General features: G+C 42.1%; 4 protein-coding genes and 4 long non-coding RNA genes across 15 annotated transcripts in view; 5 read left to right on the top strand and 3 right to left on the bottom strand.

The window, feature by feature from the left end:
- Positions 1-53773: 53773 nt before the first annotated feature.
- LOC124272892 lies at positions 53774-57983 on the bottom strand. The gene is made up of 2 exons (XR_006897470.1): positions 57936-57983; positions 53774-54571 (listed from the first exon to the last, which is right to left on the bottom strand). It is a non-coding gene; the product is annotated as an uncharacterized LOC124272892 (long non-coding RNA).
- A 16948-nt stretch (positions 57984-74931) lies between these two features.
- LOC124272887 (UDP-glucuronosyltransferase 1-2-like) lies at positions 74932-86276 on the top strand. Of its 2 annotated transcripts, none has more exons than XM_046708108.1 (2): positions 74932-75076; positions 84282-86276. In XM_046708108.1, exon 2 carries the CDS (start codon positions 84309-84311, stop codon positions 85848-85850), a length of 1542 nt encoding a protein of 513 aa, XP_046564064.1. In that variant the 5' UTR covers positions 74932-75076; positions 84282-84308; the 3' UTR covers positions 85851-86276. The 2 variants fall into 2 exon arrangements, with proteins under 2 accessions (XP_046564064.1, XP_046564065.1); XM_046708109.1 differs by lacking the exon at positions 74932-75076 and adding an exon at positions 79458-79542.
- LOC124272891 lies at positions 77216-80377 on the bottom strand. 2 transcript variants are annotated; one of them, XR_006897468.1, is made up of 3 exons: positions 80133-80377; positions 78051-78193; positions 77216-77385 (listed from the first exon to the last, which is right to left on the bottom strand). It is a non-coding gene; the product is annotated as an uncharacterized LOC124272891 (long non-coding RNA). The 2 variants fall into 2 exon arrangements; XR_006897469.1 differs by lacking the exon at positions 80133-80377 and adding an exon at positions 79540-79674.
- LOC124272888 (UDP-glucuronosyltransferase 1A1-like) lies at positions 84306-120170 on the top strand. Of its 5 annotated transcripts, XM_046708112.1 has the most exons (4): positions 84306-84423; positions 98717-98762; positions 106512-106560; positions 116880-120170. In XM_046708112.1, exon 4 carries the CDS (start codon positions 116896-116898, stop codon positions 118432-118434), a length of 1539 nt encoding a protein of 512 aa, XP_046564068.1. In that variant the 5' UTR covers positions 84306-84423; positions 98717-98762; positions 106512-106560; positions 116880-116895; the 3' UTR covers positions 118435-120170. The 5 variants fall into 5 exon arrangements, 4 of the variants coding, with proteins under 4 accessions (XP_046564068.1, XP_046564066.1, XP_046564069.1 ...); XR_006897467.1 differs by lacking the exons at positions 84306-84423; positions 116880-120170 and adding an exon at positions 111593-112431 and having other exon boundaries at positions 98514-98762; XM_046708113.1 differs by lacking the exons at positions 84306-84423; positions 98717-98762 and adding an exon at positions 110603-110605 and having other exon boundaries at positions 106550-106560; positions 116883-120170.
- LOC124272889 lies at positions 98503-101534 on the top strand. 2 transcript variants are annotated; one of them, XM_046708115.1, is made up of 2 exons: positions 98503-98586; positions 100670-101534. In XM_046708115.1, the coding sequence occupies exon 2, from the start codon at positions 100686-100688 to the stop codon at positions 101427-101429; it is 744 nt and encodes a 247-aa protein (XP_046564071.1). In that variant the 5' UTR covers positions 98503-98586; positions 100670-100685; the 3' UTR covers positions 101430-101534. The 2 variants fall into 2 exon arrangements, with proteins under 2 accessions (XP_046564071.1, XP_046564070.1); XM_046708114.1 differs by lacking the exon at positions 98503-98586 and adding an exon at positions 98779-98931.
- Positions 103154-118995, bottom strand: LOC124272893. Its single transcript, XR_006897471.1, has 3 exons — positions 118895-118995; positions 118549-118550; positions 103154-103190 (listed from the first exon to the last, which is right to left on the bottom strand). It is a non-coding gene; the product is annotated as an uncharacterized LOC124272893 (long non-coding RNA).
- Positions 120171-140090: 19920 nt separating the features above from the next.
- LOC124272885 lies at positions 140091-141947 on the top strand. Its single transcript, XR_006897465.1, has 2 exons — positions 140091-140238; positions 141718-141947. It is a non-coding gene; the product is annotated as an uncharacterized LOC124272885 (long non-coding RNA).
- Positions 141948-141973: 26 nt separating this feature from the next.
- The window catches only part of LOC124272884, a 5560-nt gene continuing 3354 nt past the window's right edge, over positions 141974-144179 (top strand). The window contains exon 1 of the mRNA XM_046708107.1: positions 141974-144179. This exon is cut by the window's right edge and continues 2194 nt beyond it. Within this exon, the coding sequence (XP_046564063.1) occupies positions 141981-144179 (2199 nt within the window). The 5' untranslated portion in view covers positions 141974-141980.

Below are 144179 nucleotides of genomic sequence, written 5' to 3'. Positions count from 1 at the left end.
TGCAAATGTGATGCGTAGTGAGAATTACTGTTAAAAGTTATATCTATATGTGTGCCCCTGTAAAATTTGTACCGAATATTCCGTGTTTGGTCCTCTCATATGCTCGGGATAACTCGATGCTTTTTATGTTCGAAACAGTATTCAACATATGCCACCTACATGTGTCGGATTAGATCACTTGCACAATGTCTCTGGTTTTGCATCGGTTTAATGTTTTGACATTAGGTAAAATTAGTTACAGTTAGAGGGAGTTTAGTTTTATGCCGCACTCAACAATATTCCAGCTATATGGCGGCGGTCTGCAAATAATCGAGTCTGGACCAGACAATCCAGTGATCAACAGCATGAGCATCAATCTGCGCGATTGGGAACCGATGACATGTGTCAATCAAGTCAGCGGGCCTGACCACTCGATCCCGTTAGTCGCCTCTTACGACAAGCATGGGTTACTGAAGATCAATATTCTTACCCGCACCTTCACGGGTAGTTACAGTAAGAGCTATTTTCCAATTCCCATAATATTAAAACCTTCTTCGCATCATTCTTATAATTATGCTAATTGAGAATTTAAGTTAAAGTGATTGGAAATCGAAATAAATATTAATCAAAATACTTAACATACCTGTGTCACTGTTTAAAAGGTTGAGAGGTAGATGCAAAAATATTAACAAGTTGAAGAAATATATATAGACATTTTGAAATAATTGAGAACGAATATTTAAACCATTGAAGTGACGCTTTTTTATAGGACTCGTGTATTTTATTTTCATATCATAAAAATGATAAGGTAATCTAAATCAAGGTCAATACAGCAGTAAACACATTTAGCAAATAAACAGCTGGGTAAAGTGTCATGCAATAAACTAATTCCAGTGTTTATCATCGTCATAAAGGCCACATTGCAGGCAAGGCTCACGTACATTTGTGATTGGGTGAAATTGGCATGGAACAGCTGACGCTTGATATTGACAACTCTGTTGACGTGTAGCCGGTACCGGCTAGACGGAATTGGCAGATTTTAACACGGAAACCAGGATACACACATTGTAAACTTTTATTTTAGATATCGTAACGTGACTGCCGGATCTATTATAACATCAACAGATTGTGAATAAAACGATTTCTCAACCATATGTAACACTACTTTGTTGACTCCCGCTTGCGACATATTTGTTGAACAGGATATTCTGATGATATTAGTCGTGCTAATTATTATATGGGTACGTCCGGCTTCAAACCGCTATGGATCCAAGATATTTTTACAAATTATTGAGAGGGAATTATGTGGATAAATGTCGAAAAATATCAGCAACGAGAATTAATATTTTGTGCCAGCTGGCTTGTATATTTCTGCACACGGTGCACTGTACCGTTGATGACGACTCGCTCTCTCAGAAAGGTCCGTATATGCAAGTATGACATTTTGTCATTAAAGACAAAAAAGAGTGACTCACGTGTGAAAAGAATCACCGAGAAGTATTGTTTAACAGATATATGTCCCTTATATGATTCAGATTATAGGTGCAAAGGGGCGGTGGGGAAGCCAAGTGGTTAAAGTGTTAGCTCGTCACGCTGGTTTCGATTCCCCACATGGGCACAATGTGTGAATCTCATTTCTGGTGTCACCCGCCGTGATATTACTGGAATATTGTTTAAAACTCACTCACTCACTCGACACGCCTGCTACATGACCTTGGCCTGGACTAGGCCCTGTATCGCATGGATAGTACATTTGGCTAGTACACTAACAGCAGTTTTGAGGATTCTAACCAACCTAGTTTGAAGCCAACTAACCTCGTATAAGTCTGCCATACATCCCTGAAGCAAACATATTCAAGAAAGCCCACGCAAGTCTAGAAAATGTGGCAAGTCTAGATTTCCACAGCTTCAGGGTCTCTGAAAATGAAGAAAGTCTCAGGGCTCCTTTTCATTATATATTCATTATATATTTTTTTTCTGTAAAATATGTTCATTTCAGAGACTAGTTGTTAGTCTAGCCTCGCATAAACGGGTTTTGTAATAAGGTGCATAATGCAACTCCTAAACTGTGTGATCCCCAAACCAATGTAGCTATTCCAACACACTGACAGCAATGCCAATAATGTTTCACATTCATATTGGGTTTAAAAACACGTGTATTCGATTATTTCTGCAATTTAAACACATGAAAATGGAATTGATTCAAAATGAAAATGAGAGACATAATTATCGGTACAGTCTTTTGCTAATGCTCCACTAATACCTGTTCCACTTTTACCATAAATACCAGTGTCTCTACCATGGCCAATATTACTTCTACCATAGTTACCACTGCCTCTAACATGGCCATTATTACCTCTACCATAGTTACCACTGCCTCTAACATGGCCATTATTACCTCTACCATAGTTACCACTGTCTCTAACATGACCATAATTACTTCTACCATAGTTACCACTGCCTCTACCATGGCCATTATTACCTCTACCATAGTTACTACTGTCTCTAACATGGCCATTATTACCTCTACCACAGTTACCACTGCCTCTACCATGGCCAATATTACTTCTACCATAGTTACCACTGCCTCTAACATGGCCAGTTAGTACCTCTACCATAGTTACCACTGCCTCTAACATGGCCATTATTACCTCTACCATAGTTACCACTGCCTCTAACATGGCCATTATTACTTCTACTATAGTTACCACTGCCTCTAACATGCCCAATGCTACTTCTACAATAGTTATAACAGCAGCAAGCATGGCCATTATTACTTCTACCATAGTCACCACTGCCTCTAACATGGCCATTATTACTTCTACCATAGTTACCACTGTCTCTAACACGGCCATTATTACTTCTACTATAGTTACCACTGCCTCTAACATGGCCAATATTACTTCTACTATAGTTACCACTGTCTCTAACATGGCCATTATTACTTCTACCATAGTTACCACTGCCTCTAACATGGCCAATATTACTTCTACCATAGTTACCACTGCCTCTAACATGGCCATTATTACTTCTACTATAGTTACCACTGCCTCTAACATGGCCATTATTGCTTCTACCATAGTTACCACTGCCTCTAACATGGCCAATATTACTTCTACCATAGTTACCACTGCCTCTAACATGGCCAATTAGTACTTCTACCATAGTTACCACTGCCTCTAACATGGCCAATATTACTTCTACCATAGTTACCACTGCCTCTAACATGGCCAATTTTACTTCTACCATAGTTACCACTGCCTCTAACATGGCCAATTAGTACTTCTACCATAGTTACCACTGCCTCTAACATGGCCAATTTTACTTCTACCATACCATAGTTACCACTGCCTCTAACATGGCCAATTAGTACTTCTACCATAGTTACCACTGCCTCTAACATGGCCAATTATACTTCTACCATAGTTACCACTGCCTCTAACATGGCCATTATTACTTCTACCATAGTTACCACTGCCTCTAACATGGCCATTATTACTTCTACCATAGTTACCACTGCCTCTAACATGGCCAATATTACTTCTACTTTACTGCCCCTATAGTTATTTCACTGCCTCTAACATGGCCAATTATTACTTCTACCATAGTTACCACTGCCTCTAACATGGCCAATTAGTACTTCTACCATAGTTACCACTGCCTCTAACATGGCCAATATTACTTCTACCATAGTTACCACTGCCTCTAACATGGCCAATTAGTACTTCTACCATAGTTACCACTGCCTCTAACATGGCCAATTTTACTTCTACCATAGTTACCACTGCCTCTAACATGGCCAATATTACTTCTACCATAGTTACCACTGCCTCTACCCACTAACATGGCCAATAGTTACCACTGCCTCTAACATGGCCAATTTACTTCTACCATAGTTACCACTGCCTCTAACATGGCCAATACATAGTACTTCTACCATAGTTACCACTGCCTCTAACATGGCCAATATTACTTCTACCATAGTTACCACTGCCTCTAACATGGCCAATTAGTACTTCTACCATAGTTACCACTGCCTCTAACATGGCCAATTAGTACTTCTATCATAGTTACCACTGCCTCTAACATGGCCAATTAGTACTTCTACCAAGTTAGTTACTTCTGCCTCTACCATGGCAAATTATATTCTATCATAGTTACCACAAATACTACTGCATCTGGCTTGACAAATGGTATTTCTACCACAGTCACGACTGCTTCCGTCTTGACCAACAGTATACATACCACAGTTACTACTGCATCTGGCTAGACCAACAGTATATATACCACAGCTACTTCTGCATCTGGCTTGACCAATGGTACTTCTACCACAGTCACGACTGCTTCTGGCTTGACCAAGAGTATATATACCACAAATACTACTGCATCTGGCTTTACCAACAGTATATGTACCACAGTTACTTCTGCTTCTGGCTGGACCAACGGTATAGATACCACAGTTACTTCTGCATCTGGCTTGACCAGCAGTACATGTGCCACAGTAATTTCTGCTTCTGGCTTGACTAACAGTATCTATATCACAGTTACTTGTGGTTCTGGCTTGACCAATAGTATATATACAACAGTTACTACTGCATATTTTGACCAACAGTATATATACCACAGTTACTTGTGGTTCTGGCTTTACCAACAGTATATATACCACATTTACTACTGCATCTGGCTTGACCAACAGTATCTATACCACAGTTACTTGTGATTCTGGCTTGACCAACAGTATCTATATCACAGTTACTTGTGGTTCTGACTTGACCAATAGTATATATACAACAGTCTACTGCGTATTTTGACCAACATTATGTATACCACAGTTACTTGTGATTCTGGCTTGACCAACAGTATCTATATCACAGTTACTTGTGGTTCTGGCTTGACCAATAGTATATATACAACAGTTACTACTGCATATTTTGACCAACATTATATATACCATTGTTACATCGGCTTCTGGCTTGACCAACAGTTTATATACCACATTTACTACTGCATCTGGCTGGACCAACAGTATATATACCACAGTTACTACTGCATTTGGCTTGACAAATATTTCTTCTACCTCAGTCACTGCTGCTTCTGGCTTGAGCAACAGTATATGTACCTCAGTTACTCCTTCATCTGGCTTGACCAATGGTATATATTCCACAGTTACTTCGGCTTCTGGCTTGACCAACAGTATATATACCACAGTTACTCCTGCATCTGGCTTGACCAACAGTATATATACCACAGTAACTTCTGCATCTGGCTTGACCAATGGTATATATACCACAGTTACTACTGCCTCTGATTGACCAACAGTATATATACCACAGTAACTTCTGCATCTGGCTTGACCAATGGTATATATACCACAGTTACTCCTGCATCTGGCTTGACCAATGGTATATATACCACAGTTACTCCTGCTTCTGGCTTTACCAACAGTATATATACCACAGTTACTCCTGCATCTGGCTTGACCAATGGTATATATACCACAGTTACTCCTGCTTCTGGCTTTACCAACAGTATATATACCACAGTTATTCCTGCATCTGGCTTGACCAATGGTATATATACCAGTTACTCCTGCTTCTGGCTTTACCAACAGTATATATACCACAGTTACTCCTGCATCTGGCTTGACCAATGGTATATATACCAGTTACTCCTGCTTCTGGCTTGACCAACAGTATATATACCACAGTTACTCCTGCATCTGGCTTGACCAACAGTATATATACCACAGTAACTTCTGCATCTGGCTTGACCAATGGTATATATACCACAGTTACTACTGCCTCTGATCGACCAACAGTATATATACCACAGAAACTTCTGCATCTGGCTTGACCAATGGTATATATACCACAGTTACTCCTGCATCTGGCTTGACCAATGGTATATATACCACAGTTACTCCTGCTTCTGGCTTTACCAACAGTATATATACCACAGTTACTCCTGCATCTGGCTTGACCAATGGTATATATACCACAGTTACTCCTGCTTCTGGCTTTACCAACAGTATATATACCACAGTTACTCCTGCATCTGGCTTGACCAATGGTATATATACCAGTTACTCCTGCTTCTGGCTTTACCAACAGTACATGTACCACAGTTACTTCTGCTTCTGGCTGGACCAGTAGTACTTCTACCATTTACTGCTTGTTGAAACGAAACCCACAGTACTTCTACCACATTTACGGCTTGTTGTGGCAACCATTAGTATTTTTTACATAGTCTGACGACACTACTACATCTACGACTTTAATTACTACTAGTTGTAACACAACCAACCTTGCTTCTACCACAGTTACTACTGATACCACATTTACTGCATATTATAACATAGTACTTCGACATTTAATACAGTTACTGCTGGTTGTGGCAACCAATAGTACTTTTACCAAAGTGCTACTGCCTCTGGCTTCACCAGTATGTCTTTTACCACTGTTATTACTGACTCCAGCTTCGTCAACACTCCTTCTACGATACTTATTGCTGGTTGTAACATAACCAACAATACATTTACCATACTTACTGCTGGCACTAACATAACCAAGAATATTTCTACCATAATTACTGCTGGCAGTAACATAGCCAACACTCCTACCATACTGGCAGTAACATAACCAATACTCCTACCATACTTACTGCTGGCAGTAACATAACCAACACTCCTACCATATTGGTTGTATCGTTGCTGTTGGATTAGATGTTGAAGGCAGACTAATGATTACATGACAGCAGCAACAACGACATGATATACGTGATAAATATATATAACAAAATATATTAATCTACAAAACAATTTTTTGAGACTGCTTCCAGCAACAACAATCACCACTACACAACCGTCTCCACCTACTACTAACACGACGACTATTAAGCAAACAAAGCAATAATGATTCACACAAAATAATCAGAGAAATAGCTTCTTGGCTGTTCATAATAATAAACGCATTTTACCTAACCAAGAAATCCATGAAATATCATAGGTAATTCATTTAATAAAATTTATGGCCTCAATTTATCAAGGCATTAATGACAAGTTTCACTGTCGTTTCAACAACACAAAAAATAAACCCAATTCAATAAAAGACGCAAGCATGAATGTCAGGCCACTTTCAGCAATATATTTACCTCATAAGCTGTCGCTAGAATGACCTCTTTAATCACATTGAATTGTCTTAATAATGTCATTGAATCCGGATAGAAATAAAAACAGCCAGTTTTATTGTAGCAGAGACATTTGGCGGGCGATGAAGCTGAGCGCGTTCTCGCAAGAATGTAATAACAAGCTGAACTAAAATCACATATCGATCGGCTCCGCATCTCACGCTGCGGGATTGTGGACAAAGGGAAATAACTCTGTTTTGCCTTCATACGTTTATTTCAGTCCATATAGGTGGGTATGTTTGGATGTAACTCGTAATGAGCGATAAATGTGATTTAGGATTTTGCAATAAAGATTATCTTTATTTCTCAGACAGGGTGTGGTGGTTCGGGGGTATTTAAACGCCTGACTTGTGTATTCACGGTAATTCAGCAGTCGATGTTGATATGTCATATTTAGTATTCCATATTTGGTTTTAACTGTCGAAGGAAACTAGAACAGAAACTTGGGTGGAATGCTGATCGAGCAGGTGACAATGCAAATGCACCCTCTCCCCATATATTGATTATGACGCTTTCTGGGAATCAAACATGTGTTTTGCTTCTCATCCTCTTGCCCCGTAAAGATCCAGGTGCTTGTCTAGTCTGTCTCACTGTCCCTGAACCACATTATTTCCCCTACTGCCTAGCCCTCTCTGCAGTGCCAAAGCCCTAAATAAAACAAGTCTAGATTTCCTCAGGTTCTGAATCTCTGGTCTCCCTGGGACTCCTTTTCAATTAAAATGGCCTTGTTTGTTACTATCAAAATTATATATAAATTTATATTCAGACACTAAGCGTTAGTCTAGTGCTTGTGGTAAGAGGCGACTAACGGGATCGGGTGGTCAGGCTCGCTGACTTGGTTGACACATGTCATCGTATCCTTCATCACTGGATTGTCTGGTTCAGACTTGATGATTTACAGACCACCGCCATATAGCTGGAATACTGCTGAGTGCGGCGTTAAACAGCAACCAACCAGCCAACCACTCGCCTCCACCCCACTTCTCCTCCTCCTCCTCCTCCTCCTACTACTACTACTACTATTACTGCTACTGCTGCTGCTACTACTACTACCACAACCACTACTACTACTACTACTACTACTACTACTACTACTACTACTACTACTACTACTACTACTACTACTACTACCACAACCATCACTACTACTACTACCACTACCACTACTACTACCACTACCACTACCACTACCACCACCACTACTACTACTACTACTACTACCACAACCACTACTACTACTACTACTACTACTACCACCACCATCACTACTACTACTACTACTACCACTACCACTACCACTACCACTACCACTACCACTACCACTACCACTACCACCACCCCTACCACTACTACTACCACCACCACTACTACTACTACTACCACTACTACTCTTATTACCACTGCGGTATGCAGGGTTCATTAAGAAACCTGAAAATACTAAGGGTGTACTGAAATACTCATATTCCACCACGTTCTGTTGTAGGTACGTCCGGCTACAATTTGTATGCTGTCTCCGCTGTACCAAGACCACCTCTGACGTCACCGACCTAGCTCTAGCAGTATATGTATGTGTCCAATTACATCCCGGGTGATAGACAATTGTCTCACACGATTGAGGAAGGTTTGTTTGTCTTCTGTGATAGGCAGGTCTCGATTATCTACATATTACTTACTGCCACACACCACCTGCCCACAGCGCGTGGATACACTCACTGTATTAGACTAGCAGTAAATAAGATCTATATCAGGTAGTCACAGTGATGATAGTATAATATAAAAACACCGTTATGTTTCATCGGAATGGTAACAGCTGATTATACATACATCACTAAACCTATTGGTTGACTTTATGCAGGGGCGGATACAGCCCCCATAGAACGGGGTGGTGGGGTGCACAGTTCATTTTCATCCGTTTACACGAGAGTTTCAATGGTCATTTAATAAACTTTCAGGACAAAAGGGAGGGGGTTGGGGGATGGGCGCACCCCTGCTCCCCCTCTGGATCCGCTTGTGTAATTGTGTAATATGGTTAAAGTGTAGATGTAAAAGACACATATTTATAGCATAGTCTTTAAGATTTCAGTGACTAGCTCGTATTTTCATGCAATACTACGTGATTATCAAGCAAGTGGTAGTTTGTATACCTGACCCTCGCTGATTCACCTGCAATTTCGCACATAAATGTTTCTATTCGTACAGTCATATTTTTCCTGTTAAAATAATTTACTTTTCTGTGAATACAGCATTACTAAAATAATCGCTAATTTAATATCATGTTTCACTTATTGAATATCATTTTTCACTTATAAATAATATATTTTTCAGTCACTAAATATCATTCCAAGTTACGTACACATACGTGCTCATTTGATTCGAAATAGTAATATATAATAAAATATATAATGACGCCAATTATATGATATAAACAGGGATATGTTTCTTAACAGATATTATTCCTACCAGTCTTCTTTGCGGACAAGATCAATCTATATTTTTCAAAGCAATTGCTCATCTTCTGGCGCCCTCGATCTTCTGGCGTGTGGCCAGTAAATCATCGAATGCCCATATCTACACTTTAATGACGAATTTCAAAATTTAGGCTCAATCGCTGTGATTTTAAAATCTGATTTTTTGTTGACCTGGGTGAACTTTTCAAAGTAGAAAAAATCACAAAGCAGACTTGGCGACTATGTTCATCGTGCAAAAACTTTGACGTTCATATACCGTGGGTATTTTGAAAAGACCACAGAAGCGTTTAATTTAAAGATCAAATTGTCATGTTAATGAGATGATTACACAACTGGGTATCTAAAAAATAGACAAAATCTATACAAAAATCAATGTATGCAAAATGTCTCAAACGACTCTTTGAAGTTCTGACACTGGGTTAAGTGTAGGTTTAAAGAATCTTTGATAAAACTTGTCTTATCATTGCCATTTCATTTGACATACATGTACGTAATAATTATTTCCAATAGCAAATAGATCTTCAGTGTCATTTGTAATTTGTTAATAATCTGTTTTTGTTTTTATTCCCATAATCAATTTTCCCCTGAGCTGTCTCAATTTAATAGGTTTTTTAAAAAAAACACGAAAGAATTCTGCGCTATAGGATATAGAGAGAAATGTTGGAAGACTTTAGAAAACATTTATTTTCTGTTTTACATTTTCTGAAGTCATAGATCGGAGAAAATGTTTAAATGAATGTTTCAGATCTATTCTCGCTGGTGTTTTGTGGAATCACTCATAAAAGTAGAAGTGGGTTTATAACGAAAGTGAATATATCGCGAAGTCAAGTTAAATCCCGTTGTAATTGTGCGCGGCGTAAACAACTACATACCTTGAAATAAAGGAACTGTTTGTTTCGTGTAGAATGCAAGGCAACTATATATTAGGTAGAATGTCAACAAATTCCCTTACAGCCTTGTCACATCATTAATCCATCATTCGTCACACCCAAACATTTCCCAAGCAACAGATTCAAGTTTTGACTTACCCGGACGTCGCGTTGATGGTTACGCTCACAACAAAGCTGTTATCGTCGTTTATCACGAATATTTATTACAACAAAATCGCATAATTTTTTTATACCGCTGAAAATGATCAGAATCATTTCTTCATTTTTGATAATTCCATTTCAAATATTGGAAAATGATGCGGTTCATACTAAAATGCCATCGCGTGACTCCATGGTGTCTGTCCACTTGCTTGTAATTGTGTTACAGTTGATAGCAAATGTTCAAAGTTTGATCGTTAGCTTAAACATAGAATAGTAACGTCTGCAACTAGAAGTGAACCTCAGCGCTCAATTGTGTTTATAAAAAATCAATACAGTTTGTAATGTAGGGAAGAGAGAACGAAGACATAAATGGATGAATAAAGGGTTAAATGGGGTCGTGCGATTGTGAGAAGGTCAAATGAGAGAAGTGAAAAGGATAGTTAAAATTGTGATTAGGAATATTGAAGAACCCACTTGGGTTTACAGCAATTAGTTGATAGTTTCGACTTCGTTAGATTAAAGAGTAGAAATCGTGAAGGTTTAATCATGTTTGTGTGTCGGTAACAATGGCGATTTAAGACGAATGTCAGCATACACGCATAACGTGGAAATAGTAACAGTAATATATATCCAAGTGCATGTCGCTGTGTTCATCATCATCATCATCAGCAGCAGCAGCAGCAGCATCACCACCACCACCACCACCATCATCATCATCATCATCATCATCATCATCATCTTTATTTCCTCCTTTTGGACATCGCAGGTATATTACACATACAGTTCAAGAAAACGTAAGTAGGTAAAAATAGAAAGGGTTATTTCAACTTCGTACAAGACAATATATTGTGGTGAGAACTTGCATTCAGTTTAAATGTCACTTTTCATAGCAATGCAAGTAAGGCGGTTCTACACACTCATGGTGTGTACCTGCTGATAACACGTTCTCTTTGATATATCGCCATCACAGTCAGCACAAATACTGCACACAGATCGTGAAATCTCTTATTTTTGTTTCAGCATCAAATTGGATGACACATGGTCTTCCAAGTATATACCGGAGTAATGTCTCTTCATCTGTAGTGCTTAAACTCACTCCAAGATCTAAAGGAAACCGTAACTGATGGGAGGAACTGATCATAGCAGTCTCTCAAATGGTTGCATGATGTCTTCCTTGGGGTTGTTACGATGTCGTCTTTAGTGTTGCTACGATGTCGTCTTAGGGTTGTTACGACGTCGTGTTTAACACATGTCTGATTTGATCAGAGTATGAATTGTTGCATAGTTCACAAACTGTGTCTGTGTTGTGGTGAATGCTAACACACAGTTGAGCTAAATGACTATCCACTATTAGCATACTTTTACCATTTTATTTTCTCTTGACATCTTTCACTCTATAGTTGTCATATTTTACGAAGCGATATCACCCGTTTCTCCTTTTCAAAGTGCTTTCCTTCTTTTCGCTTTTACCCATTTAGTTATTGTTCTGGAATTATCCTTTCCCTTCATACTTTCCCGACTTAATTCCCCATCATTCTCACACCATCTGGTCGACTTGAAACATCCTTGTCTCTGACACCAAATCCCAGCGGGCACCCAGAGGACCACTGTGTCCATCTTGCTGTGTGGTCACAATATGTGACTTCCATGACAACGTGTCACGCACCGCGACACAACTTTCATCAGGCATGTTTACAGGGCATATGGTGACTTACAAAATGTATGCACAGCAACCAACAGATCTAATGGCAATCACAATATAATGGAAAACAAATATACATGTATAATACCTTTTTAGACAGCGTTTACGGAGGACTTGAAAAAAAACGTAAATATTTTCTCAGCAATGCTTAATGCCACACTCACTCACTCACTCGCTCACTCACATTCACATCAGATGTGATCAGACTATTCCATGATGTGAACATACCCGTTTAACATTATAGTTCCCATACAGCTGAATTTTAGGGGTCTAGGTCAAAAGCCCCACAAGACAAAAGCCCCTCAGGACAAAAGCCCCTCGACCAAAAGCCCCTCAGGACAGAAGCCCCTCGAAACATGACCAAAAGCCCCTCACTTTATGTATTAATGGGAAAATAAGATTAAAAAACAAGAAATGATTAACAACATGATACATTTTATTGCTTGATAACATAATGACCCTAAATACTATATAAATTAATATGTAATTAGCAAATATGTTTAGAGAATAAGAAATATATATCATCAAACAAATGAAAACAAATCAACAAGAATTATAAATGACATGACATAATAATTCTGGAGCTAAACTTGACATGATAAACCATATACCCATTTCCTCCTTGGGAAAGCCTTAGATTGGCTATGAGAAATGTTTATTTGTCAAGTATTATTATGAAATATTTGAAACAAGTGTTTTATTATGAAATACATGAATCGAGGGGCTTTTGACAGGGGTGCTCAAATTAGCGAGGGGCTATTGTCTAGAGGGGCTTTTGGTCGAGGGGCTTTTGTCCTGAGGGGCTTTTGGCCGTTCCCCGTGTACACCAGGTACGTTTCTGTAGACATAAATGTCCCCTAAACAAAGTCAAAATAAAGAAACGTACTCGGCACCCTAACCGACGGACGAGTCCAAAAAACCGAAACACCGAAACCGTAAGTAGTTGTTCTCGTTCAACTGATTGTGAGTGGTATTGTGCACCGTGAAATATTCGTTACTGTGTAAGGTTGTTTCTTATATAACGCAATCAAATGCATCTAATACAACAGATTGACAGTTCCGATCAAGAAACGACACAATGCGGAATCGACTCGACGTAGGGTACGTTTCTGTATTCTGAATTTGGCTAGGGTAGGTTTCTGTATACAGAACGTACCTGGGATACACATCTGTAGTACCCATGCCTACAACGACCCCTTCTGCACAATTTACATGTTGAGACTTGTGCTTTGTCTCGGTGTTCTTTATCGATATTGGGCAAGGTAAGCAGAAGGGTCGATAAGCTTCAGATGTCTCTACAAATCTGAAATCAGTAAGCAACAAATATATAGGTATTTTTTCGAACCAAATGCGTTAATCCTGTGCAATGTTTTATTCGTTTGTTTTCCTATTTTTTGTCTTGTGTGTTTTTCGGTTAATTCTGTTGCAGTTGCTGTTGAAGACAAGCGTGAATATTGCAGGTATAAGCAGCCATTTTTAATAAACTAAGGGTCAAACAATACTTGGGTGTTGTAGGTTTAGTGTAAGTCTGTTGGTTTAGTGTAAGTCTGTAGGTTTAGTGTAAGTCTGTAGGTTTAGTGTAAGTCTGTAGGTTTAGTGTAAGTCTGTAGGTTTAGTGTAAGTCTACCTAGATAGATGCATCAAGTACCTATAAATGCAACACTACACTTGGTATCAAAGTAACAACACATAGCCGAAACTTAAGAAATTCAGGATGACAACTAACAAAGGGCTGACCAGTTGACCTATACTAACATCTAGTCTCTGAAATGAACATATTTTACAGAAAAACAGTTCAAATAAAATAAAGAGACTTTCTTCATTTTCAGAAACTGTGGAAATCTAGACTTGCTACATATTCTAGACTTGCACGGGCTGTTTTGGATATGTTTGTTTCAGGGTCTGTATGACAGACTACAGTTAACCACACATCACACATTCATCACACATCACACATTCACCACGTAAATGTCAAGGAATATGTCTACAGTGTGTACCAGAACCGTGACATTCAAACTTTCCCGGCAGACAGACAGTAACACACCTTTAAGTATGAATGTATTCTAACACAATCTAATCGGGTCACACTTAGTCCGAACATCGCGTATTGGTAACGCCCATGTATTACTGTGTGGAAACCACCTGTATTTCTGTTGGGAACACCTATGTTGGGAGGGCATGTGAATTACCGTTGGGAACGTTGAATGATTACTATGTATTACTGTTGTGAACGTCCACGTATTACTGTGGGAAACACCAATGTAGTACTGTAGTTGTAAACGCCCGTGTATTACCTTTGGGAACATTCAAGTATTACTGCATGTGTATTACTGTTGTAAACGCCCATGTATTACTATGTGGAAGTCCCATGTATTACTGTGTGGAAGTCCCATGTATTACTGTGTAGAAGCCCCATGTGTTGCTGTTGGGAGGGATTATGTATTAAAGTTGGGAACGTTCAAGTATTACTGTGTATTACCGTAGGGACATCCATGTATAACTGTTGGGAGGGATCATGTATTATTACAGTAAGTTCCATGTAAACGTTGGGAGGGAAGTATTACTATGTATTACCATGTATTACCGTAAGGACATCCATGTATAACTGTTGGGAGGGATTATGTATTAAAGTTGGGAACGTTCAAGTATTACTATGTATTACCGTAGAGACATCCATGTATTACTGTTGGGAGGGATCATGTATTAAAGTTGGGAACGTTCAAGTATTACTGTGTATTACCGTAGAGACATCGATGTGTTACTGTTGGCGACGCCTATAAATTACTGTTGGAAAGATCCGTGTTTTACTGTCGCGAACCCCCTATGGAAAACCTGCATGTATTATAGCTAGGAAGCCTCATGTATTACTGTTGGGAAGGCCATCGTATTTCTGTTGTGAACATCCTTTTATTGTTGCGTGGAAGCCTAGTGTACTACCGCTAGGAAGGTCCATGTATTACTCAGGGAATGACTGTTTAACAATGTTTCGCTAATCTAGAAATTGTTTAATCCTCGGAATTAACATGGTGACAACTGCATTCGGCCGTATCGCACATAACCACTTGATTAAGCATGGTGACACACGGGAGCTCGAAGAACGCAGGTTGACTGACCAGAGAGAAACAACAGGGGCTGCCATACACAGACAATGTACCTCTCTGTGGGACCCTCGGGGTGTCAGGGCACATGTGTAGGCACTCAGGAGCGTCAGCCGCACCCTAGGAAGGTGCCAGTCCCATGGCCACTCAGCAGCGTCCCTGACTACACTCACAACATCGCCACTTGGCATGTCATGGCAGCGGTAGACGCTCCTTGGTTACGTAATGATGGGTGGACCACATTGTTTGCCTGTCCAACAACATGCTGTCGGCTATTCGAGTATACATGCCCGATTGTCACAGGGCTGAGTCAGAACACTCTGGGTCAATTATTGACGTGAATCGTATGAGAGAGCCGTACGGTTGCAGCCACGTGTCATCGTATTCAACGATATGTAGAAAAGTGATCACTGTACTTGTCCAGAATATATTTCTGTCATATTGGGCAAATTCATTTGGTCTATTCGAGACCATTTCACAAGAACATGGTATCTATCGGACTCCAAGTTGCCTTAAGTGGTAACGATGTGATGTGTTATGTGAAATGAACATAAATGATTTCTGAGCACCATAAGGGTTGGACAAAACCCTACCTAAACACCTACTCATAAGAACGCACATTTCACCCCCTTTAAAGTCTAACGGGTAGATCTTTTATAACATGTAATTGCACTGCCAACTGTTACAGGTATGTAGAGCCTTTTCGTGAATAATCCGTGTAACGAGCTCTAAAATAATGTATCTCACCCCCTGTGTACTCTCTTGCTGCACAATGTGTTACATGTCATCTTTGGAGATGTTATGATGACGTACGGTTGTTATACGTTATCGTCTTTAGAGTTGTTACGATGTCGTCGTTAGTGTTGCTACGATGTCCTATTTTGGGTTGTTCTGATGTCGTCTTCAATTGTTTTAACGTTGTCATCTTTAGAGTTGCTACGATGTCGTCGTTTACAGTTATAACGACTTGGTTTTCGGTTATCATAACGTCTTTGCAATAGCTAGGTTGTCGTACACTTTTGTAGCCTCGAAATGTGTCCCATGACGGACTGTTCCTCAGGGTCACCTTTGGATCCTGACATGACGCATACGAAGAGGAATCTTCATCAGCTACTTCTCCCCAAACTGAAAGTACTCTCTCGTTTGACGATAAAGCGTCCACGTCACAGGCATCACGTTCAAGCAATCACGAATTGCCGATGAGACTGGAAAAAGCCCATTGTCCATTTGGGCGTTTGGAGAACTTTCAATGTTGCCATTTACACCGGCAAAATAATGAATTATCAATCAAAATCTCGATGGCGTTCGTCCTGAAGCAAGACAACGAACTGACCTGCGACCGTCTCGGCCTTCAACCCATCAGCAATACACATTGAGTAATCAGCCCTCTTTAGTAAGACATAACCATCAACACAAGCTCATCTGAGCAAAGCAAAGAGATGTTTCTCATGCAATTGATACGAATCTTGTAGTTAATTGCACCTATTGTCCCGCAGCCTGTTTCATCTACTAGTTTAATACGTGGTTGCAAAATAGGGGTAATTTCTGTCCCCCTTCTTGGCCCTAGCAAAGCACATCGTTTCGCCGAAGAGGCGCCAAATAAAAAGGGACGGACATTATACAACTGTTTAAGGAAGCCCTTGTTGTTATAACAAACTGTATGACAGTTCTAAGAATGATTGATGGGTAGGGAATACATTTCAGAGGAGAGACAATTGCTGTTAGGCAGACGAAGCCACTGCAATCGAAACCCACGTGCGCTTTGGAGAAGAAATTAAAATATGGGCCAGAGCTAGGATAAACAAAAATCGAAGATGCTTTATGGGCGTTTAGGGCCATCAATCTCTTCGTGACAGCTCGGCAATCTTCGTGTTTACCCGCCGTTTGTTTGCAGTGGCGGAAATGAGGCGCTTGGATCAAAGATAAAATGGCCCGGACGATCGCCAAAGCCGCGGATGAATTTCAAGACGGGCGATAAATTTGATCAAGTAGATTGGAATCTTTTTTGAGGTCTTTTGTGTAAATATTGCCGCGAATTTCAAGGGAGAATAACATGGACTGTTAGCAAAGTTCTTTTCAACAGAACAAACTTCGCTGCTATTAGTGAAAATATCCTCCAAAATGGACGTCACGAATGTGAAGAAGGAATTCGATTTAGTTGCGGCTGTACGCAATGTCTGACACTTCGCGTACAGTCAGGCCAAATTGTCGGACCTGTTTTGGCGCTTTTCAAATCACAACTTGATTATTTTGTCAAACTAAATACTTCACGCCAAGACGTATACTGAGGTAGACGTTCCTCCAGCTTGGGCGGTCGTTGTTGAACTAGACGGCGCAAGAAATGAACTAGATTCTATGAGCTATGAGATGATCCCATTATTCAGATTTTGCACTAGAAAAAAACTTGCAGTTCTATCAAATTATCCTCCTTCTGGAGGGGGAGAGTATGGATCAGACTTGCAATATGTCTGCCTGCCCCACACATGTAACCCGAGTATCAGTAGACCGTGGGGTATGATGACATGGTATTGGTTTGACGTAGATGTGTGTGAAATCTGATGTGTGTAATACACGAGTATCAATATGGCGTAAATATGTGCAATACATGAGTATCAATATGGCGTAAATATGTGTGTAATACATGAGAATCAATACGGCGTAAATATGTGTAATACATGAGTATCAATGCGGCGTAAATATGTGCGCAATACATTAGTATTAATATGGCGTAAATATGTGCAATACATGAGTATCAATATGGCGTAAACACGTGCAATGCATGAGTATCAATATGGCGTAAATATGTGCGCAATATATGAGTATCAATACGGCGTAAATATGTGCAATACACGAATATCAATGTGGCGTAAATATGTGTGTAAGACATGAGTATCAATATGGCGTAAATATGTGTGCAATACATGAGTATAAATATGACGTAAATATGTGTAATATATGAGAATCACTATGGCGTAAATATGTGTAATACATGAGTATCAATACGGCGTAAATATGTGCGCAATACATGAGTATCAATATGGCGTAAATATGTGCAATACACGAATATCAATGTGGCGTAAATATGTGTGTAAGATATGAGTATCAAAATGGCGTAAATATGAATGCAATACATGAGTATAAATATGACGTAAATATGTGTAAAATATGAGAATCACTATGGCGTAAATATGTGTAATACATGAGTATCAATACGGCGTAGATATGTGCGCAATACATGAGTATCAATATGGTGTAAATATGTTCAATACATGAGTATCAATATGGCGTAAATATGTGTACAATACATGAGAATCAATGTGGCGTAAATATGTGCAATACACGATTATCAATATGGCGTAAATATGTGCAATACACGAGTATCAGTATGGCATAAATATGTGTGCAATACATGAGAATCGATGTGGCGTAAATATGTGCAATACACGAGTATCAACATGGCGTAAATATGTGTGTAATACATGAGTATCAATATGGCGTAAATATGTGTGTAATACGCGAGTATCAGTATTGCGTAAATATGTTCAATGCATCAGTATCAATATGGCGTAAATATGTGTGTAAGACATGAGTATCAAAATGGCGTAAATATGTGTGCAATACATGAGTATAAATATGACGTAAATATGTGTAATATATGAGAATCACTATGGCGTAAATATGTGCAATACATGAGTATCAATACGGCGTAGATATGTGCGCAATACATGAGTATCAATATGGCGTAAATATGTGCAATACATGAGTATCAATACGGCATAATTTGTGCGCAATACATGAGTATCAGTATGGCGTAAATATCTGCAATACACGTATATCAATGTGGCGTAAATATGTGTGTAAGACATGAGTATCAATATGGCGTAAATATGTGTGCAATACATGAGTATCAATATGGCGTAGATATGTGTAAGACATGAGTATCAATACGGCGTAAATATGTTCAATACATGAGTATCAGTATGGCGTAAATATGTGTGCAATACATGAGAATCAATGTGGCGTAAATATGTGCAATACACGATTATCAATATGGCGTAAATATGTGCAATACACGAGTATCAACATGGCGTAAATATGTGTGTAATACATGAGTATCAATATGGCGTAAATATGTGTGTAATACATGAGTATCAATATGGCGTAAATATGTGTGTAATACATGAGTATCAATATGGCGTAAATATGTGTGTAATACGCGAGTATCAGTATGGCGTAAATATGTTCAATGCATCAGTATCAATATGGCGTAAATATGTGTGTAATACATGAGTATCAGTATGGCGTAAATATGTGTATAATACACGAGTATCAGTATGGCGTAAATATGTGCAACATACGACTATCAGTATGGCCTAAATATGTGCAATATACGAGTATCAATATGTCTACAACTTGCAGCGAGATCGCAACACAGGTATACAAAGAAATACCGGGTTTCCATCATAAGTTGTTTTGTGTCATGCATATCCTTTATCATGAACTAAAAACCCGACAAAACTATATAGTTGTCAGTTTCATCAAGGATGATGAAATTAGCACTAAGGAGGGCCTGGGGTTATTGTCGGACACATTACCCTTCCTGTATGACCTAGGCCAGATCCAAACTTTTCCAAGCCTTTCCTTCAATTGTTGAAAATCGTATTTAGCGTCTTGAAGACAAAGGTTCCGGTCGTCTCTTTCCCTTCAGGTGACAAGTACATGTGTACATTAAGTATTATCCTCTTGTTATACATCTGGAGAACCATTGTCCTTTCGAAATGTACAAGTGTCAATCGTCCATGTCACAGTGTCTGAAGCAGCGCATTGACAGATGTTTAGTCTTAGAAACTTAAAGCTGGGTAATCTTCTTATTTTAATAGTAAACCTCTTTCTTTTTACAGAAGTACCTTGGCGCTAATTCGGGACAAAAGATGAAGATGTATTTGAAACCGATATATTTAATCCAAAAGCCGTGTTCTCAGCTGCCGGGCAAGGCCGACAATCACACGCTGTTCCGTAGACCACCCGCAACAAACACTTCCGATTACCTCCCCCTGTAGTTGATGAATATTCCCAAACATGGACCATTTATCCTAAACTGGGATAAAGTTTACGCAAACAAAAGACATATGTTATCCGGGAGGTTCGATTATGTAAATCCCGCGTCTAATCATATTTGATATTTCTCACCAATATTTGACATATAGGCTTCAATTACACGTGTTTGTTGACGGACTGCTGTGTCGATTTCACGGCGTTTACATATGACATTGATAACCTGGGTATGTTGACGATTAATTTGTTTGCACCCGGCTACACTTGAGGGAACGCCAGACATGGAGGGATTCTAATGGTCATTGAAGGACTGTAAATGACCAGTGTCCGGTGTTTGGATAGTTGGGATGAGGAAAGTCACTTAGTAATTGTTTGGCCAGCTTTCAGGTGTGTTGACCATCCACTTGACGGCGGGGTAGTGTGTAGTCGGTGGAATACGTTGACCTGCTTTGACTATTAATGACTTGAAGTTTATTGGAAATAGTTTGGTTAGGATATTAAATCTCATCATTGTAAAGACAGGTTAGACACTGGTTTATTGTCCGTGAATAAGACAAACATTAAGTTAACATCCGTAGCCTTGAGTCAACGAGCTACCATGGTATTGTGTATTGCCTTCGTGGTAATGTATAGTGTATCAATATGATAGTTTGGGATTTTTTAACATATAGTTTAGCTTTGCTAAGTACTATAATTTAACGTTATATAAATCACAGGGCTGCTCAGCTGCCCGAATATAGAGCAACGTTGAATTGTATGACATTCAGTTCATATTTTGTGCAGTGTTAAATCGAGTAGTATGGTGTGGTGTGGTGTGGTGTGGTGTGGTGTGGTGTGGTGTGGTGTGGTGTGGTGGTGGTGTGGTGTGGTGTGGTGTGGTGTGGTGCGGTGTGGTGTGGTGTGGTGTGTGATTGTATTGTATGATTTAGCGTAGTTTGGTATGCAATAATATGTAATAAAGTGTATTGTAGTGTTTAGTTGTGCAGTGCAGTATTGTGAATATACGTTCATGTATGAAGTGCACTGTTTTTACAAAACGCAGGAACATCGGTAAGGTAAACATAAGCCTGAAACCATCTTTGTATATCCCCGCTCAATCTGTAACATTACCTCCACAACAGCCTGAGCTGCAGCCATTCATTATAAGGTAGGTTTTACCTATATGTTGCTATTAGATCCACAACAATTTACCCTACATAATACAATTTCCCTCGTACAGACATGAATTGTTTTGCCAAGAACATCGCTATTATACACCTAAACCCATTATGACAGCCATATTCATGTCTTTACTGTACATCTGCATTTTAAACTTTAAAACGGTAACTGTAAGTAAAAGTGTTCATCATCAAAACCAAATATTCCTCGGTGACATATTTTTAAAAAACAAACAGCAATAGAACCCCAAACGTTGCAGAAAAACATATCACTGTCCATTTCTACTGTTTGTAACACCTCATCCACGCACCTGCCGAGGGAACCGCCCCAGATGATTGATGGGATCGCACCGACTGACATGTACATAGTTATAAGCACAGTGTACATACGGTCGCATGAGTGACAGCTCTTGTTGAAACGTGATATTGTCATATAACAGACCAATGTGATGTGAATTTGAATCAGCTGATGATAGGGGTTATACCATTGTTTGGCTTGCGGTGTTGTAAAGTCACACAAGTAAATATGTATAATACATATTTGATCTAAGATCTCGTGTAATAGATCTTATGACGATTAAAACTGCTGACAAGCGGGTAGATCGAAACTATATTGGAATGAATGGAAGTGGATGTATATTAAAAAATATTGACGTTTGTATCACCGATTAAACCATAATTCTCCCTATGAGAATGGACATTACACATTCATAATAAGTGTGGGGCGGTGGGGTAGCCTAGTGGTTAAGGCGTTCGCTCGTCACGCCGAGGACCCGGGTTCGATTCCCCACATGGGTACAATGTGTGAAGCCCATTTCTGGTGTCCCCCAGCGTGATATTGCTGGAATATTGCTAAAAGCGGCGTAAAACTAAACTCACTCACTCACTCATAATGAGTGTAATGGGTGTCGGGCAATGGACTGTAAACTCCATGCACAATCGACACCTGTCAAATGACTGGTCGCTGACGGCTGACTAACAGTCGATGTTGCTTATTTCAAGGCGCTTATCCATGCAAATCTGGAATCACTGCTTTAAGCTGTTATTTATTACCAAAAAGGATCGAACGATGGGATCAAGCAAGGAATTAACAAATCGTATAAATGCTTTTTAGGAAGGTTTAATTACTTTTGCCTAATGAGGAAATTTCAATTTTAATAGCACTAATTGAGTCACGAGAACTGGTTATAAATAACTTAGGAGAGAGGAATGTTTAGAAATAGAAGCCCTTTCAAATACACTTCTTATTTACGCAACCCTTAAATCAGAGAATGAAGACAATCTGATGATATTTTACGAGATCCTTCATTGAAGACCTATGACCGAAACTTCAACAGATAAATAAGTTAAATTGATTTAAAGGAGGGTCGTATGGTAAAAATCTTTAAGAAAATCGATAAGTGTTAAAACTTGAAAAACAATGTAAATTTCATGTCAATATCAAGAAGACCATGTGATTGATGGCTGCTAATACCTTTGACTCGGCGCATTCTTCTCCCTTTAAATTCATCTTCCAATTTGCTCTCTATCAGAATAATACGATACTAATCCCCAAGAAACAATGGCGTCTTGCTACGCTAATGTTTTGTAATTGAGCCAATCTGAGTTTAAATGCAGTCACCGACAGGTAGGATCATTGATTGCAGGTAGGAGCCTGCTAATTACAGGTAAAGACAGGTTATTTATGAGGATATCATTAGTTGAACGCGGGGACAGTAGCAGGCTATCACCTTCGTCATAAATCACGACCTTTAGATAGGTCAAGCTGACCTTGAATGTAAACAAATTGTTCTGTGGTTTCCATAGGGGAATGAAAATAGTGCAATCCGGATTACTAAACTCTTAAATGCTTTCTGGGGCATGTTGAGAGTCATATGTATTTATTACTGTATGAATTCGGTATGTTTGTAAGTATTTGTGAACAATTTTAGAAAATTAGTTATTCAATGAAATTCAATGAAAGTATCCAGATATAACAAAGTTGATTTTGGTTATGGTCGTGTTTACACGGGTAGTATATTACCTCATTTACTGTGCTTTCAATATCAATTCACAAATTATCGATTTACCAATGCCATCATCAATATTTGGTTGTTAACAATATGAATTACATATATGCCATGAATGGAACCCACATTGGAAGATTATCAAATATTTTACATTGTGATACAACTTTGATAAAATGTAGATTTGATAAAATAGCCGTCAACATTACTTTAAAGCTCCAGTCAACGTTACGACACCAACACGAACGGTTTTCGGCAAAGTCGAACGTCTGCATCGCATAACGGTCGAGGGGACGTAACTCTCACGAGATCCTGAAATTTCATATCCAAACACGGGGCAATGTCGGTGACATTGCCAGGTCGACGTAAACAGCTACACGGCTCCAATACAAATATTCAATTGCTGGGGACCTCAACAGTTGATTATACAGTATTGACCATAACCGAAGCCGTCGATACGGAGATTTGATGATAGAATGGGAGGCCGTTTACTGGCGACCAACGTCTTTTGCTCATAATCAGAATAAAGGTATGAAGCGTTGGCTTTTTATGCCCAGTTACGATCGTTTGAACGAAATCGAATTGAGTTCTTTGTTAAAGTTAATTCGAATGTAATAGGAAACTCGCCAAGACCAAACGTGCACTTTTTGGCAGCTCATTTCTTTGTGCAGTTTGTGTCGTGTCGTTCCAATTTTTACGCTTATTACCCTTGATATTGAGCGGGCTAAATCACCGGGAGAATCGTTTATTCTCTTCTCTCCCGACATCGATTATAGGATGTCCGGAACCGAGTGGTTCGGTTTTATCAGCCACATTTAATTCAACTGTTAAGCTTCCGGATGTGCCCCACGCAGTCATTTCCCAACTAAATGAGCTTTTTTGCCATTTTCATTCAGCGATGGCCCGACGATTATTACTACGCACTCCCTCGTTCTGTCGTCTGATTATAAGCCGAATGACATCGATCTCCCTCCGCGCTGTATCATTGGTATCCCTACGCCGTGACAACGGATAATATGGGACCAAGGCCGTAATGGCAGATTGGGCCTGTGCACTCATTTGCAAAGCAGGCATCGAAGCGACGAGGTCAAGTCGTTAGGCGATAATGTCAGCTCCTAGGAAAATGAGACCGAGCGAAAATCTTCCTGAAAGTATTACAGCCCTATCTGGTGATCACATGCTGTCAACGGAGGCGACCGACCCGAGATACCAGGGTCTCCTCTTCTGATGAAATGCTGTGATTCAGGGAGGCATCAATCATTCGCCTGATGAGATGGGGAGGTGCAGAAAAAAAGTACACGATAGAATCGGAACGCTTTAATAGGACAGATAGGCCGAGAAAAGGCCAAGTTCATCGCTTGAGAAAAAATCTACTTCATTTCACGTGCCGCAATCGAATCACGTGCGGGGGCTAAAGACTTAGCACCAAGGGAGGTTACTCCATCGGTTTTGGGAAAAAAACAGAATGATAAATATATATTTACGTTGATATGCAGCTGTGTGGCGTCTGAGATAGACTTTTACGACATGGAGAAATAAAAGTGCAAGACTTTTAATTTCCTCTTTTTTCCCTTGCGAGACAAAAGTTTCTGATCCTTGAAGGTATCGGATGTCAAATCTTGATCGTACGTCGCGGAGCTTTTTTCTGAAAACTCAATACAAGCACCAGTCATTGACAGAAGTGAAAACGGATCCACAAGTGGGCAGTAATAAGAAACTATGGCCTTACTTCACCGATACTCCCAGCAGGGAGGGGGAGACAGGCGTATGTTAGGCTTTAGTGTCAGTCACTAACTGCGTGTTATGTGCGCATATCATACTGGAGGTATTCCTACAGATAGACAGGAGAATTTGGATTGTTCGGGCACGTAATATCAGGCCAAATTCCTGGAACATTTTGAAATGAATGACTGTTTTAAATACATCCAGCTTCACGGTTCAGTCCCACCTTCACGGTTCAGTCCCGTCTGTAAATCACAACCAAATGGTCTTTAGCTTGAGTTTGAACTATGCGACCTTAGTTATCCTATTTTGGTTCATTGTAACACAGCGCGTTCCTTTTATGACCAACACAGGAGAATGACCACCCGATCTACATTGAGACGCCTCTTATGAGCAACATAGGAGCCTGACCTCCCGATTTACATTGAGACGCCTTTTATGACCAACACAGGAGAATGACCACCCGATCTACATTGAGACGCCTCTTATGACCAACACAGGAGCCTGACCTCCCGATTTACATTGAGACGCCTTTTATGACCAACACAGGAGAATGACCACCCGATCTACATTGAGAAGCCTTTTATGACCAACACAGGAGAATGACCACCCGATCTACATTGATACGCCTTTTATGACCAACACCATAGAATGACCACCCGATCTACATTGAGACGCCTCTTATGACCAACACAGGAAAATGACCACCCGATCTACATTGTGACGCCTCTTATGACCAACACAGGGGCCTGACCAACCAATCTACATTGTGACGCCTCTTGTGATTTAACCCCGAATTCTCACCTGGCCATGTCTAAGGAGACAGTTCAACCAAAACATTTATAAATCCATCTTGTCCACAAAGGGAAAACTAGTGTTATCCTCGTCTTCAGTTCAGTTTCAGATCCTGCCTAGCCCTTCCTGCAATGCTAAAACTCTAAACGAAGCAAGTCTAGATTTCCCCAGGTTTCTCCCAACTGACTGGGGAGTTTTCAATTTAAATGGGTTGATTTGTTACCATTAAAATTATATATTTTCAGGGACTGAGCGTTAGTATATTCGCATGTTCGCAAGAACCGGTCATGGCCTGAAAAACAATGACGTCATCTAAACATGTTGGATGTGGGACGTGGTTACAGTAATGCTGATATTGTATAGGTCACCCCGGAGCAGTGTGTGAACTGTAGGTTCTAGTGACGAGTGAGACATGAGCAGCCTAGGCGTCTGACTTTGTGTGCTGGCGATTAGGTGCCTGACTCAGGGTGTGGGTTCGAATCCCGGATGGGACTCAACCCAAAAAAGTACTAGAATCTGTACTTTACTAAGAAAGTGTAATCCCAAATATAACATATGTTACATCTGACCACTTTCTAAAGTGGCATTGTGTATTTCATAACCTTCTATTTAGTCTTTCACGAATAGCATCGCTGTCTTTATCGTCATTGTTTAAACAAACACTCGAAACCCAATGCAGTAAAACAACAAAAAGCTTGTACACAAGTAACCTTCGTAACGTCCCGACATTTTAATTTCATTTTTTGACAGAAGCCATTGAGGATTGAGTTTATAGCTTCCTAGGCAGAACACAGGCACGTCTGGCGAATATATGTTATTAACTAATGCAACTAGATAGCGTATACTCAGCGTACCACCCTACCACCGTGGCAGGTATGAATAAGACGTTCTCGTTTTCACAGACGACCAAAATAGCATTAAGATTACTGCCACACACAATCAAATTAGAAGCCATGATAAGCCATACATAGTAAAAAATATAATCTTGTATTAGCTAACTTGTGAGTCCACTTTCGGGATATCAAATTACATCCTTAATGACATAATTTGCGGAAACTGCAAGCTGCAAACTTATAATCTAAGCAGTTATGACTGGAAAAACATACAATTGTGGACTAACTAAATTATTCTCTTTCAGTCAACGGAAGACTACGATTGAACCAAATTGGGGCTTGACATGCTACCTTGCCGCCATCTTGTTTTTGTTGCCGGACAGTTGGTCTCGTTTTAGGTCAGACTACCTATTCAAGGACTTCTCATGAACTAGGACAATAAGGAGCTGCTGAATACTACGGCTGTCTTTGGCCATTCTTTCGTAATCTTTCGCATTATTTGAACTTTAGAATTGAGTAACGTGTGATAAAAAATATATTTGAAGATAGGGAGTAACTTTGGAAATTGTTAAGCAACCACATAGTTTTGGTCAGAAAGTTTAATAACACTAAGTCTACTTTTTCGACTACTATTGCTAAGGTTCACGCCCTGTCCTGTTCAAATGTTTAGTTTTGTTTATATTTTGGCAATTATATTTAGGCCTTACCATGTTTAGTTGTGCACCACCACCACTGTCACTACAACTGACACCCAGCTACAACTACTACTTCTACGACCACCACCACCACAGTCTCTGCTACCACCGTTATTACTTCTTGTACACCAACACATGCATGCCTACCACCATCTCAACTACTGCTACTACTAGCCACCACCGAAAGGGGACCCGTCGATTCAGAGAGATACCATGCTTGTCATAACAGTGGTGAGTATCATATGGTTACGATATGTGGCCGTCTGAGTGTGATCGTGCCCCCAAAGTCGTAGGTCGCGCTGTTAATCGTGCAGTTAGCCAATTGTATCAACTCTTTTACTACCAGGTTGGGCACCGTGATTTTGTAGCTGCAAAAGTAAAATGTTAAACATAAAACAACATTTCTCCTTCGATGTCTTTGTCCTTCAGTGTTCCCTCGGTACTTCCCAGGTCCTCTCGTGGTACATGTCCTCGGTACTTCCCCAGGCCCTCTAGTGGTACATGTCCTCGGTACTTCCCAAGGCCCTCTCGTGCTACATGTCCTGGGTACTTCCCGAGGTCCTCTCGTGGTACATGTCCTCGGTACCTCCCCAGGTCCTCTCGAGGTACATGTCCTCGGTACTTCCCAGGTTCTCCCGTGGTACATGTCCTCTGTACTTCCCCAGGCCCTCTAGTGGTACATGTCCTGGGTACTTCCCAGGTCCTCTCGTGGTACATGTCCTCGGTACTTCCCCAGGCCCTATAGTGGTACATGTTCTCGGTACTTCCCCAGGCCCTATAGTGGTACATGTCCTGGGTACTTCCCAGGTCCTCTCGTGGTACATGTCCTCGGTACTTCCCAGGTCCTCTCGTGGTACATGTCCTCGGTACCTCCCCAGGTCCTCTAGTGGTACATGTCCTCGGTACTTCCCAGGTCCTCTAGTGGTACATGTCCTCGGTACTTCCCAGGTTCTCTAGTGGTACATGTCCTAGGTACTTCCCAGGTCCTCTAGTGGCACATGTCCTCGGTACTTCCCCAGGTCCTCTAGTGGTACATTACCTCGGTACTTCCCAGGTCTTCTCGTGGTACATGACCTAGGTACTTCCCCAGGTCGTCCCGTGGTACATGTCCTCGGTACCTCCCCAGCTCCTCTAGTGGTACATGTTCTCGGTACTTCCCCAGGTCCTCTAGTGGTACATGTCCTCGGTACTTCCCAGGTCGACCCGTGGTACATGTCCTCGGTACTTCCCCAGGCCCTCTAGTGGTAACATGTCCTGGGTACTTCCCCAGGCCCTCTAGTGGTACATGTCCTGGGTACTTCCCCAGGCCCTCTAGTGGTACATGTCCTCGGTACCTCCCCAGCTCCTCTAGTGGTACATGTCTTCGGTACTTCCCCAGGTCCTCTAGTGGTACATTACCTCGGTACTTCCCAGGTCCTCTAGTGGTACATGTCCTAGGTACTTCCCCAGGTCGTCCCGTGGTACATGTCCTTGGTACCTCCCCAGGTCCTCTCGTGGTACATATCCTCGGTACCTCCCCAGCTCCTCTAGTGGTACATGTCGTCGGTACTTCCCCAGGTCCTCTCGTGGTACATGTCCTCGGTACTTCCCAGGTCCTCTAGTGGTACATGTCCTCGGTACTTCCCCAGGCCCTATAGTGGTACATGTTCTCGGTACTTTCCAGGTCCTCCAGTGGTACATGTCCTCAGTTCTTCCCCAGGCACTCTAGTGGTACATGTCCTCGGTACTTCCCCAGGCCCTATAGTGGTACATGTCCTCGGTACTTCCCAGGTCGTCCCGTGGTACATGTCCTCGGTACTTCCCAAGGCCCTCTAGTGGTACATGTCCTGGGTACTTCCCAGGCCCTCTAGTGGTACATGTCCTGGGTACTTCCCCAGGTCCTCTCGTGGTACATGTCCTCGGTACTTCCCAGGTCCTATAGTGGTACATGTCCTCGGTACTTCCCAGGTCCTATAGTGGTACATGTCCTCGATACTTCCCCAGGCCTTATAGTGGTACATGTTCTCGGTACTTCCCAGGTCCTCCAGTGGTACATGTCCTCACTTCTTCCCCAGGCACTCTAGTGGTACATATCCTCGGTACTTCCCCAGGCCCTATAGTGGTACATGTCCTCGGTACTTCCCAGGTCGTCCCGTGGTACATGTCCTCGGTACTTCCCAGGTCGTCCCGTGGTATATGTCCTCGGTACTTCCCAAGGCCCTCTAGTGGTACATGTCCTCGGTACTTCCCCAGGCCCTCTAGTGTTACATGCCCTGGGTACTTCCCCAGGCCCTCTAGTGGTACATGCCCTCTGTACATCCCCAGTTTCTCTAGTGGTACATGTCCCGGGTACTTCCCCAGGTCGTCCCGTGGTACATGTCCTGGGTACTTCCCAAGGCCCTCTAGTGGTACATGTCCTCGGTACCTCCCCAGCTCCTCTAGTGGTACATGTCCTAGGTACTTCCCCAGGTCCTCTAGTGGTACATTACCTCGGTACTTCTCAGGTCTTCTAGTGGTACATGTCCTGGGTACTTCCCCAGGTCGTCCCGTGGTACATGCCCTCGGTACCTCCCCAGGTCCTCTCGTGGTACATGTCCTCGGTACCTCCCCAACTCCTCTAGTGGTACATGCCCTCGGTACTTCCCAGGTCCTCTCGTGGTACATGTCCCGGTACTTCCCCAGGTATAGTGGTACATGTTCCCAGGTACTTCCCAGGTCCTCCCAGTGGTACATGTCCTCAGTACTTCCCCAGGCCTCTAGTGGTACATGTCCTCGGTACTTCCCCAGGCCCTATAGTGGTACATGTCCCTCGGTACTTCCTCTAGGTCCCCTCCTTCCCAGTGGGTACATGTCCTCAGTACTTCCCCAGGCCCTAGGGTACATGTTCTCTAGTGGTACATGTCCTCAGTACTTCCCCAGGCACTCTAGTGGTACATGTCCTCGGTACTTCCCCAGGCCCTATAGTGGTACATGTCCTCGGTACCTCCCCAACTCCTCTAGTGGTACATGCCCTCGGTACTTCCCAGGTCCTCTCGTGGTGCATGTCCTCGGTACTTCCCCAGGCTCTATAGTGGTACATGTTCTCGGTACTTTCCAGGTCCTCCAGTGGTACATGCCCTCAGTTCTTCCCCAGGCACTCTAGTGGTACATGTCCTCGGTACTTCCCCAGGCCCTATAGTGGTACATGTCCTCGGTACTTCCCAGGTCGTCCCGTGGTACATGTCCTCGGTACTTCCTAAGGCCCTCTAGTGGTACATGTCCTGGGTACTTCCCCAGGCCCTATAGTGGTACATGTCCTGGGTACTTCCCCAGGTCCTCTAGTGGCACATGTCCTCGGTACCTCCCCAGCTCCTCTAGTGGTACATGTCCTCGGTACTTCCCCAGGTCCTCTAGTGGTACATTACCTCGGTACTTCCCAGGTCCTCTAGTGGTACATGTCCTAGGTACTTCCCCAGGTCGTCCCGTGGTACATGTCCTCGGTACCTCCCCAGCTCCTCTAGTGGTACATGTCCTCGGTACTTCCCAGGTCCTCTAGTGGTACATGTCCTCGGTACTTCCCCAGGTCCTCCCGTGGCACATGTCCTCGACACTTCCCCAGGCCCTATAGTGGTACATGCCCTCGGTACTTCCCAGGTCCTCTCGTGGTACATGTCCTCGGTACCTCCCCAGGTCCTATAGTGGTACATGTCCTCGGTACTTCCCAGGTCCTATAGTGGTACATGTCCTCGTTACTTCCCAGGTCCTCCAGTGGTACATGTCCTCAGTTCTTCCCCAGGCACTCTAGTGGTACATATCCTCGGTACTTCCCCAGGCCCTATAGTGGTACATGTCCTCGGTACTTCCCAGGTCGTCGCGTGGTACATGTCCTCGGTACTTCCCAGGTCGTCCCGTGGTATATGTCCTCGGTACTTCCCAAGGCCCCCTAGTGGTACATGTCCTCGGTACTTCCCCAGGCCACTTTAGTGTTACATGCCCTGGGTACTTCCCCAGGCCCTCTAGTGGTACATGTCCTGTGTACCTCCCCAGGTTCTCTAGTGGTACATCTCCTGGGTACTTCCCCAGGTCGTCCCGTGGTACATGTCCTGGGTACTTCCCCAGGCCCTCTAGTGGTACATGTCCTCGGTACCTCCCCAGCTCCTCTAGTGGTACATGTCCTCGGTACTTCCCCAGGTCCTCTAGTGGTACATTACCTCGGTACTTCCCAGGTCTTCTAGTGGATCATGTCCTGGGTACTTCCCCAGGTCGTCCCGTGGTACATGCCCTCGGTACCTCCCCAGGTCCTCTCGTGATACATGTCCTCGGTACCTCCCCAACTCCTCTAGTCGTACATGCCCTCGGTACTTCCCAGGTCCTCTCGTGGTACATGTCCTCGGTACTTCCCCAGGCCCTATAGTGGTACATGTTCTCGGTACTTCCCAGGTCCTCCAGTGGTACATGTCCTCAGTACTTCCCTAGACACTCTAGTGGTACATGTCCTCGGTACTTCCCCAGGCCCTATAATGGTACATGTCCTCGGTACTTCTCAGGTCGTCCCGTGGTACATGTCCTGGGTACTTCCCCAGGCACTCTAGTGGTACATGTCCTCGGTACTTCCCCAGGCCCTCTAGTGTTACATGTCATCGGTACTTCCCCACGCCCTCTCGTGGTACATGTCCTGGGTTCCTCCCCAGGTTCTCTAGTGGTACATGTCCTGGGTACTTCCCAAGGCCCTCTAGTGGTACATGTCCTGGGTACTTCCCCAGGCACTCTAGTGGTACATGTCCTGGGTACCTCCCCAGCTCCTCTCGTGGTACATGTCCTCGGTACTTCCCCAGCTCCTCTCGTGGTACATGTCCTCGGTACCTCCCCAGGTCCTCTCGTGGTACATGTCGTCGGTACCTCCCCAGCTCCTGTCGTGGTACATGTCCTCGGTACTTCCCCAGGTCCTCTAGTGGTACATGTCCTCGGTACTTCCCAGGTCCTCTAGTGGCACATGTCCTCGGTACTTCCCCAGGTCCTCTAGTGGTACATTACCTCGGTACTTCCCAGGTCCTCTAGTGGTACATGACCTAGGTACTTCCCCAGGTCGTCCCGTGGTACATGTCCTCGGTTCCTCCCCAGCTCCTCTAGTGGTACATGTCCTCGGTACTTCCCAGGTCCTCTAGTGGTACATGTCCTCGGTACTTCCCAGGTCCTCTAGTGGTACATGTCCTCGGTACTTCCCCAGGTCCTCCCGTGGCACATGTCCTCGGTACTTCCCCAGGCCCTCTGGTGGTACATGTCCTGGGTACTTCCCAGGTCCTCTCGTGGTACATGTCCTCGGTACCTCCCCAGGTCCTCTCGTGGTACATGTCCTCGGTACTTCCCAGGTCCTATAGTGGTACATGTCCTCGGTACTTCCCAGGTCCTATAGTGGTACATGTCCTCGGTACTTCCCCAGGCCCTATAGTGGTACATGTTCTCGGTACTTCCCAGGTCCTCCAGTGGTACATGTCCTCAGTTCTTCCCCAGGCACTCTAGTGGTACATGTCCTCGGTACTTCCCCAGGCCCTATAGTGGTACATGTCCTCGGTACTTCCCAGGTCGTCCCGTGGTACATGTCCTCGGTACTTCCCAGGTCGTCCCGTGGTACATGTCCTCGGTACTTCCCAAGGCCCTCTAGTGGTACATGTCCTCGGTACTTCCCCAGGCCCTCTAGTGTTACATGTCCTGGGTACTTCCCCAGGCCCTATAGTGGTACATGTCCTCGGTACCTCCCCAGGTTCTCTAGTGGTACATGTCCTGGGTACTTCCCCAGGTCGTTCCGTGGTACATGTCCTCGGTACCTCCCCAGCTCCTCTAGTGGTACATGTCCTCGGTACTTCCCAGGTCCTCTAGTGGTACATGTCCTCGGTACTTCCCCAGGTCCTCCCGTGGCACATGTCCTCGGAACTTCCCCAGGCCCTATAGTGGTACATGTCCTGGGTACTTCCCAGGTCCTCTCGTGGTACATGTCCTCGGTACCTCCCCAGGTTCTCTCGTGGTACATGTCCTCGGTGCTTCCCAGGTCCTATAGTGGTACATGTCCTCGGTACTTCCCAGGTCCTCTAGTGGCACATGTCCTCGGTACTTCCCCAGGTCCTCTAGTGGTACATGACCTAGGTACTTCCCCAGGTCGTCCCGTGGTACATGCCCTCGGTACCTCCCCAACTCCTCTAGTGGTACATGTCCTCGGTACCTCCCAGGTCTTCTAGTGGATCATGTCCTGGGTACTTCCCCAGGTCGTCCCGTGGTACATGCCCTCGGTACCTCCCCAGGTCCTCTCGTGGTACATGTCCTCGGTACCTCCCCAACTCCTCTAGTGGTACATGCCCTCGGTACTTCCCAGGTCCTCTCGTGGTACATGTCCTCGGTACTTCCCCAGGCCCTATAGTGGTACATGTTCTCGGTACTTCCCAGGTCCTCCAGTGGTACTTGTCCTCAGTACTTCCCCAGGCACTCTACTGGTACATGTCCTCGGTACTTCCCCAGGCCCTATAATGGTACATGTCCTCGGTACTTCCCAGGTCGTTCCATGGTACATGTCCTGAGTACTTCCCCAGGCACTCTAGTGGTACATGTCCTGGGTACTTCCCCAGGTCCTCTAGTGTTACATGTCCTGGGTACTTCCCCAGGCCCTCTAGTGTTACATGTCCTCGGTACTTCCCCAGGCCCTCTCGTGGTACATGTCCTCGGTTCCTCCCCAGGTTCTCTATTGGTACATGTCCTCGGTACTTCCCAAGGCCCTCTAGTGGTACATGTCCTGGGTACTTCCCCAGGCCCTCTAGTGGTACATGTCCTGGGTACCTCCCAGCTCCTCTCGTGGTACATGTCCTCGGTACTTCCCCAGGTCCTATAGTGGTACATGTCCTCGGTACCTCCCCAGGTCCTCTCGTGGTACATGTCGTCGGTACCTCCCCAGCTCCTCTCGTGGTACATGTCCTCGGTACCTCCCCAGGTCCTCTAGTGGTACATGTCCTCGGTACTTCCCAGGTCCTCTAGTGGTACATGTCCTCGGTACTTCCCAGGTTCTCTAGTGGTACATGTCCTAGGTACTTCCCAGGTCCTCTAGTGGCACATGTCCTCGGTACTTCCCCAGGTCCTCTAGTGGTACATTACCTCGGTACTTCCCAGGTCTTCTCGTGGTACATGACCTAGGTACTTCCCCAGGTCGTCCCGTGGTACATGTCCTCGGTACCTCCCCAGCTCCTCTAGTGGTACATGTCCTCGGTACTTCCCAGGTCCTCTAGTGGTACATGTCCTGGGTACTTCCCAGGTCCTCTCGTGGTACATGTCCTCGTACCTCCCTTCTCGTGGTACATGTCTTCTCGTGGTACATGTCCTCGGTACTTCCCAGGTCCTATAGTGGTACATGTCCTCGGTACTTCCCCAGGCCCTATAGTGGTACATGTTCTCGGTACTTCCCAGGTCCTCCAGTGGTACATGTCCTCAGTTCTTCCCCAGGCACTCTAGTGGTACATGTCCTCGGTACTTCCCCAGGCCCTATAGTGGTACATGTCCTCGGTACTTCCCAGGTCGTCCCGTGGTACATGTCCTCGGTACTTCCCAAGGCCCTCTAGTGGTACATGTCCTCGGTACTTCCCAGGTCGTCCCGTGGTACATGTCCTCGGTACTTCCCAAGGCCCTCTAGTGGTACATGTCCTCGGTACTTCCCCAGGCCCTCTAGTGTTACATGTCCTAGGTACTTCCCCAGGCCCTCTAGTGGTACATGTCCTCGGTACCTCCCCAGGTTCTCTAGTGGTACATGTCCTGGGTACTTCCCCAGGTCGTTCCGTGGTACATGTCCTGGGTACTTCCCCAGGCCCTCTAGTGGTACATGTCCTCGGTACCTCCCCAGGTCCTCTAGTGGTACATGTCCTCGGTACCTCCCCAACTCCTCTAGTGGTACATGCCCTCGGTACTTCCCAGGTCCTCTCGTGGTACATGTCCTCGGTACTTCCCCAGGTCCTATAGTGGTACATGTCGTCGGTACCTCCCCAGCTCCTCTCGTGGTACATGTCCTCGGTACCTCCCCAGGTCCTCTAGTGGTACATGTCCTCGGTACTTCCCAGGTCTTCTAGTGGTACATGTCCTCGGTACTTCCCAGGTCCTCTAGTGGTACATGACCTAGGTACTTCCCCAGGTCGTCCCGTGGTACATGTCCTCGGTACCTCCCCAGCTCCTCTAGTGGTACATGTCCTCGGTACTTCCCAGGTCCTCTCGTGGTACATTACCTCGGTACTTCCCATGTCCTCTAGTGGTACATGACCTAGGTACTTCCCCAGGTCGTCCCGTGGCACATGTCCTCGGTACTTCCCCAGGCCCGATAGTGGTACATGTCCTGGGTACTTCCCAGGTCCTCTCGTGGTACATGTCCTCGGTACCTCCCCAGGTCCTCTCGTGGTACATGTCCTCGGTACTTCCCAGGTCCTATAGTGGTACATGTCCTCGGTACTTCCCAGGTCCGATAGTGGTACATGTTCTCGGTACTTCCCAGGTCCTCCAGTGGTACATGTCCTCAGTTCTTCCCCAGGCACTCTATTGGTACATGTCCTCGGTACTTCCCCAGGCCCTATAGTGGTACATGTCCTCGGTACTTCCCAGGTCGTCCCGTGGTACATGTGCTCGGTACTTCCCAGGTCGTCCCGTGGTATATGTCCTCGGTACTTCCCCAGGCCCTCTAGTGGTACATGTCCTCGGTACTTCCCCAGGCCCTCTAGTGTTACATGTCCTGGGTACTTCCCCAGGCCCTCTAGTGGTACATGTCCTCTTTACCTCCCCAGGTTCTCTAGTGGTACATGTCCTGGGTTCTTCCCAGGTCGTCCCTTGGTACATGTCCTGGGTACTTCCCCAGGCCCTCTAGTGGTTCATGTCCTAGGTACCTCCCCAGCTCCTCTAGTGGTACATGTCCTAGGTACTTCCCCAGGTCCTCTAGTGGTACATTACCTCGGTACTTCCCAGGTCTTCTAGTGGTACATGTCCTGGGTACTTCCCCAGGTCGTCCAGTGGTACATGCCCTCGGTACCTCCCCAGGTCCTCTCGTGGTACATGTCCTCGGTACCTCCCCAACTCCTCTAGTGGTACATGCCCTCGGTACTTCCCAGGTCCTCTCGTGGTACATGTCCTCGGTACTTCCCCAGGTCCTATAGTGGTACATGTCCTCGGTACCTCCCCAGGTGCTCTCGTGGTACATGTCCTCGGTACTTTCCAGGTCCTCTCGTGGTACATGTCCTCGGTACTTCCCCAGGCCCTATCGTGGTACATGTCCTCGGTACTTCCCCAGGTCCTCTCGTGGTACATGTCCTCGGTACCTCCTCTGGTGGTACATGTCGTCCTCCCCAGCTCCTCCCCAACTCGTGGTACATGTCCTCGGTACCTCCCCAGGTCCTCTAGTGGTACATGTCCTCGGTACTTCCCAGGTCCTCTAGTGGTACATGTCCTCGGTACTTCCCAGGTCCTCTAGTGGTACATGTCCTCGGTACTTCCCAGGTCCTCTAGTGGCACATGTCCTCCGTACTTCCCCAGGCCCACTAGCGGTACATGCCTCCGTACGTCACCAGGTCCTAGTGTGGCACATGCCTCCGTACGTCACCAGGTCCTAAAGCGGCACATGCCTTTGGTTCATCCCCTGATCAGTGGGTGGTACATGAATTTGATAATTCGGCTACTGCACTTGTCTTGACCATTCACTGCAATTCACTGTGTTTTGAAAACTGAAAATGCGTTCAGATGTTTTACAAGCAACTTGTAGAAATGTCCATTGGTAAGGTTTATTGAGAACTATCGATTTGGGTATATAACTGTACATGCTAGGAGGGGGGACATTATGGAATGGGTCAACCCGACAGATGAAATCAGCATATAGTGTTCATCGTGTCATCTGGAAAGCCTGTTACCAATGTTAACCATCATAACCTTGAAAAATTAATCTGAAAATATAAAATCGATGTTCCACTGGAGTGGAATATCATTGAATGCCAGTGTAAAGGTACTCATCGTGCGGTATGAACCATCTTCCACAGGATGTTGATTCCTAGTTCACGATGTCCTGCCCACGACAGTGATTGCTGATATACTGCGGTTGGGCGGAAACTGTCGCCTACAGACATTTAAATCCGGGCATGATATGAAGTCCGATATCACTATTGCACGTGAAGACGAAACTTGTTACGGTCATTTTTGCTCCTAGGTGGTGCTGAGATACAGTAGCAATGTGTAGACGTATTCATGGTTTGGATTCGTTAGTTGTCCTCGGTGTGGGTTCGATTCCAGTAAAATCTGTCAATGTGTCAAATGAAAGTAAACGACCTCTTCTGTTTTGTATATCTTTTACCTGTGCTTAAATATACTCATGGAAACGAATAAGGGAACACATGAAAGTACAAGTGCTCCTTTATTCTTTTCCAGGTTTCTTCACAAGCTTTGTATTGCACGGTGGGCTAAATTCTGGAAATAAATAAAGGAAGACTTGTACCTTCATGTGTTCCCTTATTCGTTTCCATGAGTATATATACACTTGGAATAAAGTATCGCAACACCCCATAATGTTTCATAGTATATGTATATTACCATTATTTACAGCAAAAGAACTGATCCACACCTTAATATAACTTTCTCTCTGGATAACCAGAACCTCAAGAAATATCTAAATGGCAAAAAAACGCGAAAAGAGCGAAAGCATGTAGTTTAATCAGAGAAGCAAAAAGATGTACTAATTTTGTAGTGCTGATAGCTGCGGTCATGTGACGTTAACGTGTACGGCCATGTTCAAGATTCTGGCATACAATCTTCAAGAAATCACACGCGTATCAATAACTGAGCATGATGTCAATATCTGGCGTAACCTCCGCCAACTGGGTCATGGTGGGCGAGCTGGCTAAGGCGCCAGGCTAGTGATCCAGCGAGCACGAGGTGCCGGGATCGAGACCACCTGTGACCGGATGTGAAAACCTTGGGGTCAACTTTGTGTGCAGACTCTTTCAGTGTTGTCACAAGCCCTAGTGTACAGTACACAACCCTGTGCACTTAAAAGAACCCACGAATCCGTTGGTATATGACCAGATGGTGGCCACATGAACACATGCAAACACCTAGTTGCGGGTAAAGCAACGTGCAGTAAACTGTGACTATGTGTCCCAGTCCACCCAGCTTTGAATGGGTACCTCGTAAGGATGGGAAAGCCGCAATAAGTCGGTGCGCCTTGTGGCAGTAAGGGTTGTATGATCTTCAGGGAGCTGAGATTGATAATAAGATGTGCCGTTGAGATTGACATCCAATGATCGAGGGGAAAAGTACCAGCGCCTTGTGCATGGACTAGTGCGTGGATATGTGCGCTATATAAATATCCTATAATAATAATAATAATAATAATAATTATTATTTTCTGTCCCTTTTGACACCAATGTCATTGGCAAGATTCAGGAAAAGCATGATAAATATGCGGACCTCGCCTTTGAAATGTCTCGCTTGCATCCCAAGTACACTGTCGCCAGGCTCTCCATTGTTCTCGGTGCCCTTGGTTTGGTACCTCCTGATCTCTTGGCGCAGATCGGGAGAGTGCCCGGATTCTCCACCGGGAGCACAGCCCTTCTGACACTCTGGGTAATGCAGAAGGCTGCAGTGTTGGGGAGCCTTCATATTCTCCGGAAAGTTCTTGGTGGGTTCGACTAGGCAGCGTTTCCTGGGAGAAGTCCCATTCGCTGTCTGGGTTGCGTGTAGAGGGGGCGAGGGCCCTGAGCTGATGATGAGCCTTACCAGCCTGACTGTGCCAGGATCACCCGAACCCTCTCTGCTGCATACTATCTTTAATCTGTAAAACATAATAATAATAATAATAACTGCAATCCCTGAGCCGCCTACTCATTGACTGTTTCAAGATATTGTAATGTAGGATCTCTCTGACAAAGTCTGCGACCCATGATGTCCAAAACATGCTCTATTGACTCCTGGCGGGACATGGTAAAGTGGCTCTCTCTTCCTCCCCCCCCCCACACACACACACACCTTGGTCATAAGACGTAATCCCCATCGAGACGTCATCGTAATGTGGTACAACAATCCTGTCTAAGATGTCAGTGATGCACCGTTGCCAATTCAGCGATCGTCACAAGGTCAAGTTTACAGTCATCTATCAGGCATCCCCACGTCATCAGTGAACCTCAGCCAAACGGTCCTTGCGCCAATATATTCCGTTGCGCATGTGCATTGTTTCTGCGGCACCAAAAAGGAGTTTGGATATCACTCATATAACGAAAGAAATCGACTTTCGTCCGACCAGTGGAGCCTTCCCCATGACGTCATATTCCAGTTACGTCGAGCTTGACACCACACCAGTCGTGCTGCTTTGTGCTCTCGAAACAACGTACATCTGACAGGACGTCTTTCTCAACAGCCGGCCGATTGTAGGCGATCTGGGACTGTTGTGCTGGACAAATGACGATTCTGGAAGCCACTCGTCTTTTAACTCGCCACTTGACAAGAACGTATGAAGGCTTGTGCTTTCAAGGGCTGTATCGTCCCTCTGAGTTCCTAACGTCATTAGTTTGCTGATGTTTTCTGGCCAATAATCTGATAGTTGATGGAAGACAACCAACATCCCTTGCAATAGCCCTCAGTGACATGCCACCATTGCGCATATCAATAACTTGCCATCTTTGAGCAGTTGTCAGTTGAGGAGGCCCCGTGTGTGCTTATCAACAAGGAAATCAATTGATTTTTCAAGTTATCGTGCTGTAACAAAAGTTTAGTGAAACTTGATATTTACTTAATGACGGGTACACGTATTATACGTGATGCTCGCCTTTGATCGTAGCATGGACATATCTAACATCAATGTATGGTGCGCTCGAAGGGTCAAAATAATCATACACACAAGCATAATTATGATATGAATATAAGTGGCTATTTAGAGGGGTTAAAAATCAAGGTATTGCGATACTTTTTTCCATGGATATATATTTCTTTCGGTAGCTTGGCGACAAAAGCAGGTAAAAAGGTAAAATAACGTTTAAAAGTGATGTAAATTGAACCACAACGTTATGGACTGTATAGATGATAGAGGGGATATATTCTGATAATGGGTTTGTGTTGTGAGTTTCAACACTAGTATTTTTCGTATTATCACACTGGGGCACATTCTCTGAAGATCACTGTTTATATGCATTTGTTACATTCTATGTGTGGATTGATATCACAGTCAACAGACCTGTTTCAAATCTCCGCATGCACAATCCCTGTGTAGGATCGACCTCGATTTCACGTCAACATAGTCCGTGACGTTAGACATATAAGTGGTGTTTCTTGTGTTCAGTTATATCACTAACTCTAAATCAATACTTTGTTGTATCGTGGAACCAATGGTCGACACGTCGACATAATATAAACACGAGATGTTTATTTTATTATCACAAGTATTTCACCATTAATAGTCCGAGAACTGCGGAGAGATTTTATTCGAGAATCTTGAAAGGCCTAAATGAAGCAAGTCTAGATTTCTCCAGGTTCTGAATCTCCCAACTCATCGGGGCTCCTTTTCAATTAAAATGGAATTTGTTTCAATCAACCTTATATATAGTCAGAGATTAAGCATTAGTCTACAACGAAAACAGCGCGCATGACTACCCCATCCTGATCGCCGCCTCTGACGACAGGCATGGGTTGATGAAGGCCAAGTCTAACAAAGGCCTTCACGGGGTCGTCCTGGCGACGTTCTTGGCCGATTTCACTTCTTGAGCTCCGTTCCAGAAAACAGTCGTAGCACAAAGTTTGCCGTAATTACGTACATAGACTTACGGCGGTCGTAGCGCTACGATCGCTTTGTGGAACAGGGCCCTGGGCTTGAAGAAACTGTAGTACGACGTACTGGCACACTAACTTATTGAGTTTGTAATAGCCGCTCGGTGATGATGTGTTTGAAATCTACACATGAGAAGTCGCCATATCTCGTTCTGAAGAACATATCCCCCACAATATCCACTCATGTGTGGATGTCACAGGTTAGTGCGGCAAACGGTGGCGGATGTAACTGAGTGAACACCCTGCCAGATGCGTGTGAAGCCCATTTCTGGTGTCCCCCGCCGTGACATTGCTGGAATGTTGCTAAAAGCGGTGTAAAACCAAACTCAATCACTCCTGCCAGTTACAACACAGGTGTAGAAACATTTAACAAACTGGAGACCAAGCAGTACACGAACGTCGGCTCACTGTCCACTGAACTCATCTAAGTTAACGTCAGTTCTCCATGGAAAACATGCGTTCCGGTTTAATATGCCGATGTAATACTGCATACCATCTTAATTTCAGTCATACATGTGTGGTACAGAGTTGTGATTTATTCTTGGGAATTATTTCTGCGAATTAACTCAGCAATTGTCCATCAAGATGGCAGCTGCCTGTAAATAATCGAGTCGGCAACAGGCAATTCAGTAATTGATATCATGAGCACGCAGTTGGAATACGATAACATGCATCATCAAAATGAGTGAGTGAGTGAGTTTAGTTTTACGCTTCACTCAGCAATATTCCAGCTATATGGCGGCAGTCTGTAAATAATCGAATCTGGACCAGATAATCCAGTGATTAACAGCATGAGCATCGATCTGCGCAATTGAGGACCGATGACATGTGTCAACCAAGTCAGCGAGCCTGACCACCCGATCCCGTTAGTCGCCTCTTACGACAAGCATGAGTTACTGAAGATCAATATTCTAACCCGGACCTTCACGGGTCATCAAAATGAACATGTCTGAGCCGATAGCTAGTGGACTCTTACGACAAGCATGGGTTGCTCAAGATCCTCATGGGTATTTTCAACGAAAATCTTTATAACCTTTGAGTCGTACTAAATCAAGGTAAGCAAATAGCAAATGGTATCGTCGTGTGTGTTTTTTAAAAATTGATCAAGTGAAATATATGGCAGTCCTTGTAGAGATGAACAACTGATATAAAAAAGTGTACTTGATAATTGGATGTATTTTATAAAAAGAACAACTTTACAACACTCACGAAGAACATTTGAAGATAGCAAGCGGACAATACTCAAGTTTGATCGGCACTATGTTTATACAACTGTTATCTCTGACCATAAATAATGAATTTAGTGCTTTAAGGAAACCTGTTCTCAGGTCACTGTACAAACAGTCCACAACTTCAATTCCAACTGGCCCCCTGGTGTGTCCTTGATCTAAGGTGATGTTTTGGTGCAAATGTTCTTTCATTAGCTCCAGCAGACAGTCCACTTATATGTACGCTCTCGAACTGGAACAGCACCAAGGTCTAATTGGGCTCAGTGCTTTCCACCTTCTTCTCCAATGCCCTGTTGATGTGTGATGAACTCAAACAAGCTGGGATGGGCTTGTATTACTGACCTGCTGGGACCTAAGTGCCAGCATTCCAAACAACTGTTTGTATTGGGCCAGTGTTGTCATACAGTTCCCATAATAGAAGCTTTGGAGATAGTGCTCATCCTCCTTCAGCGAGGTACATGTAAACCATCCAGTAAATATAAACCCAGGCTTCATGGACGTGACCTCTACCGCTCTCCTCTTCATGTCCGAGCAAGGCCAATAGAATGCATCTTTAACGCTCTCCGTTATAACTACGACATGTGCAAGCTTGGTTTGTACTTTTCATTGTAGTCTGTCTCACAGTCCCCGAACCACATTATTTTCCCTACTGCCCAGCCCTCTCTGTAATGCTAGAGCCCTAAATGAAGCAAGTCCAGATTTCCTCAGGTTCAGGAAGCTCCCATGTCACTGCGGCTCCTTTTCAATTTAAATAGTTTTATTTTGTTACTTTCAAAATTAAAATTTTAATATATTTAAAGATAAGGCGTTAGTCTATTTTCATTGCTGAAACGTTGAGTGGTGTAAGAACTTTTTTGAAGGTGTGCGACGTTGAGTGGTGTAAGAACTTTCTTGAAGGTGTGCGACGTTGCGTGGTGTAAGAACTTTCTTGAAGGTGTGCGACGTTGCGTGGTGTAAGAACTTTCTTGAAGGTGTGCGACGTTGCGTGGTGTAAGAACTTTCTTGAAGGTGTGCGACGTTGAGTGGTGTAAGAACTTTCTTGAAGGTGTGCGACGTTGCGTGGTGTAAGAACTTCCTTGAAGGTGTGCGACGCTGCGTGGTGTAAGAACTTTCTTGAGGATGTGCGACGTTGAGCGGTGTTAGAACTTTCTTGAAGGTGTGCGACGTTGAGTGGTGTAAGAACGTTCTTGAAGGTGTGCGACGTTGAGTGGTGTAAGAACTTTCTTGAAGGTGTGCGACGTTGAGTGGTGTTAGAACTTTCTTGAAGGTGAGCGACGTTGAGTGGTGTAAGAACTTTCTTGAAGGTGTGCGACGTTGAGTGGTGTAAGAACTTTCTTGAAGGTGTGCGACGTTGAGTGGTGTAAGAACTTTCTTGAAGGTGTGCGACGTTGCGTGGTGTAAGAACTTCCTTGAAGGTGTGCGACGCTGCGTGGTGTAAGAACTTTCTTGAGGGTGTGCGACGCTGCGTGGTGTAAGAACTTCCTTGAGGGTGTGCGACGCTGCGTGGTGTAAGAACGTTCTTGAGGGTGTGCGACGCTGCGTGGTGTAAGAACGTTCTTGAGGGTGTGCGACGCTGCGTGGTGTAAGAACTTCCTTGAGGGTGTGCGACGCTGCGTGGTGTAAGAACGTTCTTGAGGGTGTGCGACGCTGCGTGGTGTAAGAACGTTCCGCGTCCTTGTACCCCGCCGCCGGGATATGTGAGTACCAGGGTGTTGTACTATTACGAAGTACAAGAACATGTATTTTATGACGCCAGAATCAGACAGGTATCAGAAAAGATTCTCACCTTACACATCACCCGCGAAATAAATGAGCATTCAACGATTCCACGTTAGTGCGTCAAATGTAGACTAACTCCCAGTTTCTGAAAATATTTCATTTTGAGAGATAAGTAAGTTCCTTTAAATTGTAGAGAAGCCGCAGTAAGATGTGAGATTCACCTGAACCTGAGACAAATCTGGATTTGCTTCATTTGGAGATTTTGCGTAACAGGAAGCGTTGGATGGAAGGGGAATTAATATAGTTGAGGGACTGACAGACTACGTTTAGTGTGTCGATGTAAGATTCACGTAGTTTGTAGAGGCTTTGTAGAGTTTGGGTGGTTAATTTGTAGACTACGGGATTCAAGGGTATTTATAAAGTTATTGGGTAATTTCGAAGATTTAGATGGTCATTTTGAAGACTAAAGGAGTTTTGTTTTCACTTTGCAGACACTCGGCGATTTAGTCAGTTACTCAGTAGGCTCTACATATGTGTAGTTTGGGTGGTTACTTTACACACTTCTGTCTAAACGAAAAGACAACACAAAGTTGCCAAGCAGTCTTGGTGGTTACTTTGGAAATTTTCGGGAAAATACGAAGTTACTTTGCAGAACCTCAGGGAAATGCGATGTTACTTTGTAGACGCATTGATTTGTGTGGTTACCTTGTAGACTCCTTGCTAAGATATTTTGCAGACTTGGGACTTACGTTGATACTTTGTAGACTCTCTGTTGTCAGTGTTGTTACTTTGTAGACTCTGTTGTCAGTGTTGTTACTTTGTAGACTCTCTTGTCAGTGTTGTTACTTTGTAGACTCTGTTGTCAGTGTTGTTACTTTGTAGACTCTGTTGTCAGTGTTGTTACTTTGTAGACTCTGTTGTCAGTGTTGTTACTTTGTAGACTCTCTGTTGTCAGTGTTCTTACTCTGTAGACTCTCTGTTGTCAGAGTTGTTACTTTGTAGACTCTGCTGTCAGTATTGTTACTTTGTAGACTCTGTTGTCAGTGTTGTTACTTTGTAGACTCTCTGTTGTCAGTGTTGTTACTTTGTAGACTCTCTGTTGTCAGTGTTGTTACTTTGTAGACTCTGTTGTCAGTGTTGTTACTTTGTAGACTCTCTGTTGTCAGTGTTGTTACTTTGTAGACTCTGTGTTGTCAGTGTTGTTACTTTGTAGACTCTGTTGTCAGTGTTGTTACTTTGTAGACTCTGTTGTCAGTGTTGTTACTTTGTAGACTCTCTGTTGTCAGTGTTGTTACTTAGTAGACTCTCTGTTGTCAGTGTTGTTACTTTGTAGACTCTCTGTTGTCAGTGTTGTTACTTTGTAGACTCTGTTGTCAGTGTTGTTACTTTGTAGACTCTCTGTTGTCAGTGTTGTTACTTTGTAGACTCTCTGTTGTCAGTGTTGTTACTTTGTCTGTGTTGTCAGTGTTGTTACTCTCTGTTGTCAGTGTTGTTACTTTGTAGACTCTCTGTTGTCAGTGTTGTTAGACTTAGTAGACTCTCTGTTGTCAGTGTTGTTACTTAGTAGACTCTCTGTTGTCAGTGTTGTTACTTTGTAGACTCTGTTGTCAGTGTTGTTACTTTGTAGACTCTGTTGTCAGTGTTGTTACTTTGTAGACTCTCTGTTGTCAGTGTTGTTACTTTGTAGACTCTGTTGTCAGTGTTGTTACTTTGTAGACTCTCTGTTGTCAGTGTTGTTACTTTGTAGACTCTCTGTTGTCAGTGTTGTTACTTTGTTGTAGACTCTGTTGTCAGTGTTGTTACTTTGTAGACTCTCTGTTGTCAGTGTTGTTGTCTTTGTAGACTCTGTGTCAGTGTCTCTGTGTTGTTACTTTGTAGACTCTGTTGTCAGTGTTGTTACTTTGTAGACTCTGTTGTCAGTGTTGTTACTTTGTAGACTCTGTTGTCAGTGTTGTTACTTTGTAGACTCTCTGTTGTCAGTGTTGTTACTTTGTAGACTCTCTGTTGTCAGTGTTGTTACTTTGTAGACTCTGTTGTCAGTGTTGTTACTTTGTAGACTCTGTTGTCAGTGTTGTTACTTTGTGTTGTTGTCAGTGTTGTTACTTTCTGTAGACTCTGTTGTCAGTAGACTCTCTGTTGTTTGTTACTTTGTAGACTCTGTTGTCAGTGTTGTTACTTTGTAGACTCTCTGTTGTCAGTGTTGTTACTTTGTAGACTCTCTGTTGTCAGTGTTGTTACTTAGTAGACTCTCTGTTGTCAGTGTTGTTACTTTGTAGACTCTCTGTTGTCAGTGTTGTTACTTTGTAGACTCTCTGTTGTCAGTGTTGTTACTTTGTAGACTCTCTGTTGTCAGTGTTGTTACTTTGTAGACTCTTACTGTGTGTTGTCAGTGTTGTTACTTAGTAGACTCTCTGTTGTCAGTGTTGTTACTTTGTAGACTCTAGACTCTCAGTGTTGTTACTTTGTAGACTCTCTTGTCAGTGTTGTTACTTTGTAGACTCTCTTGTCAGTGTTGTTACTTTGTAGACTCTGTTGTCAGTGTTGTTACTTAGTAGACTCTCTGTTGTCAGTGTTGTTACTTTGAAGACTCTCTGTTGTCAGTGTTGTTACTTAGTAGACTCTCTGTTGTCAGTGTTGTTACTTAGTAGACTCTCTGTTGTCAGTGTTGTTACTTAGTAGACTCTCTGTTGTCAGTGTTGTTACTTTGTAGACTCTCTGTTGTCAGTGTTGTTACTTTGTAGACTCTCTGTTGTCAGTGTTGTTACTTTGTAGACTCTCTGTTGTCAGTGTTGTTACTTTGTAGACTCTCTGTGTTGTCAGTGTTGTTACTTAGTAGACTCTCTGTTGTCAGTGTTGTTACTTTGTAGACTCTGTTGTCAGTGTTGTTACTTTGTAGACTCTCTTGTCAGTGTTGTTACTTTGTAGACTCTGTTGTCAGTGTTGTTACTTTGTAGACTCCGTTGTCAGTGTTGTTACTTTGTAGACTCTCTGTTGTCAGTGTTGTTACTTAGTAGACTCTCTGTTGTCAGTGTTGTTACTTAGTAGACTCTCTGTTGTCAGTGTTGTTACTTTGTAGACTCTGTTGTCAGTGTTGTTACTTTGTAGACGTTCAGTTCCTAGTGTTGTTAGTGTGTACACCTGGACATAAGGTTGTGTGTGATAAATTTGTAACCTCTGGGATTTACATGGTACCTTGGTAGACTATAGTGAAAACAGGACATAGTTGTTTTATAAACTCTGTGATTAGTGTAATTACTTTGCAAGCTTGAGGAAATTTATACCTCCGGGAAAATACGAGATTACTTTGTAGACTGGGCGATTTGTGTTGTTACTTTGTGTTTTTAGAAAGATATTTAACTGACGATTTAATGATGGAGTAAACACGCCTGTGACTGAGGGGTAAAAGGAGGGTTGTCCACAAGCATGATGACTTGAAGTGAACATCTAGAGGGACAGTTTAACCCACTGACGCCTCCCCCGGGGGAAGAGGGGTCGGGAGGTGGTGAGCTTTGGATTAACTACAGCGGGCCATAATCACACGGTGCAACATCTAAGGGGAGATAATTATACACGACCGTTCAGGCAAATTGAGACCCAATTATCAATTACCAATCGGAGTTGTGCCTTGTGCCTTTTTGTTGCCGATGCGCATTTGATTTACGCATAGATAAGAATAATTATGTTTAACTCAAAGGTTGTGGATCTTCAAGATTTTGGAGATAGCAGCTCGGCAGATGTTACAATACGCGGAGGTTACCGGAGGGGTGGTGTGTGTCAGTGTGTCCGGAGGGGGTGATCATCAGGGGGTCCGAGGGTAGCCGGTGTGCTACATAGGGATACATTGTCTCCAGCCATTACCTGGTCGCAGACTATAGTAGGATTTGGAAATTAAGATAGGCGTAAAAAGTTGTAAAAGAATCCAAAAGAAAGTTTCTTTGACTCTTACGATACTGAAAAAGATTTAAAATGAAACTACCATGTCAGATATTGTGTGAACAATACGAACATTAACAAGTTTTGTTCAACTCAAGATGTAACGTTCTGTTACTGTTACTTCTACTCAATATTGTTACAGCTACACTATATTGTTATTATTTTTGTTAAATCTATACAATGTTGTACTCTACATTGACAATCGTGTAACATCTACTCTATGTTATTTATATTGTTAAATCTAAACCATAATATTGTTCCATATACACTACATTCTCGTTATTGCTAAATGACAGATCGATGCTCATGCTGTTGATCACTGGATTGTCTGGTCCAGACTCGATTATTTACAGACACCGCCATATAGCTGGAATAATGCTGAGTGCGGCGTAAAACTAAACTCACTCCCTATTGCTAAATGCCCGATATGTTGTTGTTATTGTAACATCTACACTACATTAGTCTGATTATTATTGTTATTTGACACTTTATTGTTATTAGTGCCACAAGTAGACTGTGTTGTTAGTGTATATATTTACACTATATTGCTGGTGTTACACTTTATCATTTGTGTTAGTTCACACTCTCTTGTTTTAGTCTTCCACCTACACTGTGTTGTTATTGTAAGTACATGTCTGTGTGTTTTATTCCTACATCCGATGTGTAGCTTGTTACAGCTATATACACTGTAGTAACGTGTCATCGTCACATTCCTCCTGCCTTGTTCTGCTGTAGTATCTACATTCTTCTTGTGAATAGTCCAGTCTCTGAATATATATAATTTTGATTGTAACAAATAAAACCATTTCAATTAAAAAGGAGCCCCATTGAACCTGGGGAAATCTAGACTTGCTTCATTTAGGGTTTCAGCATTGCAGGTAAGGCTAGTCTGTAGGGAAAATAATGTGGTTCAGGGGCTGAGACAGACTATGCTTGTGACGTGTGTTCTCTAATGACTGTAAGATCTACGGTTTATTTCTGTGACTGTAAGATCTACGGTTTATTTCTGTGACTGTAAGATCTACGGTTTATTTCTGTGACTGTAAATTCTACGCAATCTTGCTGTTACTGTAAGAGCTTATCTATATTCATGTTACTGTAAGATCTAGGTTATGATGCTGTTACTGTAAGATCTACGCTATGTTGCTGTTACTGTAAGATCTACGCTATATTCATGTTGCTGTAAGATCTAGGTTATGTTGCTGTTACTGTCAGATCTAGGCTATATTCATGTTACTGTAAGATCTAGGCTATGTTGCTGTTACTGTAAGATCTAGGCTATGTTGCTGTTACTGTAAGATCTAGGCTATGTTGCTGTTACTGTAAGATCCAGGCTATATTCATGTTACTGTAAGATCTAGGCTATATCCATGTTACTGTAAGATCCAGGCTATATTCATGTTACTGTAAGATCTAGGCTATATTCATGTTACTGTAAGATCCAGGCTATATTCATGTTACTGTAAAATCTAGGCTATGTTGCTGTTACTGTAAGATCTAGGCTATGTTGCTGTTACTTTAAGATCTAGGCTATATTCATGTTACTGTAAGATCTAGGCTATATTCATGTTACTGTAAGATCCAGGCTATATTCATGTTACTGTAAGATCTAGGCTATGTTGCTGTTACTGTAAGATCCAGGCTATATTCATGTTACTGTAAGATCTAGGCTATGTTGCAGTTACTGTAAGATCTATGCTATGTTGCTGTTACTGTAAGATCTAGGCTATATTCATGTTACTGTAAGATCTAGGCTATGTTGCTGTTACTGTAAGATCTAGGCTATGTTGCTGTTACTGTCAGATCTAGGCTATGTTTCTGTTACTGTAAGATCCAGGCTATATTCATGTGACTGTAAGATCTAGGCTATATTCATGTTACTGTAAGATCTAGGCTATATTCATGTTACTGTAAGATCTAGGCTATGTTGCTGTTACTGTAAGATCTAGGCTATGTTGCTGTTACTGTAAGATCTAGGCTATATTCATGTTACTGTAAGATCTAGACTATATTCATGTTACTGTAAGATCCAGGCTATATTCATGTTACTGTAAGATCTAGGCTATGTTGCTGTTACTGTAAGATCCAGGCTATATTCATGTTACTGTAAGATCTAGGCTATGTTGCTGTTACTGTAAGATCTAGGCTATGTTGCTGTTACTGTAAGATCTAGGCTATATTCATGTTACTGTAAGATCTAGGCTATGTTGCTGTTACTGTAAGATCTAGGCTATGTTGCTGTTACTGTCAGATCTAGGCTATGTTTCTGTTACTGTAAGATCCAGGCTATATTCATGTGACTGTAAGATCTAGGCTATATTCATGTTACTGTAAGATCCAGGCTATATTCATGTTACTGTAAGATCTAGGCTATGTTGCTGTTACTGTAAGATCTAGGCTATATTCATGTTACTGTAAAATCTAGGCTATGTTGCTGTTACTGTAAGATCTAGGCTATATTCATGTTACTGTAAGATCTATGCTATGTTGCTGTTACTGTAAGATCCAGGCTATATTCATGTTACTGTAAGATCTAGGCTATTTTGCTGTTACTGTCAGATCTAGGCTATATTCATGTTACTGTAAGATCTAGGCTATGTTGCTGTTACTGTAAGATCTAGGCTATATTCATGTTACTGTAAGATCTAGGCTATATTCATGTTACTGTAAGATCTAGGCTATATTCATGTTACTGTAAGATCTAGGCTATATTCATGTTACTGTAAGATCTAGGCTATGTTGCTGTTACTGTAAGATCCAGGCTATATTCATGTTACTGTAAGATCTAGGCTATGTTGCTGTTACTGTCAGATCTAGGCTATATTCATGTTACTGTAAGATCTAGGCTATATTCATGTTACTGTAAGATCTAGGCTATGTTGCTGTTACTGTAAGATCTAGGCTATGTTGCGCGTTAATGTCACATCTACGGAACATTTGTATTAGTAATACCAGAGACCATATCGGTATATGGTCTCTGGTAATACGTTAAACATCTGAACATATTCTGTCATAAAGTTCGCATGTGAATCTACACTACACCGAGGCTGTCATTTGACAGCCACACTCACATCGTGACATCAACCAGATGTGGAAAGGATTTCTGCGTAACAACCGCCAAAACACATATTTACCCAGCTATTGTCAACCGCTAACCGTATATTAATTGAAAATATTGGGTTTTTTTTATTTATCATGCCATTATGAAGAGAAATCCATTCTGCTGTTGAACTTTGTATAAACTTGTACTATGGGCCTGTGACCTTCGATTCTGAATAAAGATTGACCGATTGATTACTGCGTAAACAACATGAAGACTTTATACCCACATATAACTGGACACTAGCATATTTTAAGCAGACACCGTGAGTCATGAGGGGGACCATAAACATGGGGTCATCTTAATCTTGCACTCCTAGCTTTAACGCCCTTAGTGTTGATGCAGGTGCCTTAATGTCGATACGACGTCAGCAGTTATATCGACACCATCAACACATTTATACTGACACCATGCAGGTGTTTATATTACCACCATGAACGCATTTATACTGACACCATGCAGGTGTTTATATTACCACCATGAACGCCTTTATTTATATTACCACCATGAACGCATTTATACTGACACCATGCATGTGTTTATATTACCACCATGAACGCATTTATACTGACGCCATGCAGGTGTTTATATTACCACCATGAACGCATTTATACTGACGCCATACAGGTGTTTATATTACCACCATGAACGTGTTTATACTGATATTACATTTACTGACGCATGAACGCATTTATACTGACGCCATGCAGGTGTTTATATTACCACCATGAACGCATTTATACTGACGCCATGCAGGTGTTTATATTACCACCATGAACATTTATACTGACGCCATACAGGTGTTTATATTACCACCATGAACGCATTTATACTGACGCCATACAGGTGTTTATATTACCACCATGAACGCATTTATACTGACGCCATACAGGTGTTTATATTACCAACCATGAACGCATTTATACTGACGCCATACAGGTGTTTTATATTACCACCATGAACAGGTGTGTTTATATTACCACCATGAACGCATTTATACTGACGCCATACAGGTGTTTATATTACCACCATGAACGCATTTATACTGACGCCATACAGGTGTTTATATTACCACCATGAACGCATTTATACTGACGCCATACAGGTGTTTATATTACAACCATGAACATATTTATACTGACGCCATACAGGTGTTTATATTACCGCCATGAACACATTTATACCGACGCCATGCAGGTGTTTATATTACCACCATGAACACATTTATACTGACACCATGCAGGTGTTTATATTGCCACCATGAACGCATTTATACTGACGCCATACAGGTGTTTATATTGCCACCATGAAAACATTTATACTGACACCATGTTTATATGTTTAATTATATTGCCACGATGAACGCACATTTATACTGACGACGCCATACAGGTGTTTATATTGCCACCATTTTATATCGATATTACACAATGTACATATTTATATCCATATGTAATGTTTAATGACACTATATACATTTATGTCGATACCATGTATGCGTATTTATTGATATCATGTAGGCATATATACTGATATCATGTAAGCGTCTATTTGGACATATAAATCTGTTTGATTCGACTCAGTAGACACCTCACATGATAGAGTAGGGGGAAACTGCCGGAATTGCAATTTTATGTTTTAAATGAACTTTTAAGGAAAATAATAGTTCTGTCGTAACAAGACTACTCCCAATACAGATGAGTCAGCATCCATCAAACTATTCAGTGTGATCTGCGAAAAAACAAGACAATACGAAATAATTTGGTAGTCATGCTAATTATGTGTTTTGGAAGAATTCCGGCCCCAGTGCTCGTCCGATATTGATAACAAGGAACCTGTACCCGGCTTGATCGAGCATATTTTTCTCATACAGTTGAAAACTGATCGATGATGATCTCGCACAACGGGGAGAAATTGGGGGGCGGAAAACACAGGGTCGATATCATATGATAATTCTCCCAATCAGACATAGAAAAATCAGTATTTGTCTCAATTGCTGCGTGGTCGCGCCTCCCAAATTGTTAAATTGAAATTGATACAATCTTTTTGTAAATTTGCCAGATTTGAAAAATTGGAAACTGGTTATTAAGTCAGCTGATTGGATTTTGTGACGCCACTATTCGCGATGGAAGGAATTTGGGAATGTGCTGAAGAATATGTTAAAGAAGTGACCCCGACTGAAATAAGCGTTGTTATGAGACACAGCTGGCTTTCATACTGCCAGAAACTGTGCATTGTTTGAAATTGATGTGAATGAAATAGATGATGGCATATAATTCTGATTAAATAACATACATTTCGGACGCGAGCGCTTTATTTAAGTGTTAAGGTAGCAATAATAACAGCCCTTTGTGGATAATATATCCGATTTTCAAAAATAGTTTAAGAACAAGGCGTATTTGATGCAAGTTCTGCATTGTCTGTTATTATCTACGCCCATTTACAAAGATTTTAATGCTGTGTAAGTTGATAAATTATGTTGTTTATTTCGTACTAAAATTCTGAGAAATATTAAAGGTACCATTGAAAATGTGATGAAAAATTACAAATGTAAATCACTTGATATGACGTTGATGTAAAATCTGCCTGTAATCAAACAAAGGGTCATTCAAGATCGATCAGAAGGTAATTTTAACACACCGTGTGTAAGTCAAAATCTTGCTATTCTTCACATACTACACAGCCCGTGAAGAATCTTCTCAGGACGTGAAGAGATCCACCTTACAACACAGCCCGTGAAGAATCTTCTCAGGACGTGAAGAGATCCACCTTACAACACAGCCCGTGAAGAATCTTTCCACCTTACAACACAGCCCGTGAAGAATCATCTCATGACGTGTAGAGATCCACCTTACAACACAGCCCGTGAGGAATCTTTCCACCTTACAACACAGCCCGTGAGGAATCTTTCCACCTTACTACACAGCCCGTTATAAAGCTTGCTTGGACATATACTGATCCGCCTTACAACACAGCCCGTGAAAAATCTTTCCACCTTACAACACAGCCCGTGAGGAATCTTCTCAGGACGTGTAGCGATCCACCTTACAACACAGCTCGTGAAGAACCATCCTAGGATATATGGAGATCCACCCTACAACCAAAGAAGTGAAGAACATTGCTAGGATATATGACTGAAATCATTTGGTAAATGGTGGCGTTTAGCAATGAACAAGCCATGGAAAAGCCGGGCACCGCCGGAAGATTTTTCATTGTATTCCGCAAGTTAAATCAAACTCGGGTTTGAAGGCCACTGCTAGACCCTGAAACAAATATATCCAAGAAATACCATGCAAGTCTAGAATATGTGGCAAGTCTAGGTTTCCACAGTCTCTGAAAACGAAGAAAGTCTCTGGGCTCCTGTTCATTATATTTTATGATTAATGTTTATCAACAGGTTTTTTTCTGTAAAAAAATGTTCATTTCAGAGACTAGATGTTAGTCTAGGTCACTTCATGTCTCATCAGAAAGACGTTGAAAGATGGTACTTGTTGTAACTCTGTCTGGCGCCCATCGTTAAACAGGGACTGGTCGGCTTGTAGTCGGTGTATGTGACTGAGGGGGGTACGCATCATATAATGCATCCACGTGTCTCAGTGAGCTAACACAATAACACCTTCACATGTATATACTATTGCAAACGGGGAGGTGGGGTTAGCCTCAAGGTCAAAGCGTCCGCTCGTCAGACTAAAGATCCGGGGTCGATTCTTCACACGGGAACAATATGTGAAGCCCATTTCTGATGTCTGCTGGAATATTGCTAAAAGCGGTGTAAAACCATACTCACTCACCCACTCACTCACTAGCGCAAACAACCATACATACGCGTTAAAAAGTGCATTTTGTATATCTATAAACCAAGCTTCACTTGCTCGACGACAAATGCCACAGCCACAAAGATACCCAAACATTCTCTGACCTTTTGACTAAACTCCTCAAGCACAAGTACATACTCAGAGAAAACAATGGGTGTAGTTGTCAGTGATACATTAATAACAAGAAAATCGTCTATCTACCATGTTTTAAAGGAGCTCTTTTCATTTGTAAGAGTCGGGATTGACTGGAAAATGCTAACGTGTAGACAGCATCTTGCGCGAAACACATGGTGAGTTATCAGCACTTGGACATTACGGTGAAAGTGGAATACCGTGATATGTCACCTACATGCGTGGAAAATTCAACGTTTTAATTCAATGTGAAATTTGAGACGGGTAATTTTGCAATCAGTGCTGTTGGAGGGATAGACGTTTTTCTATGTCATCATTCCTGACTGCGTGTTCCGTTCACTCGGAAATGAAAAAGGCGTATTCGAGGGACACTATTCATTAAGTGAAGCAGGGACGGAAGGCGGTCGAGGGTGCTTTACGGATGTAGCAAACCCTGCAACAACGCTTACGAGTCCAACTGAAAGACAACAACCTATCATTATATCAATATATTGAAATCCTATCCGAAACAATGCAATTCTGAAGGTAATGCTACACAGGTCACCATGTCGTTAAACGGTTTTAAATGTCCGCCAACGGCGAAAGATATTTCGTTGGGATTCCTAAGTGACTTCGGCTGAATAAAAGACCTTCAAGCCGTGAAAAGATTGATGAAGCCGGCTAATTTTGTCCTGTGAAAGGATCCACAGAAAGCGGGTGGTATTTATAACGGGCAAGGGTACACTATTCAGCCATCTTGGCTAGCTACAGCCAGAAGTGGTATCGAATGTCGTACATATTACGACAATCGGAAAGGGGTCGACTCATTTTCACAGCTGGATTTTGAAAGCAATCAGATGTCTGCACTGTATTTTGGGACCCCTGTGTCTTCTTGGTAGCCTTTCGTGTCCCCCTGGGGTTTCTTCTCCCGCCCTATTCCCACATGTTTGGAGTGACAGCAGACATTGAAATATCATCTGAAACTGGAGTATGAGATTTATCCAATTATCGTCTGAAAATACAAAATAATTGTAGAGTTTTCATGCGGGGTAAGGGTCGAATTGCCAACAAAATTGAATTATTTCTTTACCCCTCTTGCTAAGAATAGAATTACGGTGACAATATCTGCCACGTGACATGGAGTCAGTGAGCGATGTCGTGGCATATGTGACACGTGCCATGTATATTTCAGACGTCTGAGTGACATATGTCAAAAGCCCGCAAGACGTAACTCACTTAATTCCACAGTCACTCATAACAACTAACAAAATGAAAGAAGTTCAGATTTCAATAGATTCAATTATTATATGATTGTGTAAACTGAATCCAGATATGCACTTACGATAGCAGAGGCTTTGTAACTATATAGAGCGTCAGTTCAACAGATTACATGTATGATACTTACTTGACATTTTCTTTTCGCGTTTGTCGAATAAATTATGTGCAGACACGGGAGTAAACATGACAGTCAAAGGGAGACAAGCCATAAATAGTGGCCCGGTATGTGTTGGTTCCATGAAAAACCATCGGAACTATTTCTTTGTGATGTACATCAAGTTCAGTGGGTGAATTTAGCAATATTCCAGCAATATCACGACGGGGGACACCAGAAATGGGCTTCACTCATTATACCCACGTGGGGAATCGAACCCGGGTCGACTGCGTGAGCGAGCGAACGCTTTAACCACTAGGCTACCCCACCGCCCACATCAAATTCAGATAAGAACTAACAATTAAATGACATTCAGATGAATCTGACATAAAAAAAAGAACATACGAATATAATTTTATGTAGAAACAAAACATAATATTTTTTTTGAATGTACCCAAATGAAAGAACACTGCTCTGAACACGTGTTCATTGCCGAGAGATCAATGACTGGTTCTATCATCATTTGTAAACAATCCCAATTCGAATCTAACACAAACACTGTGAAAACAATCTTAAGTGAAACACTATCCGAACCGGCGGATGTTTAGTAATTTCGCGGAGTAATAAAACCATTATGACACGGATACCGGTCAGTAACGACTCAGTCATTTCTGTAGCGGTCAGTGGTGTTACGTCACACGTGCTGCACGTGCAGAAGAACATCCGGGCCTCCTGCTGCGGGCCTGTCAACATGGCCGCCGCCAGAATGCGCTCATTTTTGCTCGTCTCCAATCTTTAGCACGCACAATTGAAATTACCCGTGCAGTCAGGAGTCTTCCTGTCAAACATCAATCATGCAAATCAAACTCCGTCTAGTCAAACAGCGAGAGAGGCATTTGTCTGACAGCGAGATGGGTTCTTGCTGTGAAAATAGGTTTCAGGAAGCACGAGGTCTCCTCGCGTCATCGTTACAACTATTTACACATGATTTAGCATGGGAAGTCTCTCCCCCGATGCGGAATTTCACCACCATGTGTTGAAGATAAGTTGTGGATAAGAGGTTAATGGAACTCGCGTCCCACACACGAGCACACCACGTATAAGTTTCAATTAGGCAATTTCAAAAAGAGACAGTACATCATATCATGAACCATGCTTACATTGAGCGATGTTGTAAGTGCTTCCACGTCAACAAAGGAGGTTTCTGGGTACACTTCGCTAACATTACATGACGTCAGAACATGTAATTTGTAGAACGTGTTGTCGTTAAAAGCATTTTGAATCTCGCGACGGCGGAAGAATTAGCTTTTCAAAAATATACATGTCAGTTGATCGGTTTTTTTTACATGCTTGGATTTGTCATATGTACGATAATGCATTTACAATAACAGCGTTAAAAAGCCCAGTTCTCTCACTTTTATTTACAGTTGTGTTAAAGTGCTTGTAGTGTCTAAGGTCAAGGCCTCTGAGGTGTGCAGTACATGAACCAAATCAACCATCGACGTGTATTTTTTCTAAGCAACGAGCACGTGTTGGGGTAACAGATTTCAGAGGCCTCCTGCCATTTCACGTGCGGTTAGAAGGTTTATGGTCCAAGGGAGATAACTCGAGACCTAACAGAAAAGAAAAACCACAATCACACTTCATTTTGGAAGGAATTTTTAAGCCTGAACTGTCTTGTTCTGAATTTTTACACAATATATGATATGTAGGATGACGCTAAAGCAAGGGGATATAACGTGTCCGTTTTGATGATAAAATGTGGTACAAATTTCAAGCGCTAAACCAATTTTCTATTCTTGTAGGTGATCAACTAAAAGGTCATGGTGAAATGTCAGTTCATGTCACGAACAAAAGGGTCGAAACACGCTCGTGTCAAGCACTGTTATACAAACTAAAACAGTCAGCGATGCGTTCCTGCTTACTCCACTAGGAACTGTGTTTTCCAGAATCAAGATACTCGTCCTCAGATCCGAACACGGAGTTCAGCAGAGAGGAACAACGTGGATATATTCTATATACGTTTGTGCTGGGGCCGGGAACGTTTTACTATCACGGGTCGGGATACCAATTTCGACTTAAGCATACATGTCGCTGCAACCGCGTTTTCGCCCCGAATACCATATGACGTAACCGATAAGAGCATACTGTACGCCTTTGATAAAGTATCGAGGTACGTCGAGGTAAATATGCAACCAAGATACATATACATTCGAGATAACATGTTAAGTTCGAGTTATCAACACAATCAATGAGTGACAACGCGGTTATCAAAACTGGGTACAATTCGAGATAGCGTGTGAATTCGAAAAAAACATATTTCAAGAAGAATCCACTAAATAATGTGAGACCAATGTGTACCCCTCCTGTATATCGGCCCCCGTTTTGTCGTAATGGCATAGTGCTCATGTACACGTCATATGTTGGTTGTTACCCTCCTGATTTACAACCCTGACAACCCGCTGACATAAATCCTGGTTTCCCCGTCCGGGATGTACAGGTTATACAACTGTCTGTTTATAGGCTAACTACATAGCAAGTGACATGCTTAGAGATCAGTAGTTCGCGGGAACGCTAGTCGTTCCCCTGCGTATGTCTTCCTGACGCTGCTATAATGACTTCACACATGGTTTTAATGTTAGTATCATTACCAGCCTCTCCTGTAATGCATATCCACCTCGTAAATATACTGTTATCCAAGCGTAGAGGGGTAAATAGGAGCCCCTTCCTGATTGTTATTTTAGTGGAGTCAATGAGCTGTCACTGTGGGTGTTTTTCATCTTGATGTCTTCTGCTGCTTGCACCGACTCGGATCTGGCGGCTACGGTGACCGTCGCGCTATGGCGGAACCATCAAACGCTCTACTAAATGGAAAACCACTTTTATTTATGTTGTGCGTACGTTTCCTGACAAAATAAACATGTAACGATGGCGGCTTTATGGTGGAGATTCATCGTTAACCCGCTCCCCCTCGTTCAAGGGATCAGAGAATCGGATGGGGGGATAATAGCGCGCCCATCACCCGTGTGATCGATGGAATAAAGATGGCCGCTGGAACCCTGTTATCACATGCAGGTTATGAACCATTCCTCAAGAGACGTCTCACGCTTGGCTTCCCGCTGACGGCCGGTCTTGCCCCGTCGGCTTTATGTACTGTGAAATGATCATCAGAACCCATTACAAGAATTGAAGCAGGGATAGCCTCCTCGGGGCAGATACTCATTCGACACGCTAGTTTCGAAATGTTTTGGTCACTTTGTAAGAAATCTCGCCTCCCGCTGTCAAGGGTCAGCTGTGGCAGGGGAAATGGCGCGTGGCGCATGCGCCCCGCAGGTGTCGTCTGCATCATCCTCCGCGGGCAGACGACACCCGAGCACGTGCCCTTAACGCACAATTCGCTTTCACTGACAAAACATGCTAACGGGGCGTGTAATTTTAATAAAGGAAAAGGTTTGGGAGGAAAAAATTGAGAATATCGGCCAGCTTTTCTTAGCAGCTAAGCCGCAGAGGAACAGTGGCCTGGTGCCAGAAACTGTTTCAGTTGCATAGTTTATTGTTTTCGTTTCCCACTCGTCCACGGCCATTAGTCCGATCGCGCATGTTTCCGTGCCTACCACAGCTGTGCGCATGGTCCGCTGCTTCGGACGGAGCCTTCTTCCGATGCCACGATAAGATAAGCGCCAAGAATAAAGCCACGGCTACCGTTTTAGCTCCTATTTATGAAGTAACAATGCCCCCCAACTCAGTCCCCTGGGGTCATCGTGGGAGTGGCGGCACCCAACGTGTCGACGTGTTCATATCGCTAACCATCTCGTTTGGATTGACGATATAATAATGGCCTGTCGTCCATCAGGACACCGTGGACCGTGGAACAGGAGTTGATGAGTGTTGATGCAATCAGTTCAGTATAGTAACACAGGGGAGGCCAATGTGGTAATATTTGATAGGAAGAGATTTCGTGTGCTTAGATAAACACTTTATTCCTTCGGGGCTTTTTGATGTTTCGACATTTATTATTGGCCGATGCTGTTTAAATAACATAATTATTTTTTTCACAATGCATAATTACAGTGTATTACCTCATTATTAGAAACGAGCATTTAAGAGGGTGTGGATGGGTGGGGGTATTTACAAGTTTCGTTTTTGCAGACGGTGAGCACCGGTTTTTGCCACGCAATGACTGAAACGCTGCGTAAAGCAGATTCCGTTGTTGATAAATTACAATTTGAACGCCCCTGGGTACCGCACTCGAATTTCACGGGCATATCCATGCATGCAATGTGCTTCCGTCACCTACATCACCGCAACGTACATTCATATATATAATGTCCTCCCGTCACCTACAGCACAGCCACCTACATTCATATATATAATGTCCTTCCGTCACCTACTGCACAGCCACGTACATTCATATGTAATGTCCTTCCGTCACCTACAGCACAGCCACGTACATTCATATATATAATGTCCTTCCGTCACCTACAGCACAGCTCCGTACATTCATATATATAAATGTCCTTCCGCCACCTACAGCACAGCCACGTACATTCATATATATAAATGTCCTTCCGTCACCTACAGCACAGCTCCGTACATTCATATATATAATGTCCTTCCGTCACCTACAGCACAGCTCCGTACATTCATATATATAATGTCCTTCCGTCACCTACAGCACAGCCACGTACATTCATATACATGTATATAATGTCCTTCCGTCACCTACAGCACAGCTCCGTACATTCATATATAAAATGCCCTTTCGTCACCTACAGCACAGCTCCGTACATTCATATATAAAATGTCCTTTCGTCATCTATAGTGCGGTTGGTAGCCTTTCTCCAAGGCTGTACTGAATGCTGATCCCATGGATGTATAGTAATTCTATCCTTCGAAGAGGCAAATCTAGATAAACCGACCCCAGTCTAAGAACCCAGTCTGTTATTTATTATTTTTTTAATAGAAATTAGCACTTAACTTTTTACCTTAGAGACTTGGGCAAGTCTACACGGTTGGTTGCTTGTATATTAAAGTATATGACGATTGACTGTAAAATAATCGAGTCTGGACCAGATAATCCAGTAAATGAATTCATGAGCATCGATCTACGCAATTAGTATACGATGACATGCATAAAACCAAGTCAACGAGGAGTACCAGATAACCTTACTTCTTACAACAAGCATGGGTTGCTGAAGATTAATTCTAACCCGAACCTTTGTGGGTCCTATAGCACGGGCATACTCATGTATGTAAAGTGCTATTATCACCTACAGATAAAGCCAATATTCAACGATTCAGTTGTTCATGCCGTGACACATAATTATATACGACAATGTTATGGCTATTTCATTATTCGGGTCGGAAAATGGAAAATAAAAACAAAAGAAAAACACCCGAACAGACTTCCTGTTAGACTAACTTCCTGTGGGTAAGATATTCAACCAGTTTCGCATACGTTTATTTTTCTAGTTATACTATCAATATAAATAATGTCATAATGTAAATATTCTGAATGCTAACATGCGCTGATACATCATCACTTGAGCCCAAAGTATATTTCTGTCGTTTTATGAATGCAAACATACCTTCAGACATTGTCTTAATGAGACACAATCAAGACAATGAATTATTTATTACCAAAAACAAACTGACAATATTTTTTTACAAGACCAAGTGAAGGGGTCTGTAATTTACACGAAACGATAAATCTCCTGTTTGTAATAAAGTGTTTAAGATGAATAAAATTTTGGCTAAATTCAAATACCAGCTGATCACCCGTGCAACGCTCTCACACATGGCGACATTTAGCCCTGTAAACAACCGGCCTGTCAAATAAAACCCTCAATTTCATCAAACAATATGAACAGACATAAAAAGAGTGTCGCGGTTCTTCACCATGTCCGAGTCGCAATAAAAACGTCCAAGGCAGAATTGCGCAATGGCGACCTAGGTTTTATGATTGGCATTGAACGTGGTTGGAATTTGGAATCCGTCCTGATCCGATGTGTTCGAGTCAATTAGGTATGACACCACCCTCTGTTACTCGACTTCGTCACCACGGGCAGAAGCGTCAGTTGTAACAGACGACAAATGTCACTTCGCACGGACAAAGCAGTACATCACGGGTGTCAGAAAAAGTCGTCTGCGTGATGCAACGTTTCCCGCCTGATACGAGAGCGAGGCACGGATAACAATAATGCCGTATGACGGTCGAATGTCGTAATATTTCATTCTTATCAATAAGTGGTTACTTCCTTCAAAACGTGCCTGTTTTGTTTTTCTTTTCGTGCCATTTGTGTCACGCCATCACACCAGATGTTGGCGGTGGGTGTGGAAATGTTGCAGAGGTGGGTCGAACACGAAAATCATTAGAATGTATTTGGATTTCAGCAGATATGAAATAACTTCAACATTTTTTTACTGAATATAAATAATTATGTTGTACAATTACCATAGATTCAGGATTTCGGCAATTCCGTTTTTATGTAGATATTTATGTTAATCACTTCAAAATGCAACAGAATAACGGAAACAAACTTTCAGTAAAAATATCTGAAAATGTTCATGATTATTTGTTCTAATTACACAACCGCGAGGATTTGCAAATTATTTTCTGTTATGGCCAACACGCGGTTTTATGGTCACGCAACACTGAATGAGGAGCATCAACAATAAATTCGAGCAAATGTGTAAAGAATCAGACTTTAATCATACAATTAATAGCGGAAGATCATTATTATCATTGATTGAGTGACACGGAAGAAAGGTCATCCAAATATGCCATTATTCAGACCCATAATGGCCAATGGCTTTAGACAGTTGGACCATAATAACGCGTTATACATCAACCATGCCTTAAAAAAGGTGCTGTACCCTGCCACAATCATACAGCCTATCCAGTAGTCATGTCCTTAGCAATGCCAGATCGAAGATTTACTGCAAGACAGTGAAAAGGGCTCGCCGCGGCGTCATAAACGGCAACCAAACGTTACCCGTCTCTCGCCTGACAACCTTATTATGCCTTTATACCGTAAAGCGTGAGACTTCACCAGTAAACGTCCAATAAAATAGACTTAACAAAAAACTCGTCGGACAAATTTATCGGGCGAGTGTGCTGAAACATTTAATTTTCCATCTAAAATACAAGTTTGTCACCCTAAAATCGCAATAGGCAAATATAAAAGCTGGTTGTTTATGAGTCACCAGCGAGGGTCCTGATTGTAATTGGCGACGAGTTTATTCGTTTAGGACGCACAACAATTGGTTCTATAAAACTGTGATGAGATGGCTGACGGAAGAAGCAAAGTACCCGTTCAAGGAGGGTTTGAAATTTACAACATCCCTGGCGTACCTCAAACCGTTAAACCCATTTTATTGGTGATATTTGGAGAGGAAATTTCACTTAAAGTTTTAGAGTCCTCTCGCTTATTTTAATGATCTCTTCGTGTCTGATATGAAGTGATGCTTTTTCTAACCCTGAAATTATATTTCTGGTTGATTGCCTCTTCTGTTTTATGATGCTCTGTTGGGCGAAATGTACATGAAATATATTACTGATTGATCCCCGGCTCTGTGATAGGCTTGAGCGCTGAATGAAATGGACATGTGATGTACTTTTCATGTCACCACGCGTCTCTATCGACAGTAGGATGATGTCCCGTAGTCTTGTACTCGGAAACCCGGAGTCAAGGAGCCAGAGTATAAGATGCCTCGATCAATAACATCTCGTTGGGAACCCGTTAAAAATTATTTTGAAACAAAACAACTGTAAAATGCATTAGCAAATTCACCGCGTTGTTAAATTGAAATATGAAATGAAATAATTATGACCTTATTGGAAAGGACTTCGCTAACCCGGAACCTGTCAATAACGGCCGTGTCGTCCTTATTAACGAGGTATAACTTTTCAATAGTATTGGTCGAATCGGGGGGAATGTAACACGTGTTTTGAAGATGCGAAAATCCATTGACAAGCGCTTTGTAATTGTGATAATTTAATACGTTGCTACGCATCAGCGTAAGCTTCATAACTAACAAAATGCAAAATTGAAGAATCAACGTAATATCATAAATCGTCCGAGATTTAAATCAAAATATTTTCAATGCACAGTTGCAGAGTAAGAGACCCGTTGCCTGGATGCTAAAGTGTCTAAATAGTTATTCCAGGTGCCAGCGGCCTCACAAAAAGTTAACACTGCATGAAACATGGGCAATAAGTCTGCGAATCGCAGTCCCCGAACAATTTTTATAGCAGTGTAAACGCGGTCTTAACTATTTCAAGATATTGTCAGAACGCTCACGTGCGCCATTAGATCGTGGAAATCACCTAATTAACACGAAAAGAGTGGTTCATATCAATTGGCACCCGAAGAGGCCAGATAGGTTCGGCTGGGGCGAGTTTTATGTTTCACGACACTTTCCGAAATGGCTTCCTTATCATATTATTGACATGAAGTCTTCGATAAAGGCTAGATTAGATGTCTAGGTTCGCCAACCCAGGCTAACGAATGTCAGAGTTTCCCGAACCACAGGTGGATGATGGCATTAAAATCGTTAATTACACATTGTTCGCCAGTGTTTAACTGACAGGCCCCCCTACTTGTACACGTGAAGTGTTGGAGTTTGATCGATACGGTACTGCCCACTTCTGTCTCAAGTGGTCAAGAATTAGGGCGCTTGTGGACGTCTTCGAATAGTTCATTTACAGCGCATGGACATGACGTGGGTGTTAGTGCAGTCGTCCAGGAAGTCCAGCTGTAGCGGGGTGATATAAAACTTATGCCACATGTACTTTGTCGGCAGGAAGTAGGGTCATCAACGACGTCTACGTTATAGAGGTGGTCACAGAACCGTTACAGCACATCGTCCACAATAATCGTCCGCTTTTTGTATTTTAGGTGTCAATGATTTGTAGCACTGTCCGTGTCTGTACCATGTCTATTCAGTCAACGATAGCTAGTGTAGTGGAATTAATAGATGAGATACAGCATAGCCCCTGTGTCTATTTCATGTACATTCGCCAATGATACCTGATGTATTGGAATTGATAAGATGATGTGCAGCTTAATGCCATGTCTATATCATGTCTATTCCGTCGATGATATCCCTGTTGTAGTGGAGGTGATAACTGAATTATAGCATGGGGAGCTATGTCTATTTCATGTGAACTGCGTCTGTGACACGTGGTGTAGTTGAGGTGATATGCGAATTACAGCTTGTATATATCATGTACATTCCGTCAATGATATTTGGAGCAATGGTATTGATACTTGAATTATAGCATAGATCCCGTGTCCGTTTCATGTATATTTCGTCAATGACACGTGGTGTTAGTGGAGGTGATGTGTGAATTACAGCTTGGTAGCTATATGTATATCATACATATTTCGTTCACGATATCCAAGTAGTAAAGCGGCGATAAAATGAAAAACAGCAATATACCGTAAGCCACTATAGTCCTGTTTTAGTGGCGGTGTGAGTGACATAAATCACGAGGTTCATGTCAATGTCATGTATGTATCGTCCATAATCCCCCTGTAGTATGGTGTGGGGGAGCAATGACCCAATGTCGATATCATGTACATTTCGACCTTGTTGCAATGACGTGGCCTCACTAATGTGTACGACAACGTCTTTGTGTAACCGATACACACATGTCTATATCGCGTATACATCGCCACCAATACACTATTCCGTCTGCGCCAGGGAGATAAGAGTGTTTATATCATGTCACTAACAATAACCTTCATATGCTGGTGTTACGTGTTACTTTCCATTACAACTGTTGACCTGTGAAGATAGCAGTACACGTCGTCCTGGACAGCCAGCTGATAGTCACTGTTGCTGCTGACGCAAGCAGGTGTATTACGACATGTCTGACATCATGTAGCAGTGTAACCAATTACGTTATAACATGGCACGCGGTGTGCTTAGACATCTAGGTGTTTCTTGTATATTGCATGTACATTTCTGTCATCGTTGAACTTAGATGCTTCTCAATTTCGCTCTGAGATGTTTAGGCATGGAAGAAAGTGACTGCAGCATAAGACTTACACATCATAGTGATAGTTTTGTAGTTATTGTAGATGAAGCATGGCCATGTCTTCATGTAGTAATAAACTCAATGACTTCAGGAATTTTCGTTAAAAAGTTCTCTTGTACGATGTTGATGCCACTAGAACTGACGCTATCAGAATGAAATCAGTATGAATTTCGACAAGTAGTACCATAAAAATATCTAAAGAATCAGTGATGGTGTTGATAAATTTTGTTCAGCTCTTATTACTGTAAAAAGGTAATATTTTTATGTTGGTAGAAAGTATGGTTGTGGTTGGAGCGGCAGTAGCAGCAGCGGTACAGCATATAACAAGACGACTTTGCACTATACCAAGGCGTGCTCGATGTAGGCCTGGGCTGGAATACGAGTTTATTTAAATGAACTAAAGTAGCAGTACCTGAGATCCATGCTGTAGTTATTATGATTGGTTAAATACATTTTTATCTATCAACAGGGGAGTTCAGCTACTAGCAGCCGACGTGTAATTCAACACAGTAGCGGTAGACGTACACACGATGACTACAACACCACACGAACTGGGTGACAAGTTTAAGCTAAGGTGAACGTGTAAATTATAACGAACTCAATAAATATATCTTACAACATCATACATTCACCATCGCATTAACACATAAATGACATGTCTTTGAGATGGGGTGTAACTTTTGAACATAATTAAAATGCCATGTTTGGAAACGTCAAAACACTACCAGCTTTTCTAATAAACGCCCCGCACTGGGATCGTTATATTATTAGCTGGCCATAAAAGGGATTAAAATGTGATTTGTGTTGACAAACCTCGGGGAGATAAACGGAATACCAAGACGGGACTCGTTGACTGTAGCACAAGTAGATTAGCTTTGTTTTTAACGTGTTAGCAAAATGTCTCTTAAGCTTTCATAAATTACAAGACTCAACACGCCTGAAATTAACAGGTAAATCATATTTACGTGTTTTGTCCTTTAATACTGGTAATATTGGAACTAACAGTAATTAAATGAAATGTAGTGATTTTTGTATTTAAAAATTGATATTTGAATCTAGATCTTGTATGTTGACTATCACGTAGGTTTCAGTGAATCTAATGAATATATACATATAGCTATCCTCGACCCTACCGACCGCTGACATACACCCTTCCTGTGTGCGCTTAGAACATGTCGCACCAGCCTTACTCCAAAGCTGTACTAAATGCTAAGCCCATGGATGAAATAGTAATTCTATCCTTCAAAGAGTCAAGTCTAGATAAGCCCATGGATGTATAGTAATTCTATCCTTCAAAGAGGCAAGTCTACATAAGCGGACAGAACAAGGACCCCAGTCTGTTATTTATTATTTTTTACAAATTTTCATTTAAATTATTAATCTTTACCTCAGTGACTTGTGCAAGTCTAATGCCCTACATAACTGGCCTTGTCGTTCATACTACTATTTCAAAAGGTCATAACACCGTACCAAATTCCTGTATATGATATCCATGATGCTGGTCAAACATGCCCTTCTTCGGGACAATGGTATCTTGTAAATACTTGTCGGGAAAAGAATTTAACCACCTATAGTAATAACGTTGCATCAAACGCCATGATACCCATTGTCAAGATTTAGAATTCAGATGGAACAACATATGAAACCGGATCTAACATTTACTTTCACGTTTATTTTTTGTATTTAGAGATATACTAAATGTACACGTTGAAACATTGTTTTGTAACGGTAAAAAGCATCAAGTAAAAAAACAAGAAAACGTTTTTCACATGCGATTACATTTCACACAAAATCAAATCTGACGCCAAACAGACGAGGAATATCGCAGTTGTACGTATTCAATGGACGCGTGCAGTTTTCATAATTTTAATACACAATTCGGATTTATTTTGGTGCAGGGAGTACGGAACTGTCCAGACCATCGTTTGGGAATTAAATCTGGTGCAAATTGAATCTGACTAATGTGACAAATGCGAACTGATATGACATGGCCCTGATACAAAATTGGTAATTATATTCTATTGTTTCGACACAGCTTCTTTGGTTAGGCGAAATCGATCGCAGTTTCATTTAATTTCTGTGTAAGGTCCTGTTAAGTTCCAAATTTAGAACCGACAAATGTCACATATTCATTGACATACAATTTCTAACCTCACTTTATTTGGCTTTCATAAACTCGTTCCTAATATGAAATCTTATGCAGCCTGTCATCGCTTTTTAAACTTTGATTAATTTTAATGAGTTATTGCAACGAGCGCCAAAAGGTTGGAATATGAAAGTTACTCATGGTAATTATTATTGATTATCGTACATCATACTTTACAGATCAAGTAGCACAGGATGTACGATGGTGATTGCATTTTAAACATATCGTAATGCAACCGCTGCGAGTCATCGTGTCTTGTGGTAGAAGGGAGGTAACTCTTGTCGGTAGTGTTTCGTCTCTCCAGTAGTCACTTTGCGCGAGTGGATCTGTGAAGTCAGTGACGTGCCAGTCAAAACAGTGCCAATACCGACGAGATGAGTAAAGTTTAGAAACGGGGCAAAAAAAGAGGCATTTTAACAGTCATAAATGTCTCCTGCAATTCTGTCGAAAATAAATCACACTTTCTTGGATAATTCGTCTCCAGTGGCGCTCTGGCTGACGCCAAGTAAACTAATAAAACTGGTCAAAATAAACAAAAATAATATCGTGGATTAATGTCAAAATTGCAAACGTGAATTTGATTGCTCGCAGATCGCCATATTTCAACAATTGTTGGCGTTGCTTTGCACAAATTTAGCTGCTTCGAGAGACGACGGGCGATTTTGGCCCTGGACGAAGAGGCGCAGGCTGTCTGGACGTAATGATAGCCCGAGCACGTTTCTTCAGTGTGGTGAAATAACCTTATCAATTTTGGACAACGGCATTCGAGTCCGCTCTGCGAGACAAGCGTAGGGACCGCGTCTGCTCCTTGCTACTTGAGGGTGCTAGAATCAATCTCACCCCAGAGTCGCATCTACGAAATAGAGCTCAAGCCCCAATCCGTCAATTTGCTTGTCATAAAGTCGTCTTCGGAGAGGCCCTTCACAATATATCAATGTAAATTATATTTCTAAATTTCATCTCAGAAAGTCATCGCAGGAAATTATAGCGCAGCGTTTCCCCGTGTTACAATTAGGTTGAGTCGGAGCGCCGATTTCGCCATCATTGGTTTGGATACCAGGTGCCCGAGTTTCGAATAATCCGCCATAACGACCTTAGGCTTTGCATTCTTCAATTGATTTGATTTATATTCCTTTTTGATTCATTCAAATTTCTGTCTAATTGCACAAACAAATTCGATTTTTCCATTTCGGCGAGAAACCCAGGCCCCGCCGGATCGAGGTAATCAGTTTAGACAAGTCAAGTACTCGACTCCGCGTTTACATAACGCAATTTTCCAGCAAGATGGCTACTCGTCGCAGGCCGCGGTATCGCGCGTGCGAGGGAGAGAGAGTCTGCCCGACCGGCACAAATTCCGTTAATTCGAATCTTTGAAAGGACTGCGATCGACAATTGACGAAAAGGATTGTCCCGAAGAAAATGGCAATAAACGAACATTCAATCTAGGCAAACTGATTTCACTAACCAGGAAGATTTAGGGACCTTTGCAGATGAACTTATTTTTTTGCTCCATGCACCAGTGTCATTGCTGTTTTGGTGCACGCGCACATTTGGGAGCTATGAGGCACAGAAAAGCGCGTGCAAATCGTGCCCATGGCATTGAGCCCGTGCGCTTAAGCGTGAGGGGCGGATAAAGGACTCACAGTGCGTGGCGACAATTTAAGATTAAAACCGGTAATCGTTCGAGGCTAATCTTTTTTCTTTTGACGAAAGGATTCGTCAATAAATTTGCCAGAGTTCGTAGAAACGACTGGTGACAAAGCGAGTTAACCAGCGGCAAGAAGCTTAATTTTTCATCACTTTGCTCGCTATTGAAACGATATCCTCAACCCAGTGACAAAATCCATTTCATTCTGGAAAATATCTTTTTCATGTGAGCAATTAAATTTGTAACGGTATCAGGTTTGTGTTTTGGAAAACAATCCATTCGGACAATACTCACTGAAGAGTAAACTGGCTTGCATCATCCTCCGTGATATCTAACATAATCATTTCTAGCCAGCAGCCTTTCTGTAACACAACTACATGGGGTTGGCTCAAACCAAACACAGACATGTTGTAATGGGCTTAGTTTTTTTAACGTAGCATAGTCGCAATACTGTGGACTGTTTAGGTGAAGAAACATAGAACACGTTACTATTCGATTTGTTGATGGTGGAGACAATGTTTAAGGTTCAATCAGTACTGGAAGAATAACGTATTTAACGACGAAAATATTTCCACAGTGCCACAACAGGGACTATTAATGATAGAAGTCATAAGTTGCCACATTTATGGATTTGAACTCGGACTGTCTGGGTTACGAACGAGCTACCTCAGCGCTTAATTGTCTTGATCTCTTAGTATGAGAGTCATCACGTTTTGCAGTGTGTGATCCTCAAGGAACGGATGGGGACGTCAAAGAACGATGGGGAACGTCAAGGAAGAGAGGGGAACGTCAAAGAGGGATGGGAACGTCAAGGAAGGAAGGGGAACGTCAAGGAAGGGATGGGGAACGTCAAGGAAGGGGTGGGGGACGTCAAGGAAGGGGTTGGGGCTTCAAGGAACGGATTGGGACGTCAAGGAAGGGAGGGGAACGTGAAGGAACGGATAGGGATGTCAAGGAACGGATAGGGATATCAAGGAAGGGAGGGGGCCCCCGTGGAACGGATGGGGACGTCAAGGAAGGGAGGGTAACGTCAAGGAAGAGAGGGGAACGTCATTGAACGGATCGGGACATCAAGGAAGGGATTGGGACGTCAAGGAAGGGATGGTACGTCAAGGAAGGGAGGGGAACGTCAAGGAACGAATTGGGATGCCAAAGAACGGATTGGGACGTCAAGGAAAGGAGGGGTACGTCAAGGAACGGATGGGAAGGTCTCTTGTGTTGGTAATATTCTCTGGTTTCCGTTTCTTTTTCTGTGTTTTTAATTAATCATTTTAAACCATTATAATATAATTATATCAATGTGATAAAATGTGAGTACTTCAACAGCATGTTTGTTGTAACACCTCTATAAAAAGTGTAGCCTCTCACGACAACCAAGGGTACGTGAAGACCAATTCTAACTCTGATCTTCAAGGTTAAAACAGCACGTGTAAACAACTATTAATTGTCAAAGGACAGTTTGACAGAACAAATTAATTTCAGAGACTAAAATGCTGGTGTTTTTTTACTTTTAGAGTCAATATTAGGGACGTATCCAGACACCGGTGAACTATCCAATTGAACGTACGGTGCAAATGGTAAATAGATAGTTTAACGATTGTCATCAAGACAGCAAATGTTGCTTGTAATGATACAAAAAGTGATAGTATTAGTTCCTCATATCCGGATGTGAATGATGTGAATGATGTAGATATGTTTTAACTTGCACGTCATTCATTCAACAACTCACAAAATCAATTACACGAATAACATTGCCAGTGCAACGATCAAAGGGGATAATCGAGAATATTATACCCAAAGTCTCACGTTCAAAGCTTTTCAGATTGTTTGTTAGGATTGTTAAACGAGCTTCTAGAAGGGTGTGGGTTGTTTGGTGTTTGGTGTGGGTTGTTTGGTGTTTGGTGTGGGTTGTTCGGGTGTTTGGTGTGGGTTGTGGGGTGTTTGGTGTGGGTGTTGGGGTGTGGGGTGTTTGGTGTGGGTTGTGGGGTGTTTGGTGTGGGGTGTTTGGTGTGGGTGTTGGGGTGTTTGGTGTGGGGTGTTGGGTGTAGGTTGTGGGGTGTTTGGTGTGGGTGTTGGGGTGTTTGGTGTGGGTTGTGGGGTGTTGCGGTGGGTGTGGGGAAAGCCTAATGGTTAAAAGCGTCCTTTCGTCACGCTGAAGACCCGGGTTCGATTCCCCACATGGATACAATGTGTGAAGCCCATTTCTGGTGTCCCCCGCCGTGAAATAACCTTTTGTTTCCTGGGTAAATATATTTCATTCGGGATAAATACTGTGAAGCTCATTTAATATCCCTGTGTCAGGGGTTTTCGACGATGTAAGACAAAACGTATTTCTTACCTTAGTATCATTTAAAGTTTTTATTTTACTAACCTTGAGTGATAAATGATATATTCATCTATTTCACGCAAAAATATCAAGTGTTCCCTACAAAAATAGCGTTGATGACATCGTATCGGCGAAACTGTTGCCGCTCTCCACATCCGGGTATTTTGTTTCAGTTTTCGACGATGAGCCATACGTTTTGCTCCGCACTGTGAAGGAGTGTTGTGATCACGTGGCTTCCGGTTTATATATTACCTGTCACCAGCAGACGACTGATCTTACTGAAGTTTCGCTTGCTATTTTTTGTTGTATAGGCAATTGATTTTGCATCTGAAGTGGTATTAACGGTCTCGGGTAAATAATATTGATGCTTGTTTGCTTTTTATGTAACTTAATTTTCGGATTTCCATTGTCAATAAAACTTCTCACGACAGCGACTTGGCATCCGCCCTAACAGTGAAACTGCTTGTGCACTCCGATCGCACACGTACTACCCCGATATAGCGCGAGCAATGCAATCGACGAAATCACCAGAACGTCGAATTCAGCTCGCTTTGGGATATAATATCCATACTACACTGTAAACATCTTTTGTCTCATATACTTAATTCGTAATCGACCCATGAACATCAGAATTAGAATTGGTCTTCATCCGTGCTTGTCGAACAAGGCGACTAAAGGGATCGGGAAGTGAGGCTCGCTGACGTCACTAATGCATGACGTCATCAATCCCAAATACGTAGGCGCATGCTCACGATTTCAACTACTGCATGGATTGTCAGGTCCAGATTGTCAGGTCCAGACTAGATGATTTTTGACAGTCGTCATATAACTGGAATGCTGGGTATAACAACAAACAAACCGTAATTCGTAATCAACATGTCAGCTAAACATGGCACTGGCTGGGTCAAATAAACCAGTGTTCGATAGCATGAGCACCGACCGAACAACGGCGTGAGTATCATAGTCATAGAGTCAAGCGGCCACAGTTCTGGAAGTTCAGAAAGAAGTGATCAACGGGGCTCCCTGCAGTGCCGCGAGGTGAGCCCGACTGCCAGAGTAACGCTTCACTGATTTCACTAGCATGGCAATTGCACATACAAACAATCCGTGACTAACTTTGTCTCACTTTTTAGCAGTTAAAGAATTCAGCGCGAGGTGTGCGGTAGACGATGTGAACATAAAGGATGTGTTTTATCATTATTTTCACATTTATTTTTTCGTTGGCAAACTCCAGCGGTAATCTGAACACAATCACTGTACCGGGTCGCTGCCATTGATCGGGGTGATGGGGGGAACATATTGACTCGAAACTGCTCGCTTGTCTGCGAAAAATAATCGATAGCCACAGCAGACTAGTCTAAGGGATATAACTCTTGAGGATCACTTGGAGAACAAGCATTTGCGGTCTGATCCATTGAACCTTTTTGCAGGTTCGAATCGGGATAATGTTTGCTACATATTACTGTGTCCTAAGCAACAGATAAGTTATAGAGTTCAAATATTAAATATTGATAACTAACATGAAACAACTAACTGCGATAAAAAGGAAGAATAAGTCATAATTTTACTTAATAGTCTAAATAAACAGCTGCAAATAGAACCTCATCTGTGTGGAAACTCAGGCGCAAGGACAGGCATTTAACCCACTTGAGGACGGGTGTACAGGTTGCCGTAGACTAACGCCTGAGGCGTCTTTGAATATATATAATTTTGATAGTAACAAATAAACCCATTTCAATTGAAAAGAAGCCCCAGTGAATTAGGAGATTCTTCAACATGGGAAAATTTGGACTTGCTTCATTTAGGGCTTTAGTATTGGAGGGAGGGCTAGGCAGTAATGGAAATAATGTGGTTCAGGGACTGTGAGACAGATTAGGGTTGCCACAGAACTTTGTGTCTTTATCCCAGGAGCAGGGTCGTTGTAACGACACATGGGCCCCATAATATGTATACATAGCTACGCCAGAAGCTGTTACACAAATCAAGATAACCTGTGAGCAGAGGCGAACGTTCAGATTGTTTAGTTTTCAGCCACAGTACGTACAGCTCCCTCGCACACGGTGTTCGCCTTGGTTAAACTGACGGGGATAGTAATATTGTGGTACACAGAAAGCTCGTGTGGAACAGTGACTCGAGGTAATGTATGTGTTAATATGATGATTTACTAAACGTATGGCAAGTGATGAAACATCCTAGATAATCTCCAGGGTATACGTTACGATAACTCTCCACTATACCCTGGACACATCTACGGCTTGGCCCGACGAATTTATTACCTCCCTTGGCTGGCTTCTTATCCAATCAGGTGTCTACGCTGGGAAGTTGAGCGGACCAATCACAACTGACGTTCGGTTCTTAAAATCTAACTGATTAAACTACGCAACTTAGTTGATGCAGAGGTACTCTGAAAGAAGTTGAGGGTGTTCTTGAATATATTTTTTTAAAGTTTCAGTCCTGTAAATTTGTCTGTATGATTTCCCCAAAAATCTAAGTCGCACTGTGAACAAACCTTCGCGGCTGCAACCGCTTTCTTTGTTGACACTGCAAGTTCGGTTGTAACGGCAGCTTAGCTGATTGGCTACTGTGAGAATGCGGAGTCGCCAAGCGAGGTAATAAAATCATCGGGCCAAGCCGTAGATGCGTCCAGGGTGTAGTGGAGAGTTATCGTAATGTATGCCCTGGAGATTATCGAGGATGGTGATGAAAGGGATAATGTAGAGTTTATGGTAAAATACATTGTGGAGATTTGAGAAAACGAATAAGCTTGATTTTACAGCTAAAATATGATCTGTATTATTGTTATTGATAACAAAGAGGATGTAACCTGGCCTTGTCAGGATGTTAGGCTGTTTTATATTACATGTTACCGATCTTTCACCTGTTCGTGACGTCACAACTATTTAGTTTTGTGTACTTACTGTAATTTAAAGGGGGTTTTAAAAGGTCACTTCACATTGTTTATTTTCGCTCTTAATGAACCCCTGGGTATATATAATATTCACAAAATACAGTTAAAAACGGTAATATTTAATTATACAGCTTGTATTAGGAATCTAAAACGCACCTCCCTCGAAAGCATTTCGCGATTATGCAAGATAATGAGGCAGATGGTCACGTGGTCGTGTGACGTCATACCCGAGAGTCGCTACAACAACACACGGTAAATGCAGTGGTACCGAGGCTGTTCGCTTACTGAGGTCTGCTTCTAGTTTAGCAAATAAATTAATCCACGAAGTCAAACCTGGATTTGGATGGCATACTAGATACAGATAATATCACATACATACAACCTTTTCAATTTGAAAGTATTTCCAGCGGCAAGGGGGCGGTGGGGTAGCCTAGTGGTTAAAGCGTTGGCTCGTCACGCCGAAGACCCGGGTTCGAATCCCCACATGGGTACAATGAGTGAAGACCATTTCTGGTGTCCCCCGCCCTGATATTGCTTGAATATTGCTGAAAGCGGCGTAAAACCAAACTCAGCCAGTCAGTCAGTCGAGCGGCAGGACGACAGGAATATTGACGACGATTCCACCCCACCAGTTGACGACATACAGCCGTGGGACGATCCCGATCCCGACTATGTTTTTAATAGACCTACTGCAAACTGGTATGCAAGTCACTTGTCTGTCACGTGTTCATGGAAAACCGATTAGATACTGAATAATTTTTCCGCGGTCACGGTAAACTTTGCAGTCATGATAACAGCAATGTTCGATCAATGTGTTGAGCCTGTCTTCCGGTATACATCGGTATGGGAAGGTAAACACTGAAATAGTTACGTTCGAGGTTCCTTAAGAGCTGATAATATATATAATAAATAAATATAGATGCAAAAATAGAACTGACAAATCCTTATCTTTCTCTTTAACTGTCTGCTAGTGAAAAAGAAAATTCTTCATTGTGTTGTAGTAGTAATGTGTAAAGTGTGATCAGTCCCAAAGAAAGACCAGCAATCAAATCAAGAAACCAGCACACAAAAAATCTATTAAAGCAAAAAATCTATTTGCATACAAACTGTTTATGACAAAATAATGAATAGTGTGTACACCAACATCATGAAGGCAAAGGCTTGCGTGTAAATTAACTGGATGGACTGGTAAAAGCCTAAGAAAACAAGAATGCTCTCCAATAAGACCATGTGACACAGTGGTGACTGCAATTTGGAAACATTTACCATCTGAACAAGTCCCAGGATTCAAACAGGCGAATACAATAGACCTTAAGACATCAGGGACAACTGGTTTCAGTTCAAAACCCTAGACACATATACATGATTTCATTTTATATCTTGATGTCATTGAATTCACCAGTTCCTGTTTACTAGTTAAAAATGAAAGTGTCTGGCAGAATACCCTGGAAAAATAGGCTGTTGTGTCCTGCAAGTCTGTAGGAAGGAAACATGTTTCTTCTCTCGAGAATGGCCCTGAGTAGGAATTCCACATACTCTGTGAATAAATTTTACATTGAATTAGAGACATTATGTAACACAATTTCAGTATATTTTGTTTTGGTAACCATACTAATTTTCTTTGAATCTGCACTAAAAATGTAAGTACTTTTGTCTTAACAAATGCTGAGAGGGAAAATAGATATGAGGATTGAAAACCAGTGTCTTTGCATACAACTGTGGTGGCTCGTGGTCCTGTGCACACAGCTCAGGTCACAAATCAGTTGAAGTTAAGCAACGTCGAGCTCGGACAATACTTGGATGGGTGACCGTGTTTGACAGCCTGACTCCTGAGAGTTTTTTTTTAGGACTTCAGTCCTGCCCCACAACGAAGCACATGTGATGCATGTGGTCTCACCTTAGGCAAGTGAGTTTGTTCAAATTGCCTCTGTTCACCCAGCAGAAAAATGGGTACCCGGTGGGATAAAGTCTTGTGACTATAACCTTCTAGCGCCTAACAGGCAGCTTTGGTTATCCGGGGTAATAAGAATCAGATTCAGATTAAGCGCCGCGAGCAATCACTTGGTATTTGGAGACCGTGCGCTATAGAAGATGACTTATTATTATTATTATTAAGACTTATTGTTGACTCATTAGTTAGGGAAACACATGCAGTAGAGTGCACCAGTTCAAATAATTATTGATTGTCTGAATTATATTTACCACGTGTTGGTCTCTTGTTCACTGGCTTGGCCTCTTTGTTTAGCCCTAGGGGTTAATGGTTTGCCCTCTTTGGTTCTCCCGTCTTGGTCACTTCTAGGGTATTTAGGCTGTTTTCATTGATGTGAAATGCTGCCATGTACATCCTAAAAAATAGCATTAAAGAGGCATTTTCACATTTGCCAAAAACAAAACCCACAAAGAAATACATTATCTGAATGAACATATTTCCCTGATTTCCCATTTTTGAAAGTGGGTTAAAAGTTACCTATATATACAGCTGCCATGATACCAGCCCCATTGAGCAAGCACTAGTCGCCTGGATATGTGCGCTATATAAATATCATATAAAAATATCATATAATAAATAGAATTTCTCAGGAAAAGTACCCGTGTTGTTTACGCAGTTGGATAATCATCAAAACTCAAGTGCAGTTGTCAGTTTCCAATACATAATCACAACAATGCTTCATTCAAAATATTGCGCTTTGTGTCACTTTCAACTCGATGGCGTATACACTACTGTTCAAAGTGTCAACACACTGAGCGGACTCTCTGGTATTACGTCACACCCACAAAAATAAAAATATCCATACGAGTGGGCGGGGCTAAAGTGGTTTTAGTTTTCGGTGCATATTTAAAAAATTTACGACTATTTTTCGTAAATGGATGGTGCAGATGTGGTATATATTCATGTTTGAATGGCATTATGTAATAAAAATGCATAGTGTTTAACCTTTTTTAAAAATCCTTTAAGCTTTCACCGGTTTCGCAGTTTGCGCTCGACATTTTCGAGAGATCTAGGTTAGAATTGGTCTTCAGCAACCCATGCTTGTCGTAACGGGACCAACTGCGCTGATCGATGCTCATGATTTCTATCACAGGAGTTTCTGGTGCAGGCTCCAGGCTCTTTCACTTATTTTTCACGTAAATGTTTGCGTGTTGACGTATACTGTCATCAGATAGTTGCCTTGCTCCCTGGCTGCAATTAATAGCAAGTCCGTGGATGGGTACTATATCTGTCCATATAACACTTAGTCTAAGTACGCTGACAAGAGCCTTTTGTGGTGACACTTTATAAGGACAACGCGTTTATTATGTATAAAATCATGACATTATGATTGCAACTAAGGATTAGACCGTTAAAGACTAGTCTGTCATACAGACCCTGAAACCAACATATCCAAGAAAGCCCATAAAAGTCTAGTTTATGTGACAAGTGTAGATTTCCAGTTTCAGTTTCTGAAAATGAAGAACGTCTCAGGGCTCCTTTTCATTATATATATTTTTTTTATTATGAATTGTATTTTACTGAAAAATGTGTTTATTTCAGAGACTAGTTGTTAGTCTAGTTCAAGACCTGTGCAAGTCTTAACAGGGCGCAACCGTGATTTCGAAAGCACAAGCAGAGTTCCCTCCCCTGCGTTGTCGGTCCTGCGGTCCCTCGCCTGCTTCACTGACGAGAAGCTAGAGCCGTGTGCGTTGTCCTTACCTGGTACGTCAGTCGTAGATAATCTGATACGTATAGTTCTGCAGCGGGTCTTAGGGGCTCATGACAACGAAAATGACTCTTCTCATTTGATTTGTATTGCCCTTCAATGACAGTGCACTCCATCGGATATGTGGGTCGAGAGGGGTGGTTCCTTTGAACGGTATTAGAGATGTTCAGTGTGGGTAGAGAGGGGTGGTTCCTTTGACCGGTATTCTTAAGAGATATGCAACGAGGTGAAAATACTATATAGCGATATTTAGAAAGCCCTATTTAGTATGCAAGCCGTAAAAAGGTGATTTTCATTAAAAGAACGCGAGACTCGCGTAAAAAAACACAAAAACACGCACGCGAGAGTGGACAGGTTTACGTGCGTTCACGAGTGTGTGCGTGCCTGCGTGCGTGTACATGTTTGTATTCGTGCTCTTTCGTTTGTATAACGTCCCACTTCTTTTTCACGTAAATGTTTGCGTGGTGCCGCATACTGGCTGCACTGAATGGCAAGTCCGTGTGTGTGTATTAATTCTACCCATATAACACGAAGTCTAAGTACACTGACAGTTATGATTGCATATAAGGATTAGTAGGTTAAATACCTGTGCAACCGTGAGTTCGAAAGCACAAGCCGGAGTTCCCTCCCCCGCGTTGTCGGGTCCCTCTTGTGTGTTGTCCCTACCAGGTCCGTCAGTCGTAGATGATCTGATACGTACAGTTCTGCAGCGGGTCGTAGGGGCTCATGACAACGAAAATGACTTCTCATTTCCCCGTTCGATTTGTATTGCCCTTCAGTGACCGAGTACTCCGTCGAAGGTGTGGGTAGGGAGGGGTGGTTCCTTTGACCGGTATTAGAGGTATGCAATATGTTCATCGTCATTATTTCGTAGTACCGGAAACTTATTCTTCAAGACTGGATAGAAAATTGATTTTCAGGATAATGAATTGTTTGAGGGCATTATGGCATGTGTCGGAACAATAGTATTACGTTTTACGAAACGAATATACTTTTATTAAAGTCTGTTTGACTCGAAAGTGTCCCCATGATTTGCTAAATATATCAGTTGAGAGAGGTAGTTAATAAACATTACGAGGCAAGATGTTCATGAATAACCTATACCCAAACACCGTTCAGCACTCAGTTGTCATGCATCACAGAAAAGGTTGTTTAACAAACTATCATCATTATAAACATGATTGTTGACAGCTGGCACGGAGGGGTACACGGCAGCGACGGGAATAGGCAGGTGCATCTGATGCACGGGCATTTCGTGATAACTGTTGTGTCCTGAGGACGAAATGAAGTCTAATGTACAGACAAAAAAGTTGATAATTAATGTGTATGATTTCTTTCGAGGAGAGGCGGAAAGGGGGAGGCCGTTTTATGCCATGGATAGGTATAAGAAAAGTGTTTCCAAGGCATTGGGAGTTTCTAGACGGGCATTGAAACATATAATACAGAAGAGAGACAGTGGTTTTTTTTCTGTGATGCATGACAATTTCTAAAAGGTGTTTGTGTATAGGTTATTCATGAACACCTTGCCTCGTAATATGTATTAACTACCTTTCTAAACTGATATATTTCGCAATTTATTGAGACATTCTCTAGTAAAACACACTGTAATTGTGCTTGTGATATCTATAAGAAATATCTCTATGATGTGTGTGATGAACTAAATACGACGCGAAATATTAGACACACTATACTGTGTTGTGACAGGGTGATAATGTAACTTCCCAGTTGTCGGACAGCTTGCACCAGGAGTAGTGAAAGGTGGTTAGTCAGAGCAATAGTTGCCTATTTATATTCGAAACCCTCCAGAATGTAGGGTTGTCACTATAAATTCAGTATCTTGTAAAGAATATGATGATACTTTGAATACACGGCTGACAGAGTGGCTGGAAAAGAACGAATTAGCAGATTAACAAAGTCAGTCTGCTTCGATCATTTATATGTATTAACATCGTCAGTACAAAATAGAGAAATAAACAAACTGTCTACTTTGGTTGCATGTGTCGACCTTAAATGCATTTGTTACTGTCAATAGAGGCTGTTATAGTGGTACAAATTATGTACTACTGGTGTATGTTAACTGCAATACAGTATGTATATGTTAACTGTACAGTTGGAGTTATCATCTGTGTCACGAAGCATTTTAACATGAATTTTATGTAAGGCAGGGGTGAAAATAATAAGTGTCACCTTTATTTTTTTCTGTGTACGCTAATGATTTGTCTGAAGCATTTTTATTGTGTATATCCTTCTGAAAACAAGTTAGTCCTACTGTTTACTTCTCAAAATGATATTGTTATCAACAACCTTACTAAATATATATTCCTAGCTATGAAAAACCGTATGGAGTATTTTGCATCATGCTGATCTTGTGTTCACATCTCTGTATCCATTCACCCGTGAAGGTCCGTGTTAGCATATTGATTTTCAGTAACCCATGCTTGTCGTAAGAGGCGAGTAACGGGATCGGGTGGTAAGGCTCGCTGACTTATTTTGACGCACGTCTTCGGTTCCCAATTGCATAGATCGATGCTCATACTGTTGATCACTGAATTGTCTGGTCCAGATTATTTACAGACCGCCGTCATATAGGTGGAATATTGCTGAGTGGGCGTAAAACTAAACTCACTCACTCACTCTGCATCCATTCCGTCACTTTTATGGTGCTTGATGTCATATCTTAACTTTCTCATATGCATGTGTGTAATGGGCCGGTGGCCCCTTACTGAGTAAACTCTGTCTGAAGGTAGTAATAATCCGAAGTGTGGTGTACATGTTGATGGCTCTAATATATATACTAGCCATATAAAGAAACTGTGCATTGTCAAAATATTATCCCAGTTGATAAGTACGATAACAATGTCAAAGGTACATATAAACTTTAATGGAGGGATCATGAAACCATAACAAGTCGGGAGAATTTCAATTGAAAAGTCAATCACAATGACGTCACGAGTCCACAAGCGGGACAGGGGTCAAACGACCATGTCACAAGCTCAATAACGGGTATGTCCAACATCGGCATTGAGAACAGCAGTGCATCGACGACGCATAGAGCCTACCAAACGTGCAAGGAAGGCTTGTGGGATGTCACGCCAGATTCTCTCAAGTTCTGTTGCAAGGTCAAGGACGTTATCTGGCGGATGAGGAAGACGGCGTAGACGTTGATCCATCTCGTCCCAAACATGCTCTATCGGGGAGAGATCCGGTGAATTTGCAGGCCAAGGCAGTAAGTCAACGTTGTGGTGTTGCAAGAAATCCATGGCAACCCTTGCCGTATGTGGGCGGGCATTGTCCTGTTGGAATGTTAACCCAGGGCCATGACGTTGCAGAAAAGGAATTGCCACAGGTCGAAGAATCTGATCCCTGTAGCCCACACCAGTTAAGTTGCCCTGAACAATCACCAAAGGAGTTCTTTGGCGTGCTGTAACTCCACCCCAAATCATCACGGAACCACCACCAAAGCGATTCCTCTCCAAGACACAGGCCTGTGCATAACGTTCTCCAACGCGTCTATAGGCACGTTGACGTCCATCACTATGGGAAATGTTAAACCTGGACTCATCTGTAAAACAACATTTCTCCACCAAAACAAGGGTCTGCGGACATGATTTCGGCACCACATTCGGCGAGCTTGTCGATGACGTTGTGTCAGGATAGGCCGTATGGCGGGACGTCGTGGTCTGATCCCGTGATGACGTAAACGTTGTCGAACTGTGTTGGTGTGGATACGGCGAAGTCCTGGGATGGTTCGGGCAGTCATCACTGCAGTCTGAAACCTGTGGCGAAGATGGGTCACCCTAATCCATATGTCCTGTCTTGGCGTTGTTACACGTGGACGTCCAGAACGTGGCCGATCTATGACGTCATTTGTGTTCTGGTAGCGTCTCACCAGTGCAGAAATGGTGTTCCGGTGGCAGTGGAAATGTGCAGCCACTTGTCGTGGAGACATTCCCCCACGGACCATCCCAATGGCCTCATGACGTTGTGCAGACGTGAGCCTTTGCATGCTATGCGTTTCAATAGCCGTTTAATTTTTTGAACGATCGCAAGGGCAGGGGTTGACCTTTCCAAAGTGACAGTATTGTGTGGCATTCATTTGCTCTGTTTCTCTTTCCCAGAACGCACGTGCAACAACGTATTGCACGTCTCAAGGAGGAACCCATTGACGTCACGGAACGTGGCACGTGCATGCATGTTGGATACATATCTCTAATCTCTGAGTTTAAATCCTTATGTGTCTACACAGGTTTGATAAATTTAGATTTTACATTTTTGTATGCACAGTTTCTTTATGTGCCTAGTATATATTGAAATGTATGCAGATGATATTGCTCTAATTCGCTACAATCTATGCTTCCCCAGAAACCATATACCAATATATTGTCTCTGGCTTACCGTACTTGGTTACTGGTGTTAATAGATGGCAGTTAGCAGTAAATAAGAAAAAAACGAATGTTTTTCCCAGCAAAGATAGATTTTAGTTATAACGGTTTTACTTACAGCTGGTCATACTGAATCTTATAACATATTCATTTTTGTTTCTAAAATTTGAAATAGAAATCATTATTGTATATTGAAAGTTTCAATTAATTCCTACTTGTTTTTGAAATATTGTGTTCTGGAAATACTCAAATATAGCTTTGACCGATGTGAGACAATAAATTGTAAATATATGTGTAAAACGATACCTTATGTATTTGAATCAAAATGTGTACATTTCGTCACTATTTTGCAGGAACCAGCATTTGACAGTGAAGTAGGAATGTCGATTCTCCGTGTGATTGTGCTTCTAGGAGTGTTCTACAGTATTGATGGAGCCAAGATTTTACTAATGCCATGGTCAGCCACAAGTCATTGTCTGGAGATGATGTCTATAGGTAGGGAACTCCTTGAGAGAGGCCACCATGTAACATTGTACGTTCTACTGTACGACCCAAAGAACTGCATTTCGAGGATGAAAGCGGATTTATTCAAACCAAAATTTAAGATTGTTATTCCTAATCTTGACCCATCATTCCAGAAGAAGAACGATGATGTATTGGCCTCTGGTTCTGAATATATATATAACAGGACAAATCTGGTGTGGTTCCTGCTGCGTTTGGCACCTCCCTTTATTCGCAACATATGCGATGCCGCATTTTACGACAAGACCGCATTTCAGGAGTTGCAGAGAGACGGGTATGACATTGCCATAGTTGATGGCATTTTGTTCTCTGGATGTCTCTTTGCTTTTCCCTTGGCCCTTGGGATACCCGCCGCCGCCCAAGGATCTTTCATTGATCCACAGGACAGTCGGATGCCTCTTCAGACAAACACGTTTCCGAGTTTGTACTCGGAATTTTCCAACGATATGACTTTCCTGCAAAGATTCACAAATACCCTTGCCTTCTTCTTAAATCCTGTCATGAGATATTTCATGATTCCTAGTGTTGATCTGTCCCGGTACAATGAAACACTACGAGGCCTCGATTCAAGAGATCTGGTGAAGGATTCGATTCTCTTTCTTGAAAACTCAGACTACATTATTGACTACCCAAAAGCTATCTTTCCAAATTTTGTGCAGGTTGGGGGTCTCACTGCAAGTTTTTCAGATCCCCTTCCAGGAGACCTGAAGAAATTCTTAGATGATCGAACTGATGGTGTTGTTCTTGTTTCCTTTGGAAGTATGTTGAAAGGGTTTCCGTCGTCACTGATTGAAAAATTAATGGCTGCCTTTGGTCGACTGAAGTACCAGGTTTTGTTCAAACAGGATAGAGAGGAAATCCGCGGGAACATTAAAACAGTGAAATGGTTGCCCCAAAATGATATCCTAGGTCATCCCAACACCAAGCTGTTTATTTCCCATTGTGGCAAGAACGGATTCTGGGAGGGTGTGTATCATGGAGTTCCTATCATCTGTATGCCAATCCACGCAGAAACTGGCACCACCGCTGTGAAAGTGAGAAAGTATGGTATCGGCTCATCCATCAACATCTACGACGACACCGTTGATGAAATTGTTGAGAAGATAAATAACGTCCTCGGAAATGAAAGCATTTCTTTCAATATGAAGAAGATCTCAAGTATACTACGAGACAGACCGGAAACTCCAGCGCAACGAGGCGCGTCTGCTCTGGAACACGTGATCAAATATGGCGGCGATCACCTGCGGCCCCCATCCGTAGACTTTAATTTCATTAGCTATGTTTATGCTGATGTTTGGTTGGCTCTTTTGGCAATAATGATTTTTGTAATATGGTTTGGTATCTGGATGTGTCGCAGATGTTGCAGGTGTCGAAAAGGAAGCAAAAGTAAATTAGATTAAGTGATGAGAGCGCTGTCCCAAGATGTTTCTATTGACTTTCAACACCGAATATTGAAGGCTTGACCTGAGATCCACCATCATTGACCATAGTGGTAGAGTTAGACTTCGTGATATGAAAATCAACGGGCTAGTTGAAACTTCAGGAGTTGTTATCCTAAACAGTAGATGCCAACGCCGCCCTCATCAAGAAAGACAACTCTCAATTAAACCACACCTTATCGCAATTATTGTGCCAGTATAGCCAACCTCAGGCGACAAAGAAACAGAAAAGACTATATTTTCATGGAGGATGTTTTGGTTATTTTGCTGTTAAAAGAACTCTGTATTATTCATTAGTTAAAGTGTCAGGGTATGGTGTCTCTGTAATATGTAAGTTTCTGTACATATTTAGCTTAAAATAAATCCCTGCCCCTCGCTGTCCGCTGATAGAGATATTTTACTTGTATTCTCACTGAACACATTGCAAGCTGATTTAGGTACAACAGAGCTGACGAGTTTTCACCCTATCCATGTACAGTTGTACAGTTGTACAAGGTGGTGCGAAAAGCGCCTCGTATGTACATATATACATTCATGATCATGATACACGAACAATATGTTTCAAACATTAACGTGTATACATCACTTATAAATATTATTATTCTTGATAAATGTAACCCTATTAGTATGTCTGTGGTCTGACTTATTTACAGAGAGAGGTCTAGATTCAATAGATAACTTACTGACCTACATGTATAGACCTAGACTAACGCTTAGTGTCTGACTATTGTTTATAATTTTGACAGTAACAAATAGTCCCATTTAAATTGAAAAGGAACCCCAGTAAGATGGGAGATTCAGCAACCTGAGGAAATCGGGACTTCTTCATTTAGGGCTTTAGCTTTGCAGGGAATTCTAGGCAGTTGCGAAAAGAATGTGGTTCGGTCACTGTAAGACAGACTACCACAGACCCCGAAACTAAGTTGCCTGAACAAATATATATATAATACGTGTCTTTTATCGGTAAATGTGTTGATACAAATCAACTATCCGTGAAGATCCGGCTTCGAATCGATCTTGAGCAGACCAAACGGGATCGGGTGGTCCGACTTGGTTGATGCGGGATGTCATGATTATTACATTCGCTCAGTTCGATGATCATGATGTCAATCACTGGATTGTCTGGTCGGTTTGATAATTTACAGACTGCCGTCATATTGCTGGTAAATTGTCGAGTTTGGTGTTAAACAACAAACAAGCAAAAACTATATACTCGGCTATCGTCAGCGGCATTGACCTACACATGTAGTGTGTCAAAACAGAGCATCCGAAGACCCGGGTTCGATTCCCCACATTGGTAAAATGTGTGAAGGCAATTTCTGGTGTCCCCCGCCGTGATATTGCTGGAATATTGCTAAAAGCGTATTACGCTGAGGCCGGGATACTCGGCATTAGAGGTACAAATATACAGCTAAGAATACGTAGGATGGCGGGATGGTTTACATGGAAGATTGTACTGTTGTGATGATGGTATTACAGAATATACTTACTTTTTTTCAAGACACTTATTTGTTTCCAGTAATTCTATAAATTTTACACATTGGGATTTTTAACATAATGATTTGGGATATATATTTTCCATGTATGTGTCATAGTCTTTAATCACTATAATTAATCCAAACTTATGGTGATTGTATTTCAATAATAAGTTGCGTATTTACATCAATATTTTATTTAACAATCAGCGAAACATTCATATATTTCTCAAGATAAAGTAACGACTTGCTATTACGTAGCTGATCGTCACAAATCAGTAACACTGAATTATGCAACTCAGTCAAGCTGCCTCTGTTAGGGTTATGCCTCAGGCCCTAACATGCTGTGCATGGCCGGGTGCAACGTCATTGTAAGTAGCTTATGTCAGTTGCGTAGTGATATAAATGATTTTAAGTGGTCAGTGCACCCCATGACATAGCAGTAATTGCAATGGATACACCAGATTTTAGATTACAGCTACAACATTAGGTAACCTCAGAAATCCCACAGAAGGCTTGATTCCCTATATATACACTGAGTCCAGTAGCAGACACTTCACTCTGCTACGAATAAAGACTTCAAAGGACTCAGCAGCCTTCTCTCTGTTTTAACGTAAGATTGTATTATTGTACTAGTTAAAGTCTGGAAGTTATATCGTGTCATATGCGCTCCACTTATATGTACTACCTTTTCATAGTCTTAACCTCGCGTTTATACAGTTCAGTATACCACAAGGCAACATGGATGCAAATAGTATGTTTATAAATGTAGATATTAGTATATTAGTTCAGTTGTACATTAACTGTTGATATGCCAAGTGATAGATAGTCATTAAATCACATAGTATGGGTACGTGTACATTGTGGTAAATACCCTCGGGTAACCTCACGTAAATACCGTCTCATGCGATTATTGGCTGTGCTACGTCTATCAGTCGGTTAAGCATTTACGGTGTGGAAATAATACAGTATGTAAAATATATATATATGTAAATACATCAGTAACGCTAGAATGCCGTAAATGTAAGTGTTAACAGTTCCTGTATGATATACGTTAGCTAGAATAAGATATAACAAATCCCTGTCTAGTATCATACACGATTTACTTTGTAATTGTTTTACGGTACTTTCATTAACGCGCAAACCCGTCATTTAAAGCCTGCCAACTTAATCGTACAACTTTTGTCTTAATAACAATACCACTGTTATGTTGCTAATGTTCCATTAAATTGTTAGTCATTTACTGTATCTACCATGTATATTATTATAATCTCTCTATATATGTAATTTTCAGACTCTGCTACGAATAAAGACTTCAAGGGACTCAGCAGCCTTCTCTCTGTTTTAAGGTGATGGCCGAGTAGTCAGCTCTGCCAAGTTAACAAAACCCAGGAGTCGGTGGGGTAGTTTAGTAGGGCTGAAACGGTACGCTCATACCACGGTACGGTACAAGGCCTTCGGTTCGGTCCGTTTCGGTTCGGTGTATGAGATATGATCATAATGCAGAAAACAAAAGAAACGCATAGATTTGGACAAAATTATTCGATTTCTAGACATTTTAGAAAAGGTATAAAAAGGTTATTAAAATAACGATACGAAAACCGAAAATACCGATTTTTTGGATTGCATCACGGTATACCGAACCGAAGGCAAAATACCGCGGTTCTACTAAAACTGCCGTATACCGTTTCACCCGTATAGTCTAGTTGTTAAAACATTCGCTCGTCACGCCCGGGTTTGATTGTCAACATGGGTACAATGTGTGAAGGCCATTTCTGGTGTTTCACTGCTCTTGTATTATATTACCTTTGAATACGTACTGTAACTGTATTGTGTTCTGATATTATCTTTCTATTGATTTGTTAACTTAGTTCATTTGTTAATCACATTACACGGCTTTGTTGGTTTCACACCATAACAATGCAAACAAACTTTTTCAATTGAAGAAGCCCCGGCTAAGTAGAAGGGTGAAAACCGAAGGAAAAGCCAGACTTAATTTAAGGCTGCGATACAGATAGGTCGGGGAAAACGGACAGATAACAGGTTAGCCAAAACTGCTGCCGTACTATTTTACCGTCTTGCAATCGTTTTTCAAACACGGAACTAAAGTGACTCTGTGAAAGTCAACCTAGTAAATATGGACCGGTCCATATTTGAGTGTGGTAATGGTGTGAATATATATGTTTGCAATCGGCAAAATCAGATCTTTACGACAACAGCGTCCTGTATATAAGCGAGTGAGTGAGCGGGTGAGTTTAGTTTTACGCCGCACTCAGCGATATTCCAGCTATTTGGCGGTAATGAAAATCTGAGAAAAACAACAAGTCTTTTTTTTTCGTCATTTGTTGTCCCAATTAGTCATATACACCATGTATATTTGGCAGCAAAGGAGATGTAGGGTTGGGTGGGGTGGACAATGGAGTCTTGTCCTGCCAAACCAGTGGTGGATATCAAAAGAAACGACCTATGTACTCGGGGGTCAGTGACAACGAAATCAACAAGTAATGTAGTTCCTCTGCAAACATGCTCCTCACCTACTTGTTATTCCCAGCTGACCCTGTTTCATTTATTTCCGTCACCAGATCCCAATGTGGTTGTCAGCTACGGGATACCACTTAGTATTTTCCTAACAATAAGGAAATATAATAACATGCGCAAAAAGGAGATATAATAAAATGCACATCTTGGGGTTTGTAACTCCTTTGGTTTCCTCAATACTGTCACTGTCACCTGCTGAGCTACTTTGCTTTGAGTGGAAGTGGCAACCAACTGACAATTATATTTTAGCGCCTGCAGCACACTCTATTCTCAGTCAAATATCTTTTATTAGTGAAGTTGAATTTATATTTCATTAAAAAAACTATGTAAGTTGTTTGGCGAGAATGATGCACAATTTCGAAATTAATTAGATTAACCAACTCAAAAAGCCACAACAACCCCAAAGACACGAAGGAAATGTTAATTCATCTAGGAAATAGTAAGTTAGTTGTTAACCTGTTCAGCACACTGTGATATGGTAACACAGTGCATAAGATGAAAAGGTGACACTGCACAACAACTTGGTGACACCGAGGGCTCAAAGTCACAGTCATATTAACCGCACAATAGCACAATGGCACAGGGGACATGATGACACTGTGGCACAGAGGGCACAATGACAGAGTGGCACAGAGGGCACAATGGCAGAGTGGCACAGAGGGCATGATGACACAGTGGCACAGAGGGCACAATGGCAGAGCGGCACAGAGGGCATGATGACACAGTGGCACAGAGGGCACAATGACAAAATGGCACAGAGGACATGATGACACAGTGGCACAGAGGGCACACTGACAGAGTGGCACAGAGGAAATGATGACACAGTGGCACAGAGGACACAATGACAAAATGGCACAGAGGACATGATGACACAGTGGCACAGAGGGCACAATGGCAGAGTGGCACAGAGGACATGATGACACAGTGGCACAGAGGGCACACTGACACAGTGGCACAGAAGACATGATGACACAGTGGCACAGAGGGCACGATAACAGTGGCACAGTGCGCAAAATGTCAGTGGCACTGAGCGCAAAATGCCACAGTGACACATAGTGCATGATGGCATGATGAATCATTTGTTTCAGGGCACAGACGGCATGATGACACAGTGGCACAGAGGGCACGATGTAAGGATGACAGTGGCACAGAGGGCACAATGACAGTGGCACTGAGTGCAAAATGTTTTTGTTTTTTTAATCTTTTTTTTATTACACTCAGTGGGTTACATAATTAAAGTACATTCAAAATAAAATACAGTGTCGGTCGGAACAGAGAGAACTCTAGCTAATGACTCGGCATTTACAACAAGATAAACATTGACATTGGTAGTAACAGGTGATCAAACATATACAAACGGCAATAGAGGTGAGCCTAATATATGGGCAAAATAGTTAAGGCATCTTTTGCAGTACATTCCATTTTCTGTTGAATAGACTGATTGTATTATTTTTAATAGCAATGTATTTTTCTATTGTGAAGACGTCTTTTAGGGTAACTTTAAAAGAATTAATGCATGGTTTAGACCCTTTGATGTTCATAACAAATATATGCCGTTTGACCAGAATAATCATATGAGTTAATAAACTATCAACGCAGGAAGAAAGAAGAATGTCATTGTTTGTTATTTAAATATGTTTTCCGAATATTATATTAACATAGTTGCTAAAATCGACCCAGAAGGATTTGACATATGGGCATCTTATATACACATGTTCGATATTTTCGCCTTCTGTCCCACAGAAAGCGCACAATTCGGAGTCAACCACTTTCATTTTTAACAGTTCTTTTTTGGTATAAATTATCCTACGCAAGAATTTGTATTGAAATTCTAATAGTTTTGTATCACTTATGGCTTTTCTATATCTTGCAAAAATACATTTCCAGTCAATAGATGTATCAAGTTCTCTTTCCCATTTATTACAAACGTTCGGGAAGCTGGTAGCTAAGATGAGTTTATCATAAAGCAATCTCGATCCTTTACAATGATTATTAATATCGTTCCAAGGGCAGACAGTTTTAATGTTAGTGACACTACGCGCATGATGACACAGTGGCACAGAGGGCACAATGACTGGCGCAGAATGCAAAATGTCAGTCACACTAAGTGCACAAGGATACAGTGGCAGAGGGGGCACAGTGACACAGTGTGATTGAGCGCAAAATGTCACAGTGACACTAAGTGCACCTTTTACTGAACACATGATAACACAGTGGCAGTGAGGGCACGATGTCACAGTGGCACCCAGCGCAAAATGTCACAGTGACACTATGCGCACGATGGCATGATGACACAGTGGCACAGAGGGCACAATGACAGTGGCACTGAGCGCAAAATGTCACAGTGACACTAAGCACACAATGCCACAAGGCACAGAGGGCACAATGGCACATATGAAATATTGGCACAGAAGGCACATATGCCACAGTGGCACAGAGGGAACAATGAAAGTGACACAGTGCACTGACACATAGTGACATAGACCTCTCCTTGAAACGGTTCTACTGTCCACAATGACACCGTGACACAGATCGCATTGTGTCATGATGACACAGAGTGCACTGTGACATGGTCAGGCTGAGCGCTCTATGACACAGGGCACACTGACATGGTGACAGAGCACTGTAATGGCAACGAGCACTCTATGACGCGATGGTGCATTGACACAGTGCACACTGACATGGTGACAGAGCACTGTAATGGCAACGAGCACTCTATGACACGATGGTGCATTGACACAGTGCACACTGACATGGTGACAGAGCACTGTAATGACAACGAGCACTCTATGACACGATGGTGCATTGACACAGGGCACACTGACATGGTGACAGAGCACTGTAATAACAACGAGCACTCTATGACACGATGGTGCATTGACACAGGGCACACTGACATGGTGACAGAGCACTGTAATGACAACGAGGACTCTATGACACGATGGTGCATTGACACAGTGCACACTGACATGGTGGCAGAGCACTGTAATGACAACGAGCACTCTATGACACGATGGTGCATTGACACAGGGCACACTGACATGGTGACAGAGCACTGTAATGACAACGAGCACTCTATGACACAATGGTGCATTGACACAGTGCACACTGACATGGTGGCAGAGCACTGTAATGACAACCAGCACTCTATGACACAATGGTGCATTGACACAGGGCACACACTGACATGGTGACAGAACACTGTAATGACAACGAGCACTCTATGACACGATGGTGCATTGACACAGGGCACACTGACATGGTGACAGAGCACTGTAATAACAACGAGCACTCTATGACACGATGGTGCATTGACACAGGGCACACTGACATGGTGACAGAGCACTGTAATGACAACGAGGACTCTATGACACGATGGTGCATTGACACAGTGCACACTGACATGGTGGCAGAGCACTGTAATGACAACGAGCACTCTATGACACGATGGTGCATTGACACAGGGCACACTGACATGGTGACAGAGCACTGTAATGACAACGAGTACTCTATGACACAATGGTGCATTGACACAGTGCACACTGACATGGTGGCAGAGCACTGTAATGACAACGAGCACTCTATGACACGATGGTGCATTGACACAGGGCACACTGACATGGTGACAGAGCACTGTAATGACAACGAGCACTCTATGACACGATGGTGCATTGACACAGGGCACACTGACATGGTGACAGAGCACTGTAATGACAACGAGCACTCTATGATACGATGGTGCATTGACACAGGGCACACTGACATGGTGACAGAGCACTGTAATGGCAACGAGCACTCTATGACACAATGGTGCATTGACACAGGGCACACTGACATGGTGACAGAGCACTGTAATGACAACGAGCACTCTATGACACGATGGTGCATTGACACAGGGCACACTGACATGGTGACAGAGCACTGTAATGACAACGAGCACTCTATGACACTATGGTGCATTGACACAGGGCACACTGACATGGTGACAGAACACTGTAATGGCAACGAGCACTCTATGACACGATGGTGCATTGACACAGTGCACACTGACATGGTGACAGAGCACTGTAATGACAACGAGCACTCTATGACACGATGGTGCATTGACACAGGGCACACTGACATGGTGACAGAGCACTGTAATGACAACGAGCACTCTATGACACAATGGTGCATTGACACAGGGCACACTGACATGGTGACAGAGCACTGTAATGACAACGAGTACTCTATGACACAATGGTGCATTGACACAGTGCACACTGACATGGTGGCAGAGCACTGTAATGACAACGAACACTCTATGACACAATGGTGCATTGACACAGTGCACACTGACATGGTGACAGAGCACTGTAATGACAACGAGCACTCTATAACACGATGGTGCATTGACACAGTGCACACTGACATGGTGACAGAGCACTGTAATGACAACGAGCACTCTATGACACAATGGTGCATTGACACAGGGCACACTGACATGGTGACAGAGCACTGTAATGGCAACGAGCACTCTATGACACACTGGTGCATTGACACAGGGCACACTGACATGGTGACAGAGCACTGTAATGACAACGAGCACTCCATGATACGATGGTGCATTGACACAGGGCACACTGACATGGTGACAGAGCACTGTAATGACAACGAGCACTCTATGACACAATGGTGCATTGAGACAGGGCACACTGACATGGTGACAGAACACTGTAATGGCAACGAGCACTCTATGACACGATGGTGCATTGACACAGTGCACACTGACATGGTGACAGAGCACTGTAATGACAACGAGCACTCTATGACACAATGGTGCATTGACACAGGGCACACTGACATGGTGACAGAGCACTGTAATGACAACGAGCACTCTATGACACGATGGTGCATTGACACAGGGCACACTGACATGGTGACAGAGCACTGTAATGACAACGAGCACTCTATGACACAATGGTGCATTGACACAGTGCACACTGACATGGTGGCAGAGCACTGTAATGACAACGAGCACTCTATGACACGATGGTGCATTGACACAGGGCACACTGACATGGTGACAGAGCACTGTAATGACAACGAGTACTCTATGACACAATGGTGCATTGACACAGTGCACACTGACATGGTGGCAGAGCACTGTAATGACAACGAGCAATCTATGACACAATGGTGCATTGACACAGGGCACACTGACATGGTGACAGAGCACTGTAATGACAACGAGCACTCTATGACACAATGATACATTGACACAGGGCACACTGACATGGTGACAGAGCACTGTAATGACAACGAGCACTCTATGACACGATGGTGCATTGACACAGGGCACACTGACATGGTGACAGAGCACTGTAATGGCAACGAGCACTCTATGACACAATGGTGCATTGACACAGGGCACACTGACATGTTGACAGAGCACTGTAATGACAACGAGCACTCTATGATACGATGGTGCATTGACACAGGGCACACTGTCATGGTGACAGAGCACTGTAATGACAACGAGCACTCTATGACACAATGGTGCATTGACACAGGGCACACTGACATGGTGACAGAACACTGTAATGGCAACGAGCACTCTATGACACGATGGTGCATTGACACAGTGCACACTGACATGGTGACAGAGCACTGTAATGACAACGAGCACTCTATGACACAATGATACATTGACACAGGACACACTGACATGGTGACAGAGCACTGTAATGACAACGAGCACTCTATGACACACTGATACATTGACACAGGGCACACTGACATGGTGACAGAACACTGTAATGACAACGAGTACTCCATGACACAATGGTGCATTGACACAGTGCATACTGACATGGTGGCAGAGCACTGTAATGGCAACGAGCACTCTATGACACAATGGTGCATTGACACAGGGCACACTGACATGGTGACAGAGCACTGTAATGACAACGAGCACTCTATGACACGATGGTGCATTGACACAGTGCACACTGACATGGTGACAGAGCACTGTAATGACAACGAGCACTCTATGACACAATGGTGCATTGACACAGGGCACACTGACATGGTGACAGAGCACTGTAATGGCAACGAGCACTCTATGACACAATGGTGCATTGACACATGGCACACTGACATGGTGACAGAGCACTGTAATGACAACGAGCACTCTATGATACGATGGTGCATTGACACAGGGCACACTGACATGGTGACAGAGCACTGTAATGACAACGAGCACTCTATGACACAATGGTGCATTGACACAGGGCACACTGACATGGTGACAGAACACTGTAATGGCAACGAGCACTCTATGACACGATGGTGCATTGACACAGTGCACACTGACATGGTGACAGAGCACTGTAATGACAACGAGCACTCTATGACACAATGATACATTGACACAGGGCACACTGACATGGTGACAGAACACTGTAATGACAACGAGTACTCTATGACACAATGGTGCATTGACACAGTGCACACTGACATGGTGGCAGAGCACTGTAATGGCAACGAGCACTCTATGACACAATGGTGCATTGACACAGGGCACACTGACATGGTGACAGAGCACTGTAATGACAACGAGCACTCTATGACACGATGGTGCATTGACACAGTGCACACTGACATGGTGACAGAGCACTGTAATGACAACGAGCACTCTATGACACAATGATACATTGACACAGGACACACTGACATGGTGACAGAGCACTGTAATGACAACGAGCACTCTATGACACACTGATACATTGACACAGGGCACACTGACATGGTGACAGAACACTGTAATGACAACGAGTACTCCATGACACAATGGTGCATTGACACAGTGCACACTGACATGGTGGCAGAGCACTGTAATGGCAACGAGCACTCTATGACACAATGGTGCATTGACACAGGGCACACTGACATGGTGACAGAGCACTGTAATGACAACGAGCACTCTATGACACGATGGTGCATTGACACAGTGCACACTGACATGGTGACAGAGCACTGTAATGACAACGAGCACTCTATGACACAATGGTGCATTGACACAGGGCACACTGACATGGTGACAGAGCACTGTAATGGCAACGAGCACTCTATGACACAATGGTGCATTGACACATGGCACACTGACATGGTGACAGAGCACTGTAATGACAACGAGCACTCTATGATACGATGGTGCATTGACACAGTGCACACTGACATGGTGACAGAGCACTGTAATGACAACGAGCACTCTATGACACAATGGTGCATTGACACAGGGCACACTGACATGGTGACAGAACACTGTAATGGCAACGAGCACTCTATGACACGATGGTGCATTGACACAGTGCACACTGACATGGTGACAGAGCACTGTAATGACAACGAGCACTCTATGACACAATGGTGCATTGACACAGGGCACACTGACATGGTGACAGAGCACTGTAATGACAACGAGCACTCTATGACACGATGGTGCATTGACACAGGGCACACTGACATGGTGACAGAGCACTGTAATGACAACGAGCACTCTATAACACGATGGTGCATTGACACAGTGCACACTGACATGGTGACAGAGCACTGTAATGACAACGAGCACTCTATGACACAATGGTGCATTGACACAGTGCACACTATAACACGGTGACAGAGCACTGTAATGACAACGAGCACTCTATGACACGATGGTGCATTGACACAGGGCACACTGACATGGTGACAGAGCACTGTAATGACAACGAGCACTCTATGATACGATGGTGCATTGACACAGGGCACACTGACATGGTGACAGAGCACTGTAATGACAACGAGCACTCTATGACACGATGGTGCATTGACACAGTGCACACTGACATGGTGACAGAGCACTGTAATGACAACGAGCACTCTATGACACGATGGTGCATTGACACAGGGCACACTATAACACGGTTACACAGAGTATGACATTTGTCTCTCTGAGTGCACAATGGCAATGGTGTTTTTGGTTGGTCTCCAGATGTCAAGAATTTACAGGCACGTGTATGATTCAGATCGTATTGCCTCTACGTGATCTTTTTTGTGTGATGCCTAGAAACTTGGAACATAAATAAATTGGTCTTGAAACACAGAATTGTAGACAACACGTACAATGTCTTGGCCTACGCCATGAACATTGAAAAAATGTAAGTATGATTTATCACATACCTATTGCTTGGTTACAAGAAATTTGTTTTATAAGTATCATAATCGTTTGGAAGAGGCAGCGTCCTGCACGGATGGTAGAACTGGCACAGGTTGTAATATTCAACAAATTTAACTGACCTGTTGTTACTGTAGTGCTGAACTGGATGGATCATTATGCAAAATGCCTTTGTGTCTAGGTAACAAAAAGAAAATGTAGATTAATATGCTCTGCAAAAACAGAAACACAAAAGTGTTTTTTCCGATGTTTTCTTTATGTGTTATATAAAAGAATCGTCCACAGGTGATAATGAATTGTTCAAATTTGGCACAATCAATTGTCAGTGACGGAGGTTTATCATGGTTCAGATGAAACAATCGAGTGTCAAGGGGAAGGCCATCTGTGTATCCGGGGTCGAAAAGTGTGTACACCTCGTCCGCCTTCAGGGAGTAGCGGTTGTTTGCATTGAAACCTGTCCTACACCTACAATCATGCAATACCTAGGGTAGGTTGCAGGCTTGCAGTGGGTATTTACCCGTAGACAGGTACAGGCATCAGCTGAACCAAGGGTGGTGGTGGGGATTGACAAACGAATATTGCGAAAGTCACAAAACACATTCTTTGTTTTCCAATAGGTTGTATCTGCGCTGGGTTCACAGAGACCTCGTATCCGTGATAAAGGTAAGATAACAACGACTACATGTAAATGTGACAAAGGATCTGCTTAATAGCCGTTGACTGCATATTTCATGATATTGTGGTGCGTCCGTGTGTGTTTTAGAGGAAGGTTCAGAATTGCGTTGATTTGAGGACTACTGAATGAGAGGAAGCTGGGTTTGAAGACCGTGATGTACGTGGTTTGTGTGATATTAACTGTATATTGACGTGCTTAATAAGCATTTGGGTTAGGAGTGGACGGCCTGTGGCTAAGGTGTAACTGGTGAGAGAGTATTGAATCATTTCAATATATTCATTATAGAATAGATGATGTTTTGGCTTTTCACCATACTAATATAACAAAAGTTGATGTCTTTGAAAATGGGCTGAAATGCTGTCAGTATTGACATTATACCCACTGAGAGGTAGTAGGCCAGTTGCTTTGTTGGTCAGTTGTTCCTCATGTTGGCTGTCAATCAGGGGTCCGGTACATGTCTCCCAGACAGGGGACCAGTGTACTGCTGTCAATCCTTGGTTCAGACAGTATGATGTGCTGTCAGTCCTTTTCTCACTCATGAGGATGTGCTGTCAGTCCTTGGCTCAGTGAGTGAGTGAGTTTAGTTTTACGCCGCACTCAGCAATATTCCAGCTATATGGCGGCGGTCTGTAAATAATCGAGTCTAGACCAGACAATCCAGTGATCAACAGCATGAGCATCGATCTGCGCAATTGGGAACCGATGACATGTGTCAGCCAAGTCAGCGAAACTGACCACCCGATCCCGTTAGTCGCCTCTTACGACAAGATAGTCGCTTTTTATGGCAAGCACATGGGTTGCTGAAGACCTATTCTACCCCGGATCTTCACGGGTCCCTTGGCTCAGTATGATGTGCTGTCAGTCCTTGGCTCAGACAGTATGATGTGCTGTCAGTCCTTGGCTCAGACAGTATGATGTGCTGTCAGTCCTTGGCTCAGACAGTATGATGTGCTGTCAGTCCTTGGCTCAGACAGTATGATGCTGTCAGTCCTTGGCTCAGACAGTATGATGTGCTGTCAGTCCTTGGCTCAGACAGTATGATGTGCTGTCAGTCCTTGGCTCAGACAGTATGATGTGCTTTCAGTCAGGCCTTCAATTGTAATGATGTGAGGAGTGAGCTCACTCAGTCAGGGAGCTTCCTCACTTGCAGTCAGGTGTATGATGTAACCTGTCGTTAAAGATACAGGTGCAACTGTCAGTGAATGTTGCTACCCCATTATTCGATCACATATTCATACACTATGAGCTGAAAAGAGGTGAATGGACTGAAATATTTAGACAATAACTAACGAGTGACGGGGAATGACAGATTTTCTTTCCCGAGCTATATTAATGATATTAACAGTTATAAATAATGAATATAACGAGGGAAAGGTATTCTGTCATTCCTCGTCACGAGGTGGCTATTGTTGTTCTGTTCTCTCAGTTGTTTGTGTAACTACCCACGAGTGATAACCAACGGGACAACCAACCAACACGACTTTACTGACAGAAGTTTCTTTCCTTGCTAAATCGATATATTAACAGTAATAAATAATGCATTTAACGATAGAAAGCTATTCGACAACTAATTACAATCATTGCAATTGTTTTTATTTCCCATATCAGGTTTCGATCTAATAAACGCTAAAATGAAAACAGCATTCTATATAAGGAAATCTGCGATGTGGGGAATTCCCATATTCCTACGCGTTGATTGGCTATTTTATTTTCTGAAACAGCCAATCAACTTTCACCGAAAGGTGTAACCTCCATAGGGACTTAAAGGAAATATATCTACCCTGTATCCTCTTGCCCATATTGGTAATAACAATATATTCGTCATGCATACTTCAAAGTGGAGCATTGGCAGCACAACTTCAATAATTAGTTATGATTTTCTGTTTGTTTCCAGCTTTTCCTGTTGAAAGATGTCACTCTCTACGTTCGTCCTTCTGACCACATTTGTCAGTTGTTGCCATGGGGCCAAGATTCTTCTTATGCCAACTCCATTAACAAGCCACTGCCTGGAAATTATGTCCATTGGGCAAGCTCTTCTGAAACGAGGCCATGACGTTACCTTGTTTGCCGTCCTCTCTGATTCCAAATCCTGTATCGGAAAGTTTGATATGGAGACTTTCAAGGAGAAATTCACTCTTATTGTTCCTGATCTGGACCCATCGATACAGAAGGCACATGATGATGTGATGACAACTGTAGGCAAACTCATTTTTAATCGAGGTAGGAATGTGGGAAATGTTTTTGAACTTTTGAAACCAATGATCCATAATCACTGCAGTGCTGCAATGAAAGATAGGGTTGTTTTAGAAAGGTTGAAAAAGGACAATTATGACATTGCATTGATAGATCGAATGCCTGGTTCTGAATGTCTGTTTGCAATCGCCGCCTATCTTGGGGTTCCAACAGCTGCTGTGTTCTCCTACCTTGACCCCAGAGACACTGGAATGCCTCTACAAAGTAACACATTACCTCACTTGATGTCTAGTTTCACCAATGACATGACATTCCCTGAAAGATTCCTCAACACATTATCCTTCTTCGCCAGTCGTATCATGTACAAAGTGTTTTTAACATCTGCAGACTACTCCATGTTGGATGAAAAACTGGAAGGTGTCGACGCCAACAATCTGGTAACAAAGTCTTTGCTTTTATAGAAAACTCTGACTATATCATTGACTACCCCAAAGCTGTGTTTCCGAATTTTGTTCAGTGTGGTGGTCTGACAGCAAGCCCAGCAAATCCACTTTCAGCTGAGATGAAGAAGTACATGGATGCGGCAACAGACGGTGTTGTACTTGTGACCTTTGGAAGCATGATAAAAGGGTTTCCGTCGTCACTGATTGAAAAGCTGATGTCTGCCTTTGGTCGACTAAAGTACCAAGTCCTGTTCAAGCAGGATAAAGAGGAAATCCACGGCAACATCAAAAGCATGAAGTGGATACCACAAAATGATATCCTAGGTCACCCCAACACGAAAGTGTTTATTTCTCATTGTGGAAAGAATGGATTTTGGGAGGCAGTGTATCACGGAGTTCCTATCATTTGTATGCCAATCCATGCAGAAACATTCACCACAGCCATAAAAGTAAAGAAATACAACATCGGATCTAGAATCGAAATCTTTGATGACAGTGTTGATGATCTATTTGAAAAGATAAGGCAGGTGCTTGAGAGCACAGTTATCCGCCAGAACATGAAGAGGATGTCAAGCCTCCTACGTGATAGACCAGAAAAGCCTGCTGATCGTGCAGCATCTGCTGTAGAACATGTTCTCAAATACGGAGGAGACCACATGCGGCCTCCCTCTGTTAGCTTTATTAGTTATATCTATGCTGATGTATGGGTTACTATTGCTGTTATTGTCAGTGTCATAACTACTGCTGTTGTATGGATCTGTCGGAAGTGTTGTTGCAAGGGACAGACTGACAAGAAGCACAAAACTGAGTAAATGAAACCCTGAGTGTTGTATATGGGTGGATATTCCTACTTATGTGAAGTTGAGATCATTTGATGGCTGGCTGATCGTGATTAGTAGACTCCCATGTTAGTGATAAGTTGATGTGATATATCAGGTATAATAACAGGATAGTTTAGAATGTGACCCTCCTGAGAAAACAAAATACTATTGACAAATGTCACCATTGCGTATGTGTTTTCTGAATTATTTAAACTATTACCTTAAGTATTGACGGGTTTTATAAGAGGTAGAAAACGGTATCTTTTATGTAAGTTACATAGTTCGTTTGGCTCAAAAGCGGACCGATGAATTGCAATCTAACTCGAAAACTACTAAACATATAATACTCAATGAAACACTGATCATAATCAAAACATCAGACCAACACTGTGATATTTTTTCAGAATTTCTGTCATAAAAATAAAAAAGTTGCCTTACAAACTATCATTAAAATTTTAAAAAGTTCGCTATTTGTTACAAGGGAGGACTGCAAAGGGAGGAACAGCCAGTTATACGCGGAGCACGTGCACAAGTGCCGACGAAGTTATTGAATCATTTACCTGTGCTGTCTCCATCCTTTATCGCACACCTGGCTGTTCCTCTCTTTGCACCCCTCCCTCGTAACAAATAGTGAACTTTGTCAAAATTTTAATGATAGTTTGTTAAGCAACTTTTCTATTTTTAGGACATAAATTCTGCAAAAAATGCACAGGGTTGGTCTGATGTTTTGATTATGATCAGTGCTTCATTGAGTAAATTATGTTTAGTAGTTTTCGAGTTAGATTGCAATTCATCGGTCCGACTTTGAGCCAAACGGACTATACGTTGCAAGCTGCCGACATCTGCAAATCCGATAGTGTTGTGTCATTTCCCATAAATATGACGCTGATGTTCTGTCTTGGCAATAGGAAATAGGCTTCGATTGCTTTAATGTCGTTTTGTTATTCTGACATGTGGGCTATCGAGATATTTATTGAAGTTTAATTTCGACTTTCCCATATGGGATTTTGGGTTAGGTTTGAACTGTAATAGCTTTGGTTTCTACAAGGCGAAAAAATGGATTGGGTGGTCAGGCTGAGTGGGTTGCAAATGTCATCGTACTCTAATGGCACAGGACGATGCTCCTGGTATCGATCACCTGTTTGTTTTGTCCAGTACCCGATTTTGACTCGGTTATCTACAGCCCGCCGTCATACAAGCTTGATTTAGGCTCAGGATAGCGTTGAACATTAAGTGACTAGAAGGCTTCAAAAATTGTTGTAGGGCAGAGTCTACAAGATACTTAATGTGGCAATCCGCTTTACTGGCTACAACATGTCATAAGTCAATAAATGTGCCCATGTTATGTGGAATCTTTATCTATTCTAGCAGTGTTGTATATATTTCAGCTTGTTACATTGAAACGTCGCATTTGTGAGCTCACTACCTCCACCCTCAATGTGTGGGCAAAACTTTGTACATTGCTAACCGGTGTCTGTCAATACATTCACCTGACTGCATTGACATCTTTTGTTATGAACATTTTAAGCATATTGTTCCAATAGGATCCAACTGTGTGAAATTGTCTATGTCAGTGGTTTTCTCATTTTAATTCGCCAGATACACAACCCCTAACACATGTACAGCCACGATATTTTCTTCAGTGGACAATTGTTAGCAACTATTTAAAAGTTTGCTTTCAATATAAGAATTTGGTATATGTTTTGGAATTGTATCACTTTTAAACCAGCTATTAAACCTTTATTTTCTGTAATGCCTCAATTTTATCATGCTTCGCAATGATATGTTAAACGTTCCTCTATGAAGAAAGTGCATTGGAGAAATCAACATTGAAACACCAAAGGATTTAGTCATAATGATCTGGATTTACAGTGATTACATTTATGTATTTCTTTTCTGTAATGTTCGCCTTGAACCATAATGCTGTTTCAGACATTGTTATTGAGAATTTAAAGATTGTAAATTTTTTACTTTTTTTCACTCATTACTCAGGTATTAAATGTGAATATTAGCAGAACATAACTCCAGATTCAAAGACAGGTGAACAGTTAGTATTTTGTCAAGTCACCATGGGCAGCAATGCAGGCTTCAATGCGGCGGGGCATACTACTGATCAAAGAAGTTAGAAAGTCGTGGTCCATGCTGTCCCAATATCGGACCACCTCTTCTTTCATTTCAGCAATATTTGTCAGATTTTTCTCATTGACACTTTCCTTCATCAGTCCCCAAACATTTTCTATTGGATTTAGGTCAGGGCTATAGCTTGGCGAATCTAATAATGTCATATTTTGGGTCCGAAACCAGGCCTGTGAATGCTTTGAACAATGTTTTGGGTCGTTGTCCTGCTGGAAAATCCAAACATTTCCATAGAACACGTGAGCAGATGGAAGTAAATGTCCCTCGAGAATATCTGTGTACCGCTCACTGTTCATATTCCCTTCAAATACACAGAGGGGTGTTGCCCCTAACACAGATATGCCACCCCACACGTTAAATTTCGGACTGTACTTTGGGCGCTGATACAAAGATTTTTCAGTTTGTTTGTTGCAGAATTTCAGTGTATTAGGAAACAGCCACACAGAACTTTCATCTGAGAAAATCACATTGTCCCAGTTAAAATTTCAATGCTGTAAGCACCAGTTCAACAACCTTCGCTCCTTTTGTTCAGGTTTCATGATGGGTGATGGAATTCCTCGACTTTTCTGCCAACCCATTGCATGCATCTCAGTTCTAATTGTCTCCTTACAGACAGCCACAGTTCCTCTATCAATCATATCCAGCCTTAAGTTTTCTAAACTCCTTCGTTTGTTTTTAGAAACAAGAATACCAAGCCGCCTCCTGTGACCGATAGTCAATTTTCTGGGCCTACCTGCGCCTCCCTGGTGCTCAATGCCATATCCATTTGCAATATTTTTCAAAACACGATAAATTGTGGACAAAGGGATGCCTGTTCTACTTGAAATCACTTTAGCTGATCTGATGTCCTTGTTATAATACTCTAAAATCAACTTCCTCTTCTCTAAATCATCCATACTGAGGATCACTGAAAATGTCGCCTGCTAGCAAGTAAACAAAGGGGGATAACTCTTCACAAAATACTAGAAAAGGATTAACGGAGTTGTCTCTCTTGAATGAAACCAAACACTTGATAGCTGGTTAAGGTTGTTTATACTAGAAATCCAATTAAACATATTCCTAAAATTCTCAATAATTCTGGTCATACTATAACAACAACTCGTGTTAGGAAAGTAGATTTGTTTAACAACTGACTCAAGCTCGGTTAAATTCGTATTATGTCCGCTTCAAGTGCAAAGCGAATGCAGGATAAAAAGCTCCCCGAGAACATTTATGTTTCAGTCCTCGAGGAGGACAAAGTATTCTCAAGTATTATGAACTTAAAGAGAGTTTCAGAGAGTTGAATACTGCTGTTTTTCGTATATATTTTGTAAATAGTCACCGTTATGATAGAACGGTAGAACTGCCACTAGAATTTAATACAGTTAAACAGTTTGACCATATTTTATATTTTAAAGCAATAAATGGGTAGTTTCAATATATCTACGCAATTTTCACACTATAAACATTCAGAAAAATAGAAATGCTGTTTATCACATTCATTTTGACTTTGTAGACAGTCAAGTCATATGTTTAATAATCATTTGGCAACGTACAGCGTTATGAAGAACGGTAGAACTGACACTGGTGATAATAAAGTTAAACAATTTGAACATATTTTATATTTTGGCACTGAATTTTATGTCAATATATCTAACATACAAGAGTTGACAAACACACACACACACACAGTGGCATGAAAAGAAATATAGTTGAGTTACCCAGTGACGAGAGGTATAAGTTGTGTAATATTTCAGACGCTTTCAAAAGCTACATATAGTAAATATATAGCAACAATTCCCTGGAACCATGCCGACGGGCAATCCGACTCTTGTTCTGTCACACCGGCGGTATTCAAATCCCCCTTAAGTACTACCTGTACAAACAGTGTGTAGCTCACTACCCCTTCTCCACCCTCAATAATCAAGGTCAGTAAGTGTGTACACCACGTCGTCTGCCGCCTCAAGGGTGGAAGGACGGTTTGTATGTAAGCCAGTGCTACATCTACAATCAGGCAATACCTACAGTATGGAAGATTACAGACCTTCAACTGCAGTTGATTGATACCCATACACACGTAGAAGCATCAGCTGAACTTGGAGTGGTGGTGCCGATTTCCGAACGATTATTGCGAAAATCACAAAACACGTTCCTTCTATTCCAGTAGGTTGCATCTGCGCTGGGTTCATAGAGACGTCGTGCCCGTGATAAAAGTAAGATATCAACGGCTACATCCAAATGTAACAAACATTTGCTTAATGACCGTTGACAGTTTTTCAAATGGCTTGCGTTCGTACGTTTTGTAGAGTGACTGTCAGAATAGCGTGAGGTTGGGGCTACTGACTGAGATAACAAAATCACAAAACACATTCCTTCTTTTCTTGTAGCTTATCACAGAACACGTATCCGTGATACAGGTTTGATAACAACGACTTTATCTTAATGTAAAACAAAATATCTGCTTAATTACAGTTGACAGTATATTTCATACGGTGCGCTCATGTGTGTTGGAAAGTGAGGGTCAGAATAGCGAGAGGCGAGGTTTACTGGTGAAATGGTTTACTGGGTTTGAAGGCCATGATGTACATTTTTTTGTGACCAAGAAGGATAGTATATGTATACTAGCAACATAAAGAAACTGTGCACAGAGAAAATGCCTTCATAATTGGAATACAATACAGCAAAGATGAAATGATGTAGACACTTTATAAGCTGAAGTATCGGACCACAAGAAATTGTCAAAAGAACATGAACAATATCCGTAACGATGACGTCGGATGTTCAAAATCGAGTAGGGGGTCACACGACGAAGTCACAAAGTCAATAACAGGTATGACCACCTTGTGCGTGAAGCACAGCAGTGCATCGACGACGCATAGAGGCTAGCAAATGAGCATTGAAGGCCTGGGGAATGGTCTGGGGCGTGGTCACTGCTGCCTGGAACCCGAATCCACCTGTCCTGTCTTGGCGTCGTTACGTCGGGAACGCCCAGAACGTGGGTGGTCGGTGACGTCATTACTGTTTCGATAACGCCTGACCCATGCAGATATCGTGTTACGATGGCATTGGAAATGTGCTGCCAGCTGTTGTTGGCTCATTTCTGCTCGAACCATTCCAATGGCTTCATGACGTTGAGCAGATGTTAATCTTGGCACGATGTGTATGTGACTTCTTATGTGGATGTGTGAACGTTTGAATGACCAAAGATCAAGCTTTCGACAGTGACAGCAATTTCAGAGTATATTTATATTTTCTGTGTGCACAGTTTCTATATGTGGCCAGTATATATTAACCCCTTTGACGTCCTGTGGTTAAGGTGTAACTGGTGAGACAGTATTGAATGAATACATTGAATTATAGAATACATGATGTAGGTTGACTTTTCCTCAGACTAATATGACAAAAGTTGATGTGCCTGAAATGCCATCAGTATTCACATTATACCCACAAAAAGGTAGTAGCCAGCTGCTTTGTTAGTCAGTTGTTCCTCATGTTGGCTGTCAAGTCAGGGCCCAATATGTTAGGTGTGTTAGTTCTTTGCACATTATGTTGGTTCTCAGTTAGTTGCTCAATATGTTGGCTCTCAGTCAGGGGCTCAGTATGTTGGTTCTCAGTCAGGGCTCAGTATGTTGGTTCTCAGTCAGGGGCACAGTATGTTGGTTCTCAGTCAGGGCTCAGTATGTTGGTTCTCAGTCAGGGGCTCAGTATGTTGGTTCTCAGTCAGGGCTCAGTATGTTGGTTCTCAGTCAGAGGGTCATTATGTTGGTTCTCAGTCAGGGGCTCAGTATGTTGGTTCTCAGTCAGGGCTCAGTATGTTGGTGGGGCGATGGGGTAGTCTAGTGGTTAAAGCGTTGGCTCGTCACGCCGAAGACCCGGGTTCGAATCCCCACATGGGTACAATGAGTGAAGCCCATTTCTGGTGTCTCCCGCCGCGATATTGCTGGAATATTGCTCAAAGCGGCGTAAAACCAAACTCAGGCAGTCAGTCAGTCAGTCAGTATGTTGGTTCTCAGTCAGAGGTCATTATGTTGGTTCTCAGTCAGAGGGTCATTATGTTGGTTCTCAGTCAGAGGGTCATTATGTTGGTTCTCAGTCAGAGGGTCATTATGTTGGTTCTCAGTCAGGGGCTCGGTATGTTGGCTCTCAGTCGGCTCAGTATGTTGGTTCTCGCTCAGGGGTTCAGTATGTTGGTTCTCTGTCAGGGGTTCAGTATGTTGGTTCTCAGTCAGGGGCTCAGTATGTTGCTTTTCTGTCAGGGGTTCATTATGTTGGTTCTCAGTCAGGGGGTGAGTATGTTTTGTTCTCAGTCAAGTCAATTCATGTGAAGTTTATTGTATTCAAGGCCCCCGGCCCATATATAAGGGGTTACGTACATATATACATAAATATAATGCTTAATACAATGACAGTTATGAAATTACTTAGATAACCAATCATTTCTCAAGACAACAGCATGTTTTACAAATAGAGAAAGGCTACGGATAACAGTTTCATTTCTGGAAGTGAGAATCGAGACAAAGGCTATTGTTGGGTATTTTGATAGATAATTACTTGAAATATATTTTCTTCTAAGACCATCATAATATGGACATACAAATATAAATGAATTTCATCTTCAATAGATGAAGTGCATAATGGACAAATTCTCATATTTCTTTCTATAGACAATCTTCTAACTTTATTAATACTTAAATCTAACAGACCTAGTCTTAGCTGAACAAATGTGCGTCTGATATTTCTTGATATAATAAGCATAATCGGTTGAATTTGTGAATCAAACAGTTTGAAAAATATGTTTGGAGTGAAGATACCTATATTCTGAGAAACAGGCATAACATTTATGAAAGCCTTCTTGCACGTGATTGCAAATCAAGAACACTTTTTAAAAATTCATCTTGTGAGAAAACATAAGACCAAGGTAAGTATAGTGATTAGCAATAGTCAGTAACTTGCCACTGAAAAAACATTTCTCTTTTGAAGCGACGGGACCACCTCTTCTGAAGATTACAATACTTGTTTTCTCGAAATTAACAGAGAGTTTCCAATCGTTTGTGTAACGTTCTAAGATATTGAGTTGAATTTGTAAGCCAGTAATAGTATCGGACGCCAGTCAGGGGTTCAGTATGTTGGTTCTCAGTCAGGGGCTCATTATGTTGGCTCTCAGTCAGGTGCGCAGTATTTTACATCTCAGTCAGGTGTGCAGTAGTTTGGATCTCAGTCAGGGACTCAGTATGCTGTTCTCAGTCAGGGGCTTAGTAAATTGGTCCTGAGTATGTTGTTTCTCAGTCGGATCCCAGTGTGTTGTCTTCCAGTCAGGGGCTCAGAAAGTCAGTTGCTCGTTGTGTTGACTCTCAGGACCTGAGTATGTTGTTTCTCAGTCACTGGCTCGTTGTGTCTGGGGCACAGCATGTTGGCTCAGTCGGTATGTTGGTTCTTAGTCAGTATAATGTGCTGTCAGTCAGACACTGTCAGTTGGGAGTTCAGGCAGTAGCAGTCTGGGGCAGTATGATGTGCTGTAGTATATCGCGCTTTCATTTTGGGATGGTCAGTTGCAGGAGGGGACTCAAACAAGATGATGTGCTGTCAGTCAGGGCCTTCATATGTCGGCGGTGTCAGTTGGAGGCTCTCTCAGTTAGGGAGAACACTCGGGAGTGGGCTCAGTAGGATGCACTGCCATGGACTCGGTATATTGGTTCACAGTTAGGTACTCATTATGCTAGCTCTCAGTCAGAGGCTCATTATGTTGGGTGTCAGGGGCGCAGTGTGTTTGCTCTCAGTCAGGGGATCACTATATTCGTTCTTAATATGTTGGTTCTCAATCTTGGGCCTAGTGTGTTGACTCCCAGTCAGTTGCTCATTATGTTGGTTCTCATTCGGGGGTTGAAAATGTTGCCTCTCAGTCAGGGGCACAATATGCCGGCTGTCATTCAGGGGTCTCTCTATGTTGGCTCTCAGTCAGGGGCTCAGTTTGTTCTCAGTCAAGGGGCACAGTCATTCTCTTCCCACAGAGGTTACTTGTCATATCTTCCTACGAACCTCTGTTCTAATACGGCCATATTTCCCGGTTCTCGTAAAATCCCCTAGCGGCAAAAGATCGCAACACGAATTATCTCCCTTCTTTCTATCCAATCAGAACACGTGTTACATCGACTTAGATTCAAGTTGACTAACACAAGCAAATGTGGGGCCACAAATATCCCCCATCTGCCTGGGACTTGTATCACTGATGTTACACACAAGACGTTTAATGGCTAGCTTGTCCGTTGTCAACGAGGGCGATGGCGACGCCACTGATCCGCCATAACATGACTGAGTTCTGTCTAGAAGAAACGTTTGCGCATCGCGCAGGGGAAGAAGTTTAGTTTTCTCGAAGCATACGGAAATTACCGGGGCCTTGCGAATGATCACTTTTGAAACAACGTCGCTGATTGCACAACTAAATCTGATTGCCTCCAATCACGAGTCTTGAACGCTCACACCATGAAAGGGCCGTATTAGAACAGAGGTAACGTAGGAAGATATGACAGGAGTAACCTCTGTGGGATGAGAATGGAGGCGCAGTATGTTGGCTCTCAGTATGTTGTCTCTCAGTCAGGGGCTCAGTATGTTGGTTATCAGTCAGACCTAGGCTTAGTAAGTTGGTTCTGATTATGTTGATTTTCAGTCGGGGACCCAGTGTGTTGGCTCCCAGCAAATGGTTCAGATTGTTTGTTCCAGTCAGTTTGCGTTGGCTCCCAGTCAGGACCTGAGTATGTTGTTACTCAGTCAGGGGCTCGTTGTGTTGGCTCTAAGTTGGGGGCACTGCATGTTGGCTCAATCGGTATGCTGGTTCTTAGCCAGTATAATGTGCTGTCAGTCAGACACTGTCAGATGGTCAGTCGGCAGCGGTCTTGGGCAGTATGATGTGCTGTAGTATATCCCTCTTTCACTTGGGATGGTCAGTTGCAGTGCCGGGCCCAAACAGGATGATGTGCTGTCAGTCAGGGCCTTCAAATGTCATAGTTGGGGCCTATGTCAGTTAGGGAGAAGACTCAGGAGTGGGCTCACTCAGTATGATGCGAGGTCATACGACCTGTCGTTTAAGGGACAGGTGGAACTGCCACTACGATCATACTTTGTCAGATACTGAGCTGACAAGAGGTGATTTTACTGAAATATCAATATAATCGTTTTGCCCACTTACAGTTTGGGGCATTGACAGCACAAGTTCAATAATTAGTAAATATTTTCTGTTTATGTTTTCAGGAGTTTCAGTTAAATATGTCACTCTCTACCTTCGTCCTTCTGACAACATTTGTAAGTTGTTGCCATGGGGCCAATATACTTCTTATGCCAACTCCAGCAACAAGCCACTCTCTGGAAATTATGTCCATTGGGCAAGCTCTTCTGAAACGAGGCCATGACGTTACCTTATTGGCCGTCCTCTCTGATACCAAATCTTGTATCGGAAGGTTAGATAAGGAGGCTTTCAAGGAGAAATTCAATCTTATTGTTCCTGATCTGGATCCATCGATACAGAAGGCACATGATGATATGATGGCAACTGCTGGCAAACTCATTTTTAATCGAGATGGTATGTGGAAATAGTTCTTGATTTTCTGAAGCCTATGATCCATAATCAGTGTAGTGCTGCAATGAAAGATAGGATTGTGTTAGAAAGGTTGAAAAAGGGCAATTATGACATTGCCTTGGTGGCTCGAATGCCTGGTTCTGAATGTCTGTTTGCAATCGCCGTCTATCTTGGTATTCCAACAGCTGCTGTTTGCTCCTACCTAGACCCCACCAACACTGGGATGCCTCTACAAAGTAACACATGTCCTCATATTACGTCTAGTTTCACCAATGACATGACATTCCCTGAAAGACTTCTCAACACATTATTCTTCTTCGCCTTTCCTGTTGTGTTCAAAGTGTTTTACCATCAGTGGACTACTCTGTATTGGATGAAAATCTGGAAGGTGTCGACGCCAACAATCTGGTAACGAAGTCTTTGCTTTTTATAGAAAACTCCGACTATATCATTGGCTACCCGAAAGATGTGTTTCCGAATTTTGTTCAGTGCGGTGATCTGACAGCAAGCCCAGCAAATCCACTTTTAGCTGAAAAACCGAGTGTTGAATATGGGTGGATATTCCTGCTTATGTGAAGTTGAAATCATTTGATTGCTGGCTGAAAAATAATGAAAATGAACCTGAAAATGATCATGATTAGTAGACTTCCATTACAGGAAGCAAAAAACTGAGTGAATGAAAAACTGTTGTATAGTGCTGCAGCGATTCACCTAGACCCCGATTCGATTCGATTTTCGATATTGGACCATGGATTCGATCATTTTCGATTCGATTCTTCATTTAAGTAAAAACGTCAGATTTCATTTAACTCTCATAGTTTATTACAAAAAACACATCTCACTGAAAGTTTATTTCCACGATTTGTAAATGATGTAACCTTTTTCAAAGAAATAAAATATGATGTTTAAACACAGAACAACACTTTTCACTTTCTTGTCCCCATGTCAAGGACCATAAACGTTAATAAAGTAAAACTTTCAAAAGTCAAGTGTGTAGAAATAATTTGAATAGATATTCAAATATCGAATCGAAATAGTGATAATGGTTATCGAAAATCGAAACTAAGGTGTCCGATTCGATTTTCGATTAATCGAACTGAATCGTTGCAGCCCTAGTTTTGTGTATGAGCTTATAAGTAGAATATTCCTACTTATGTGTAGCTGAGATCATTTGATGGCTGCCCGAATCATGACTATGAAACTGAAAGTGATCGTGATGAGTAGACAGTTGCAAATGTCATCGTACTCTAATGGCACGGGTCGATGCTCCTGGTATTGATCACCTGTCAAGAACCCGATTTGACTTGGCTATCAACAGTCGGCCGTCATAAAAGCTTGAGTGTGTTTAAGCATAGCGTTGAAGATTGATCGAGTTGAAGGCTCTTAAAATTGCTGTAGGGCTGTTGGGAATATACAAGATACTTCATGTTACAACCCGCTTTACAAACTATAATATGTCATAAGTCAATAAATGTGCCCATCTTATGTGAAATCTTTATCTATTCTAGCAGTGTTATATGTATTTCAGCTTTTGATATTAAAACGCCGCATTTGTGAGCTCCCTATCTCCACCCTCAATGTTGGGGTGAAAAACAGTGTACATTGCTATTCGGTGCCTGTGAATAGAGTCACCGGACTTTATCGGCATGTTTTGATTTGAACATTTTAAGCATATTGTTCCGATAGGAATTGTGTGTGCCAGTGGTTTTCTCAGTATAATTTGCCAGTTACACTGCCCTTAACTCATGTCCAGCCATGACAGCGTGAGGATATTTCTTCAGTCGACAGTTGTTGGGAGCTTTTAAAACGTTTGCTTTCAATATAAGAATTTCAGGTCTAATTTGTAATTATATCGCTATTAAACCGTTATTTTCTATAATGTCTCAATTTTGTCAGGCTTCGCAGGGGTATGTTAAATGGTCCTCTCTGTGAAGAAGGTGAATTGTTGAAATCAACGTTGAAACAACAAAGGTGATGATCGTCTTTTCGGTTTGTCTCCAGCTGTATAGAATTGACAGGACGTGTCTCATTCAGATCATAATCGGGTTATCAGTGATCTAATTTTTGCGTGTGTTGCTATATCATTAAGAAATAAAAAGGGTAGTTTCGGCAACATGTACAATTTTCTCACTTTGAACATTAGAAAAATCAATGCTGTCTATCACATTCATTTTCTTCTGTTTCAAGACACAAGTCATATGTATAATAATCAGTTGGCAGTGCACAGTTATGAACGGAAAGTAGAACTGACACAGGTGATAATAAACGTTAAACAATTTGAACATATTCTCTATTTTGCCACTGAATTTTATATAAATACATCTCTCTCACACACACACACACACACACACACACACACACACACACACACACACACACACACACACACACGTGTGTGTGTGTGTGTGTGTGTGTGTGTGTGTGTGTGTGTGAGTGAGTGTGTGAGAGAGAGAGGTGTATAGCAACAATTTCCTGGAACCATGCCGACGGGAACATCGACTCTTGTTTTGTCACACCGGCGGTTTTCAAATCCACGTTACTACCTGTAGCTGTCTACCCCTTCTCCACCCTCAAAAACCGAGGTCGATAAGTGTGTACACCACGTCGTCTGCCGCCTCAAGGACATTGTATTGAAACCTGTCCTACACTACAATCATGCAATACCCAGAGTAGGTTGCAGGCTTTTTAGTTGACTGATACACATACACTGGGATAGATATCAGCTGAACTAGGAGTGTAGTTGGAGATTATTCGAACGAATCAGGGAACTTACACAAAAGGCGTTCCTTGTTTTCCAATAGGTCATATCTGTGCTGGGTTCATAGAGACGTCGTACCAGTGATAGAGGTAAGAATTCAACGACTACATCTAAATGTAATAAACATTGGCTTAATGACCTTTCACAGTTTTTTCAAATGGCGTGTGGTACGATCGTGCGTTCGAAAGAGTGAGGATCAGAAAAGAGGGCTTGGACGGGTACTCGAATCCGGGTCGAGTACAGCTGGAATCGAGTCCTATTTCTAGGAATCAAGTACCCGGAAAAGGAGAGAACTCTGTAAAGACAAGGGCATGGGCTCAGTATGTTGGTTCCCAGTCATGGGCTCAGTATGTTGGTTCTCAGTCAGGGGCTCAGTATGTTGGATCCCAGTCATGGGCTCAGTATGTTGGTCAGAGGCTCCTTATGTTGGTTCTCAGTCAGGGCGTCAGGATGTTGGTTCCCAGTCATGGGCTCAGTATGTTGGTTCTCAGTCAGGGGCTCATTATGTTGGTTCTAAGTCAGGGGCTCAGTATATTGGTTCCCAGTCATGGGCTCAGTATGTTTGTTCTCAGTCAGAGGCTCATTATGTTGGTTCCCAGTCATGGGCTCAGTATGTTGGTTCCCAGTCATGGGCTCAGTATGTTTTGTTTCGCAGTCAGGGGCTCATTATGTTGGTTCTCAGTCATGGTCTCAGTATGTTGGTTCCCAGTCAGGGGCTCATCATGTTGGTTCCCCGCCATGGGCTCATTATGTTGGTTCTCAGTCATGGGCTCAGTATGTTGGTTCTCAGTCAGGGGCTCATCATGTTGGTTCTCAGTCATGGTCTCAGTATGTTGGTTCCCAGTCATGGGCTCAGTATGTTGGATCCCAGTCATGGGCTCAGTATGTTGGTTCCCAGTCAGGGGCTCATCATGTTGGTTCCCCGTCATGGGTTCAATATGTTGGTTCTCAGTCAGGGGGTCAGGATGTTGGTTCCCAGTCAAGGGCTCATTATGTTGGTTCTCAGTCAGGGGCTCAGTATGTTGGTTCTCAGTCAGGGGCTCAGTATGTTGGTTCTCAGTCAGGGGCTCAGTATGTTGTTTCCCAGTCATGGGCTCTTTATGTTGCTTCTCAGTCAGGGGCTCAGTATGTTTGTTCTCAGTCAGGGGCTCATTATGTCTGTTCTCAGTCAGGGGCTCAGTATGTTGTTTCCCAGTCAGGGGCTCAGTATGTTGGTTCTCAGTCATGGCCTCATTATGTCTGTTCTCAGTCATGGGCTCAGTATGTTGGTTCCCAGTCATGGGCTCTTTATGTTGCTGCTCAGTCAGGGGCTCAGTATGTTGTTTCCCAGTCATGGGCTCTTTATGTCTGTTCTCAGTCAGGGGCTCAGTATGTTGGTTCTCAGTCATGGGCTCATTATGTCTGTTCTCAGTCAGGGGCTCAGTATGTTGTTTCCCAGTCATGGGCTCTTTATGTTGGTTCTCAGTCAGGGGCTCAGTATGTTTGTTCTCAGTCATGGGCTCATTATGTCTGTTCTCAGTCAGGGGCTCAGTATGTTGGTTCCCAGTCAGGGGCTCAGTATGTTGGTTCTCAGTCAGGGGCTCAGTATGTTGTTTCCCAGTCATGGGCTCTTTATGTTGCTTCTCAGTCAGGGGCTCAGTATGTTGGTTCTCAGTCATGGGCTCATTATGTCTGTTCTCAGTCAGGGGCTCAGTATGTTGGTTCCCAGTCATGGGCTCTTTATGTTGGTTCTCAGTCAGGGGCTCAGTATGTTGGTTCTCAGTCAGGGGCTCAGTGTGTTGGTTCTCAGTCATGGGCTGATTATGTTCTTTCTCAGTCAGGGACACATTATTTTGGCTCTCCGCCTGTTGGTTCTCAGTCGGGGACTGAGTGTGTTGGCCAGTATAATGCGCTGTCAGTCAGATAGTCTGGGGCTCAGACATGATGATGTGCTGCCAGTCAGGGTCTTTATATGTGGATGGTGACAGTTGGGGGCTCACTCAGTATGATGGACTGCCATCCGACCTGTCGTTTAAGGGGTAGGTGTAGCCGTCACTACATGTTGTTACCCCACTGATCATTGATTCGATCATACTTTTTCACATACTGAGCTGACAAGAGGTGATTTCACTGAAATATCAACACAATTCTTTTGCCCACTTACAGTTTGGGACATTTCCAGCACAACTTCAATGATAAGTAATGATTTTCTGTTTATGTTTCAGGAGTTTCAATTGAAAGATGTCACTCTCTACGTTCCTCCTTCTGACCACATTTGTCAGTTGTTGCCATGGGGCCAAGATTCTTCTTATGCCAACTCCAACAACAAGCCACTGCCTGGAAATTATGTCCATTGGGCAAGCTCTTCTGAAACGAGGCCATGACGTTACCCTGTTTGCTGTCCTCTCTGATCCCAAATCCTGTATCGGTAGGTTTGATACGGAGGCTTTCAAGGAGCAGTTCACTCTTATTGTTCCTGATCTGGATCCATCGATGCAGAAGGCACATGATGATATTATGGCAACTGCAGGCAAAATCATCTTTAATCGAGATTATAAGTGGAAAATGTTTTTGAACATTATGAAGCCTATGATCCATAATCACTGCAGTGCTGCAATGAAAGATAGGGTTGTTTTAGAAAGGTTGAAAAAGGACAAATATGACATTGCTTTGGTGGCTCGAATGCCTGGTTCTGAATGTCTGTTTGCAATCGCCGCCTATCTTGGGGTTCCAACAGTTGCTGTGTACTCCTACCTTGACCCCAGAGACACTGGTATGCCTCTACAAAGTAACACAATTCCTCACATTACGTCTAGTTTCACCAATGATATGACATTCCCTGAAAGATTCCTCAACACATTATCCTCCTTCGTCACTCCTCTTGTGTTTAAAGTGTTTATACAATCTATAGACTACTCTGTCTTGGATAAAAAACTGGAAGGTGTCGACGGAAGTGATCTGGTGAAAAGGTCTTTGCTTTTTATAGAAAACTCCGACTATATAATTGACTACCCGAAAGCTGTGTTTCCGAATTTTGTTCAGTGTGGTGGTCTGACAGCAAGCCCAGCCAATCCACTTTCAGCTGAGATGAAGAGGTACATGGATGCGGCAACAGACGGTGTTGTACTTGTGACCTTTGGAAGCCTGATAAAAGGGTTTCCGTCGTCATTGATTGAAAAGCTGATGTCTGCCTTTGGTCGACTAAAGTACCAAGTTCTGTTCAAGCAGGATAAAGAGGAAATCCGCGGCAACATCAAAAGCATGAAGTGGATACAACAAAATGATATCCTAGGTCACCCCAACACGAAAGTGTTTATTTCTCATTGTGGAAAGAATGGATTTTGGGAGGCAGTGTATCACGGAGTTCCTATCATTTGTATGCCAATCCACGCAGAAACATTCACCACAGCCATAAAAGTAAAGAAATACAACATCGGATCTAGAATCGAAATTTTTGATGACAGTGTTGATGATCTGTTTGAAAAGATAAGGCAGGTACTTGAGAGCACAGTTATCCGCCAGAACATGAAGAGGATGTCAAGCCTCCTACGTGACAGACCAGAAAAGCCTGCTGATCGTGCAGCATCTGCTGTAGAACATGTTCTCAAATACGGAGGAGACCACATGCGGCCTCCCTCTGTTAGCTTTGTTAGTTATATCTATGCTGATGTATGGGTTACTATTGCTGTTATTGTCGGTGTTATTACTACTGCTGTTGTATGGATCTGTCGGAAGTGTTGTTGCAAGGGACAGACTGACAGGAAGCGCAAAACTGAGTGAATGAAAAACCGAGTGTTGTATATGGGTGGATATTCCTACTTATGTGAAGTTGAGATCATTTGATGGCTGGCTGAATCATAACTGTGAACCTGAAAATGATCATGATTAGTAGACTTCTATGATAAGTTGATATGATATATCGTATACAACAGGATAGTTTAGAATGTGACCCTCCTGAGAAAACAAACTGCTGTTGACAAATTTCACCATTGCGTATGTCTTTTCTGACTTATTTGAATTACATTGTATTACCTTAAGTATTGACAGTAGTTTTATAAGAAAATGGTTGTGCTTTATGTAAAGTTACGTCGCACGCTACCGACATCTATCCGCAAATCCGATGGTGTTGTGTCATTTCACGTAAAATATGACGCTGATGTTCTGTAATAGAAATTAGGCTATTGATGGAAGTGCAGTTATGATACTTTCGATTGCTTTGATATTGTTTTGTTATTCTGACATCAAGATGGTTATTTAAGCTCAATTTCGACTTTCCCATATGTGTTTTCGGGTTAGGTTGTAGCTTTGGTTTCTACAGGATTGGGTGGTCAGGCTGAGTGGATTTCAAATGTCATCATACTCTAATGGGACAGGGCGATGCTCCTTGTATTGATCACCTGTTTGTCTTGTCCATTACCAGATTTGACTCGGTTATCTACAGTCCGCCGTTATAAAAGTTTGAGTGTGACTTAGCATAGCGTTGAACATTAAGCATCCAGAAGGCTTCAAAAAATGTTGTAGGGCAGTGGGAAATCTCCAAGATATTTAATGTTGCAACCCACTTTACAGGCTATAACATGTCATAAGTCAATAAATGTGCCCATCTTATGCGGAATCTTTATCTATTCTAGCAGTGTTGTATACATTTCATCTTTTTATTTTAAATCGCCGCATTTGTGAGCTCCTTATCTCCACCCTCAATGTGGGGTGAAAAACAGTGTACATTGCTAACCGGTGCGTGTTCCGATAGGATCCAACTGTGTGAAATTGTGTATGTCAGTGATTTTCTCAGTATAATTTGCCAGTTACACAGCCCTTAACACATGTACAGTCACGCTAATCTTCAGTTTACAGTTGTCAGCAGCTTTAAAAACGTTTGCGTTCAGTATAAGAATTTTATTTATATATTTTGGAATTACGTTACTATCAAACCGTTATTTCCTGTATTGTCTCCGTTTTGTCAGACTTCGCAGGAGTTTGTTAAATGTAGATCACTGTGAAGAAAGTGCATGGGTGAAATCAACACTGAAACACCAAAGTAGTCAGTCATAATAATCTGGATTTACTTTTATGTACTTAAGTGCTGCGATATTCGCCTTGATCCATAATGCTGTTTAAGACATTGTTAGGGACGTCGATTTGTTTAACTACTGACTCAGGCTCGGTTAAATTAGTATTATGTCTGCGTCAAGTGCAAAGCGAATGCAGGATAAACTGCTCCCCGAGAACATATATTATTCTCTCTAGGAGGACAAAGTATTTGCATGTATTATGAACTTAAATACTTTAAGTCTCAAAGTTTTGATGCTGCTCTTTTTCGTATAGATTTTGTAAATGGTCACCACTCAATCGTCTTTTTGGTTGGTCTCTTGTTGTATAGAATTGATTGGACGTGAGTCATTCCGATCGTAATCGGGTTATCAGTGATTTAATCTTTGCGTGTGTTGCAATAAAATGGGTAGCTTCGACTACGTGTACAATGTTCTCGCTTTAAACATTAAAAAATATAAGTGCTATTTATCACATTCATCTTCTTCTGCCTCAAGACACAAGTCATATGTTTAATAAGTATTACAATCATTTGGCAACACGGATGGTAAAACGGACACAGGTAAAAATTAACGTTCCTTATTGTCTGTATGATAAAGTTAAACTATTGTTAATTATAATGTACAAGGTGTCATTAATAAAGAGTCAAATGATATATAGCACATGTAAAGAAAAGTTGACAAACGTGACACATCTTGACAAAACGTTCAAACAGCACGAGCAACATCAGTTGTAAAGAACAATACCCCCAAATTGAAACTGGGAGAAATGAAGCACTTGGTCATTCAATATCTCCTCGCGCGTCCTAGACACAAGTGCATATTGTTCTTATGCAAGAAAGCTTGCGGAATCGCATTCCATTCCTCTACTAGAGCTCTGCGGAGACCTGTGAGATCCACTGGTGCTGAGTGACGTGTGTACACAAGTCGACCGAGTTCATCCAAGGCATGCTCAACTGTGTTGAGATCTAACGAGCATGCTCGCCACTCAACCCGCCCTGCACCATGCTGCCTAAGGAATTCCGTAACAATCCTGGCCCTGTGAGACTCAGCGTTGTCTTCTTGCAGTAAAGAGGATCGACCATAATAGTCATGCACAGCTTGCAGGAATGGTACTGCTATAGGAGCCATAATCTCGTCCCGATAACGCTGTCCGGTAAGATTACTGTTGTGTATTTGAATCTTATACACAAGGCCGTGGCCGAACAGAATAATAAAATACCATGACTTCTACGTCGAGCGTTTACTCAGGAAGTGGGGGTTACAAGCAGGGGTCCCCAAGGGACGAAACTCTAATCAGCTTGCCGCTACCGTCACATAAGGCTGCAGGAGTTGTCTCCCATACATGTATCTGCCACACAAGCCCATACACTACAATTACCGTCGATCACGTGCAGTGGACTACGTCCAGTAGGAGTTATCCCTACCCAAACCATGACCGACTCCCCACCAAATCGGCTTTGCGTGGCCACAGTTGCATCTGTGATTCACTCTCCACTGCGACGATAAATCCTCTGCCGACCATCATGGAAAGACAAATTGAACCTGCTATCTTCTGTGAAGAGCACACGAGACCATTGACGTTGATTCCAGAATTGATTCCAGACGTTGATTGCCCTCCCCATCCCATGGATAGAGTGAGTTTAGTTTTGGGCCGCACTCAGCATTATCCCAGCTATATGGTGGCTGTCTGTAAATATCAGGTCTGGACCAGACAATCCAGTGATCAACAGCACGAATATCAATCAACGCACTTGGGATACGATGACATGTGTCAGCCAAGTCAGCGAGCCTGACCACCCGATCCCGTCCCATGGACCCCATGGATAGAGCGACTTGCACGTGCAAATCATTGACATGAAGTGGCAGGTGGATTTCCATATTGACAATTTGAAACAGAATGTATCGGACGTTAAAGAACGTAATAATGACATTTCAACGGCCTGATGGGTTTTTCCATATTGTTATGACAGTTTGTAAAACATTCAGTTGTATATATTTCCAACAAGAACGAGGATTTTACAACTATTAAAAAATAGTTGTAACAAAAAAAGAGCCTGACCTTTCATTAATGACGCCGAGTATATTACAAAGTGACTATGGTATCAAAATACCAATCACATTGGCACGTAGCGGAAACATCTGTCTTGTTTCTGTATCATATATGGTTTATTTTTATTTTGTAATTTACTGTCTACCAGGTCGCTTTTGTCACAGATGCATGAATACATTTCAGTGTGTAACAGTGGCCAGTTGAGTTACCCAGTGACGAGGTATGTGTTGTGTAATCTTTCAGGCGCTTTCAAAAGCTACATATAGTACATATATAGTAACAATTTCCTGGAACCATGCCCACGGGCACCCCGGATCGTGTTCTGTTACACCGGCGGTATTCAAATACTACCTGTACAAATAGCGTGTAGCTGTCTACCCCTTCTCCACTCTCAATAATCAAAGTGTGTTTGCTCTCCGTCGGCTTCGATGACAGCACGTGGAGCCGTACAACCTATGTAAACAAAGGATCGCTACGCAAATCGAAATATTGTTACATGTTTTTGGATATTTTCTCAGTGAAACTAAACCATTCTATTAAAGATGTTTAGTTAGATGTGTAGACTCGTCAAAACAAAAAGAGTGAAAGAAATCTGTACATTATATTGAATGGACATTGCAAGATGTGACGAATCGTCACATTTTTCTGGCCTGTGGCAGAGATACTATGCTGGCTGGCCGCATGGAACTCTGGGTAGGAGATTGCGCCGGAGTGTGACATGCATCGTGACGTCGGTTACCAAGGGGGCAGACGAGCAAGGCGTAGTGACGTCATTACAGTGTGACGTCATGCAAAAGTGTATTACAGAACAACATTCTTCCGCAACCTCTTTATGAAACCGGTTTCGGTTTTAAACCATAAAAATAACAAAAATAAGCTATTTTGTCAATTTAAAGCATGTAAGACGTGGGCAATAAATAAAATACCACACTCGTTCTCAAAACATACGAATTATACGAAACTCGTGACCTTCCTATGGTTTCTGACCTCGCTTTCGCCCGGTCAGATATCATAGGAAGGACACTCGTTTCGTATAATTCGTATGTAATGAGACCTCGTGTTGTATTCTCTATGTATTGAAGCCTGTGCTACACATACAATCAGGCAACACCTTGGGGAGGTTGCAGGCTTGCAGTTGACTGATACCATTACACTCGGATAAGCATCACCTGAACTTGGAGAAGTGGTGGCGATTTCCGAACGATTATTTCAAAAATCACAAAACACGTTCCTTGTTTTCCAGTAGGTCGTATTTGCGCTGGGTTCATAGAGACGCCGTATCCGTCATAAAGGTAAGAAAACAACGACTGCATATACATGTAATAAACATTGGCTTATTCAAATGGCTTGCGGTACGTTCGTGCGTTTTGTAGAGTGAGGGCCAGAAATGTGTAAGGTAGAGGCTACTGATTGAGATAACAAAATCAATAAAAACATTCCTTCTCTTCTAATAGCTTATCCGTGATACAAGTTTGATACAACGACTGCATCTTAATGGAAAACAAATATCTGCTTAATGACAGTTGACTATATTTCATATGGTTGTTGTGAGTTCGTGTGTGTTGTAGAGTGAGGGTCAGAATAGTGTGAGATGAGTTTGGGTTTAAGGGCATGTACATGTTTTTGTGACCAAGGAGGAAAGTATCTGTACATTAACTCCCTTGTCCCCAAATTTAGCATTCACATTATACCAACAGAAGCTGTTAGGTGTTTTAGTTATTGGCCAAGTGGCCCAGTATTTTGCTTCTCAGTCAGTCACAGTGTGGTGGCTTCCAGTCAGGGGCTCATTATGTTGGCTCCCAGTCGGGGGCTCATTATGTTGGCTCCCAGTCAGGGGCCCATTTTGTTGGCTCCCAGTCAGGGTCCATTTTGTTGGGGGTTAGTATGTTGGTTCTCAGTCAGGGGCTCAGTATGTTGGTTCTCAGTCAGGGGCTCAGTATGTTGGTTCTCAGTCAGGGGCACAGTATGTTTGTTCTCAGTCAGGGGCTCAGTATGTTTGTTCTCAGTCAGGGGCTCAGTATGTTTGTTCTCAGTCAGGGGCTCAGTATGTTTGTTCTCAGTCAGGGGCTCAGTATGTTTGTTCTCAGTCAGGGGCTCAGTATGTTGGTTCTCAGTCAGGGGCTCAGTATGTTGGTTCTCAGTCAGGGGCTCAGCATGTTGGTTCTCAGTCAGTATGTTGTTTGTTCTCAGTCAGGGGCTCAGTATGTTTGTTCTCAGTCAGGGGCTCAGTATGTTTGTTCTCAGTCAGTCAGTATGTTTGTTCTCAGTCAGGGCCAGTATGTTGGTTCTCAGTATGTTGTTCTCAGTCAGGGGCTCAGTATGTTGGTTCTCAGTCAGGGGCTCAGTATGTTGGTTCTCAGTCAGGGGCTCAGTATGTTGGTTCTCAGTCAGGGGCACAGTATGTTGGTTCTCAGTCAGGGCTCAGTATGTTGGTTCTCAGTCAGGGGCACAGTATGTTTGTTCTCAGTCAGGGGCTCAGTATGTTTGGTTCTCAGTCAGGGGCACAGTATGTTGGTTCTCAGTCAGGGCTCAGTATGTTGGTTCTCAGTCAGGGGCACAGTATGTTGGTTCTCAGTCAGGGGCACAGTATGTTTGTTCTCAGTCAGGGGCACAGTATGTTTGTTCTCAGTCAGGGGCACAGTATGTTTGTTCTCAGTCAGGGGCACAGTATGTTTGTTCTCAGTCAGGGGCACAGTATGTTTGTTCTCAGTCAGGGGCACAGTATGTTTGTTCTCAGTCAGTATGGGTTCTCAGTCAGTATGTTTGTTCTCAGTCAGGGGCACAGTATGTTTGTTCTCAGTCAGGGCAGTATGTTGGTTCTCAGTCAGTACAGTGTTTGTTCTCAGTCAGGGGCTCAGTATGTTTGTTCTCAGTCAGGGCACAGTATGTTTGTTCTCAGTCAGGGGCACAGTATGTTTGTTCTCAGTCAGGGGCTCAGTATGTTTGTTCTCAGTCAGGGCCACAGTATGTTTGTTCTCAGTCAGGGGCTCAGTCAGTTCTCAGTCAGGGACACAGTATGTTTGTTCTCAGTCAGGGGCACAGTATGTTTGTTCTCAGTCAGGGGCACAGTATGTTTGTTCTCAGTCAGGGGCACAGTATGTTTGTTCTCAGTCAGGGGCTCAGTATGTTTGTTCTCAGTCAGGGGCACAGTATGTTTGTTCTCAGTCAGGGGCACAGTATGTTGGTTCTCAGTCAGGGGCACAGTATGTTGGTTCTCAGTCAGGGACCAAGTGTGTTGGCTCCTAATCAACTTAAGGTAGATCACCATACTAGGAACCATGGGGACTTACTTACTTTTGCTACCTGCATGGGGCCTAACTGGATTTACACCATCCCTTCAGACGCTGGCGACTGTTGGATAATTTAGCCGAAATATAAAAGAACAAAAATACTACGTTTAATAACTTGGCACGTGAAAATTTTACTTTGAAAGTTTTTGGGACTTACGTTCCCTCTCAGGAGGACAATAATTTTACGCTACTTCAACCCCCTTTGAGGATACAGCCACTAACAATCTCAGTTACTAATTTGAACAACTACTAAAAAAATATGCATCTATTTACAAATCATTTAACAAATCCAATTCTTTTAAAAATGCAATAATTAAATGAGAACTTATATTATTAAAAAAAGATCCTTCATAGTTTGTGATTTGAAATAGTTATCCCTTTTGATGGAATATTCAACACAGTCAAGCAAGACATGATTGACCGTGATTCTTTCACCACAAGGGATGCAAAATGGAGGATCCTCACCTTTTTCATAGGTATTCATGAGTATATCTTGTGTGGCCAATACGACATCGTCGTATGATGACCTCTTCAAATCTGGACTGAAAACCCAAGTAGATGTAAGCAATATAGGGTTTTATTTCATGTAACTTATTAATACCCACCTGGGTGTTCCACTTCTTTTGCATCAGATCACGGATATAAGATCTAATAGCAGCTTTATAATCAGAGTATGGGATCAGAAGTGGTGTCACAGATTTGTTGAGTGCTGCCTTGGCAGCAAGATCGGCAATTGTGTTCCCAGAAATGCCAACGTGGCTGGGTAACCAACAAAAGATGATGTCGCATTGGCCAGTAGCAAGCTCATTATACAATTCAATAATTTCCAATAAAAGTGGATGTTTACAAGAAAGATTTTTAATAGCCTGAAGACACGAAAGAGAATCGGACAAGATTATGTATTGTTTATATTTACGGTGTTTATTAATATATTTAAGAGCTGTTAATATGGCGTTAGCTTCTGCTGTGAAAATAGAGCTGTTATTTGGTAGTCGAGAAGATATTGTTCGGGATCCAATGACAGTGGCACATGCCACCGCGCCACCATCCTTGGACCCATCTGTAAATAAGGATTTGTATGTATTATATTTATTTTTTAATTGATTATATTCTTGTTTATTTTGTAATTCGTGAGTTTCAGATTTCTTAAACTTTGTCAAAGTTAGGTCAACTTCAGGCCTCACCAGTTGCCAAGGAGGAGAAGAAAGAATACGGGAAGGAGATATATTTTCCAGCTCAATGCTGGCAGCAGAAATGAATGGTTTAATTCTTAAACCAAGAGGCGGAACAAGAGAAGGCTTTTTGTTGTACAAATCCTCATAAAGAGGATTAAAGACACAGTTCAATGCAGGGTTAGACTCGTTAGAATAAAGTTTTGTTATATACTGCAAGGACAATTTTATACGGCGTTCTGTAAGAGATGGCTCATCGGCCTCGACGTAGAGACTGTCAACAGGAGAGGTTCTAAAGGACCCAAGACAAAGTCTTAGACCTTGGTGGTGGACAGAATCAAGTAGTTTTAGGTTGCTTTTGCAGGCTCCACCATATACGATAAAGCCGTAATCAAGTTTCGAGCGGACCAATGATCGATATAGGTGGAGGAGGGTAGTTTGATCCCTTCCCCACTTTGAGTTGGAAACATCCTTCAACAAATCGAGTGCCTTCAGGCATTTGGCTTTAAGTGATTTACTATGCGGCAAAAAAGTTAAATGGGAGTCGAAAATTAGACCCAAGAACTTGGCCTCCTTAACAAATTTGATGGGAGTGCCATTGAGAAACAGTTCAGGGTCTTTATGCGGTTTATATTTTCTACAAAAATGTATATAATTAGTTTTGGATTTAGAAACTTTAAAGCCGTTTTCAAGACACCATTTATGTATTTTGTTTAAACATAACTGCAGTTGTCTTTCAGTGGCATTTAGAAGTTGTACATTGATGTCCAAGATATTTTTATGGATTAAACTTCTTTTTTAATTTCTCTCACAACGTTTCGAGACCATTCCAGGTCCCTTCATCAGGTGAACTGGCAGTTAGGACTATGACGTCGTCACTATGACGTCATAACTGAGTTATGACGTCACAATGCAAGTGACATCACAGTACACTAGGGAGAGTACTGTATAATTAATCGTGATCAAGGTGTATACCTGCCAAGTGCATGGGACCTCTTGATTAACATTTGATGAACTTTTGATGAACTTTAGATACAAGAAAAAACGAGTCTACTATTCTTTTTGGAAAGCCTGCTATCAAGGAACCTTTGTGTTATTAGCAGTTGTTGTGTATTAGCATGAATTTCATCATTATCTTTTAACTCTTCAAACTCACTTACAGTACTCTCTACACTTTGCATTGTGACGTCATAACTCAGTACTCTCCCTAGTGTACTGTGATGTCACTTGCATTGTGACGTCATAACTCAGTTATGACGTCATAGTGACGACGTCATAGTCCTAACTGCCAGTTCACCTGATGAAGGGACCTGGAAGTTTAATCCATAAAAATATCTTGGACATAACTGCAGTTGCCGTTCAATAGTATGCATATTTTTACCACGACAAGAAATATTAAAATCATCCACAAAAAGTGATCAATCAATTGAATCATTTAAAACCTTGGATAAACTGTTGATCTTAATACTAAACAATGTGACAGACAAAATACTGCCTTGTGGGATACCCTGATCCTGATTATAATGGTCAGACAGGGTTGAACCCACTCGGACCTGAAATTGCCTGTCTCTTAAAAACTGTGATATAAAAAGAGGTAAACGACCCCTCAAACCAAAATCATGTAAATCCAGGTGGTATCGTATGCTTTCTCAAGATCAAAGAATATCGATACTGCATGTTGTTTATTTACTATAGCATTTCCTGACTATAGATTTTTCCTGAAACCGCATTGGATATTTGTTATAAGGTTATTGGTTTCTCGAGACCAAGTTAATCTATTATTCACCATCCGTTCCATGGTTTTACAGACACAGCTAGTTAGAGATATTGGTCTGTAATTTGACGGATCTGTATGATCCTTGCAAGGTTTTGGTATTGGGACATGGGTCAGGCAAGTGTTTCAGGAGCTGATAATGTATATTGTCATCACCTGCTGCAGTGTCATGAGCTTGCTCAAGAGCTGTATGTAGCTCATGTAATGAAAACCCTTCATTATAATCTTCACCGTTATTCGATTCGAAATTAAATTTTGTCTTTTCCTGTTGTTTCTAATATCTCTGAAACTCAGGGACAAATTTTGCCGATGATGAATTTTTGGCAAGAGTTTCGCCAAGTTTATTTGCAATGTTACAGCTGTCAGTTATTAAGTTGTCACCATCTTTAAGATGGTGAACAGCAGATTATGAACCTTCACCTTTTATTCTCTGAACCATGTTCCACCCCTTAGTCATGGGTGTGCGTGAATTAACTTTGGAGACAGGTTCTCCAAGATTCTCCAAGATTGGCGCTTGTTTTGTTTATATGCCCGGCGTGCCTTTGCATTGTTAATTCCTATGAGCTGTAGGGATGTCGGCGAAAACCCGTTTCAATCACCAGAAAACGTGTGGTCTATTTGTTTGGATGGCCTACAACTTTCAGTTGTACTTTGATCATTATCAAGTTGACGTTTTTTTTCATGGGGGTTTCAAGTTCCATGTTGAGGTGTAGAGTTTCATCATCCCAGCTCCCCACCCACCACGGAGTATCATAAAGACAATGCTACATGTATATACAAGTGGATCTCCGACTTGTAGCACCAAGGATACTGGGATGATATACTCAAGCAGAAAGATTAAACAATTAATCAATCTACCAGATTGGCCCATGAGCCACCGCCTTCTGGGCACAAGACTCTAGGCAAAGAGCCAAGACCTAAAGTCCAAAATGTATGTCATAATTCAATTTGTGCAGATACAAGTAACGCACAGGGTTGGCATGACCAGCCGATTGGTTGAACCGGGCCCATTCAACCACCTGTCTAGGTGAAGTAAGGGGCGAAGTGGTGTGTTTGGCAACAGGAACACCTGGTCCTGGTTCCAGTGCCCTCAACTACCAGACTCCCGTCCTCCACCGACACAAGGGCGCAACCCACGGCAAACAGGTTGGTGGACCAAATATAACCCCGGGTCCACACGGAGGGTTGAAGAGCTCTTAGCGTTACCCAGCACCCACCACGAGGAGGTGGCTCTTCACGGGTGCCTTGAACAGTATGAAGCCTATGATCCATAATCACTGCAGTGCTGCAATGAAAGACAGGGTTGTTTTAGAAATCTTGGGGTTCCAACAGTTACTGTTTTCTCCTACCTAGACCCCACTGACACTGGAATGCCTCTACAAAGTAACACATTTCCTCATATTACGTCAGCTTCACCAATGACATGACATTCCCTGAAAGATTCCTCAACACATTAGCCTTCTTCGCCACTCCTCTTGTGTTTAAAGTGTTTTTACAATCTATTGACTACTCTGTCTTGGATAAAAAAACTGGAAGGTGTCGACGGAAGTGATCTGGTGAAAAGGTCTTTACTTTTTATAGAAAACTCCGACTATATCATTGACTACCCGAAAGCTGTGTTTCCAAATTTTGTTCAGTGTGGTGGTCTGATTGCGAGCCCAGCAAATCTACTTTCAGCTGAGATGAAAAAGTACATGGATGCGGCAACAGACGGTATTGTATTTGTGACCTTTGGAAGCCTGATAAAAGGGTTCCTTTCCATCGCCACTGATTGAAAAGTTGATGTCTGCCTTTAGTCGACTAAAGTACCAAGTCCTGTGCAAGCAGTATAAAGGGGAAATCCGCGGCAACATCAAAAGAATGAAGTGGGTGCCACAAAATGATATTCTTGGTCATCCCAACACGAAAGTGTTTATATCTCATTGTGGAAAGAATGGATTTTGGGAGGCACTGTATCATGGAGTTCCTATCGGATCTAGAATCGAAATTTTTGATGACAGTGTTGATGATCTGTTTGAAAAGATAAGGCAGGTACTTGAGAGCACAGTTATCCGCCAGAACATGAAGAGGATGTCAAGCCTCCTACGTGACAGACCAGAAAAGCCTGCTGATCGTGTAGCATCAGCTGTAGAACATGTTCTGAAGTACGGAGGAGACCACATGCGGCCTCCCTCTGTTAGCTTTGTTAGTTATATCTATGCTGATGTATGGGTTACTATTGCTGTTGTATGGATCTGTCGGAAGTGTTGTTGCAAGGGACAGACTGACAGGAAACGGAAAACTGATTTGAGGAATATACCAAGCGTTGTATTGTAATCATTTTTCATACTATTTGAAGTTAACATCACGGGATGGCTAGTTGAAAGAATTTGTGATTAGGGAAGTATCTTGTCAATGATATGTTGATATTAATATCCTGAAACGGATAGCTTCGATGTTCATGTTTATTTATGGGCTAAGCCTACTATTATCAGATGTGACGATTATGTTAACAGCTTTCTGTGTTCATGTTCCTTTGAATATAGTGTTCAATATTACCAAGAGTTATATATCTGCCAGAACATGAATGCACGCTAACGATGACAATGCACATCGCTGTTGTGAGGTAGTGATGCGTCTTTTTCGTTTCCAGTTAAATGAATTTAAGAAATGGAAAATGGTTTTATCCATACACTTTTTGGCAATGGAAATCACTTTGGGCTTATATACTCATGCCAATAATGGTTGTCACAAAAAAGCAACGCATAGGCGTTTTGTATTTTTAGAAATTAATTAGTTACCTATTGTGTTCAAACAATCGTCAAAATAAGTAACAAAAATGTTGATAACATGATTTTACACGATTGCACAAGTAAAAAATCGACATTACCTGAAAATGTTGATTTTGATGAGATTTATTACAAGGATTAAAAAAGGCATCGCCACAACGCAACAGAAATCACCTTCCAGTTGAAATTGTGCAGCAAAGAGCATGCACTGTCTGGCTATAAAAATCCAGATTACTTCCGGAAATCGGCATTCCATTTGAAGGAGTTTCAAGGTCAAATTACTGCGTCACGTCTTCACGCTGCGACACGGAACATCGCCATTGACAGAATGCACACTGGAGATTACCAATCTTCTGTTGGCGTCTGAATGTTAGTCTGAGCACAATATCACGGCTTGCAGCTCGTTTCAACCAAACAGGTATAACAAATGGCCGTCCCCGTACAGGAAGACCTCGAGTCACCATTGTAGCCCAAGATCGGTACATCCGGGTACTTCATTTGCGTGATCGTACTGCCACAGGTGAGAACAAAGCAGCCAGGGTGCCTGGACTTAGGGGGATATCCGGTCAAACTGTAGGGAACAGGTTGAGAGAGATTGGACTAAGAGCCAGGATCTCCGACGTCGGTACCGTGCTACGTCGTCACCATCGCGCTCAGCGTCTCCGTTATCTAAAATTATCCACTTAGTTGTATGGACATTTCCTTCTTCTAAACTGATGTGAAAATTCATGTACTTAAGTTTATTTTGGGACGAGTTATACATGTTTGAAAAACACCATTTTCTATACAGATTTCTGGGTTATGCGTTTCTTTTTTAAATAGTATATTAACAAACATATATATCAGCACATGAGACTTGCATAAAATCACTCATATCCACAGACTTTAAACTGAAAGATGTCCTCTTTGTATTCAGAAATGTTAGTTGAGTGAAGACATTTTGTAATATGGCCTAGCAAAACAACATAAAGATTGGAGCTTTAACACTGGAAACTTTCGTGTTGGATACAGTTATCTCCCCTTTCCTTGTTACTTCACATCGCAATTCAGAGAGTGGTTGTTCCGATATCAATGCATGTGTGCAAAGTTTATTTGTAAACATCTCATCAAAACGTACTGAACTCCGATTTTGGTATGTAATTTGATCATATAATGCATAAGCAATATAATGTAGTTTAGTTGTCATGGTATGTAATAATTGATTGAAATTGAAGCAGGTTTCTGCCGATCACATGTCAAGGAATTTAATTAAACGATTATTACTTTTAGTCACATTTTGTCTGTGATTTAGATGTTCATATCCGCAGTAAGTACATCTGTAACTAAACCATTTACTGGGTTTACTTATGAAGCAGCAGCGCAAGATAGAATCATCCGTTCATATAAAGATCGAGAGTGAGTATGGCTTTACGCCGATTTTACCCATATTCAAGCAATATCATGACGGGGGACACCAGAAATGAGCTTCACACTTTGTACCCGTGTGGGGAACCGAACCGGGCCTTTGGCTTGATGAGCGAACGCTTTAACCACTACGCTACCCCACCGCCCCTAAAGATCGAGCTGTAATATCTAATTTCATGACATATTACGGTAAAATAGGGGAAAATCCACATGAACAACATCTGGTCCCTGTGAAGATCCAGGTTAGAATTGATCTTCAGCAACCACTGTTTGTCATAACAGGAAACTGATGGGATCGGGTGGTCAGGCTCGTGACTTGGATAAACAGTGTCACCGTATCCCAATCGATGTTCATGATGTCAATCACAGGATTATCTGGTTGACTCGATGTTTTACAAGCCGCAGTCATGGAGCTGTAACATAGCTGAGTGCAGCATTAATAACTAACAAACTAATAGTAACATCCAGCTGAGATCAATCTGGCAATTACTGGTACTGTCTTACCGCAATCGACGTTTGTGTTCACTTTCTGGTGTTGTTTTTGGAGTTTAACGTCGCGCTCAGCAGTATTCCAGCCATATGGCGGTGGTCTATAAATAATCGTGTATGGACCAGACAATCTAGTGATCAACAGCATGGATCTACGAAATTGGGAAACGATGACATGTGTCAGCCAAGTCAGTGAGCCTAACCACCCGATCCCGTTAGTCGCCTCTTACGACAAGCATAGGTTACTGAAGATCAATTATAACCCGGATCTTCACGGGTCTATGTGTTGACACCGGCGACGCAGCATGGCTATTTGGACCTCAGGCTACCTACCAGTGACCAAACCTGACGACCACACACATATTTTCCGGCGTGCATACTGGGGAGTGAGGGCCAGCTGTCAGCAATGTAAGACTTGGAATATACTTCATGTGGATGAAAACACATCTTTAATGAACAGAGCATGATAAACGGACACATGGATGTACATACAGTAGTACGTTTTGTCTAACGCAGGATGTGGGGCAGCGTGAAAGTAGAAGAGTTCACAAGTCACGCAGAAGTCACGGGTTCGATTCCCCACATGGGACCAATGCATGAAGCCCATATGTAGTGTCCCCCGCCGCGATATTGCTGGAATATTGCTAAAAGCGGCGTTAAACTAAACTAACCCACTCACTAACTCTAACGAAGCTTTGAAATGTATGTTTGCTATTTTACACCTTGCTTAGAAGTTTGACAGATTGGTGAAAACCTCAAGTAGGGCTCTGACAAACCATGAAGCAGCATCCAGGATCTAATCAGGATCTCCGGCACACGCTTTGGAGGCAATCCTGTACAGCGATTTGCGGCACCTAGGGGCCGGATCCGTTAAATGATTATCTTCGATTTTCCCCTCTCAACTCAGAGCACGTCCAGGGTCGCATAGTTCATGGGACTTATTTTCTTCAAATTTAATATGTACACCCTCTGACCCATATTGATCATGAGCGCCAATAAAACAGCCATTAAATTTTCTATTCCCGTGTGAGATTACGTACATTGTCTACGCGACTAAAGAGTTTAACAGGCAAGCTGACAAGACAAGGATTCATGAGGAATGGCCAAGCCCTGCTGCATTATCGAACTTCTGCATTTTCATCAGAAAATATGTAATCATTAGTGCAACGCATTTATGGATACGACATACATACTCGTGACTTAATACCGACAAATAAGTGAATATTGAATAATACATAATACTTATCTACACTTACATCTGGCACATCGTGCTATTACATAGTGTTGATTTCAAATCATAAATTATACTTTCTTGGTTAATGATACACCGTATCGCGATCATCATATGCATTTTATCATCCAAAACTTGTTTTAGCATAATATATCGCCTGAGAGAGCACCCCACTGTGACGGAGACAGTTGTATAGAAAGTATCTCCCTGAAGCTGGTTAGATGTACTGTTTACTCTCAGTACGTCAGTCATCACAAACTTCAAAAGGTGAAAACATTAATTTGGTTGATAAATGGACTTACACCTTCGGGAATGTTGATATCAATTATATGAACACGAGCTGATAAACATTCAAAACTCCTGGAAAAGCCCCGGCGTTTTAAAGTGATATTGACTCGTTGATATATATACCTGGACAAAGTCAAGCACTCCTATATAATTATGTTGACCGCTAATAGACAGACAGACATATTATTGCTTTGAGATTCACTTCACATGTAAAATACGGACACATATAAGCTATAATACAGAATAAATGTGGGTTATGAGAGACTATTGTAGACTTTAAGAACAAACATAAATATACACCATGAGTGAGTGAGTGAGTTACAATTTAAAGTCACATTGGCATTTTATCAGCCATATCGTGGCTAAAACTGGTTTTTAACTTCATCATAAATACATGTAAATCACTAAAAGCCTGTCAACCAAGGACAGTAAAACCAACTAGAATATCACAGACACAAAAAATAAAACTAGTATCTATCTCTAAAACTGGATTTCAAATTAGAAACGGGCTATAGATTGCCAACAACTAAAGGTAAATCACCATACTAGGGACCATGGGGACTTACAGTACCTTTGCTACCTGCATGGACCCTAGCTGGATTTATACCATCCCCTCAGCCGCTGGCGATTGTAGGAAAGTTACAACTTAAAATCTCACAAATGCTTAGTTTAATAATTCTGGTAGGTTGAAAAGTACTTTAAAGGTTATGGGGCTTACGTATCCTCGCAGGAGGACAAGAATTATATAGTACTTTAACCCCCTTTGAGGCTACAGCCACTAACATTCTCAGTTGATAATCTCAAATACCAATAATAAAACATAATCTATGTACAAACATATTTCAAAACTATGTTCGCGCTAATAGAACTTTGTTCACATTCAGCTTGTGTAGGGGTGGTGGGGTAGCCTAATGGTTAAAGTGTCCGCTTGTCACGCTGAAGACACGGGGGTTCCCTCTCACTTAACCAGAGTCTAACCAGAAAAGGTCTTGCTAAGACAACATTGCACTATGGCTAGGTGAGAGATGCGAGCCAGGTAATTAGCATTAGCCACTGAAGCGTGAGCCTTTGGTTAAGGGTTATAGTCTATATCTACAATGCGACACGATTTAAGAAGTATGCAAGTGTGTGCGCGTTTGTTTGTAATATGAAAATTCGGTTTAAGCATATTTATTCTGCAAAGGGCCCGATGAAAACTTAAGATTGATTAAATCTTCTTGAAGTTATAATAAAGTTATGTACTGATTTGATAATATCATGATTTATAGATCTAGGTAATTCTTGGTTACCATATAGAGCGTCATTTATGTAATATTCATGTTTGAAATATTAAATAATCGTTTCTTATAGCATCATAGTTAGGACATATAAAAAGATAATGAGGGGTGTCCTCAAAGACAGCACAACAAGTACATGATGAGTTATCGGATATAAATCTACTTACTTTATGGGCATTTAAATCGCTGCATTTTAATCTGAGTCTGCAGTCGATTATTTGACAGAACCTGTTTCCAATGTTGATATCAAACCCAAATGAAGTATTACAATATGATGTAATCTTATTCTTGAATTCACCTGGTGATTGTTTAAGTCGGAGTTCTTCAAGCAAAGAATTCCAAAGTCCAATAGTACTGGGTGAAAATGATTTAGCAATTTAGTGATAGTTAATTTCTTAATGGGCCTTCTTTCTACCAGAGGAAAGAGACCAGTTTCTGAATATAATTTATTATGACTTGTTCCCCTTGTCGCCCCACATATTGTTCTAGTGCATCAAACTGTGGTGTTTCAAGCATTGATGCCTGGCTAACTGTACAATTATCCCATATACATGTAATACTACAATAATCAAATAATGGCAGAATAAAGGATTTATACATAACGAATAGTGTTTTTCTTGATAATCGGTATTTGTAACTCCTTAAACAATTCATCATTGGTGAAACTTTATCAAGTTCAGAATTTATCTGTGCAGGAAATCATTTCACTAATATCACTAATTGAGCATTTCCTGGTTGGGTTCCCGACATAGGTACAATGTGTGAAGTCCATTTCTGGTGTCCCCCGCCGTGATATTGCTGGAATATTGCTGCGTCAAAAACGGCGTAAAACCTTGCTCGCTCAGCTTGTGTATAATTATACGTATGATAATAATGTTCATTGTAACAGTAAAACACAGTATAAAAGCTGTTTTTGGATACTTTGTTCTGGACATAATGTGTGTCGAACCTTTTTGTTCTCTATATTCATCGTCATTTCAGAATTTGGGAGGAGGGTATTTCTAAACCAGCCTGAACACACTGGTCTCTTCCAAACGCAGGTATTTCAGTTGACCTTAAACTTTTGTTAGAAGGAAGTGCAGACCTATCATCATGTGAAAATACAAATGTTTTTAAGTTAGTGCAATCGTTCATTAGTGAGACAAAACGATTTGTATAGTATTTTGATATCATTCTGTATAAGCTCTATCTCGTGTTAGTTATATTATACTTTCTTGTCCACTATCTGTCATCTTTATTTGCGGGAATCTAAATTACCTATGTACATACCAAGGAGAGGGCATTCTAAGTTGGAGAACTTGTTCCTAATCCTTTTCTCTGTGAATAAAATATGTTTAAAACAAACGCAACGCAAAGTCACAAATATATGTCTCATCATCATTGCAGTCGCAGAAGGCTCTGGTCACAGCAAGGATAATGCTGAACTAGGTAGATTGGGGTTGTCATCTGGCTACATGCAACTGATTCGTAAAAGGCACGAGAACACTATATATACTCTTCAAGAAAAGACACACATATACCAAAAATAAGGAAGTGTATTAAACGTATTTAACTGTACATAAGACGATTAAGCTTGAACATAGATGAAGGGAATTCGACACACGGATGAACTTATGTATTGTTATCATTATGAGCATTAATTCAGTTCACTCACTGCACATGTGTGGACTCAGGAGGGCGCTCAGGTCAGTACCTGGTGACACCACCCCTTGAAGCCGTCACTGCTCGACACCGCCTTGGAAGAGATTGCACATGTCGTCGGATGTCTGCTTGGGGGATTCTTCGCCATTCCTCCTGCAACGCGATTGCAAGTTTTACAAGTGTCTGAGGACGGTGGTGACATTTACGACGCGTCGATCAAGTTCGTCCCATAGATGCTCGATCGGGTTCAGATCAAGCGATTTGGAAGGCCATGAAAGGATATTGACGTTTGCATAGGCACCTGTTACACGACCTGTGAGGGGTCGAGCGTTGTCGTGTTGAAACAGCTCCCTAGGGCGGTTAAAAAGTGGGAGGTGAGATCGCAGGATTTGTTCGATGTAGCGATTCGCTGTAAGATTGCGTTGAACCACCACCAGCTCGGTCTGATCTACCTGTGTAGGATATGGCTCCCCACATCATGCCCCACATTATTTACAGACCTATGCCATATAGCTGGAATATAGCTGAGTGTGGCGTTGAACGACAAACAAATAAACATTATACTTCCGTCCCCAGACTCTAAAGAGTAACTAAAGTGTCTCTAAAACCTTCACCTAGATGCCCCGTAAACTATGGCACGACCACCAGGGCTGGAAACATCTGTCAACAGTTTTGTCTTTTGAGACATATAACCAAACATGTATGCCTTTTCAACTCGAGTCATAGACGACCGGCAAGCCATTATCATTCCCCTGCTATCGATAATGTCTGGATAACTGGAAAGTGTAGTAAGCAGTCAAAAAAGGTGTTTGGATAAATACCAAATAACTAATCAATTATCAGTATTTCAGTGTCATTCTTCTTAGAAACACGCAAACAAATTGTTCGTGCACATGATGCACGTACATATTATTATGTCCTCATGAAAATGTATGGAAAGATGCAACGGTTAATATAAGCAAAAACAGTTGCTGTAACTCTGTATGAGGCGCACACTGTCTATTGTCGGTTATACAGAAAACGCGAAACGGTCAGGGTCATTACAACAGCCTGCGAACACCTTCAGTCATTTTCGTCTGAATAGACTCGATTAGATATTACATTTTCGGCGGTCGAATTTGATGTTATGTGAGTTGCTATGGTGCGTAACAACTTTTCTGACGTGAAATCCGTTGTTAATCGTGTTTACGAAAGATCAATTTGAATCATACAACTTGAACTGATAATAATGCAGTTGCCTTCTTGCCAAACACATCCAATTTTGAAGACAGAGAAAGGGATGACGCATTTCACCACCATTGTACGATATGCGTATAAAGTACTACTTCACATGCATCTCCTAATACAGAGGATTATCATATATAGCATTCAAACCATAAATGAAAGATGTTCTATTTTTCTCAACTAAACATTAAGTATTTTACCACCTGGGCATAAATCTCACACTGCAGTAAAATCTTATTTTGAAGCCTAAATGACAATGCATCATGCTGATTTAACGATAGGTTGTCAAATACAATGCTGTCACATGATGACCTCCAGAATGGCAGCATCAGTTATAAATGGCCCCTGAAGCACTTTTACCCGAAGGTGTTAAGTTTTAAAATTGCATAAAACAATTAAATTTTACGGCTTCTCAGTAACGATTCTGTAGACACAATATCATCGCAAAACGTCTGTATTCTATGCAAGTCCACTTTCGTTAACCTCATACTATAATACATACCAAAAGATCATCATACATATGTGATCATGAATAACACAACAGTCACACATCGCCATGCTTATTCCTCTTGCGGATAATAATTACATGCGTTTAAGGTTCCAGGAGTGACTGCACCACCTGCATATTTTTTGATTGGCTGAAAGAAGTTATCACAAAGCCTGAAACTAGCCACCTAGCCACTCATTGTCAAACCTTCATGGATCTCCCTGCAAAGTAAGTACACACTTTTATGTATGATGGGTATTGAGGCTGTGATCAACAGTGGTTGAGAGTTGTAGCAGTTGCTTAGAAAATATATCATGTCTGTTTGGGTATTATGAAATCGTTTGTATCCCTAAAATTCCATGATGTTCTCTGATAATTGGCATTTTCACATTGAATGGAAGGTACAAATGCTCTTGATAACTCGTATGCAAAATCGTCACTATGAATCTCGGAATGATCATGAAAAAGCCTCACTATGGTATTACGAAACCCTCACAATAATCATTTAAACGCCTCCACAGATTATTCGAAATCCATCACAATGAGGATTCTGTGTCCCCCGCATTCTACATTTGGAGGAGACGTTTGTTTGTATGATGTGGTTACGGTCAATTACTTAAATAGTGTCATCATACCTGGGTGACGTTAGATCTTGGTTTTGAAATACATCAATGGTTGACTTGACCAGATTCGATTATGAGTGCCGCATTAGACAATGACATAACAAGGAAAGAAAGACATCATTCAAAATCATGTGAAAGTTTTGCCTGTACAAGGACGCTATCCATATTGCCTGTGACGGTTATAGGTTCTTACGAATGCAGAAATGGCCCCGAGGCTCTATGTTTTTTTTTCGATCACTTAATTTTCAGAGGGTGCCCAGGGACGTTTGTCCTGGAAATAGTTTCAGTCATACACACAATCACAAACATACGCCGACGCTCACAGACAGACACACACAGACGTGCGCGAATGCGATAGCTGATCCATTGTTGGGAGGAAATCAAGTCGTTTTTACTTCATTTGTCTTCAAACTCTGATAGGATAGTTCCCACATGCAGCTTTCCATCATCAGCCTGTGAACACATATTAGTAGCTAACAACTGGTAGATTGTCAGTGTGATTTTCCGTATTTTCCGACCTTGACCCTTGATATTACAGTGACCTTCAACTGATGACCATCAAAATGACCTCTAAAATGTTACAGTATAAAATTCAAGTATACGGATCTTGACATAGTATTTGTTTGATGCATGTTATGTGATCTGGTTCCTTTTATTTCAGTGCGTGATGTTGCTAAACGTGATTTCCGTGTGCCTGCTATTACTGGTGACTTTAACATCTGTGATTGACGAAGGTCTTGCAGCTGATGAGGGCACGGTTCAACAACCGGTTGTATATATTGACGTTGAAATCGCTAGGAAACCATTAACTGAAGGTTAGCGTTTTATTAGTCAGATTCAGGGCAACATTTAAGCTATTTGTTACAGTGCATTACAGTAAATCTTATTCCAGCCATAACTGGGCAGGATTTAAATACTCCAGACTGGGAAACCGAGATCAGTGGTTGATAGTATTAGCAACTTCTCAAGCAGCCGTTTTGTAAGAACATACATTCAGCCAAGTGTTCATTCTGACCAAGACAAGCATGGGTTATGCAGTGCAGTTGAATCCCGGAATCTCCTGGAAGTGAGTGGGTTTATTTCTACGCCGCACTCAGCAATATTCCAGCTATATGGCGGCGGTCTGTAAATAATCGAATATGGACCAGATAATCCAATGATCAGCAACATGAGCATTGATCTACGCAACTGCGATACGATGACATGTGTCAACCAAGTCAGCGAGCCTGACCATCCGATCCCGTTAGTCGCCTCTTACGATAAGCATGGGTTACAGAAGGCCAATTCTAACCCGAATATTCACAGGTCCTCCAGGAAGTACATGTATGAACAAAACATCCATGCATCAAGTTCAGTCTGTAAAATTGCATTGGGCCCATGTTCTAAATGACAGACAAATGTTTATGATGTATGTTACGGCGCAGCAGAATTGATTTCATTGAAGGAGATTGAAAGCGGGCGCACCTTTCTTATATAGACATATACACGTACGATTGTGTTTAGGTTTCTTTGTCAGATGTATAATCTTTTTGAACACGAAAATATAGTTTAAATGAAGTTCTTCATAAAGGCAGATAAAAATCGGAGCAGTCCTTGTAAATATGATTAGACAAGAAGTTGGTGATCAACCTTATCACAGGATCACACATTCTGTCTCAGTTTGGACATGGACAAAAGACGAATACCAGATAACATCCGCAATCATAATATGCAATGGGTCCCCACTCTTGAAAGCACAACCACAGCCGCCTGTTGACACTCTGCATAGATTGAAATGTCTGCGAATGTCTTTAGTGCATATGAATGGGATAAACCACAGCTAGCTTTCAGGAGTGCTTTTTGTGTAGCTTTTCCCCCTGAACAGTTTGAAAACCCCGTGACAGATGCATTTCGGAGGGACAAGCTTTTGACCGAAAGTGTACCCGTGTTATGTTAAAATCGCGTGTGCTAACAAAGATAGCAACCTTTTCAAAATCATTATGAAAATGTTAACTTACATTATGGTTTGTACTTTTTCATGTAGATGAATTTAGATGAGTATTGCTCAGTGAGATCCATCATATGGGAAGGACCATTCTCTTTCTCATGATCTTTTGCAATGGCTTTTTTCCTGAAATAGCATTGTTACCTACACGTTTTTGCGATTTGACATGTTACGCCTGTAGGACGACAGCGGGTGATTATATTTGTGAGGTCTGTTGTGGAATTGTCTGTATTGGATCCTAAGTAATGGGAATGAAAAAATAACACATACCAACTTGTTACCAGTTTTTTCTTGCCTTCATATGTTACAGAATGGTCAGAGGAGATGTGTGCAGGGGCGTTAGACATAAATGGCTGTACAGACACGACAGAAAAAGAAAGGATTCAGAAAATATCAAATAAAGCTTGGAAACAAAAATTAAAAGCAAAGTGGAAGGCAAGAAAGACAAAGTGGCAGCAGAGGATTCTGAAACTCAGAAAAATGTTTAGGGACAGGCAATTGCAGAACAAGAGGCCAAAGAAAACTAAGGATCTGGTAAAAGAGAAAAGAAAAGAAACAACCTGGGCTTGGAAGATGTTGCAAGCAATCCTGAAAGGAAAGACATCAATCGGGCAAGTAAAGGAGAGCATAGGTAAGCAAAAATTGAGGCAGATGAAGTCAAAAAAGGGAAAAGGGAAAAGGTGGGCATGGAGGAAGTTGCTGGCACTTCTGGAAGGACGGAAAACAATAGCACAGGTTAGGGAGACCATCAAAAAGCAAAAGTTAAAGAAGTTGCAGTCGAAAGATGGTGAGGAAGTTAATGAAGAAAAAACAGTGGAAGAAGCAAATCATCTGGAAAAATTGGAGGAAGAGGAATGTAGGGGTGTTGCAGATAGTCAGGCCTGTAAGAAGGTAATGGAAAAGATAAACGATGGGAAAAAGACAACGTGGGCATGGAAGATGTTACAAGCAATCCTGAAAGGAACAAAATCAATAGTGCAAGTAAAGGAGACTATAGGTAAGCAAAAGTTGAGGCAGATGAAGTCGGAAAAGAGAAAAGGGAAAAGGTGGGCGTGGAGGATGTTGCTGGCACTTCTGGAAGGACGGAAAACAATAGCACAGGTTAGGGAGGCCATTATAAAGCAAAAATTAAAGAAGTTGCAGTCGGAGGATGGCGAGGAAGTTAATGAAGAAAAGACAGTGGAAGAAGCAGATCATCTGGAAAAATTGGAAAAAGAGGAATGCAAGGGTGTTTCAGATAATGAGGGCTGTAAAAAGAAGATGGAAAAAATAAACGATGGGAAAAAGACAACCTGGGCATGGAAAATGTTGCAAGCAATCCTGAACGGAAAGAAAACAATAGTGCAAGTAAAAAAGACCATAGGCAAGCAAAAGTTGAGACAGATGAAGTCAGAAAAGGGAAGAAGGAAAAGGTGGGCATGGAGGATGTTGCTGGCACTTCTGGAAGGAACCAAAACAATATCACAGGTTAGGGATATCATTAAAAAGCAAAAGTTAAAGAAGTTGCAGTCGCAGAATGGTGAGGAAGTTAATGAAGAAAAAACAGTGGAAGAAGCAGATCATTTGGAGAAATTGGAAAAAGAAGTGTGCAAGGGTGTTTCAGATACTAAAGCATGTGAAAAGGAGATGGGAAAAATAAATGATGGGAAAAAGACAACGTGGGCATGGAAGATGTTGCAAGCAATCCTGAAAGGAAGGAAATCAATAGCACAAGTTAAAGAGACCATTGGTAAGCAAAAGTTGAGGAGGATGAAGTCACAAAAGGGAAGAAAGAAAAGGTGGGCGTGGAAGATGTTGCTGGCACTCCTGGAAGGAAGCAAAACAATAGGACAGGTTAGGGAGAAGTTAGGACAGCAAAAATTAAAAAAGTTGCAGTCGCAGAATAGTGGGGAAGTTAATGAAGAAAAGACAGTGGAAGAAGCAGATCATTTGGAGAAATTGGAAGAAGAGGAATGCAAGGGTGTTGCAGATAGTGAGGGCTGTAAGAAGGAAATGGAAAAGATAAATGATGGGGAAAAGACAACCTGGGCTTGGAAGATGTTGCAAGCAATCCTGAAAGGAACAAAATCAATAGCACAAATAAAGAAGACCATAGGTAAGCAAAAGTTGAGGCAGATGAAGTCAGAAAAGAGAAAAGGGAAAAGATGGGCGCGGAGGATGTTGCTGGCACTTCTGGAAGGACGGAAAACAGTATCACAGGTTAGGGAGACCATTAAAAAGCAAAAGTTGAAGAAGTTGCAGTCGAAGGATGGTGAGGAAGTTAATGAAGAAAGGACAGTGGAAGAAGCAGATCATTTGGAAAAATTGGAAAAAGAGGAATGCAAGGGTGTTGCAGATAGTGAGGCCTGCAAGATGAAGATGGAAAAGATAAACGATGGGAAAAAGACAACCTGGGCATGGAAAATGTTGCAAGCAATCCTGAAAGGAACGAAAACAATAGTGCAAGTGAAAAAGACCATAGGTAAACAAAAGTTGAGACAGATGAAGTCAGAAAAGAGAGAAGGGAAGAAGTGGGACTGGAGGTTGTTGTTTGCACTCCTTGAAGGAACCAAAACAATACCAGAGGTCAGAGAGGCCATCAAAAAGCAAAAGGTTATAGAAGAAAAGGTAGCAGAAGAAGCAGAACTTCTGGCGAAGTTGGAAGAAGAAGAGTGCAAAGGTGTTGCAGATAGTGGGGCCTGTAAGAAGAAGATGGAGAAAATAAATGGTGGGAAAAAGACAACATGGGCATGGAAGATGTTGCAAACGATCCTGAAAGGAACGAAATCAATA

Source organism: Haliotis rubra, unplaced genomic scaffold, assembly GCF_003918875.1.
Source record: "Haliotis rubra isolate DU_JTF1 unplaced genomic scaffold, ASM391887v1 Scf174, whole genome shotgun sequence".
In the NCBI taxonomy this organism is placed as follows: domain Eukaryota; kingdom Metazoa; phylum Mollusca; class Gastropoda; order Lepetellida; family Haliotidae; genus Haliotis; species Haliotis rubra.
The sequence above is the reverse complement of the archived record's forward strand: the minus strand, read 5'-3'. Positions and strand labels throughout refer to the sequence as shown.

Bases quoted from the DNA above. Each gene is read 5' to 3' on its own strand.
- LOC124272887 (XM_046708108.1), top strand. From the start codon at position 84,309: ATGTCGATTCTCCGTGTGATTGTGCTTCTAGGAGTGTTCTACAGTATT.
- LOC124272889 (XM_046708115.1), top strand. From the start codon at position 100,686: ATGTCACTCTCTACGTTCGTCCTTCTGACCACATTTGTCAGTTGTTGC.
- LOC124272888 (XM_046708112.1), top strand. From the start codon at position 116,896: ATGTCACTCTCTACGTTCCTCCTTCTGACCACATTTGTCAGTTGTTGC.